We start from the raw sequence: 129,044 nt of genomic DNA on the forward strand, positions 1-129,044 counted from the left end.
ACCTTTTAGACATGTATATCACAAAAAAGGCAGAACAAGCGATATATTAAATTGCTCAAAAAAAGTTAAAGAAGATTGACTATTCTTGTATTGATGATTATTTAATGTAATCATAGAGGAGTTATGCTTAGGGCACCAAAATGGCTCGCAGCGGCACTTGGTGGAATCATACTACGTCCCCATCGTGCACAAATGACTGACAGACCTTTGGCCAATTTGGTCTTTTGCAAATGCAATGCAGCATAGGGCCCTGACATATAAAAAGCACAACCCTGTTCATTGTTATGTTCAAGTATTTGTTATGTTTCTCACATGTACACACACACACACAGACAATATGACGTGAGATAAACACAGGACAGGACAATGTTGTTAGCACTTTTGTACAAATAATTACAGTTGCACTTGTTTTTTCAAATGTGTTCATTCTGTAGGAGTGGTTTAAAATGAAGAATATTCTTGCAAAATATGAGTTAAATGTTAAAAATGGTGGTTGACTAGTGCAATAGGGAAGTGCAAAGTTGGCACAATTTTTTTTCTGTAATTTCAATTGCACTTGTTTTAATAAATAAATACAGATTTTAAAAGCATACATGATCTGTGTAAATATATTATTACTCAGTGATCAAAAGGACTCGAAAAGACTCGAAACTCAAACTGCAGGACTTGGACTTGACTTGAGACTTGTCAGTCTTGACTTTGGACTTGACTCGGGACTTGCCTGTCTTGACTTGGGACTTGACTCGGGACTTGAGGGCAAAGACTTGAGACTTACTTGGGACTTGCAAAAAAATGACTTGGTCCCACCTCTGCCATTATCCCCTTCTTTTAATTGAGTTTTAAATGTTGTTTTTTTCAAACTCCTGCAGGTGGAGGTATGTCTGTGTTCCCCTGTGTCTACTACGGTGTCTATATTTAGTTGTTGTCATGTGTGGCGCTGGTCAGCTGGGATCCTGCAGCAGGACACGCCCCTGGGCTGAATGGAGTGCGCCGTGCGTAAAGTCCGAACGGCAGCGGATCCATTTTTCCCCCCAAAAACCCTCACTTAGCGGTTTCTAAACACGCATCCATCACCACTGTTGAGTCGCTCAAAGTGGATTAAATGCAGCGATGACGCGAGAGGAAGATCTCACCCGGATCGCGAAGAAACTGGACAAGATGGTGTCTAGGAATAACACGGTGAGGCTTTATTTTGACACCCACAGGTGGCGCGTTGTCCGGCCACCGCGTGCTGTGCCACAGGCCCGCGGGGTTTTCCTGTGAAAAGTGGAGCCTTTTCCCGCAGTTCTCGGAGAGAAGTTCGATTTTGTTTAGACTCCGCGCGCGCGCATGTGTGTGTGTGTAATATCTGCACAGTTGTTGTGTGTGGGTCTGTCCCCGCTGCAACAAATGGTCAACAGGTGTTTGGCGCATAAATTTCTCTCGCTGGACGTGTCGGGTTCTCAGTTTGCACGGCTCACTGGGTCCGCTTTTTTTCAGCTTGTTCTTTCTTTTTGTGATTCTTCCACCGGTTGGAACATTAAACAGAAACTAAAACACAACAACGCAAAGTAAACCACGGGGCCTGCTGTCAAGGTCGTGTCTGTGTGTGGATTTGCGTGTGTGTTTTGTCTGAATCTGCACACGGGACGTTGTTTTCATGGCGCTGCTGCACAGTTAAACCACAGAGTCAGTGAAATATCTGTGATCAGAATAAAGCCGGCTGTCGCGGAGAAGCTTATTCAAAACCTGTTGTGACACATTCTTTGACGTTAGCGTTCATTTGACTGAAATCCTGATGAGAACTTTAAAATGCAGAAGAGAAACTGATTCTGTTTTCTTTTTGTGTAGTTCCTTTTTTGAATGACTATGTTTGCATCCATGTCAAATCTTTACTTGTCACATATTCACACACATTTCCCCTTAAGGTGCCAAGAGTGAAGCTTTTTCTAAATGCAAGAAAAAATATTAAGGCAAAATAGTCAACGTTTTTGCAAATCAGTACCATACAGCTGTCAAGGTCGTGTCTGTGTGTGGATTTGCCTGTGTGTTTTGTCTGAACCATACACCTGTTACCAGCACATATGAAGAAATGTGTTTTTGTATTGGAACACAATTGAATTAGGTTTAAAAAAAATACCATTAGAGGGTTAAAATACATGAATATTTGAATTAAGATATTCAACCTGAAAATTTGTGTTTTCTTGCAGATTTGAGGGAGGTGACATTTATTTATCCTTAATGTGCTGAGAGGGAAGTTTTGTATTAAATTAGACGCAAAATATAAATGGAAAAAAAAGTCAATGCTGTAGCTCATCTGTGACACAATCCCCTTCAACAGAAATCTCATTATCTCAGTGTATGGAAAATGATGCACTTTGGTGGAATTACTTTAAATTTAAATACTGAAAATCAAAGAATATTTGGTATTGATGACCAAGACTGATGTCTTTTGAATTCATTGACAATAAAAATCTTAGTGATGATGTTGGCTGTAACGATGTGTTTGTGCAGGAGGGCGCCATGGACCTCCTGAAAGAGCTGAAAGGTTTCAACATGACGCTCAAACTTCTCCAGGTAAGCTAAGCTATATTCATTTGATTCATTCATAGTTGTATATTAGATTAATCTACACAGTTCTACAATTGTTTTTCAGCCAATTAACTAATTAGAAGCACTGCAATATAGCAGACATGATAAATAACACAAGTGCATGATCATCACAGTTCACACTTTAGATTGAAATGTGTGTATTTGTTTCAGGAGACAAGGATTGGCATGTCTGTGAACGGGATCAGGAAGCACTGCACAGACGAGGAGGTCATTGCCTTGGCCAAGGTCCTCATTAAAGACTGGAAAAGACTTCTGGGTACTCTCGACTTTTTAATGATTAACACTCCTGATTTGTTGAGCAGTTGTCTGTGTCATAAGTCCACCAGCAGACGGAGTGATTTGCTGATGTGATTCTCTCGCACAGACTCAGGCCACACCCACTCTGAGAAAGCGGCTGTAGTGAAGAACGGACTGGACTCCGGCAAAACAACAGCGTCTCCAAACAGCTCACCCGCCGAGACACAGAGTAGGTCAGTACTTTCATGGATGCTGCACAACCACACAGTGACCAAACTGCTTTTGGTTCCACTGACAATTACACAAAGTTATGCACCTCGAAAAATAGGTCAACTCCTCCTACAACAACAACTTTGTCCACTCTAGACATTAGAATATGTCAAAAACACTTATTGCCTGAGAATATCCTGCAGTAGTTAGTTGTATTTAAGGATAATCGGAAGTAATGTAAAGACATTTGTTTTTTTCTTTCTCACTGGAGCTATTAAATCTCAAATTTCCATCTCTTTACCATTTAGGTAGCATCACATCATTAAGAACAGTTTTTTCTGCTGTCTGAAAGCTAGAGAGGAACTGATGTAATTCTTACTGTGCCTCCAGGGTTGATCTACAAGGGAACAAATATAACCGCACAAAAATAACCTGGGATTCATAGAAAATAAAAACAAAGATGTAAATAATGATGATAAACAATATTCAGCACCAAGGACAGCGCTGTCTGATTGGATCATAATCATCTAATGTATGTGTATGTATCACCCCCCCCCCAGCCCAGTAATCCCAACTGCCTTAATCACACACTGTTTTACAGTAAACTTGTTGAAATTATAACAAGTTAGATAATTTGCATTTCAGTAAAGTTCTGTTTCATTAGCAACTACAATGCCAATGTAACAGGTAGATAAGTGTTAAACTTGTGTAGCGCTCGTCAACATCAGTCAATTCAGAGAATGAAGGGAAAAGTTGGGATGTACGACCAAGACCTAAATAAACTCAGTTGAGCACAAGGTCCAACATTCCCCTTAAATTCAATGTAGCTGCACACATTTGCACACAATAGATATCAGTTCCCTAAGTATAACTGTTTTTTTCTTCGAGATCCATGAACGATTTCCTTGCAAATCAGTGAAAATATCAAAAAATCTCACAAGAAAAGTGAGAAAGAATTCCAGGATCCCTCCCCTGATCCAGGTCCACGACACCTTCCCTGACTCAAACGGATTCCTTCCACAAATTGTCTGGTAATCTGTTCAGTAATCTTTGAATAATCTTGCTGACAAAAAACAATCAAACAGACACCTTTGCAAAGCCAAACTAATGTAACACGTAATGTACATCATGTATTTAACATTGTTGCAGATACTTCTTCATTTTCTCACTGTAAGAGATAATTCCACAGTTGGCTGGAGCCCATTTTGATATAATAACTAGTAAAAATGAATAACACCATGTTATCATTGGTTAACCTGATGTTTTTTTTCAAAGTTTCCGTTCAAATGTGGCCTAAGCTACATCAGGTCAATAAACCTGACCTCAGTGAAACTGGTAAATGTTTGCTGTCTCTTGAACAGAGGTAAAAACGATGCTTCCTCTGTTTTCTGTTAGTCACAGGAGACTGGATGTCAAACTGAAGCATGACTCAGATCCTGACAAAAAACACACAGATAAAAACATGAAAGAGAAACATAACGACGAGCCCAAAAACAAAAAAAGACACGCGGGTGACCTCGGGAACGGAAAGCACCTGGAGGAGCCCCAAAACGAGAGACATCCGCAAGAAATCAGAAAAGAAAAGCATTTCGAAGAGGCCAAGAAACAAAAAGCTGTGGAGGATCCCCAACTGGAGAGGAATAACAAGAAACAGAAACAATTGCAAGACCTGCAAAGTTTAAGACACAAGCTACAACAAAAGAAGGAAAGGTCGTTGGAGGAAGCAAAAATGAAGACACACATGGAAGAAGTGAATAAGGAAAAACCCCACGAGGAGCCTAAGAAGCACAGAGAAGAAAGTAGACACGAGAGGCCGCACAGCGAGAGGCCGCCTAGCGAACCCCGGAGAGAGAAACCTGCTGATGTTCACAGGCCGATATTTGAAAGGTGAGCAGAACTGTGGCTCAAACACTGGTGATTTCACATTAAAAGCATCCTGCAGAGCTTCAGGCTGAATTATTAATTTCAGGAGGGGAGTCTTGGACGGCAACCTTCTGTATCCCTCCCGCTTCCCGTCTCCTCCTCGGCGTGCTCGGCCTCCTCTCCCGATCAAACGGCCGTCTGTGGACGTGAAGAAAGACAGGTCAGCGCTCTGACGTCGCCGCAGAGCCTCCCGCTGATACCGCATGACCTAACGGTTGCTGACTTACTCACATGCTCTGACATTTATTCATGCTGTTCCACAGCCAGACTCACGGGCTAACAGGACACCCGCTGTGCATGGTGCATGCTGTGATGAGGCATTCAGGTGTGTCTTGAGCATGCAACAGTTCCTTGGAGACTCGTGATGTGCAGCGCTCTGATCTGTCCTGTTGTGACGTTTGTTCAGGAAGGACGGGAAGGACCCTCCCCCCCGACAGCCTTGTCCTGCTCGACCCGCGTCTCCTCCGGCGAAGCAGCGACCTCCGCTCGAGGTGAAGAAGGAGAGGTCAGGCAAAGCATGCTTTGGTGCATGTTGTGACGTTTGAGTGCAGACAAGTGTGAGGTTTTTTATGGGATTCTCAAACCGATGTTTGTCACGTCAGGAAAGTTCCACTGGACCCAAATGCTCCGATAGCTCCGCTGCCTTTCCACCTTCATCCTCCTCCCTCGAGGTCAGGGTCCGCATGGCCACATTGACATTTCCTACCATTATTCCCCCCCCCCCCCCTCACCCTTGGGTGATTCAGCTCTAATGTCTCTTCCTAATTTAGAAAAGAGCCCCCTGACCCCAACGCTCCTCTTCCTCCGCTCCCTCTTCACCTGCACCCCCTGCCGCCTGCTCCGAAGCGGCCCTCGCTGGACGGGAAAAAGGAGAGAGAGAGGTCTGAATCAGATGAGTTCTTATTACAGTGTCTGCTACCCAGTGAATTCATGTTGGAAAGTTCTGCTCTGCATTGAGCCCTTGTGTTATTTGCCGCAGCAGGAAGGAGACGCCAGACTCGAAACCTCCTCCACAGAAGAAGACGTCAGATCATGTGAAGAAAGACAGGTCTGAGATCTGAGAATCATTCTCTGTCTCATAAATACTTGAAGAAAACAATTATTTTGTGTCTGGAGGATGATCATTTATATCAGACAGTAATCTGAGAGTTTTATCAGTGATAAATCTTAGGTTTGGAATGGATTTAGATTTAGAAAAACTCTCAGTTAGAGCATGGGACAACATGATATAAGAGAATAAAGATTTTTCAGGTTTATATTTGAGTAATGTTGTTTTTTTTCCATTATTCTGCAAATGCTTCTGGATAGTTTGTCACATAGCGTCTGTTTTTCTCTCGGTACAAAGGCTGTTTTTCTTTTTGCAGGAAAGACTCATCAGATAGCAAAGTGTCTAACAAACACTCCGATGAAGCCAAGAGAGAAAGGTTGGCCTCTTGAAACTAACCTCTGTCGGTCTTCACTGCATGAAGAGGTGGCCTTATATCGTACTTCTGCTCTTCTTTTCAAAATAAAACACACGTTTCCTCTTCAGGAAAGATTCGTCTGAGTCTAAACCATCGCCTCCTAAAAAGCCCAGTTTGGATGTGAAAAAAGAAAAACACAGGTTTGCCAGGAGCAGGAAAATTTGTATAAATGAATACATAACATACATCCATAATCCTAATAAGTGTGCATTTGATCTTTTTAAACTTTAAGGTATATATACATGAATATAAAACATAATCTCATAATCATAATACCGGTGTATGTTATCTTTTTAGACTTGGTATCTGGGTAAAAATGGCATCAGTGTCCCTATCCTATTTCTCTTTTGTTGCAGGAAGGACTCCTGTGACTCGAAGCCTGGACAACCTGTGAAACGTCATTCAGTCGACTCCAAACCTGAAAGGTAGAACTCATGTGCATTTATTTCCATCTCAGTCACAATAACAAACATACGTCAATAAAACCAGATTGACTGAAAGAATTTCATCACATAGAAGCGAGTCCACCGATTCAAAGAAGAGCAGCTCACTACCACCAAAGAAGCTAACATTGGATAGGTAAATTACAAATTATGAATATGTGAGACAAATTTTTGGTCAAAAGGAAAAAGGCACAGGTAATCATTTTGGTTGTGTGTCCTAGGAGAGAGTCTCAGGGCTCTAAGACCTCTCAGCCTGGACCTCCACAGAGGAAGCCCTCGACTGACAGCATTGAAAGGTATCTCAACATAATCGTATTAGCTTTATGACAATGCTCCTCATGAATATTTTATACAAAAACTGAAGCAATAGAATCCCACAGAGGACACGTCAGTTTTTTATCTTCTCTACTGCGGAGGTTCGAGTTTGTGAGTTAGTTTATTGGTTTCACAACCTGATGAGTCCGGTCTCACTGCTCTCATCAGCTTTGTTTCCAGCAGCAGCAGCAGCAGCAGCATCCAGATGGTTCTGGTGAAAAAGCTCTAATAAAACCCCAGTGTGTCACCTGCACAACACCAAACAGCAGCCAGAGTGATCAACTAGCTGCTGAATTGGAGCGTGTAGCAGCAAACGAGTGAGATGCTTGATTGGAGTGGGTAGAGATCTCAATAAACAGAGATAAAAGAGAGGTATATTTAGATTTGGCTGCTGGATGTAAAAATAGGTAATTGCGTGATAAAATGCTAAAAATATATATTTTACAAGTAATAATATTTGTTTGTGTTTAAGACAACAATGTAGGAAGATCTAATGAAAAAAAAAAACCATGTTGATGATCAAAGAAGTAAAAAAAATATGACCAGCACTGTTTGGAATAATTTAATAATACCACTTAATGTTTTATTTTAAATGTGTCTTTTTTCACAGAAAGGGAAAACCCGGCACCCCTAAAAGTCCCACCACCCCGACCAGCCCCATGTCCCCCAGCTTCAGCTCTGCCGGGGGTGCGCTGTCCCCCCACCTGGCTACTGGAGACACCGTCAGGGACAAATGCATTGAGTTGCTGGCGGCTGCCCTGCGCACAGACAGTAAGGCTAATGCTGCACGTTAGAACAGTCACACACAACAGCAGCTTATTCAGACATAGACAAGATGCAGGTATTGAGCAGCAATAAACTGCACAAGTAAGAACTTGTTGTGTGCGTATTAAGTGGAATTTTTTTTTTCTTGTCTTCACAGACGACTACAAAGATTTTGGAGCAAACTGTGACGGCATGGCAGCAGAGATCGAAGATCATATCCTTCAATGCAGTTAGATGTGTGCTGCTGTTGTTGGTTCATTCAGTGATGATCCGAATGAAACAGAAGATTTTTGTTCTAACTATCAGACACACACCACAGTGGATTTATTTCTCCCTTGACTGCGTGTTTGCACATATCTACCAGGAGATAAAGGTCACTGATATGAAATACAAGAACAGAGTCCGCAGCCGCATCAGCAACTTGAAGGACCCCAAGAACCCGGGGCTTCGCCGGAACGTCCTCGCACGGAGCATTGATCTAGGCCGCATCGCCAGCATGTCTGCCGAGGTACACGCCGCTGCAGCTTGATCGTTACTCGTTGTGCTCTCACGATGCTCAGAACTGTGTTTGTGCACCATTCTGCATTTCACCACACATTCAATTGATTTCACGTCGTCCTCTCTGCTCGCCTGATGTTGTCGCTTTGCAGGAAATGGCCAGCGACGAGCTGAAGCAGCTGAGGAACGTTCTCACCCAGGAGGCCATCAGAGAGCACCAGATGGCCAAAACTGGGGGCACCTCCACCAACCTGCTGCAGTGCAGCAAGTGCAGGAAGAAGAACTGCACCTACAACCAGGTAAACTGCCCCACATGTTCATCACATGATACACACACAGGTACTGAATGAGTGTTAAGGTGAGTGAAATCTGTATTTTCCTCTTCAAAAAAGGAACAAATCCTGAATTAAAATGAGGCACACTGGAGCCTTACACAACACGTAATGGGCCCACATTGAAAATGTAAATTATTAGCAGGGTATTTCTTTATGGCTGCCTTTGTGTTGTAGTGTTGCATTTATCATGATTATATCATTATCATGAATTATGGCCGATCATCGAAGGAACACTATGGCATGGAAACTGATAACAGATCTGTGTGTTATTATTCCATTAAGACTGGAGAAAATACTCCTTAATCAGGTAATTAGGAGAGAATGATTGTGCTTCAGGTTAATTGACGTCTAATCTACTGCTGTGTGTCTGTGTGTGTGTGTGTCTGTGTGTGTAGGTGCAGACACGCAGCGCTGATGAGCCGATGACCACATTTGTCCTCTGTAATGAATGTGGAAACCGCTGGAAGGTGAGTCCTTTCCTCGTCCTCGTTCCCCCTAACTCTCGTTTGTCTGTTTTTGAAATAATTTTCCTAAACAATCTTTTAACAAATTTTATTTCTAAATTCCAGTTCTGCTGAGGCCTTCCGGGTGAAACCAAGTGTTTTTTTTTTTTTTGGTGCATATTGATCTAGATATTTTCTATAATACGTTTATACATTTTTGCAGCTAGTGTTTTGAGAACAGTAGTATTCTTACGATTTGTACTTGAAATTTTGACATTGACGAGCATGTGCTGAGAATATAATTTTTTTTTGCTTTACGTGAATTTGAAGACTGAGCAGGAGTCAAGAAATCAACCCACTTGGAGAAGACTTAAATCATTGTCATGGTGCTATCATGACAGGACTGCCATTGTAATACAGCTATTTTGTAATCTCATATTACAGCTGTTCACTCTGTAAATATGGAATGCCAATAAACTGCATAAACCATCAGTGTGACAGCTTTATAACTGTTTAATAAAACAAACTTGACAGTCTAATGCAGCATCACTTATGCAGCACATTTCGCCAGCATCATCCTTCAATTCATTTTGCACATTGAATTTAATATTATAATGATAAGAGCATTGAATCAAAATCTGCATTATATATGTAAGATTAATAATTCAACAATGACGAATAAATCCAAGTTATCAATCTATTGCACATGCATCTGTATTTTTTTAATTTTTTTTTAATGAAAACAGTGTATTGGGTAACAGACAACATTGTTTGTGTGTTGCACCACTGAATACAAACAGTAGATGGCAACAACTCGTCATACTTAAAGACACTGGCAGCACAGACTGTCATTTTTAAACCCCCAGAGGTTTACAGACCACAAATTAGACACTTGCTTATTCGATGCCAGTTCTGGTGGAGCCGGTCTACAAGTGTTAATTTATGTCACAAGCTTACAAACCCTTGAGTTTGCTAAGAAAAAATATTTTCAGGCCTTGAGCAAAGTGCAGATTGCGTTCAATCCATCTACGGTTTCTAGAGAAACGACTGGTTCATATGTCACATTTAGTGCTTATTTGAGAAATATGGACCCCTGCGGCGCTCTGGCCCAGTATCCACCATCTGGTTTGCTGTGAGCTCAAACCACAGTCATTTAGGTTTTCTGCATGATTTCCTCCATTTAACTGCCCACTGTTGATGTTGATATGCAGGCAGAACCCAGAGAGCATCAACACTGTATCACACAACCCTGTGTTATTTACATTGCAGCCATTTGTTAAACTGAATTCTTGAAGTAGGCAGGAAAATGTCACACAAAATGCAACTTAGACTCAACAGATGTCTGTACAGTCCCTTCTAGTCTTATTTGGATTCTTATCAGCTCTTCTAACTGTGATAATACACAACACATGCAGGCTCTACTGTTCTGTCTACTTTTGTGCCATTGTTGGATTGAGCCGGTCGAAGGCAGTCGGCCTGATTGGGTCACTGCATTGAGAGATGACATTTAAAACAATGTGAGCACCCTGACCTTTAATTTACATTCAGTCGTAGAAGAAGAATTCTGTTAAACCTCTATTGATATTTATAAATATCAATCTGGTCTGCCAGTTTTGTTGCTTTGTTAAATATTTAATGGCATCTATTACATTCATCTTCAATAAACTGTCAGCAGAATGTCGACATGTGAAGGTGAGTCCATCGTGCAGAAGATCAGAAGAAAACCCTTATGGCAACGTTTCCTATAATGGAAATTGATTAGAACTCATACAGATGCTCAATATGCATCACTGGAGGTTGACATAAATTCCAGGTAAACACCCAGTGAACACTAACACACAAAGATCTGCAACACAACAAAACGGCAGTACTGTCATATGTTCTCATGACGTAAAATACATGTTTATCCATGCGCGGTGTGATATGTTGTGTCAAATAAATCAAAGACAGATGTAAACTCAGTTTATATGTTCCGCTCTCTCAGGGGAGCATATGTGCCGATCCATCAGTGTCAGCCATGTAGAGGCAACACAGTGCAGAATGTTGAACTTACAAGCTCTGTCAGAGGAAAAGAGACGTAGTGGAAATATTTCCACACAAACCTTATTTTTACCTCCACCAAGGAGGTTATATTTTCACCCATGTCCATTTTGTTAATTTGTTTGTTCGTTAGAAAGATTACTTAAAAACTACAAATCGGATTTCTACAAAGCTTCATACATTTTGGTGCAGATAAGGGGGCAGATCTAGGAATGTTGTTTCCCTTTAATGAACTGATATTATGAGAAAGCAAGTTTTTCAACCTTCTCATTGATTTCTCACAGAATAATAGATCTTAATGGAATATTAAGGGAGCTGATATTTATGAGTGCGTGCAATTTAGTGCTGATCCATTTAAAAAAATCTGGATCTTATGAATTTAAATGTGGTTTCACAAGAGGACTGGCAGAGGTATGTACTCTCTGAGCGCCATTCTAGTGTCAGTTATGTTTAAATGGAAGGTTAAATGCTGCATAGTACAGATAATTTGTTTTTTAATTCAAAAATACATTCATTGGAAACAAAACGAATGATTAAGCTTGTTCTAATTAAATTTGAAGAGTTTTAATAACACAATTGAGTTATTTAATTTGAAAAAACTTTGAATCATTCATTTTATCAATCTTAATTGTTTTTTGTTATTGTTGCACACACAAGCGCAAAAGTGTTTGCTCATGCAACCCTGGACAGCACAAACTGAGTTGTGCCCTTTGTCAAAAGTTGAAGGGCAGCACGATGGTGCAGGGTTTGGCTCTGCCGCCCTCAGAGCAAGAAGGCTCCCAGCTGAATCTTGGCTTATCTCCTCTGTGTGGCGTTTACATGTTCTTCCTGGGTAGGTTTCGGTCTTCTCAGGTCAGCTTCCGCCCCGTTAATAAGAGACTCTAAATTGACTAAGGATAAGTGGTATAGATAATGGATGGATGGAACAAAAGGTGAGCAGTGGTACAGGCAATGTCATTTCCTAGATATTAAGCCGCATTAAACAAGCAATTTAGTACAAGAGTCATTTATTCGTCATTTATTTTTTTCTCACAGCTTGAAGAAAATACTGAAAAGAGAAAGTGCTCACAAAGGCAAACACCCTGAGTTAGTGATCAAGGCTTTGTGTGTGTGTTTTTTTTTTCCTTCATGACTAATTTGATTTTAAAGAAAAGTGTCATGCCAGCCTGTTGCGAGGAAACATTATCCCCTTATGAAACATCAATTTATTACATCTGCACCTTCTAAAACATCCGACCTGTCTTCTCCCTTTTGAAAACGGGCCGTCACTGCACTCGAGTCTCCTAACCTCTTAAAACTGTCTGATCCTCTGAAAGCTCGAAAATTAAACTTAAAAAGAACTCCACTTCTGTTCTGTATGTATCCTATCTTGCTCTCTTCCCCCAGATGTCAAAAAAGGCATTGCATCACTTCCTTTAAAACTAAAACCATATTTTGCTCTTGTCTTGGAATAGATTTCATCAATCTGTTGTAGTAGCAGTAGAAATAGGAGCATTTCTAGTAAAGTGATGTTTTGAGGCGTCTTATATCCCCCAGAGTGGGCATGAAATGTTAAATGTTCACCTTTACTGCTGCTGTGGCTGACGAACGCTTCATAGCTGAGGCTATTAAAGTTGCAAAGAAAATGCAGTGAGGCAGAGAGGGAATCGATGACATAACACAGGACTCTTGTGGAGCTGGCTGCGTCGCACTCAGCCTCTCGCCTTTTACTCTCAAGTGCTGTTTCACAGCCATTTGCTCGCGAGCGGCGGGGATGAATTGCATTTGATGTCTATAGCTGTCAGACTGTGGAGGAATGTTAACGCCCTGAATGCGCGCACGTCTCTCTTTACTTCAAAAGTTTGTTATTCTAAAAGAAACAAAATCCCAAAGCAAGCCGGTTGATCTGCTGATCTGCTGATTTTACAAGTCTGATCTTGTAAAAAAAGTAAGGGTTATTCGCTCTCATGTATACTGTATATCATGGAAGTGAAAGTAAATCTAATGCTGATTCCAATGCCTGATGATGGATATGAGCCGGGAGCTGTGGATTCTCTTAAATCTTGAGAGAAACTCTGCTCGGGAGCGCTTTTGCGCTGTGACACCTGTTGTCTTCTCATTCACATTCCCTTTTATCTGATTGTCCAGTGTGGACATCTCGACTGCAAATGAAATGTTGTCGGACTGAAGATGTCTGACCAGCAGGACAGTCTCTGACATCTTGAACCAAGTCTCGAGGACTATGCACCTTTTCAGATGTTTGGAGCAAGTCGTGTGTGTCAAGACCGGGAACCAGGGGAGTGACGTTCCAATAGAACCACATCAAATATGCATGGTTGCGTAATTCTGGGTGAAATGACCTGTACCAGGCAGGGGCACGGCGCTCTGCTGGAGAGCAATTGAGCACAAGCTGTGGGACTCCATTTGGCTTCTGCGTGGTTGGTGCTGTGCTACACCTGAGAGGAGCTGCCTTTAGTCAGGGCTCCAAGAGACACAACTTAGAAATGAGTTCACGTTACAGCAAAAAAAGCACAAGTATATCTGTCTGCTTGCTCGCCGAAGGCAGGGTGTGAGCAAAACTAGTTTTCACCTAATCAAAAAAGGTCCAACCGTTCAGGCAAGTTATCTGTAGTTGTACCAAATGTAAATGAGCAGTCTGCTGAGCTTAAAGTTGTTGTTGCACAAATATCTGACGGCAGGAATGACAGCTCCTGACCATCTTTGACTGACAGCTCCACTCTGCGGAGGCACAGGGACGATATCAGCTGCAGTCCGAAAGAAACATGTTAAAGACTTTCAGAGACATACAGGAAAACAAGGAGACAGGGAGACAGACGTAACAAATAACTTAGCAAGAAATCAATAAACCTGGATGCAATAAGCCCGACAACACAGGCCGCCTGTCTGGGGACATGGGGGTTAATTAAAGACGTAATGTATGGCAGGACACCATCCAACAGGAGGCTCCAACCATGCTAGTGGCTGGTTAACGGTAAATTGTTCGAAATCAAATTGTTGTTGTGTCTCAACAAAAGAAGGGGTCATCCACAGACTCTTTATGAAGATGGAGAACATGACTGCTCCCAAGAGGTGAAGCTAGAGTTGTGGCTGGCTGCGGTGTAGCTCAGAAATCCTGCCTCCTCCATATTAGCGGTTGGGACATGGACCAAATTACAAAGTAAACATACAACTCACAAATAACATATAGATTTTTCTCAAAGATGTTTTCTGTTATTCCAGCTAGTTCTTATCAAACTGATGCCCAAGTGCCAATTTTTCAGACCAACAAATACAAAAAACAATCTTAATATGAAAATGCAAATGCTCCTGCACGATGCCCAAAATGTCATGGCCATTTCAGGAACATCTTTTCAACACCATTATCATGTGTGATGAGGCTGAAGCCATTCTTATGGAAATGCTGTCCCCTTCTCCTCTTGTGCTGGAAATTATTCAATGACCCTTGCTGAGGCTTGAGAGGGTTCAACACGGAGACAGGGCTGCGTTCAGCAACTGCTGTCTTCGAGGGAGAAGGAGGAAGGATTGAGACGTCAATAAACTGCTAGAGGTGTTGTTGTGTAAAAGTGTGTAAAGGTACAAAAGTGATGCACTCGGGGGCGTCCTTAGAAAACTTCGACCAGAGAGCCCCTATTTTGTTAAAAAACAACCACAACAATAGCGCCTCTTTTTGTGTTTCTCTCCTTATGTGTCGCTCTCGGGGAAACCGACACTGTCAACAGCACACATAAGATGTCCACAGCAACATCGATACAGTAACTGTAGGCACATATACGTGGCGGCCTGGCATCATAATAATATCAGATTTCCTCAGAAGTTCAGAATGTCAGAGAACAATCCTTTTTCCTTTATCTCTTCTGACGAGTCACATTCGAGGGACACGTCTTTGTGTCTTTTGCTTTTCACAGTTCTCCAAGGACGACAAGAACCTCGATTTAATCGGTTTACAAGGACACAAACAACAAAGTCATTTTCAAACGTAAACATCTCGCTGAAATAACAGCGGCGGTACAACTTTGTTTACGACTCCTTCCCTGCATTCAGATGACGTGTGTCGGCAGCAAACACTGTGATCTGCTCTGAGCTCGATCAAAGCCCGGTGACACCTGGAAAACCACTGGTCCTTGTCGTTCCTTCTGATATTGTGGAGACCAGCAGGGGAACTGGAGCCAGCGTGAGAGGAGGCCGCCACAGTGCTCAGGCTGGTTGTTATCATGGCTGACTAATCTCGCTGCAGCGTGATTTCTGCTCAACAACACTCTCAAAATGGTTCTAATGAGGGCTCTGGTTTGCAATCAGCCTTTTCCCATTGAACGCTTGGCTTCCAACTTTCATGTTAGAAGGAAAACAGGAAGCTTGGATTGCAATTAGCCGCTCTATTGCCTGCTTTTAAATCTCGCCTTGAGTCCTTCCTTTCAATCACTGTGTTAAAACAATGTGGGCCTCTTCATGACATAGTAAGGATCAAATACAAGTGTTTATACATCCTCAATGACATCCTGTTAGTTTATCTCATATAAAGTATAGGCTATTTTGGTCGTAGGGATTTAGTATTGTTCTAGTTCTACGAGACATCTCCCTGTTAATGTTATTCGATATGTTTTGCTGCTGACATTACCCCCAAATGAAATATGAGTGTTAATCCCTCTTTTCTTTATCATGTCACTGTTTGAAGCTGCAACAAACCACTTTCCCCACGCTCATCATCAAATTTTCATCTTATTATCTTATGTTTAAAGCCCTGGGAGGTTCTGGCAATCCTGCATGAGCACATACTGGATCATAGAACGCCGCTCTCTGCTCTCCAGAGTGTAACCCAGCGATATGCCACTCCGGTCCTGGGAATTGCTCCGTGCATCTCACATTCATTAAGTCTAATCCTCTCCTCCCGCTTTGCGCCCTTCATAATCCTGCAGGCTCTCGGATTGAAAGACAGATCACTCTTGAATGAGACCAGTTCTTCACAGTTGGAAATTATCTTTAAAATTGTGGATTTATCGATGGGAGCCTGTCCTGTTTTAAGATGGAGACAGAATGGGACCCGTGCAGCACCTGTCGCTGCACTACCTGTTTGTGTACAGGCATTTAGCCAACAGATACATTTCCTTACTGCCAAGGCTGAATGGCATCATGGTCCCTAGACAGCCGCGAACGCCTGTGGCCATCAGAAGCTTCTAAACCGACTGTAATTATCCAGTGACAATCACACAGAGTGAGGAGCAATCTTTAAAGTCGATTTGAGTTGTAATACCTGGGGCTTCAGTCCTTCACCTCCAAGCGCCCTCCTGACTGGTGAAGGTCACTGCCTCCATTTCAGCTCATTAGTTCAGTTTCAGTCAATCACAGGAGGGAGCCATGGCTCAATTTCAGCTCATTACATCACATTACATTTCAAAAGCTGACGCTTTTATCCAAACCAACTTACAATAAGTGCATTCAACCGTGAGGGTTCAAACCCAGAACAAATGGTTTTGTATTTTTGTATTTTATAACATCAAGAAAGTACAATTTTCTTCAAGACAGCCAAACTACAAAGTGCTATAAGTAAGTGCCATAAGTGCTGTCACACCCTGTTAAAGCCCTATGAGATGAATTGTAATTTGTGAATATGGGCTATACAAATAAAATTTGATTGATTGATTGATTGATTTGAGTGCTCAACATTTTTAGTTTAAAAAAAATATATACATTTTCTTTTTTTTGATATAAGGTATAGTTGGAAGAGATATATTGTTTGTTAGCAGGCGGAACATGTTCAGACTTTTCTGCTGTCCTGATGTCAAACAGTCGTGGTTGTGTTGAGTGTTTAGCCCGCAGTGAGGGAGCAACAAGCAGATGCAGAGTGGAGTGAACGGGGCTGGGATGTAAGGTTGGATCATGACCTGGATGTAGACTGGACCCAATCCGTTCGTGGCACGGCACGCTGAGTCCTCCTCACACCTGGTAACAGTGTTAACATGTACGCAGAGGCATCCCATCATCCGGGTATCATCAATGCGACAATGACTCTCCGTCATCTCCTACTTTCTTTTTTGAATCATCACCATCATGATAATTAGCAGGTTCAGTACTGACAATAACTGGACATTGCAGCCGCGCATCATAATGATAAAAGTGATTTTTAGAAAAGTCAGTTCACAGAAGTCACACTGTGCGTCACCAAGAACGGAACATTAAAATAAGACCTGCTTACACATAAGACTGCAAACAGGGAGACAGTGAGTCTAGATATGTCCAATAGGAACAGGTCTATCTGATCATGGACTGTGAACAGGCATTTTATCACGACAATATATTTTTTCTGATAAGTTTGGTTTTGAGTAGTTAATTGATGATATTAAAACAAGGTAGCAAAGACTGACTTGTGATTGGTTAAGCGCATGTATCGGTGTGACCTCACTACAGTGGCTCCATCCCCCATTGCTATACTGCAAAGACTCTGGCTCCAACACGTCGTCCATCTTTCTATACAGTCTGTGGGTCCAAGACATAAGACAGCTCTGATTGTTCCATGGGGAGACCCCTCCAATGAACTGACCTTCTAGAGAACGATAAATAAAATAATAATAAAACAGAAGAAAGCCCAATTATTTAGTCTAAACAATGGGATGAAACATATAAATGCTTTACAAAACGTGTGCCTGTAATGATTTAATTGAACTAAATTACTTCTAACTCTCCAGTTCAGCTGCAACCACGAGCAGAGGCTCATTGTCCAAGTTGCCTCGTTCATGTGCAGGTGGGAACAAAGCACCAGAAAGCAATTTACAAAAGATATGGCAATCGCAATTATGTTTTTAAAGGAAAGATCACTGACAAATCTCAGACACCAGGTAATTACACCAAATTGCAGGGAACCTTTTTTAAAAAGGTTTTATTTGATTTAGTCTTGTACAGACAATATAAAGTCAGATTATCAGTCGATGCTCTGCACCCAAATCTTTATTTTATTACTAGTATAGTTGACATTCGATATTGATATTTTATGGGAATTGTATATCACACTCTGCCACTAGGCTCTCACCACTAAATGTATGAAATATTCTTGTCTTAACCCAACAGTTGAGGCCGGGCTGACCAGTCCAGCAGACTCTGACATTCAGTGATATAAATGAGCACTCACACAGACGCTCAACCACAGACTGATGCATTCAGTAAAGAGCAGCCCTGCTCTCTCTTTTAACTGTACTGCTTCCATTAAGAGGCAAAGCATCCTTCTGGCCTACAGACAAACTTTGTTATTTCGTTCCCTTATATGGTTGAAAAAGCTCTCAGGTGTCTTCCATCGTCACTTCAGTTTCAATCCCCCTCATGCTCTCCTCGTGCAGCGTCCTTGTCTGCTGAATGCTCTTGTAAAGATCTCAGTCTGTGTCAGCGTCCTCTGAGTGTCACAGTGAGGGCAGCAGACCTCTCTGGTCTCTTCTGCTCTTTCAGGGACAATTCATATGGAGATTGGAGCCGCTGTTTCCTTGACAACCACATTTTGCCATTTTGCCTAACTTGCATCCTTTACTCTCTCTTTTCCAGCCGGTTTTAATGCACTTTTTTCGGAATCATTTACAAATATCGGCTTTCAAACTCTTCCCTCATTCCGGTTTTTTCTATTCATACCTCTTCCTTTTCCCTCTCTCAGTCTTTTTCTTCCTGAAACTTAATTCGGTCCATCCTTCTGTTGGTCAGATGCTCCAGTCAATATTTGTCCCTCTCCGTCTTGATTCATATCCGTGTTTCACTCGGCTCTATTCTGTGTCTACTGCACAGATGTTGTCACATCGATCTGTTAGCTGCACACACACTATAATCTACTGTCACTTAGTGGATCATTAGAACTGCCACATGATCGTTGAAACGTAAAGCTTCTGCCAAGATAAATGATTCCAGCATGAATCTGAACTCGACTGACACAAAGAGACTGAAGGGAAACATCCAGGACAATTCCAGGATCGGGGGGGGTCTTTTACAAAGACAATTATTAGTATCAGCCAATAAATGTATCCACACATAAAAAAAAACAGGTATGATCCACAGACTGTGTATTTTAGCAGATTTGACATTTAAATCTGGGGATCCAGTTAGAGTCAAGTTTTAAAAAACAAAACAATAATGGAAGCAATAAAAGACACAATAGCACAGCACTGCACCAACAGTCCACACACAAACACAAATCTCGCCAAACACCAATCCAGTCCCCAAACCCCAAAAGAAAGATGGACGGACCGTTTCCACTGCCTTCCAGATTTCATGGATACATCAACAGCCCATCATGATTAAAATGAACTAGACCTAATTAAATCCATTCACTCTTTGGTCTGTCCGATGATGATTTAGACGGACCTCAGCTCATGTCTTTGTGAGGCATGGAAAAAGGTTGGAGACCTTGACCTCAGCTTGTTGGGATTCCTGGACACATTGACAATGCGCTGGCATCAGGGGATGAGTGTTAAATCCATTTTCACTCTCTGTGAAAATGGATTTTAGCGACTCCCAGCGAGCTGCTGAAGATGATCTGCCATTCCAGTGGTCATGAGTATAATCAGATTGGATCTGAGCCTCTTTGCAGTATTACATAAGCCTTTCCCCCCCATCATTTTCTCAATGGGGGTAGTATATTTTTAAACTGTCCATTTAGGTAATAACTGGGTGGTGTATTTTCTTTGCAAGCCTCCCTCTGTCTCTCCGTCTATGTGCCATGATGTGAGTGTGTGCTCCAGAATCAGCATCCAGCTCTGCTCCCCTCTGGTACATTACTCTCTTCCATCTCATTTATTATGATGGGGACTGTTGCTGCGTCGGGGAAATTAAATAGTGTGTGTGTGACACCACTGGTGAAACCACATTTAAATTCACTTTGGATCATATGTCATAAATGCCAGTCTCATGGAAATGCCTCATTTTCTTTCATGATCCATGTCATATTTTCGGAGGAAAAACCTAGATCTTCCCCCTGATCTGGATCTGCGCCAATTAGCTTATAGCTTCTTTCCCAACCTATTCCGCACCCTTCCACCAATTTGTGTGGGAATCCCTTGTTCCTCCCTTAGCATACTTTTAATCACTATGAAAACCAGCCTGAATATTAATATTGGTTTGCACAAGCTCTGGCTCTGCACGGCAGTTTCTGATCACAACCTTGTTTGAGTTTCTGGCATCCTCTGCAGAGACAGAGAGTAGACATATGACAAGACGTGAATTGGCTTTGTGTGGGCGAGGGACCTGGGAACCCCCCACACTGGATAAAAAAAAAATACGTCAGACTTTGGCGTAACCTTTTTTTCGTAGAAAGTAGATTTCAGTATTTCCATACAGATGGCTGCAGCCTGTCTTTGGTTTCAGTCGATCCCAATTTCACTTCAGACAAACGATATGCATTGGACACATTAGCCCTACTACCGCCTCACCTCTAACCCTCTCTGCCAGTGTGGGTAACACTTGTGTGGGTAAAACATTTTCAATTAGTGCACAATGCCTCTGTCTCGTCATATCTAAACTTCGCCGGCTGCCTCCCCACAGATTGAAATCTGAAAACTAATCAGGTCCCAGACCCAGAAAAATTGCTGTTGCGTAACTAATTGTCAAGTGAAGCTGGGGAAGCTCTGCCCGTTATTGCAGAATACCGCTGTGACAGAAAGAAAACTGCTGACAAGAAAATGTCTTGTGTGAAGGAGGCTGAGATTTTCCTTCAGCTGTCGCCACCGAGTGAAGAGATCCGTCAGTCGAAGCTATCATGCCCGCAGGGAGGCTTAAAATGAGTGCCGCTGCAATCAGGGAGAAGTTCACATTATGAATGCTTTATTACCTCGCTGATGATTTTCAGAAAGAAAAGTAAATGGATATGGCAAGCATCAGTAGCTTTTCAATCAGAGGCACCGACGCCTTGATTATAGTCTGTAATGATAAACTGTTACTGTGTCTAATTAATTTCTCATAAACAAGTCAACCGTCTCTAAATAAATTCTACATTTTGTAAGCTGTTACGTTTGTTTGTAGGTATCATTCAGTTTCCAGGTGTGTATTCCCCTACTTATCCCCAGAATATCCCATAAAACATAAACCCCATGCACCAATATCAATAATCCAGCAGAACTCAGTAGGAGTCAGTAGTTTACGCACTGCTCATATATAAAGTGATTCTCTCCAGCGAACCTTTCTCTGTTCAGTTAGGTGCTGAAAGAATCACTATCACCAATGAATAACTTTCTGACGATCCCTGTGGAAGTGACATCTTTCCAACAGTCTATTTCTCATCAATACTCGTGATTTAAAGAGAAGTCTGACTTGACATAAATATGCTGCACATGTTTATCCAGCTTTATGATGCTTGAAAATAGGATGTTTTGAAGATTTCCAGGTCGCAGTATGCAGCTCTCTTTCTCTTCTCTCTTGCGTGCTCATTATAGGAACTTTTGGTGACAAGGCAAGAATTTGAATAATGATGGACGACGCATATACAAATGCTGCCATCTTTATGCATTTGGAGACAAACTCGGCGGTAGCACATGGGGGATGAAGCAGAGTATTGCGGTCCAGCTGAAACACACGTCAGTTCACCCTGCCTTTAAAGCATCAAACAACTAATTAAAACCAACAATTACAAAATAAACGCAAACATCAGAGTGACAATAGCTACCTAAAGTGTCAGAAACCATCTTTGGCAAAAAGGTAGTTGACTTTTTGGTTGTAGTGCCATCAACAAACGTGGAGGAGGCAGGGTTTATGACATATACTGCAGCCAACCACTAGATGGCAATAGAGATGCTTTGGCTTCACTTTTGGAGGTCATGTCATCCATCTTTATATACGGTCTTACATACTGAAAGTCTTTTCCAATTTTATGCCATACAAATTAAATTACACAGAAAATAAGAAATTCAAATTTAAAATTAAACATATATTGAATTCAATTGTTGTGTTCTGCATATGACAATGTAAGTACACAGCAAGACATCTGTGACTTGTAAACACAAACCCACACATAATTCACCATTACGTTCTATCAAAGCTTTCAGAAATAAATTAAAAAAAATGCCTAGAATAACATGCTGTTTCAAAAGCTTTGTTCTTGTTTATCTCTGTGAGCCTATGCCACCACAGTTAATGGCTGTGCTCTTCTGACAGTGACCATCCACCCACACACACACTCACCACTGTAGTTTCCAGTCTGCATGGAAATTAGTTCACTAAAATAATTGGTGTATTTATACATAAAAACAAAGATTTATATATAAAGACGTTTTTACCTTTTTTTCTGTTGTGTAGACTGCAGCTATGACTGAGCTGCTGAGACTTCAGGTGCACAAACAACACTCTGTGTGGATTCACTGGCAGTTTTCAGCTGGAGCCCTACGATGACCCTGAGTTCCTACCACTGCTCAATCTTTTCAATCTGGTGAATACACAGTCCTGAGAAGACGTCACAGGAGTTTGGCCTTGATTGTTACAAGACTCTTTTTTGATGTCTTCTGTAAATTCGTCCAATCTTCTCCTCATGTCCCCTTTCCTTGTATCAAGTCTGGGAGGTGAGAAACAGTTTGAAGAAGAGGGACATTGAGTTTGAGGCACGACAATTCCTCAAGTCCCAAAAGACCAGGACTCCTAAGTTAAGGTGAGTTCTGTCACATTTCACACCCATTTATTACCCTGTGTGTGTGTGTGTGTGTGTGTGTGTACATCGCTCCAACAATACCTCTTATGATTGGTTTCTTTGAAGTGTTTGTTTTGTTTTTGTGCTGTTGTGAAGTGGTGTTAACACAAACCTTCAATGACTGTAACCTACAGAGATCCCAGGATCATCAGTTTGGCTCAGGAGTTCTCCAGCATCCTGACGGAGCAGCAGCAGCAGCCCCTCACCTCCAAACACCTGGGCCCAAAAGTCACAAATTCAAACGTTAACTGGAACAAAAGTACAACAATAATAAATCAAGAAATATGTATATAAAATGTTCTCCCTCATTATGGTCATGGGCCAATTTCAGAAATTAATTAAATGAATATCAGAAATAATGATAATTTCATTGTTTTAATGCTGCAGCTGGTTAAGATGGAGCTAACTTCAACTATGAGGAGGAGGCTGTCGCACTGTGTGGTTTCTTCTGTGACGTCACTTTGTCCTCACACTGAACTGGTAGATTCTTGATCTGTAGTGTTCACATTGTTGGTATAGCAATGAGGCAACTGGTCTACAAACAAACCACTAGAAACTACATATGTAAAGCTGCAGTCATTGACCCATAAACTCTACATTTTCTACACACACACATGCACACGCACTAACGCTTTCCATAAAAAGACGGGCTATAGTTTTAACATAAAACAACAGTCTGTTTAAAACAGTTTTCCTCCGCTCCAGTCTTCACCCTGTAATGACTCTTCATCACACAGAGTTGTGTTTTGTGCATTCATGTGGAATGTGAACAGTAAATAATGCAGACGCCCTGAGCCTGGAGGATTACTGCACAGAAATCTGTCTCTTAAGAAAGCCTGCGAACGCTGTTCCTAGTTTCATGTGGTCAGGTACAATCTTATAGTTTCTTGGTGACTTAACGACACTTGGGTCGTCTGCTCAGTGTCCTGCTGGCCTCACTGTCAGGGTATTTATAGAAACTAATATAAGAGCTATCGCCTGGTTACGAGATGTAAGATAGCTCGAGTTCTCATCTGCTGGTTGAGCAGGTCACCCTGATTATACTGTATGTGATGTGTGGTCGATGTGACTTTGAGCAGAGGTTCATCTTCCTGCTGTGTTTTGTCTCAGACAGCTGCAGACAGGTATAATAAACCCGTGCAGCGTGGACATTTTGTTGCCCCCCTCTGACAATGAGGGGGATAACACAAACACATGCGGACATAGAGGCATTTCCACACTTCAAAAACAATAATCCATACAATTACTGATTGAAGCTGTTGAACAGCAAGTAAGGCAACATCTGTGTCTGACCCCAGTCCCTTTGCTTCACTCAGTACACTTGCTGCTCTCGCCATTAATCACCATCTTTTTTAGACCGTGATCCCTCATTTGTTTAATCTGGAGTTTCAGAACCTTTTCTTGGATGCCATACTCCTAATTACTGCTACTGGCCCAACATGGCAGCAGTCATATCTGTGATATTTTGGATTTATTTCTGGATAGATGGAGGAAATGGAGATGGTTTATCCATAATCATGTGCAGTCCACGAGTCTACTCTGTTGGTTGACGTAAGTCTCATCACTACTTGTGCATAGCGCAGTAAATCTCTCCACAGACACCATGATTTAAAATCGAGTACACTCCAAAGAGATTTATTTGGTAGCTGTCAGTTTAATGTTAATGATTTAATGTTAATGATTAATGATTCTGTTAAAGTCCCACGAGGCAGCTTGTGCTGGTGGTCTAGTGACAGAAACTTGGACTATGGGCAGGAGAGACAACAAAAGACAAACCTGGATTGATCTGTCCAAAAATCCAAGAGTCTGCCTACCCTGTCTAGAGCCCCTGAGCAAGGCACCTTAATACCCCAAAGGGCCGTACATGGTCGCTCACTGCTCTGTGTGTCCTGCACCAGATGGGTCAAAAGCAGAGATTAAATTTCCCTACCTGCATGAGTGTGCCCTTGCATGTCTGTGCATGTGTTTGGGACGAATAAATGCATCTTAATCTTGTCTTGTGTCAACATTACACAACATGCATCTTCATCATCACTCCATCTTTTTCATGCAAAAACCCAACATGGAGCCCACTTTGAAGTGTCTGCACTCTGTTCTCCCTGCAATGAACATGATGTGTTCAGAGAGGCAGCGTAATGCCTCCCAAGGTTTCCATTGGGCTGAAGAGTGATGCGAGTAATCATGTTGAGCCCGCGCAGATTAATCATGAGCGATCCTCCAAGAGGGCGGAGGAGGAAACATAAACACAACAACGACAGCAGCCTCAATTTGTTTGTGTCGGCCTCCGTTCGTCCAGACACATCTCTCCCTCTTTTATGATACATTACCACCACATCTCCAAATTGTATAAAAAGAGAGATGTGGCTCATCATGTACACTCAGCCTGCAAAGAGCATTACACAAAGCACCTGCCCAGCACCCATACATCATAGAATTTTGAGTCCCCTTCATCGGAGGGGATGGAGAGCCAGCTTGTGTAACCCTGCACATCACCGTCGTGCCTGCAGCAGAAGCAGGTGTCATACAGCAGTAACAGATGTTAGACTTGGTCAATTTACTTTCTGAAGTGTTGTGTTAGTCATATCACAACAGGAGGGGTGAGGTGTCCCTCTTGGGCTATTCTTGTAGGGATGGAGTGGTATGATCCGAACTGTGTAGGTACAATGTGCAGGTTGAGGTAACTGTACAGACCAGAAGATACTGTAAACTCCTCTGGAGAAAATTATTTTGTGTATGTAAAATAATAGTTTGAAAGGTCAGAGGATCACCCTACAACATTGGTGGTCAAGATCCTCTGGGGACCATAACTTGTTGTATGAAATTTCATAGGAATTAATATGACAGGTTTCGAGATATTTCAGTGTGGACAAAAGTGATGGAACAGCTGAACAACCAACAGACTCATATTGCCATTCATAGAGTCATAATCTGCCTATGCCACCATACTCAGTATTGAACATCATTCTGACGGTTATGCTCACTTGGTGATGGAATTGTCAGAAATCGCTTCAGAAGCCACTTGTAACCATTAACCTCTGGTATTGAAGGAGAAATGAGCTCGCTAAACTCGCGAAAATATCCTGATCATTCTAATTACTGCTCCTCACGTGAGAAGGACGCACATGATCTATCTTTAGAAGGAACAGTAAAGAGGGAGGCTACGGAGCTTTTGTTCGGCAAGCTGGCTCCATTCTTCTCACCGTCCCTGCTCTGTGTGACGCTGATGCTGGTTGGTTAAAGGCGGATTCTGTAAAGGTCATATTGCAGAGTGCATTAAGATGGGTGCAGTCGTGATCACTACAGACACGACCACGGGAGGGTTTCAATCTGTCTTGTGTTCGGATAAACACTCAAACCTGAGAGATGCTCTCAAACACGCTGCAGACTTGTGCGTGAAGGCGCCACAGTTTCAGCAAACACACCTGATCACATGCAGCTGCTTGTTCCTAAGGGTTCATGATGTTCACACGAATGGGACGAAAGGCAGATGAATGAGAGCTTTGATGAAAATGTAAAAAGGGACACCTGCTCGGCTTTGGAGTCAAACATTTGTGCAATCAAGGATTAACGTGACACGTGGGGGTGAACTGAGAAGGTCAAGCAGTGAATTATATCAGAAATAATAATTAAATGATTCCATCCGTTCAAAAAACAGACGGAGTGTTTCATATTACAATATGGTAACAGTGAATCTCTCTTATTCAGGGTTGATGAGAATCAATCTTTGCGAGGAGAGCGGTGGGCAAATATGAGCACCATTGATTAAATAGCATCCCACAGGAAAAACAGGGTTCTCAAATGAAGGAGCCTGCATGTCTGTGTGCCTGCATCAATGTGTTTGCTCATGCAGATGTAATTGATACCAACACAATTACTCGGGCAGCAAATATAAAGGGTGACAGGACAAATTGTATAGGATTCACTTCAGGATTCACACACTTGGCTGCTGCTGTGAGCCGTCAGCACCGACTCAACACTCAAGTTGGCAGGAGGGGAAAACGAGTTGTAAAAGATAATGTAATCAAACTGTAACAGTTGTACAGCACCGGCATATTGAATACATGCAGGCTCAAAATGGCAAATTGCACATATTCGTTTTTGAATTGATGATTGAATCGAAGTTTAGGCCTATGACAACCAACTATTGCATATGTAACATTCATATTGCATATTCATTGATTTAGGCCTAACAAGTAACATAACATATTTGTTATTGTTATTGTACTGTTGAAATGTATCATAGCCTATCATAGTTGAATATTAACATTAACAAACTCCATTGCAGTAATTTGTCATAATAAGCACATTGGTGTTACTGTAGTTTTATTTATTAGAAGTGTGATTAATATGCCATTATCTGGTCACCATGTCGTGCACCACCTGCTGATTTCTGATTAGGATGACACAACTTGACAAACAACCTGAATCAAATCATGTGACCTGTCCTAGTGTTTTGATAAATTATATCTTGAATGGCTGAAAATCATTCACGCCTCCCAGAGGATGTCTGGGAGAGTTTGCATCTGCTCCTGCATGCTTTTTTATGGATTGAATGTTTCATTACTGGCAGGCAAGAGCATATTCCCCGTGTCTCAGTGAGGCGACTTCACGGAGGTGACTGGCTCCTGATAACAAAGCTCTCTAATGAACCTCCACTTCCACAGGCCAAAGGCCATGGAGAGTGTCAGAGTAGGAGCGGAGGTGCCTCAAGGGCAAATGAGCAGAGGAATGGCCCGATGCCTGCAGGCGACTCTAATTGAGCTGTAAAGATACAACCAGGAGAGATCATTGGATTCTTTGGCTCTGGTCGACATTGATGAGGAGTCGGGTAGCAGGTGGATCAAGAGGCTGGTCATTCTTTCTTAAATCACAGCCAATAACGAGAATACAATGCATTATTCTGTGCTACATCTAATTACAGCACGTTGACAAATGGTTTTCCTTTAGGCTGAGGGGGTGTACAGGAAAACGGTCTCTCCACACATCCTCCTTTGCTCGCCATTAGAGAGAGGGAGAGAGAGAGAGAGAGAGAGAGAGAGAGAGAGAGAGAGAGAGAGAGAGAGAGAGAATTTCTGCTGGTCGCCTCATCTCTCACTAATTTCCCTTCCAGTTTCCGTGCGCTCTTGTGCGCCTTCTTTTGAAGCCTCTGACTTCCCACTTGTTTTTTGGAGAGAATTCAAACAATGGAGTTCCCCACTCTTCTCCCCGACGACCCGGGGTTTTTCAGCGAGCGCTACCCGGTGTCAGTGACGCCTGTCAATGTCACGTTCTCCGAGGAGCTGCTGCTGCTGTCGGCCAGGAGCAACCGGACCAACGGGGCTGCAGCCAGGGACACTTCAAGTCTCATCATCGCCGTGTGCATCACGACTCTGTACTCACTCATCTGTGTGGTGGGACTGCTGGGAAACGTGCTCGTCATGTACGGGGTGGTCAGGTAAGCGACAATAGATCTACAAAAAGAAACATAAACTAATTCCAGTGAATGAGAGAGGACAAGGTATTGGCTTCTTCAAGTAGGATTTGCTGCTGGCAACACGCAGATCAGTGAAAACTGGCACAAAATTAAACATCGGCCCAGGATAGAAATTCTTTTTACTTTTATATCATGTGGAAATATTCGACATCACCTTTAAGCACCATACAGACTCACTTCTTGGAATAAATTTAATGTTACACAACTATGCGTCTATAAATACACATGTTGTGATTGTCCTTTATAATTGGCCACAATAATTCCAGTGCGTCTGAGAGCCACTGGGACGCACCCACACACACACTCACACACCCACACGCTCACACCTCCTACACACTTGAGAGGGGGCGGTGCAGCTCAGAGTTGAAATTAGCCGTCTTCATAATTGGTATTACAGAAAGATGGCGTGTAGACATTAATCATGGGTAAATTTATTGATGATTTGTGTCCTGACGGTTTGATTCTGATAAATCTGAAGCGAGGAGAAGGTTGGACCTCCACTGTCATCATCCCCCTGAGCTGCCTGTTCAATTCCTGGATTGATGCGTTTAAGATAAATTTCCCAATAATCAAACAAAGTGAATATAAAAAGACATTAAGGCCTCACTCTTTCCTGGCAAGGATCCGTGCATGGCCTGTAATTATGTGGTGGATTAGGAGAAAATGTAAAGACATCCCTTTGTCTCCCCTCATCCTTTTACAGCCCGTTGCTGCAGTTTAATTAAATTTGTCCGACCACTGTGGACTGAGGTGGAAGAATCCATCTTCAAACAGGCAGACAACTGTTCGGCTCAGACAAGGCTGGCCGCACAGAAGAAAAACATGTTCAGAGGATCTGAAACCAAAGAGATGTTTTGTAGGATTTTTCAGTGGGAATCGATTCATCAGATAGAAGTGCAGTTTAATGGAGGTTTACAGTCACTTTGGCAGAGGAGAGGGGCTCTCAGGCATTCAGTGTAATGCCATAAAAACATTAGGCATCTGAAAAGCTCATTCAATCTCAATATTGTATCAAGGGGGAAATAGTGGATAATTGGTTTGAGGGGGGAAACTGATTTGATCAAATAATAAATTGGCTTAGAACCTTGAAATATTTTCATGGAAATGGAAGCGTCTTCTTTGGCACAAAGCAGCCGGCAGACCTTGAAATAAACTCGGCCCCATCCAACTAGCAACGGCTTCTGTCGAATGAGAGACTGAATCAATTAGAACGGCTCAGTGCTATTTTCTTCTCCTCCAACCAACCAGGTACACCAAGATGAAGACGGCTACCAACATCTACATCTTCAACCTGGCGCTCGCCGACGCCCTCTCCACCAGCACGCTCCCCTTCCAGAGCGCCAAGTACCTGATGAGCACGTGGCCCTTTGGGGAGCTGCTGTGCAAAGTGGTCATCGGCATCGACTACTACAACATGTTCACCAGCATCTTCACGCTCACCATGATGAGCGTGGACCGCTACATCGCTGTGTGTCATCCGGTGAGGGCCCTGGACTTCCGCACGCCCGCCAAGGCCAAGCTTATCAACGTCTGCATCTGGATCCTGTCCTCTGTGGTCGGAGTGCCTGTGATGATCGCTGCTGTGACCAAGGTGACGGATAAAGGTGAGGGGCTTTTATTGTGGCAGGACTGACAATAGTGTATAAAAACTTCACCTCACAGGCTTTTTGGTACCTTCATTGTCAAGTGTTGATTTTTCGGGGATTCATCTGTAACAGAGGAAACATTTGAGCTGGGTGATTAACTTGAATTAGCTTCTCCCCATGGTTCCCTATTAAACCTCTAACTGTTTAAATCCTCAGGAGCCACCGCCTGCACACTCAGATTTCCCAAACCTGAGTGGTACTGGGACACAGTGATGAAAATCTGTGTGTTCATATTTGCCTTCGTCGTTCCCGTCCTGGTCATCACCATCTGCTACGGCCTGATGATCCTGCGGCTCAAGAGTGTCCGCCTCCTCTCCGGCTCCAAAGAGAAAGACAGGAACATGCGGCGGATCACCCGCATGGTCCTGGTGGTCGTGGCAGCCTTCATCATCTGCTGGACCCCCATCCACATCTTCATCATTGTCAAGACAATGGTGGATATTGACCAAAAGGACCCCCTGGTAGTGGCCAGCTGGCATCTGTGCATCGCTCTGGGCTACACCAACAGCAGCCTCAACCCCGTGCTGTATGCCTTCTTGGACGAAAACTTCAAGAGGTGCTTCAGGGACTTCTGCCTGCCCTACCGCGCCCGTCTGGAGCAGAGCAGCTTCACTAGAGCGCGCAACAGCACGCGGGAGCCCGCCTCCATTTGTGCTCCCGCGGTGACAGAGAGACCGCCGGCCTGACTAGGCGTGGGTCAGTTGGCGGAGGGGACAGTTCATGATGACCTCCAAACTGAGGTCACACAGATTTCCACCACAGGAGTATGAGTCGGCAGACATATACAGTGGGCCTGAGGACGAATTATTGATTGTGTATTTTAATTCATGTAATGAAACGCCCGTGTCCGACATGAGACATAATCCCTAATGGAGTGGCTTTCAGGATGATCACAAACATGCCTGTGTGGGCCTGCGCATAGGGAAATGGATACGAATGTAAATACAATCTAAGAGTGTGTTGAGGTAGTTGGGGTTAAACGTTAATTTCAAATGATGCTTTATTTTGGTCCAATAATGACTAAATATGAAGTTAAAGGTTCAGTGTGAAGAAGCTGATTTCCCAATGGTGACACAGCACAGTTCAAACAACTGAGTATCCCTCCAGTACCTCACCACCTCCCATTAGCAGTGTGAAAGAGAACCTACAGGGACCTTCAGCAAACATACAGTAAATACATAAAAGACTCTCTCTAGAGCCAGTATTTGGTTTGTCCATTCTGGGCTACAGTAGAAACAGGGCGGTGCCAACTCTGTGGAAGGGACTCGCTCCTGACGTAGACATGAAGGCCTTATTCCACCAAAACGAAAACACGCTTCTAATTATAATTAATTATACACTAAGAAAAGCAGAATGATGAGTTCTAAGCTTTAACATTCGTGTGCAGGTCTCAGGTGAACAATGAAGGACTCGTAGAGTACACAGTCGGACAATGATCAGATTGTCCAGGGAGGGACAACATTGATCTTGAACACACAGACAAGGCAACCTGAGTCTGTGTAAAGTCAAACATTGGCCTGTGATGGGTTGAGTCAGTCCCCCTGACCTCCCACAGATCATGTTTTCCACTTAATTGAGACCTGAGTGACTGAGGAAGCACCGCTGTCACAGCAGGAGGTGTGACTGGCTGTGGTATGGGACTGGCAGAGCATCAACACCAGAATTACAGCTAAATATCAGACATGATATGTTAAAGTGAGATATAGTGTATATAATATATAGTGAAATAGTTTTTATTCCCCAAGGTTGGCGGACTGGAGGATGCAGTGGGTTTTTGGAGCCTGTTTGAAGACATCTAACGGCTGAAAACTGCATCACTAGAGATGCAGATTAACGTTTCAGCCCCCCCCCCCCCCCCCCCCTCCCATGGTTTTATTATTACAAGCAGCTTCTTTCAATTTACTCACCATTGCTGATCCATTGTTTAAAACCACATTAAAATGCTTTTATAGCTACTTTAAAGTTGGATTTGATTTGGGACTTAAACCTCAAAGTGTTTAATTTCTCATCCAGTGCACCGTGGAGTACAGAGGCAACACAAAGAAATATGCATATCTGTCCTAATTCTTTTTTGGCTGTATTTTCTGAATGGTAATAGTATTGTTACAGTAGTACAGACAAAGGGCGTGCACATAATTCATAATTTGTTTTTGTTACAGATCTGTCTCTGAGGTCAGATTCTATATGAACACAAGGAAATGTTAACATTTTGCTACATTGTGAAAGATGTCTGGAACTTCCAGTGTATCACTTCTCTGGCAGTTTGGCTGCTCTGATTTATTTTTTTTTTGCACAATCAAACATTCAAATGACAGAGGAACAAGACATAGTAGTTTCAACGTATAGTGACATGACCCCAAACTGGCATGGAGGCAGGCCACAACTGGATCAGATGCATTGTCAACTGGTAATTTTCCACTGATGATTGTTGGACAGTCTTGTGGACATGTTACGGGATCAGTCAAATGGATGGCAGTGATTTTGCCCCTCAAGAGATGCAGGTTCATTTAATAAGGGTAGAGCTCTACAGTATATACTGTATCAAGTATAACATTGTTATGTAACAGCATATTATTAAATGGTAATGTGTTTTGTTTGGTTAAGCTATTGTATCATTAAGCTTCACTTGTAATTAGTTATTAGAGTTGAATGTTATTTAACTATGTATTATGTATTAACTATGTATACTAGGAAAAGCATTCATACATTTTCAAAACAAATCAATATTTACTGTCTATTGTCTGGACTGTGTCTGGCTTCCTTTATACAACCATCCCTGTAAATAGATTATTTATGTGGATGTTTTTCTGCTGAATGAAAATCTGTACCGTAATGCCTTATTCAGCTTTCTGTTTGGTTCTCTTTGCAACGTAAGTGAATTTGTTTTGTGGAGAAAAGTGCTTGATCTTTATACATTTGTATATTTTGTTGTTGTTGCAGCCAACACAGTATACAAAAAGTGTCTTATTATACAGATATAACATCTGCTTTGTGTCCAGTTTGGAGGATAAATTGAAATACTGTAACCTGTCGATAACACTCCATTTTGAATCCAATGATTTGTTTTCTGTGATCGTTGTGAGTGTTGTGAACAATACCCCTTTGCTCTGTAAATGCCAGTGAGGCCTTATGGGAGTCACACATGTAATTAGTCGGTATGATGACATATGGATTACAGATTGGTTCAATGTTGAGTTGGCTCAGCAGCGTTTGACCTGGAAGCCCCTGGTGGCTGCAGGAAGCTGGGGGCTAACGGAGGTGGATACAATACATCTAAAATGAGAGCGTAAATATGACTGGACACAAACACAACTCAAAGTCAGGGATGATACTGGAGTTTCCAGACAACAGACACCCTGAAGGTGCAACTCATTAAACAATATAGAAATCAAGTGATAAAGCTGGTGATCTTAATACATTCATCATTTTAAGAAATACGAATTATATTAAAAATAAAACGTTGGATTTATATTGTGCCTTCAAAAGAGGGCAGAAGGCAGGTATACATATATATATGCATGTATATATATATATATCCTATAGGGCCTACTTCATTTGCAGCAGTGGACTTGGTGTTCTACATATTTATAACAGCGGCAGAGTGTGTGAGGGATCAACTGAAAATAAACTATATTGCTTCTTGATTGAAAAGGAACATGTCATCCAGTACTTAGTGTATCTCACTTAGTGCATCTAATACTTTCTGGACAGTAAATGGAGCTTTAAGCAAAGAGGAGTACCTCAATCAGGCTATAGCTACACAAACACACACACACACACAATAATTATTAGCATCCACACAATTTGTTGACAATAATTTGAATGCATGTCACCAGCCTTGTCCTCCTGATCAAACAGGCACAAACACTGACTGAACAGAAAACCAGACGATCGCTTCACTTTGTTTTTTTTAAACTCACCCTGGAGAAAGAAAAAAAAGAAAAAAAAACATTGTATTACATTTTTCAAGGTAGGATTTTTTATTGAATAGGGATTGTGCACACTTAACTCCATGTGTCGCATTAGAGTGCCAGTCGAGTGCAGTCAGGATCGGTCCCATCGTGTTGTTATTAGAGAAGGAGTTAACACTTATATGAAGCATTCTTAATGTCACTGCAAGTTCAGGCTCACAGGGCGGTTTGTACAGATCAATGGCCGTGCTGTGTTGATGTCCACGGATTACATCTTCAAGTGGCGTTTCACTTAAGTTGCTGCACACATTAAAGAGCTGTAATCTGTCTCTGCTGAACGACTGATGGTGTCAGAGAGAAGTGAAAGTGAGATTGTTGAACAGCTCGAGTTTCTGCGACCAGACAGGTTCAGTGCAAACATCTCAGAAATTCCCTGTATTTGACATGGCAAAGCTATCGTCAGGCAAGAGCAGACAGACAGTGTCATTTGTGACAGCAAGGGGTGTGTGTGTGTGTGTGTGTGTGTGTGTGTGTGTGAGAGCTGTAGATTTCCTTTGTGCTGCAGAGCATATACTGTTGCATGTTCTCTATGAAATATACATTTGTCTCGCTGTGTAAAAGACAAATGAAAAAGCAACAAAAAGAATAATTTAGTCCAACACGAGCTGGCTCCCGACTCAACTAAACTGCTCGCTGTCCGTTTTAAAATATGACTGGTGAACTGCTTTATTCAACAGAGCAGATGGATCTACGGCACTATACCGTCCTGTCTGAAAACTTAAACTCTAGTGTAGCTGTGTTTGGGCTCTACAACCTATGCTATCAAACATGCGCAGACAAACCCACTCAGATACTGTAGAGCGGTTACAGCTTGTGACAACAACATTATTAAAAGCTTCCATCAGCCAACGGTTGCACATGCACTCAAACAAATTAACGCAGGGAGAACGGAGAGACTATCTCGCTGAAGCATCTATAACAGCTCTCAGTGTTGTAATGCTCGGTTTTCCCCTTTCTGGCATTAAAAGCTCAGATAGTCCAGCAGTTTTAAAACAAGATTGTCGTTTCTTTTTCATCTGGATTACACGTGTTCTCCCGCTCATTGATCTATGAAGGAGACCGTGAAGAGATCTACAGAGAGGGAATAAGGGAGCTGTCTTGCTGCTCACTAACACAGCAAAGACAGATTTGCTCCATCGTATCTCTGACACTCAGTTGTTGCAACCATGCAATTCAGCGTAACAATAGATACCTAAATACTTGTCTGCCAGTGCACACCCTGCCAGTGCTGAGTTACATAATCCAAAACGGAAGGTCCAAAATGAATCAGGTAATGATAGAGCAGAGATTTAGATAATCCCTTTGGCCTGTGGTTCTCTGTCATCGATTGTCATTCAGTTTCCCTGATGTTTTTGTACCAAGGTGAGAAGGGTAAAAAGGAATTTCTTGATTTTCACAAGAGACCCAAAGACTTGGGGGATTCCCTGCTGAGGAGCGATGACGGGATTCAAACTGGGCGCCATCTGCCATCTGAGTCGTTAGGGGAGGGAGGCTCTTAAACCTTCTCAGATAGTCTTTGCTCCGGGCTAACCGATAATAAAGGCCTCCTCCATTTGAAGTATATATGGATGTTTTTACCGAGGTCTGAACCACTCCTCATGTTCTGTTCCATTGTAAACATTTGAACCAGTTAGTTATAGTTTCATACTTCATTTTGAGAGTGCACTAAATCATTTTGTATGACATATGTCCACCATCAGCTATATTGGCTGCTATTCATATACCAGACTAAATTTGGCCACTATGTTCGTTGGGGAGGAGCAAGGTCATCCAATGGCAAAATACCTCAATTTGGGACTGAATTACTCTAAATTGAATACTGAGTGTTTAAGTTACGCTAAAGGTCCCTTTCCCAGCAAACATAGGTATTGCAGTATTTAGCTGCATCTGTGGCAAGAGCCTCTCTCTTCTCATTTTCTCCCTCTCTGCTCCACCTTTCCCTTTTCTTCTTACCACGACCATCCATTTCACGGGCGACTTGTCTAATGTTATCAGAAGTGGGTTCACAGCTGCAACAAGGATTTTAGATGGAGCTGTTAAATATCTTTGGCTGCTATGAGACCATGAGACCGGATTGCGTCAGTATATCTCAGATAAGTGGATATGAGAGGTCCATCAACTCATTCCTGTTTGCTCTATTATTGCTGGTCAGGTTGACCGTTCAAGGATGACCAGAACAACAATACGCAATTTCCGGTGCTTCTGATGTGCAGTCCACTGTACTTTGCCTCTGGGGAGACTGAGCTATCCACACCGTAAATGAACAGAATCATAGTTCAGTTTAATTTGGATCAGTTTTGATCTCTTTTGGTCAGACTACATTTTGACCCATTGGTTTTGTTGCAGCTGTCACATTGTTGCTCAGACTGAACTGAAGAGTTTGCGGATCAGGACCAAACAAGGTGTGGTCCCCATGCAGCAATTATTTACCTACAGTCCATCAAAACTCTATGCAGGCAAACATGTTTAATTTCAAAGCATCAATCCGCTGCATCTCTCAAACTGCCATCGATACAGGTGATTTATAAGATCATAGTTTTTACATAGACTTCTGTGAGTAATAATCACTGGATCAAGATGACACCGGTGTCAAGTAAATATCAGGAAAGGTCCATTAAAGGGATGAGTCACCCCCCTCTTTTGGTGCTTCATTAACATGCTTTAAGGCTTGGTGTCATTCAGTCAACATAACAGATCTATAAACATGAACATGATGAGGAGATGGGGCCTTAATTCTCACCAGCCCCTGCTACTGGTCCTCCGCTGCACGGCTCACGAGAAGCCCTCAAACCACCGAACAAGGAGCCTATCAAGGCAATCTCCAGTAATCACTGAGTGAGGTCTGCGGGTCTGGAGAGCCACTAGCTGAACAGCAAGACAGATATTCATTTGTTGATAATACCCTGTATGCTACATGCGCACACGGTCCCGGAAAAGACCGTTTTTCTCAGAGTAAACAATTCTCCTGTTAGAGCTTTCAAGAGGCTTCAACAGCTCCTCTCCCATGGCAACATTTAGCATTCCATACGGATCTTAATGCATCAGGAGCAGGCAGGGGGCATGTGTCGTTGTTGTTGTTGTTCGACTCCTGCAAAGTAGGGCTTCTTCATGTCAAATCCATCCAGTCAGTAAAACACAGGGAGGGTGCAGCACTAGAAAGAGTAATGTGCTGGCTTTAAGGTAATGTTACAGAGATTTGTATTTTTAAAAGGTTTGAAGGGTCACATGTCAATCTCAACCATCAAAACACAGGCGATTAAAAAAGGCACAAAGCACACGTTTTATAACCTCTATGGTGAAAGAGAGGACTCAAATACAAGGATGCATTTGAGCTTTTTCTTTTTATGAAAGATTGGTTTCCTGTATATGTGAGAGAGAGTTTGAAAAAATTATAATAATAATAATTTGGATAAATCCTTCCTGCTGTGTCATACTCAACACTTCCCACTTGACAACCCTGAATGAGATCTCTCCGGAGCATTCGTACCCTCATAACGCTCTGGATGTCTTGATGAAGACATACTTGAGAGGCAGCACTCGATAAAATGAACTATGAGTTAATTAAAAAAAGCAGCAAGGGCTCAAGAACTTTCCCATCCCAATTAAGACGGAGCTAAATGAGGCAAAATGCGCCGCCTGACACGAGCCTGTTTCAGCAGTGTCGTGTAAAGACGCACGCAAAGACAGAGTCACCAAAAAACAAAAGCTGCTGAAAGCCTGGTGCGCCGCTCACAGTGGAGCAGCCAATAGAAGTGATTAATTCCTCTCTCTCCATAATGAGAGTGAATGTGTGGCGGAGCAGGTGCCTGAGACTCCTCGGTCTCCTCTGTGATTAGCTTTTAAAGAGGAAGATTAGAGACCACATGCATTACGAAAAATCCTGCGAGTCAAAAGAACTAATCACAGGATGTCTCCACTGAACTCCTCTGTGGATGTGTCTCCTTTCTTCTGGGAATGGATGGAGTTTCTGAGCATTATGAGACAGTTGAATGCTTCGTCTTTAACATCTGCGCGGCTGCTAACAGAGACGCTCTTACCTCACAGGTTAAATCAGTTCAATCAGGTTAGCACAGGTGTTTTTAGAGAATACAGCGAGAGGTCTAAAGGTCTGGAAGGTTTGGAACCAGGCAATGAAACAACTACACTTGAGAAATTGAACACAGTCTGGGGGGTTCAATAGAGGTGTCCAAAAACAAAATGATTGGTTTACATTTCAGGCACATTGAGGAGAGAGTGTCTCAAGGTTTTTTCATCCTCATAATACCACTAAATATTTTACATAGCTTCACATTGTAGCAGTTCATCACTGACCTGAGGCAAAATTTCAAGAGGAAATGTTCTATCTGGTAAAATATTCTGTATTATATATTTCAAAACTGCAGTCAGAATAATGTTCTCTTTTCCTATGCGTCACTACCAACTCTGACGGTTTTCTTTCCTGGTTGAAATTATGTAAGAAAATACTTTCCTACCAGGCAGTGTGATGGTTCTGCAGTGGTCTGGGTGCCAGAGACGGTTATTGCTGCAGAACCGTTTAATACAAACTTTACATCCATATGTACTGAAAACGTTGAAATGTATAGAATAAAATCAATTAATTTGTCATAGATGAATATTTAGATAAAATTGATCTTGACTGTTAAAAAAAGCAGCTTCTCTCTCTCTCACTCACTCACTCACTCACACACTCACACACTCACACACACACACAGATCTATAATCTATGAATCACTTCAGTTGTGTGAAAAAGTAGACCAGTCAGTTATGTTCCCAACCTCCCCCTCTGTTGAATAATGATCAGAAAAGGGTTTCTACAGAAGACTATAACAATGAAGCTGACTGTTTGCATATAGAATCTCACTTTGCCTCTTTATCCTATTCGTTAGCTTCTGCCATAATAACAGTACAGACTATTGACATGTTTTGTGAGGTCAAGTGACATTGAACTTTGACCACTGAAATAGAATTAGTGCAACAAAATGTCCTTAGACATCACATTCATGTTAATTGCATCTATACAGTTTGGGGAAATGGATGTAAAGACACCAAACATTATGCCCAGGGTTGCTGCTGTCACTTCTAGAAGGCATAACAATTTTCCTTTTAAAATACGTTTAAGAAATTTCTTCAAAAAAGCATTTTGAATAGAAAGTCTTGCTGTAAAAGAGAAAGCCGAGCTTCACATAATACCCAGGATCGTTTCATATCGAAGAGTAGAACAGAGACCTTGAAAAACAGTTAGGCTCAATCATCAATCTTGTTTTTTCTGACAAAGCCTTTTAGCCACGGTACAACAGTAACTACCCAGCAAATGTATTCCTCATATTTCTGCCCTGACGCAGGAACAAACAGCGAAGCAACAGAAACAAGGGTTTGCGGTGATGAATTAACTGCTTGTGAAAGATACTTACGCATTTCAAAGCTTTTTCGCCATGACAGCTTTTCACAGGATTCAACCCTTATACTTCATTATCTGTCTTTTTGGTCCGATGAAAGAGAGGACCGAGCACATTTCCCCCCAGATGAAAAACAAAAGGCATGTAGCTTTGATGAATGTACTCGTGCTATCATTTGCATCCTCAAGTGTTTCTGATTTAAATTCATGACTTCATGTGCAAGGATGTGGTGTTTATTTCCTTAATAGGCATTAGGAAAACAGGGTGAAGATGCTGTTGGGCAGAACTGGTGCTGATGATGACCTACAGTACTGTGGATATAAATGTCTCACTAAATTGAGTTTGTTCACTTGCGAAGATGAAGGGTGCTTATAATCAGATTGGACAGAAATGCAATTGCCACATTTTGCTCTTTCCCTGCAGCAATAGTTCCAACATTCAGGAGGAGCCATTTTTAAAGCTTCTTTCATTAAGGTACTTAAGTTATGAGAGAAAAAATTAAAATGTATTAGAAGTTATAATGGAGAAAATCATTTTTTATTAACTTGTTATCTGACAAATGTTTTACAGATTGACTGAAATGTCAAACCTTAAAAATAATCTGAATTATATTTTGTTTTATGGTGGATTTTTCAATCGTTATTGGATTAAGCATGTCTGTGCATAGCGGAGCCGCAGTAACAGATTTTAATTACTGATCCATCTGCAGACTATTCTTTTTGAGTCATCATAACTACTGACTATTTTGTCTACATGCCAGAAACCAATGTTCATCATTCAAATTCATTTAAAAACTGGGGCCATTTAAACCAAGTTTTTGTCTAAAACGTCCTCTGTGAGCCAAATGCAAATGTGGCACCGGAGGATATCAGAGGACATCAAGGCTAGTTGGATTAAACCACAGATTGGTATGGACACATTTACAGATTTTTTTTACTTCCCTTAGAAGCGTTACTTTCACAATGCAAATCAATCTGTGATGGCGTACAGGAGCTCCTGGGAAAGTCAAGGCTTCAGCACAAAGGAAGTGAGTTTACCATTGCTCAACGGAGAAAGAAAGGACAGTGACTTAATTTAGCCTTAAGACATCGGTAATGGTCCTGGAAATGGTGCCAACTTGGAAGCAGAAGGGGAAAAGTTGAAAAGTTAAAAAGTTGTCCGTATCCATTTTAAAATTGTTATCTTTATTTTCAGTCTGGGAAACCAACAAAATGCAGAACACATTATGACACGTTTCCAAAAGTCCAAATAGCCACAACCATTTTGTTTGCCCTGTAAGCAAAACGAACAGTAGTCTCACATATTAAACCCATTTTTGTATAAATGTCCAGGCTGAACCAAGGTCAACTGAATTATTGCTTTGAAGATAAGAAAACAAAGAGACATTAAAAAGACTAATGTGGGGGCAAATCATTAAAACCTCTGCACTGTCATTTCCTTTATGTACATGCACTCACATTCACAAACATCACATATGCCACTTTACAGTCATTCGGATGACTTCTAATGAGATCAAAGTGAACATCAAAAACTGGATTTAAAAAAATAGTCTCTCATGATCTTCCAAACATCCACAAAAATGCCCCCCCCCCACAGCTACGTAGAGTGGAGCACTGGTAAAAGGGGCTGAACCTCTCCCCTCCCCACAGCTAAGCACAGTAAGCCACATACAGATCAACCCCCTCCCTGCAAATAGGCTAGGCACCATCTTGAATCAGATCCCTCATCATTTCTCTGGCACAGATGGACATCAGCTCTCCTGCATGTCTTTGACCAAAAGGACTGTGTGCTGCCCTCCGCTGGAGGCCATGAGTACTGTACGGTTCTCCAGTTGCTTGCCTGTCATCTTAACGGGTTTCCACTCGTCATCCTCCTCTCCCGTGCCAAGCTGCAAGTTGGTGCCCATGCCCCAGGCGTACACAGATCCTGGAGGAAGCAGATCAAACAAATTACAGATGGAAAAATGGAATTCATATAAACTAGCAATAAAGAGACTTTGAGGTAACCATGTGTTACAACTAAATGTGTGTTGCCCTGCAAAGGAGTATTTTGAAATCATGTGATTAATGTTAATCGTCTGTAAATAACAAAAAGTGTGAAACCGGTTTGGAGAATCGCTCACTGGGAATGGTTGTACGGAAAATTGGGCCAAATATGTCCAACCCTATTCTCACGACCAATCAAATATCTTTTTTATTGCATCATTTCTCACCTTCCCTGGTGACGGCGTAGCTGACAGATGCCCCAGACGTCACGCCGCTCGCCGGCTCCATCCCCATCACAGGTGTGGGCTCATTCTTCTCCTCCGCCCCTTCACCCAGGCCAAGGCGGCCGTACTCGGCTCTCCCCAGGCTGTAAACCTGTCCTGAAAGAGTCAGAGAACAAACCTTTTCTATTGATGATTCAATTTAATTTTGACATTTTAAACATTACTTCTTATATTCCCTTACACTGATATTTTGCTTTATATATTACTTCTCTCTTTAAACCGCCTTGACCTCTGATATGATTTCCATATTTGAAACTAATAGTTTAACAGGCACACAGTAGAAAATCTGGATCAGATGTGGTCCGCTACTTGCAGTTTACCTTCAGTATCAAGGCAGACAGTGTGATGTTGTCCTCCAGAGAAGTCAACCCAGGAGATGGTAGAGTTCTTGAAGCATGCGAGTTTCACTGGGACAAAACACAGCTTTGGTGTTTTAGTGCCTGGTTAGATGAATAAAAAAAAAAGTGTAAGGACACAAACCATAACCTCATAACATCTGCTGTAATTAGAGCAAGAGTGTGAGGAACTGACATCTTAGCTACCATAAAGTAATGTCAGATGCCACTGCAGTTAAACTTCTTGCACATTATGAGAGGATACAATGATTTGCCATACTGACCCAGCTGGTGGTAGTTGGAGAGGCCAAATCCATACACGTTTCCTTCTTTAGAAATAGCGAAGGTGAAGTACGCGCCGCAGAAGGCATCGATGAAGTGAACTTTGCCTTTGACTTTTACCACCTGTGGTATCAGCAGCCGTTCTGAAATCACAGGACACGCAGTCAGCACGCACACTGCGGTAATCTACACTTCACACAACACATGTAATAGTTAACTAGAGAGGAATGTAACTGTAAATATCGGATCTTCTTTCCATTAAAACACTAGAGACTCGTTACGTACCGAGGCCTTTCCTGCCGCCTCGGTTTGAGAAATGCTCCGGCACTCTTCCCAGCTGCCCCTGCTCCGCTGTGCCTGATGTGTAAACATTTCCTTCGAGTGTCACCAGCACCAGGTGGTCGTTGCCTGTTGAAGCATTCACAGAAATTACACAGAAACACTATTAGAAATGAAAATGAAGCTAACAAATAAAGACATTATGCTTGGGCGGAATGTCTCTTACCTGAAGCAATTTTGACTACAGTCTCCGACAAGGGGACTTTGACCGGAAAAGGAGCGGTTTTCATGGGCTCCAGGAGACCAATAACACCATTGTTATCCTGAGAGAAATCCAGCACATTAATGATTCCATTCAAAATATCCATTCCCTTTGATGGTGCATCAGTCGTAGTGGTGGTAATTGAGTAGTGAATTAATGCAAGTCTGCGTTGAGGGAAATCAGACTCAAGTATTCTGTAATCACATAAGTCCTTTACACTTTAATGCCTGTGTACATAGCTCCCTTTGCACAGCTGGTATTTGTGACTAAGTGCTGGTTGGCTGCAGGAATATCTTAAGTGAATATCTTGTCTTGAATCAGGATAACTCTGAGCAAACACGAAGCAGCTACAGGTGAAACACGTTTGAATGAGGTCGTTTCTGTGAGCAGTGGTCAATTCTGTGACAGTGTTGGCTGATTTGTCTTTAAACATCCAAAAACATTTGTTAAAGGCATAACCGTCCTAACCTGTAAATCCAGGTTTATTTATTGCATTTCAAATGATTACTAGGATCTGTGTCGGACCAGTTCAAATCATGCTTTATTTGTGACTTGGGATTGTGGAAGATTTTGTTTTGTCAAGCTGTACTCTATATTTAATTAATAATAATTAAAAAAAACAGGACTTTCTCCTTAGGCAGTCAGATAGAGATACTACAGAGTTAAACAATAAAAACAGTGCAACATTACATTTCCCAAATGTTTTAAGTACATCAATTTGTTAATGGGATCTGAAATAACAATAAATAGGTTTTTTCTTTTTAAAGCAGTGGTTACATAGTGTTTCACACAGTTAATACCAGCATCATCAGACATCAAGTGGGGATTTAGAAGGTAGGCAGAGGTAATATGAATGTAATTGCCAGTGTGCCATTGAGTATTAATAATGACAAACTGATGAGTGATGTGGCAGCAGGAGTGATAAATGTTGGAAAACTGTGAGGGCATGAAAACTAATTTAACGGTAGCAGATTCCATCCACTCACTTTTTTCTTGCATGAGCTACGATGATGGACAAAAAAGAAAAGTACTGGTGAAATGAAAAGCTAAAGAATACATGTTTGTATAAATGAAGATCGATGTTGGAAAAACAATGGGTTGGAAATCAGAGAAAGACAGAAAGATTTGGATCGAGTTATCCCAGTATCATTGTTATTTTGCTTAGTGCCTGCAGGGAAAGTGGATAAATACACTTTGCTGTACTGTTGACGTTGTACAGTGTAGAGATGAACGAACCTTGGGAAACATTTTTTTGTTCCGACTTGAGCTCTGTGTTAACGAGCCTATGAGTGTTTAAATTAATTTGTCAGTGGGATGTTCTGGGATCTGCTTGAGTTCCAGTCAAGCAAACAGCTTTTAAATTATTTTTTATGTTGGGTCCCACATTAAATGGGGCTGAAAGGAACATGAGTCTCACGATAAAACTGAGATTGAACAAATAATCTAAAAAGAATTAAAAGATTAACAGCGAGTAAAGTAATAGAGAAATTATTTTTATGACACTAAATAATTTGCTTTAGATACCATTGAGTATTAAAAAACACCATTTCATTTGGTACAAAATTTAGATTCCAATAAGCATGCATCATGCTTGTTCCAATAATACAACATAATCATGTTATCATCCCGAGAGTTTCTGTGTGTTAAAAATGTAATAGGTCACGAAATAAAGGAAAAACTCACACAAACGTACAAACTCAGCAGCAAACTCACCCTGAAGGAGCCCCAGATGTAAAGTGTCCCGTCCTCTGTGAGTGCGGCTGTGTGGCTGTCTCCTGCCGACACCTGCACCACCTTCTCGTCCAGTGTCACCTTTCCTGGAACCATCTCCGACCCCTCCTCTGTTGTGTCGCGACCAAGTGCCCCTTCGTCATTACAGCCAAACGTATAGACCTGTGGGGACAAATACAAATACAAACTGTTTATTTGGGAAACTAAAGACATGTTGTAAAGATGTTAGCAGGAAACCATTTTAATGGAATCAAGAGAGATTCAGGTCACTTACATGACCAGTGTCGCTGAGGCACACTGTGTGCATGCCTCCAGCTATCACTTGCACAGTTTTGTCCGGCAAGGTTACAAGTGCCGGCTTCTTCCTCTCGATGATGCTCTCGCCTAAACCCAACTGTCCAACGTCTCCCTGGCCCAGGACGAGAACCTGGCCTGCCTCCTTACCATGACTCCTGTGGGAAACTGGTACAAATACACACACAAACACAAATTATTTCAGATTTAATTTGTGCTTGGGTATTGTTGGTGAGAAAATGATGACTGTTGCCAGTCAGGTAAATATCATTGTCTAAACATTTTGTTTGTTTCTTCAAGTAAGAAAATACACTTGTAAAGATTTTTTAAAGTGAGACACACAAAAGACAGTTTTGTTGTCCATGAACAGAGACATGGGTCAACTCAAGCCTTTATCACGTCCCTATCAAAACAGAGATGAACTTGCCTTTCACTTTCTTGGCATCTCCCTCCTCCACAACAACCTCGGACTTCCTCTTGGTGATGCTCCTTTTCGCAGGCATGACGGCAACACTTTTGAAAAACATCAGAAAATATTGGTGTAAGAGTTTAATAATGCAATATGGGTATGAGTCACTGAGCTGGAAAGCTGGTGGAGTTGAAAGCCAGACTGAAGTCTCTAATAAAACAATTTCATCATAAGGGCTCAGTCTTAACAAACACTGGGGGCTTCACCTCTTCTTGCAAGGCCAGTGAACAAGACACATGATGGATATATATATATATATATACACACATATATAATATGGGTTACTTCATAGTTCATAAAAAAGCAATAGATGATCTTAACACATCTCCTTTTTTTCTGATGTGACAAGTTGAAAAGTGTGCACAAACAGAGTGCTTGAATAAATTGATCCAGAGAGAATTTATCAAACCATTCAACATCCTGATGATTGATTTAGTGACTTATCAAAGCAAACGTGGTGTTTTCCTGCTTCTATCATAAGAAACATGAGGCATTCCCTACCTTTTGTGATCGGTAAGACAAAATGAGCAGATGTTAAGGGTAGTTTTTTACTCAGGTACTACTATTTAACAGTTTCAAGATTGCAGAGTATCAGGTCATTAAAACCACCAACTTGTGAGGACTTTCAAATACTCTGGACTGCTAGGGAGAAAGACTGGACAACACTATTTCCTCAAAGTTAGATCAAAAGATCTAGGAAAGATCAAAACTAATAAAGAAACATTTATTGAACAACAATGTTGTGTGGCCTTGAGTGCAGCTGTGACCTATGTGAGGTAGTGGACATTCTCATACACTCACAAGAAAACAAGTGGACACACGTTTGAATGAATGAGTTAATCTGCATTTTGATCGAGCAGAAGCTGACGAGGCTGAACAGCTGTCAGAGGCTCGTTTGAATGGCTGGCACCGTGTGAGGCTCCATCACTACAGACAGCTGGAGTAGCCTGGCAGCCATGCGAGCTGACACCTGTGCAACAATCTGAACTGTGACTGAACCGCCATGTTGGGGAGGACGTCTTTAGAAGGAGCTAGGGCTGCGTTGACATTTAGCCTGAACGCACAGTGTAAAATAAGCAGCATGATCCACCGCCGCCTGTCCCCATGTGTCCTTGCTAACATGCCCCATGTTCCCGAACGTTAGCATCAGGCTGCGGCTCTTCCGTCCAGTTCTTCCTCTCAGGTGAACGTGGCACATGTGGCCGCCGACACAGGATAAACAGAATCCACTCAATCCAGAGTTCACTTCCACCCGGTCTCTGTTAGCAGCCTCGCGTCCATGTACCGCTAGTCCACACACGGACTGTGAGCTAGCTAACGAGCTAGCGGCGCTAACATGACACTAAATGAATGAACCGCGGTGACACAGTGAGTTGAATGAACCGCAAACACATCGACGAAGTAGCGTTTATCACTGATTGAATATTTGCCCGATGTTTTTGGGCTGATGACGTACAAACCTGAGAAAAGTGGAAGTCAGTAGTTTGCTGGAAGTCAACGAGCTCTGCCTGTTCCCGGTCTTCAGCACGCTCCACACGCGTGACGCCACAAGCTGCCCAACCTTAAAGAGACAGGAGCACTCTGACCGCAAGTGAAAGTACTGTGAACCTGTGAGGAGGAATAACTATTATGATTTACTGAAGTAAAAGTATTGTGAACCTGTAACGAGGAACTACTATTATCATTTACTAAAGTAAAAGTACTGTGAACCTGTAAAGAGGAATTACTATCGTCATTTACTAAAGTAAAAGTACTGTGAACCTGTGAGTAGGAATTACTATTATCATTTAATGAAGTAAAATTACTCTCAACCTGTGAAGAGGAACTATTATTATCATTTACAAAAGTAAAAGTACTGTGAACCTATGAGGAGGAATTACTATTACTATTTACTGAAGTAAAAGTACTGTGAACCTGTTAGGAGGAATACTATTATCATTTACTAAAGTGAAAGTTATTTGAACCTGCGTTGAGGAATTACTATTATCATTTACTGAAGTAAAAGTACTGTGACCTGTGTAGAATATTTACTTTTATCATTTACTTAAGTAAAGTTTCTGTGACTCAAAATATTTACTGAGGTTAAAGTACTATAAAGCAGAGTGGAAGAAGTGTGCAGACACATATCCATTCTGCTACTGCTACTTTATGACCCTTCCATCTTGCCTTATCGTGACATTGCCAATAATATTGACAAAATATTACTTTAACCTCTGGTTTATACTACAAGTTTCAGATGGGCACCTTCAGTATGCATATTGCATCTAAAGCCATACATCCAGGTTTGGCTCCTCATGATAATCGACCTAACACTTACCTGCCACCAGGTGTCACTGCAGCCTCATATTTTTTTTACATTATCTCCTTGTAGGGCAAACTTCAGTTACCTGAAAATTACGGTTGTCCATATTTCATCAGTAAGAAATTGTCATTGATTTCTCAGAGAATAATTTATGGATCATGTTTCCAAAAGTCAGTTGGTATTTTTGGGTGCACTAAATTTGGTGCAGATCCAGTTAACAATTTAGATCTATTTCCTTTAAATATGTCAGTACATTTTCCTGAAATGTTTCCATACACTTAGAAGATACATATAAAAATGTCAAATTGAAAAGTCAACGTGTTTCGACAGCTTTTGCCTGTGAGAGCTGACCCAATTTTAAGGAGTTTCAGGAGTTCATGTCTGAAAATGGCAATAGTGGTAAACACAACTCCCATGAGCCACAGCTGCTTCATGGCTTCATCAAACTAGGTCTTTTGTTATTGTTTTGATTGAGTGACTCCTCGCTTGATGAAGTTATTTTAAAATCCCCCCCAAAGATCAACAGGTAAGACAGATCATTTGATTTTAGGGCAGAATCAGTGCACAGGCAGTTCAAGGAATTGCAAGAGTTTTAATTAGATCCATAGGCAGCTATTTACAATTAAAAAGAAAAAAAACTGTCTGTCCATACAATTCCACATTCAATTAAAAATGACCTCAGTTTTACAGAGAAGGTACACTTTCATATTCCCATTCTTGTTACATTAAATCATTAACTCATATTCTGTGCTTAAAAAAATAGCAACCTATAATAACTTTTATATTTAAAATTTCTTTTCAAATTAAAAGGAAGACAAGATATACACAAGCATCAGTTAAACCTACGGCATGTCAACCTGTACACAGCATAGAGAACCCTGTAAGCTACTGGCCAGACGGCAATACCAGATAAAAACACTTCTGCGTTTCCAGAAGGCTCCTGACAAAGTGACTCCCTGTTGACCGTTTATACATTTTCAGATTTTTTTGATAAATCCCTGATCTACACTCACAGCGACTTACATTTAAACTCTTAGTATAGACACTACTAGCATGACCTTATTCAGAATGGCTACAGAATGCATTGCATGGTTGTTGATCTTTAAAGGGAAGTACAAAAACTCATTAAAAAACGTATAAATGAAGAGAGATCATCAAGATCCAGAGGCGCTGGAATCGGCGTTGGCTCATGCAGTGGATTGCAGAAATCAAGTGATATGAAAACCAGCATCCTATAGTCCTTTGGGCATTGGGTAGATTGGCACGAACAAAAAACAGACCGGGCTTCCGATCCGCAGCTTTTTCTAAAACTAGACTGGCGCTTAAATGGCCACCTCACGTCACAACCATAAATACAGGCAAGCCAAATAAAAAAAAAAGGCTCAAATCAAAGATGTCACTACTCATGTGGTCCAAATAACAATATAAAATATCTTGTGCATTACAGATTATTTTTGTAATTAGATCTCTCCAAGTTTCATTCTAAGGTATCACAATAGCAGTCTGTACACAGTTAATATAAAACACATACAATATCCCAGAGATGTCCAGTCCTACAACAGAATCTCCCAGTCTTCATCCTCCAGCCTGCGCTCGCTGCCGCCATTCGTCTCTGTTGTCTATTATTACTGTGTGGAGAATTACAAGTCGTCATCATTTATTATTACCGTTATTATTGTATGTTATTACATTAACAAGATGAATTAGCTTTTCCATATGCGATAAAGGAGAAAAAAAAGGCAACACAGAATGAGGCCGCGTTGAAGGTTGTAACTAGCTCCGAGTCCCTGAGGGGTACCAGAGAACAGCAGAGTGAGTGTGAGTCCTGTAGGTCCAGCCGCCACTTCGCCGCCTCATTGGCACATGGCTCCCCCTGTCGTCTGGGAGAAATACTGCATCTGGCCCGGCGCCCTCCACCACCTCGGTTTAGTGAAAAAGCAATGTAGTGAGAGGCCGATGGAGGGCAAGCGCCAAGCGTTCTTGTTCAGAGTCAGTTCCAGGCTTTCCCTGATTATCTGTACAGTACATTCAGGAAACGTAAAGGGCCGTCGGTCTCCGCAGGGAGCAGCCTCCTGCCACTGAGCCCGTAAGTGCTTCATCCTCCACAAAGAGAGGGGGGGGGGGGGGACGCTAAGGCCGATGAAACCTGTATGAAAATAAACAAACAGAGACAACATGAGGTATAAACAAGGGATCACTTTCTTTTTATAGTAGTAATTCTATGGATCACACCCTTGCCGTTGTTGATATTTATGCTCCACAAATTTTAAGCAGGAGCCATTCAATGTATATACATTCTGTAATTACATCTCCATAAATACGTGTTCTTTCACACTCGGGGGAGTCGCTCATAGGAAGCAATGCATGCGTGTAATCCAAGGCTGCAGTCACTGTTTCTCAAAGCAGACTGATATCTATGAGTGTGTGACATTTGTCGGATCTTGATTATATACGTTCTAATAAGTGTCATTCTAGTTCTGTCATGTTTCAGACATGTAGCCTGTAGTAACGAGGTGTATGTGATGCACTGGAAACGCAGGTGTCCACCAGGAGGGTTGTTGAATGAACCAACTGCTACCTCGTGTAAATTCTGCTCTCTTCGTGAACCTCCATTTCAGTGCTCTTATAATCGTTGAGCTCCTTCCGGATCGCCGCCTAGACAAAAACAACAAGGAGAGAGATTGTCAGATAAAAGCGATCTTCATATCGCTAAGTTCATAGGATGTTGAACACTGTTTTTCTTTATGGAAAGTAGTTGGGTGCATTTACTGGGTCGATGGAGAGGACATTTTGAATGCGTACCTTATCAGCAGGCGTCAGCTTCGTCCACGGCTTCTCGGCTCTCCGGTCGTAGTCTTGGGCGTCTGTAACTTCCACGTACTCGTGGAACCGCAGGATTTTTCTCTCCTGTAGTTCTGCGACTGTGGGTCTTTGACTCAGCTACAATAAAACAGGAGTTTACGTTTCAGTTTCATATCCTGTAAATACATGATGCTTTGACACTTGGATGTCTGTGCAGGACGCGGTGCCTCACCTTCCTGGTCAACCGCCGCTTGATCTCGCGAACCTCCGCCTGTCTGTCAGCGTGGTTTTTTGCTGAAGAAAGAATGAAGGAGGAGGAGAAAAAAAATCAGAAGAGCTTTATTTAGACTACGGGTTTGAAAGCCTGGTTTGATGTGCAGGAAAAGTAGAGTAAAGTTGTTTCCTAAATTAGACATCTAAAGTGTGATCCGTGTTTCAGACAAATCGTTTCAAGTGTAAACTCTTGTTTTTTGGTGTGGTGTGTAGATCGGATTATAATGAAATGGCTTAAGAATGTTAAAATGTTGCTTTTTATATTACTGTAATATTCAACAGAGATGTGTTTTTTGTTCTGGTCTCTATCAAGGAGTAATTGTGGCATTATTAGATTTAGAAATCAGTAAAAAAGGAGAAAAGGAAGGTAAGATTTGATACTGACGCTGAAGGATGTTTCTTTGCTCCAGCTCCTCAGCTGTGGGTCTCTGGCTCAGTCGTCTGAAGAATTAAAAAAGAAAGAAGAGCAGGACTATTTTTACACTGTTCCGTCACTTTGTCATTCGGGCAATAAGTAGGACAAAGATCTAAGAAATGATCACCTGCTTTCTTCAGGAAATGCACATTCACTCTTATCATTTTCAAGGATAAAAAGGTGATGGAACGAGAACACAAGGAAGACATGATGTCTTGTGTCAGCTCTGGAGAATGGTTTCTGCTGTACGGGGAAAAACAGACACTCTGGCTTGTTTTAATTTCTTAAATTGTCTCAGGCGCCACTGAGCCCAGGATGGAAAACAGTGTTGAGGAGGGGGTAACTTGTTTCGGTGGAACATTTGCCCCTTGGGGGCAATCACTGTCATTAAAGTTCAACTAAATTAAAATAAAAAATAACAAATCCCCCACAAAGAAAATGCCTTAAAAATTAAATATTCATGTCGGTTAAAGCTGTTCTCAGACATGAACTCCGGAAATTGTCCAGAAAAGTTGAACTTTCAACGCGGCAGGAGATTGTCCGAGTCAGACATGATTGCGGCAACGGGAAAAATGGAACATTCAGTTGAGGGGTTGCACCTGGGAGCAGGAATCAATCATCATGTGTTTTTGTTTACAGCAAATCAACATACGTGTCGGCCTAAAAGTCCTTGAATCTATTCGTCTCTCCAAGTTATCGCTTCATCTAAATTTGAGATTTCTTTATTCACTTTTCCACTTTTGCTGAAAATGTTCTGGACATGTTTCTGCTGTATTCTCACATGGACTCTATTAGACACTTTTCTGCATATTTTACTGGGGCGTTAGCAGGAAATGTTCTGAATAATTTCTGGCGCAGCTGACTCAGACGTTTTCATTCTCACATACAGCCACAAAATATCTGGACTTCAGTGTGTGTCTGAAAGCAGCTTTTGCAATTTCAGAACTCTTCCTGAAACCCTGAACATTTTCAGTGTGTAGCTCTCATTATTTCTGGTAACGAGATGGACTCTTAATCCAGAGTATGAATCCGTTTTTTTGGACTACCTTGTGAGTGCAGTGCCGATCTGTGCGCGTATGGCCTCCCACTGCTCCCTGCTCTGCCAGGTGAGGCCGGCCTGTCCGGGGGGCTTGTCGTCTCTGCAGCTCCTCTCCTGTAGAAACCGCTCCCTGTTTGGAGCAGAGGGACGGTTACTCAGCTTCAGAGCCAGGGTGTCCCTCCTCTTCACCCTGCTGGCGAGGGCACCTGGATCAAAACCAAGCACACAGATTTAATCATGTTTACAAATCACTGAAGGTACAGTCTTGAAACTAAAAACTCCAAATTATGTTTAAACGTTTTCATAAACTTTGGTCGTGCTCACTTATAGGAGGCTCGTCTTCGTCGTCCGAGTCTTCCTCTTTATGAAGCGCAGGACCGTCTGAGTCGCTGTCCTGTCTGTGCCTGTCATACTCTTCGTCCTCTTCTTCGTCTTCTTCCTCTTCTTCACTGCTGTTTTCTCCTGGGATACCACCAACCCCAGCATCACCGACCATGCATCGCCGACTCCGTGGCTCCAGCTCCGGCTGGGGAATCTCCCCATCGTATTCTTCCTCTTCTTCATCATCTTCCTCCTCTAACTCCTCCTCCTCTGAGTAGTCATCTTCAGATCTAATGGGAAGAGAAAATAAATAAATATATACATATTAGAAACAGATAAAGCATAAACTTGGAGACATATCCCACTCCCAACCTTATACAATAGTTGACTTTGCATCGATGAATATATGATATTCTCCAGATCGAAACTGAATAATCTTCTACAACATGCACAAGGCTATAAATTTTGGTTTCATAATGTGCAGAGGGACTCACAGCTTTAGTGGTTGGATGCTGACGGGCAAGGGGCGACCTCCTCCTTGGTACTCTGACGGTGTTTCAAAAAGCAGCGCGTGCGCACGCTGTGACCCGTCTGGATGCGGCTGAGCCGGGCCGGGACTGGACAAGGCTCTCTGGATCATGATGTGCAGCGGGATGGGAGCCGGCCGCTGGGGAGACTCGACCGGGCTCGGCGGGTCAAACAGCATGGGTATGGGTTGGGGCAGCGGGTGGGGGTAGGAGTGCTGATGGTGGAGGTGGTGGGAGTGGATGTGCTGGCGGGGCGGAGAGGGTGGTTTGTGAGTTGGGAGGGGAGGGGAGGGCGGTGGCTGAGGGAGCTGAAAGCCCACGGAGAGGCTGCTGTGGTCGTCCAGAGAGAGAGGCGAGGGGATGATGGGATGGCTTGAAGCAGAACAGTCCTCTGGGGTGCGTTTGGTGACGGGGGTGGTCCTCTTGGGGGGCATGGGCGGAGACGGCTTGGCCGGCACAAGACTGGCGCCCCCAGTGGCTTGAGTGAAGTCACCTGCAAATGAGAGGATATAGTTAATTCATTCAAAGGTAAAAAGCTGAAGATAAGTCCTGACAGTGAGCTGCTACCAAGAGCTTTCACATTGGTTAGTCTAGTTTTCCACAGACATTTTAAAGTTTTTCATTTCTTCATTCAGGAGCCGGACAAGCAGATTTTTTCACATTCGGATTTTGTATAACGCTGAACAACAGAATACAGAGTGTACGTGTTGACAAATGAAATCCCGCCCTCACAGTGAGTGCCTTGGCTTTACATGTTTGTGAGTCCTGTATGTGCAGTAACTTCAACTGGGTTCATGCTCTCCATGGCTTTGTTATTACACCTGCTTCCCGTTTGATTGAAAAAAAAAAAACATGCTGTCCATGCTGGTCAACATGGAGCAGCGAAATCAAGCAACACACACACTTTTAATATGTGGGAACACTGTTGCAGTACCCACAATGCACCAACAATGAGGGCAGGTCACCACTACGACCCTTCTACAGATGTTTCACGTGTGTAAATAAGCAGCATGTGGAGGAAAAGAGCTGAAGCGCAGGAAATCTGAGTTTGAGCTCAAGGTGAGCTGATCTAAACACAAAGCAAGCGGCTATTTTTTTTGGAGAGGGGGTGGTCTAGTGGCAGAAACTTGGACTATGGGCAGAGTAGGTCTCTGGTTCGTCTCTGATTCGACTCCACGGAGAGACAACAAAAGACAAACCTGGATTGATCTGTCCAAAAATCCCAGAGTCTCCCTACACTGTCTAGTGCCCCTGAGCAAGGCACCTTACTCCCCCAACATCTGCTCCCCGAGCGCCGTACATGGTCGCTCACTGCTCTGTGTGTCCTGCACCAGATGGGTAAAAAGCAGAGATTAAATTTCCCTACCTGCATGAGTGTGCCTTTGCATGTCTGTGCATGTGTTTGGGATGAATAAATGGATCTTAATCTTAATCTTATTTGAGAGCAAGTGCAGTGTTTTGAGTGAAAGCATTCTGTGTGTGTGAAATCATTAAATCCCGCTCTCAATTGGAAAGACCACGCTCGAATGAAGATAGGAAAACAAGACCCACAATACATCAGCCAAACATGTATGATGTACCCAACACGACAAGACACACATGAACAAATATAAATACCGGGATTACATGTCTGACCGAGCATCATTGCTCACATACAGTGAGTTGGATCACATGATCGTTTCAACATGAATGCACAACCCAGTGTTCAGCATGTGTCCTCAGGTCAGAGACAGATTCAGGCTATACATGCTCTACACAGCCAGCTTCTGAACCTGGTGTTTATCTTATTGGTGCAGAAAGCTCCTAAACAAAAAGCTCAAACGCAAACCATTAGTTTACATGCACATTTGTATATTTACCTTAAAATTCTTAAAATATTGATCTTAAAAGCCACAGCCGTGCTATAGAACATCAGTGTTGCCATGCAGTGGACCTCACTGAACTAGTTTACATGTTTATGTTAGAACCCTTCAAACCTTCCACTCATCCATTCATCCAGGCAGATTCATCCATCCATCCCTGTTGAGCACAAGCTGAGTGGATTAGCCACAGCTGGAGCCTGCAAAAGCCTCTTCCTCATCCTCTTCCTCATTCACATGCCAAACAGGAGAGACCAGCACTGTCAACACCCAGGCACACAGAAGTCGTCTCCCACTCTCACAGGGCACCCAGCACGCTCATTATCAGCTCGTTAATGTGCATGCGACTCTTAGATGCCACACCCAAAAAGAAGCAATCAAGGCCAATCAGCAGGGTGAAGGCATCTGAAGGGGCGGGAAATATGATGGCGGCTTATAAAGGACGCAACAAGATGAAGAACGCAGACGCTGAAGGAGGGCATTCCACACACAGGCTCCCCGGCAGCAGAGAGAACCAGGCGGCCCCTTTTTACCTGAGCGCAGGCCTCCGGCCCGTCGGCACAGGTAGACGGGCAGGGACAGGTAGACGTCATAGTCGCACTCTCGCTTCCAGCAGGACCAGTAGAGGGGGAGCTGAGCGTTCTCCCCCCCCTGCAGGGCGGAGACTAACAGGGAGGAGACGGAGGGCCTTCAGCTGGTGTGTTTAATGAATGAGGCTACATGGTGTTCTGTGGGGTGTTTTGTACGCTAAAGGCTCGTTGTGCCTCATTTGATCACCACAATTGTATCCACACTCTTACTTGTTTCCTACTCGCAAAGGAACAGTAGGGAGATGTGCTTATTTCGTTTGGAGCTGAGAGTTGGATTAGAAGATTAACACAACGCTCATGTCTGTGTTTTAAATATTAAGATACAACCAGGAGGAGCTTATGTATCAGGACTGGGAGGAGGGGGAGACAGCCTGGAGGGATATATGTACAAAACCAACGTGTCCCCTCCTTTTAGCTTTATATTTAACACACAGATCTGTGGTAATGATTTTCTCAACAAGGATGCAAAAATATCTCCTAAAACATCATAATATTAATTTAAAAACAGTTAAGCTGCCTTGTGACACGAGTCAGTTGCTGTTTTCCCACCAGCCCCTTAGTTAAAACTGCAGAGGAAGTCCGGGTGAGCCAGTTTGCGAAATACAGCAGGATTAGGTCCAGAGAATTCACCACAATCAGGAAGGTGGGTTAACGGACGCAAAGCAGGAAAATCAGCAACAATACAAATATCTCAGGATTAAATAAGAGGTGTCATACAGGAGGGAGATGCCGAAAAATAAGTCAAGTGGGAAAGAGGAGATTTGCAGCATTGTTAGAAATTTGTATATGGTGAAAGGCAAAGTCTCAGTAAACTGCCAGTGCCAACAACAGCATCAACAGGTTTTTGTTCTATTTCTGGTTGGCCTGCTCTTAATAGGCCAAATTTTGTGAGGCTAAAACTGCTGTTCAATCCCAAGTGAGTTGCGATGTGCTCCTAATGCAAATAACCAAAATAACCTCAAGCAGGTCTTTTCGTAGTATTATTTTTCATTATTGGACTACATGACTGATACACAGGGGAGAAATAGAAAGCACCTCACAAGTCATATCATAACCGAAAGCAACTTTGCATAATGCGATCACAACTTGTTCGGTTCCAAAGTCATCGGATCTGCTGATGAGATAAAAATGAGAAAGCGTTGCCAATTACGGCAAGATCCCTGATGCGACGGACACACAGTAAACAACAACAACAACAACAACCACTACACAGCGTCTGTGTGAGCAGCGGCCTGCAGCCACAAGAGTCCCTGTTATCTTCAGAGTCCAAAATATTGGAAAAGTGGCAGCTAGAACAGTCCAGGCGTAATAAGTCATTAGCTGGGGAAAAGCTCCTCAAGCTGTTCAGATAACATCATTACCAGGATGTGTGTGTGAATGGGTTTGCAAGTGTGTTGAAGGCTTCTCTGCGCCATCACTTGTGCACTGACTCATAAATGTACACACTGAACTCACCAGTGGGAAAATGCCACATTGACTGAGCAGACATTCGAGTGTGCCTAATGCACATTTGGGACTGCTGATGCAGGGTACACTCCCTCCATTCTGCCCAGAACTTACCCATCATGGCGGTGTTGTTCCTGTTCACCGGCTTGGGCGGAGGCACAGGAGGCTGCTTGGGGACCTGAGAGGTGGAGGTTGGGGCCCCGGACTGCTGCGTGGACACACCGGCAGAGGCGACGCACCGCGCGGACTTGGGTGCTGCAGCCGAGGGGCCGGAGGGAGAGGAGTACTGGGACGCCGGGTGGTTGCAGGAGGTGCGGGGCGAACCCTCGCTGTCGGGTTCGGGGGCGGAGCTCATCAGCCACTTTGGAGCCATGACGGGCTGTTTGGGTGGAAGAGGTTCACGCAGGGTGTTCCTCAGGGCTTCAGCATCAGGGACAAAGTGGCTGTCTGACTCTGAAACACAGTTTTAAACAAGTCTATTCCGGAGAAACTGATATTGAGAAATTATACAACAAAATGCCAGGGACAGTTACAAATCAGTGTCCAACTGTGGTGCACACAATATTCTACACAGCAGGCATTTACAAAGAGTGTATTTATCTTTTGCTTTATTGAATTAGCCACATCTCATTATAAAAAACATCTTTGGAAATGTTTCAGTTCCTGCAAAGAGCACTGAGCCATTTTCTGCTGCCTCACCACTCCAAGCTCTCTGCGATAGCACTTGTTTGATAATTGCATTATCTAGGGATCAGCTGTGAAGATAAACAGAGTAGGCGGCCGCAATTACCACCAAAGACCCACCCTCCCTCCCCATGCCCACCCGACTGCACCACACCCCCGGGCGGCCCCCGCACTGCTGCCGCTGCTACAGCTGCTGCTCCCACGCCATTCCTCAAAGCTCTGAAGTTGAGGGTTAGATATTTACAGCCGAGCCTATAAAACGGTGACGCCACACGGCCAACAAGGAAATAATCCAGGGGGAAGGAGGAAGTGATTGTGAACAACGGAGAGGGGAGAGGTAGAGATAGAAAAGGAGGACAGAGAGCAGGGGTTGTGATAAAGATAGAAAGAGTGGGAGAGAGAAGCAGCATCAGAGAGGAGTTAGAAAAAGGCAGAGAGAGAGAGAGAGAGAGGGAGAGAGAGAGAGAGAGAGAGAGAGAAAAGAGAAAAGAAGCGACGCATAGGAGCTAATATGGCGTTTTCAATGTGACAATGTGACAGTGGGTCATGTGTCAGACACATTGGACAATTTAAAGTCTGAAAAAAGCCTAAAACACCATTATTTCCCAAATTGCTCAGTGGAATCAGTGAGCTGTGGCTCCACCAATTATCACCGATGTGACAGAGTGAGCGTTAAAGGGCAATAATGGGTTTAGTGATCGTGACACATTAATTAGGAGAGGAGAAGAGAGGACGAGCTATTCCCTCATGTGCCTGAATAAGAAGCGGAGCTGGAGCAGGGCCCTTGGGAGCCGCCAGGAGCCTGTCTATATCTGGGAGGACAGCACACAAGCAGGAAAGTGACAGCAAGAGGGAGGGAGGAAAATACATGGACTGGAGAAACGCTTATTACCTACACTTATTAAATAAGTTTGTTTTTGGAAGATCTCAGGTGACTCACCTCTGTGGGCCCTTCCCTCCTCAGCTGATGCGTGTCGAGGGAGAGCTGGTTTCCAGTCCGTTTCCACAGGCCTGCTCCGCCTGCCATCCTCCGACGGGGCCTTCTGCAGCCCAGGCCTCCTCTGATTGTCCTCTGGGTGAAGTCGGCCTCCACGTCGGCCCTCCTCCATCTGGCCGTGAATCTGGCCCTGCCAGACCATGTTAGGCTTCCACTCGCCCTCGACGTGCACACGTGGACCCATACCTCCAACTCTGCGCACGTCCTCATGAAGTCCTGTGACCCTCGAACATGGAGCTCCCCGGCGATCCCCGTCCGAGGAGGGAGGACGGACCCTGCGGTCGTCCGGCTGGGCGAGCCAGGCCTGGTTCATCCTAAAGTCCGACTCAGGGGTGAGTTTGCCCTGGCTGCACGGGCTCCTGGCGCTGCTGACGACTCCTGCACCTCCACCTCCAACCCCGGCGCTCACAGGGAGAGTGTGACCGTTCTTCACATAGGGGTGCTTCAGGGTGTGTTTATCTGTACCTTGAAAGAACACAAGCCTTTGGTAAACAAACATTAAAGTGAGAGGATCCATCACTATTCAGTGAGTCACTGAGTTGGAAATGAGACATTAAACATCCACTCAATCTAAAATATTCATGTTTACCACGGGCAGCGTCATGTTTGATGATGTAGAATATTCATGTCATTTACTGTTCCTTCCCTCGCTGACTCTAGATGTGATTCACATTAGGATTAGTGGATTAATCCACATTGTGATTCACAAAACAGTACAAAGGAACAACTTTGATACTGACTGGTTCAGAAAAATGAATAAAATAATAAACTCCAGGCCTGGAGACAGAGCCTGTGTTTGTTGGTGTGATGAAGGAGCAGCTGTAGGTTTTATAAATGGGCTCCTGCGACAGCGGGGCCGGCTCCAGAACACATGCACACACCCTCTCAAAGCTGTTTAGCTGCAGGGCACAATCCGTTCCACTTTCCCTCAGCTCTGGAGAGTAACATGCCATTTTAAATAGACATTACTTTAATGAAGGTGAGAGTAAAGCTACCTTTTTTTAAATCAACATGTCTGAGACTGGTGCTGAACAGGAGGACAGTGTTCCTGCCATAATGTACTGATGACTTAACACTACTGTCTGTGTGGGTGTGACAGCCTCGGGGCTGCTGCTGCTGCTGCTGTCAAGACGCACACGTCGTTGTGCAGGGAGATCAGATGAACCACAGGAGCTCTCTTACCGTTGTCCGGGACCTCTTTCAGCACGCCCTGCTCTATGAGCTCCTGCCGTGTGCGCCTCGTCGACATCTTTCTCTCCAGCTCTGTCACACACACGTAGAATTTCAGTTAAATGCAGATTCAAGATCTCCACAAGGAAAAATAATATTTCAGCAAAATCACGTGTGATCTCATGATGCAGAATTCCAAAATGTAAGTTTAGATGTTTTGTCAGCAGCTTAGTTTTGTTGCAAGTGGACTGATAGTATGAACATACAGGTAGTCTGCAGCTAAACAAAGGACCTTTCTTATACCACTTGAAATTACATATAAGACTGCCACTTGAAATGTAAATACACACCGATAGTGAAACTTTACTTTTTCCAAGTGAACACATTTCTGTCTGTTAGACTTCACCACCTTGATCCCCATTGTTCAAAGTTGAAAGACTTTCGACACACATTGGACTTTTCATAAGCTCCTAGAGGCACTGGCTTTAACCAGCAAGAACTCGTCATTCTCAAGCCCCTTAACGTTAAACTTGCTTTAAACCCATGTTCATAAACGAGCCAGCAGGCTGGGTAGGAAGGGATTAGTTAAACGTATAAACTTGCCCACAAACACAATAATTACCCAATTGATACCAGAACTTATAATTCTTCTTTGGTCTGTCAGAGAACAGACATTTTCGCATTGAAATTGGTGGTTAATTTAACACATCACATCGGAATTAAGAAAGACAATTTAATACTTTTTAAAGCCTTTTATCTGTAAAATGTCTTTTACGACATTTGAGGAGTTTTCATGGAGAAACCAAGAGGCCTGTTACATTCAGGTAGGAACACAAGCATCAAGGAATTCTGGTGAAAGCTGAATGTAACTGATATGAATCAATATGAGCAGCGAGAAAGGAGGTGTGTGTGTGTGTGTGTGTGTGTGCGTGTGCGTGTGTGCGTGTGTGTGTGTGTGAGGTGAACAATGGGTTCAAATCACAAACCTTCCGAAGTTTCCTTGAACTTGTCGCTGCTTTTCTTCTTCCGCCATTTCCACGGCTTGAAGATCTTGCCAATGGTAGAGAACTTGCCCTTACGCTTTGGGGGAGGGGTGCTGTCCCCCGTGCTGCCCCCCTCTCCCACCATTGTGCTGTGGTGCTGCTCGGCTTCATCATCTGAAGAAACAGAGAGACCATTATAAACATTTTAAAATGGGGGGAGACAGGGGCCTGGCAAGTAAGAGCATCAATCCATCGGCTGTCACGATAGGCTGACGGAGGCCTTTCTCTTCTAACTGAGCTCATCTGCCGCCATTGAAAAGAGGTGCCGAGCTCATTACGGGCCTTATTATCCTTAGACATCAGCTCTCGGGGACTGACTGTGCTTTGGCAGGGGGGATGCTGAGCGCTCATGGACTCCTCCACACATCCACAGTTAACAGGAGAGGTCTGAAGCTGGCGTTAAGCCACGATCGCTCTCTCTCTTTTTCTCTCTCTCTCTCTCTCTCTCTCCCTCTGTCAAGTGCTCACATTCCTTGGCTGGATGGAGACTTGTGCCTTATCAGCTATTCAGCTCAGAGAGGAGAGGAGGCGCACACACAGTCACACACACAAATGCCGTCGCACATCAGGGGGAAAAAAACTGTCAATCCTGTTACATACATACGGTTAACAAGTGTGTGGGAGAACCTTTCAAAGAAGACCTGATCATTATGAGACGCCGTTACGACTTGAAGTACTCCATTAAATTGTTCCTGGTTATGTAATTGACAGGCCACCTGACAGGGTGCTGAGCTCACCAGGTTTCAAACATTAGCTCTGTCTCTCTCTCCAGGCTGCAGCTGCTGTGTTCTGCAGACATAATATTTACCAGTGGAGGGAGAATAGGGTCCGATTCAAAACAGCCAGACTCCTGCTCTCACACACACACACACACACACACACACACACACACACACACACACACACACACACACACACACACACACACACACACACACACACACACACACACACACACACACACACACAGGATGTCTTCTCCACATTACTCCCATTCCCACAACAATACTCTCATCACACAACGCCAACAATACTGATACGGCTTATTTAGCAGCGCAATAAAGAACACAGGAACATAACAACACAGCAACATTCCCTGGTCCTTGACCGACTCTTTGTTTGACGCACACAGGGGAAGTTAGAGCGGGCAGGGTTTCAGGATCTCGCTGGGGGACTTGTCAGCCTGGTGGCCGGCAGCTGACACAGGATTCAAACCTATTTTTGCAGCTGCAGGACAGAGGTCTGTTACCGTTTCTGCACACGGCTACCTCAGAGCTGCAGGCAGGGTCGAATTTGACCCAAATGCTTACATAGTGTTTAGAAACTCGCCCGTCTGTAAAGTCTTCAATACACAAGTTCATCTATTGCTGAAAATTTAGGACTACTTTTCTCTGAAATACCAGAGAAGTCAAAAAATGTACTCGTCTACCTGGAAGAGGGGTGTTAAGCGTCCAGCTTGCATGGTGGCGGGACTTTAAACAGCATGCCATGGGAAAGCAGGGAGCATTTGTCAACCCCAAATAACCAACTGTCCTGTACGAATCCCAACAATCAAATCATCAAGGAAGAGAAATCCCAGCGGGTCGAGTGGCAGGAAACGACATCAGAAAGCGTCCAGGTTCAAGAAACATGTCCGCACCATGGAAATCCAGCTTATCATGGCGAGGTATAGATCTTGGGATTCATCCAGCTGCCATAACATCCAGATTAAGCGTTGCTTTAAGACAGCTTCCCGGCGATCCAGAGTCTGAGGTTCTCACACAGCAGACTGCGGCTCAGCTGAAGCCAGTGAGGCAGGATAAGAGGCGACTGTGCCAGGCCCGCACGCTCCGAGATGACGATCGCAGCCGGCTTGGCCCGGGCAGCAGGCGTCCGCTTGAAAACGATGACTGATTGTATCCTCAGAAGATTTGTACATCAGCCAGTGTTGTCCGATTGTAAAACGTGTCAATCCCCGACACACACACACACACACACACACACACACACACATACACACACAAAGTCACTAAGTTCAGTACATCCAACTCAATAATCACATTCAACAGAGCTGTGGCTCCACTGAAAACGATTCTTCACAGGCACAAAGAGACACTCTCTCCAACATGTCATTGTTTGGTGGTGAGAGGAGGTCTGGTGTGTGGTGGCACTACAGCTGTGTGTCACTGTGGGAACGGGTTAAAAAAAAAACTAGAAAAGAGAGAAAAAGTACAGGACTCATGGAAGTGGGGGGGGGGGGGTCAGCCTGGAAACACTGGGAGGAAACAGCACTCCACCCTGATTCTGTGACCGAGAACAAAGACAACCTCTTCCCCTCGCACTCGATAACACAGTCAACTGTACAGCTCCTGGAAACACAGTGCTGAAAGGTACGACCCTGAGACGCCAGAGAAACGAAATCATATTCTCACCGATGATGTAATACGTTTCCATTCAGAACAAATCCACAACCAGATTCCAAGGAGTCATGCTCAGTAATCAGGAGGCCTGCCAAGATAAGGCATACCAGTCAGGAAACACGGGGGGGGAGTGTGACACTGCGCTCGTGTGCGCTCCTCTGACGTAGCCGCATCCTGAAGCCACGCCCACCTTTCTCCCTCTCGAACACGTCCCAGAGAGGCCAGATTCTCCTCTGACCTCATGACTTGATGAGTCATGGCTGGGAGGTCAGGTGAGCACATGGTCAAAGAGAACCATTGTTTTAAAAAGGGCCCTGGGCTTCAGCCAATCTGCGAGCCGCTCCAATCCCATCCCATCATTTACATAAGAAACCTGCTTCCCCGGGTAGCAATGGTTGGGAAACAAAACCTATTATAACCCTAATCTTGTGCAGATTATGAAATTTAATCCATTTTATTGACTGCACACAGTTGTTTAATCTGCGGGATTGGTCCTTGTGAAATCTTGTGGGCCTGAAAACCAAATGATTGTTTACCACTAAGTCAAATTAATCCAATTATTGTGTGTTACCTCAATGTAAACAAATTGTGAATTCGCTACCTCACTAAGTCATGACCTTTGATCAAAGATGAATTGATTACAACTTGAAAATTTCAGTTTAAGTCCCCAATTCCTTAAATAAAACATCTATCCGGCACCTAAATCCAAGTTCCTGTGCATTTGTAAGATAAGAAAATAAGAGCATGAGAGTGTGAAAACACAGCTGAGATTCATCCACATGATCCTGGTGATTTAACATTCCTTGTTGTGGTGAAAGTGAAGGGGGCAGAGAGTGGTAGAGGAGACTGTGCAAAGTAGATTATGTAATCTCCAAAACCTAATTTGTCCTTAAGGTTAAAATGCCCTGAAAAGCTCAAAATGAATAGGGATGGAATGTATAAGTGTGCATCAGTGAGTCCAGGAACTCACCGCCATCGATGTGTTTCTGTGGGTCCTGAGCTGGAGTCTCCACACGAAGGCTCTGTCCCATGATCCAGCCCCTGTGGGGCCTCGACCTGTCCCGCACCCAAATATGTGAACACTGCACCGGGCGGATCAGCAGCGACACCTGCCCTCCTCCTCCCCCTCCTTCTTCTACACTGTCCCCTGTCCGTCTATCTCTTGTTTTCCCCTCTCCGTTCCTCTCGTCTGCCCTTCTTCTACGATTTTCACTTCAGACCTTCCTCGGTCCCTCCCTCTCGCAATCTCCTTAAGACCTTCCCTCCCTCTCTAGGAGCCGGACTCCCCCCTCTCTCCCTGACCCTCCCTCCTTGGCTCACAGCACAGGTCAGCGCTCACCGAGAGAGAGATGCCTACCATTCCAGGGGGAAAGACGAGTTACAGTATGTTTTCAATTTCGTGCGTGTACTGCAGCATGTGGTGCAATGTGCCCATCCAATGATGTATGATGGGGCAGTGGGTCTCCGAAGAACAAGGGCTCGAATGATCACAACAATGATTCAGGCCAAACCAGAAAAACAATCGAAGGACAAAACCACCTCGGAAAAAAAGCAGACTAAAAACCAGAGCTGAGACCACATTTATGTGTCAAACACACTGTAAACAGTATTTCTTCTCTTCATGGAGCTGACAACGAGAACAGATGATAGAGATAAAGATGGCATCTGAAGAATCCACTCTTGAATAAGTAAAGGTTGTGAAGGATGGAGGAGGAAAAAAACAACTGGAGGGATTTCAATCAACGGCCTCGATCAGGAGAAATACTGCACGAGATTAGGGGCCGACCTTTTAGCGGAGCAGCGTAAAGGTCAAGTGTGGCTGGGATGCTTCCCCATCGCTACATGTGAGCGTGAACAACACACGTGGATCAACCGCTGCACTGCAGCCGCTACGATGACAACTTGTTAAAGGTGAAAAGAAGGATCACAAGGTCAATCTGGTGTTTCGATATCCTGTATCCAGGTCAATATCTGTACCACTAGTGTTGTTCAGTGTTTATCATGCTGCCTGCCTCCCTTCCTGCCTCCAGACACCATTTCCAAGCCGCTTATCACAATATGAGCAGTCTTTGGTAGCATTAGCACGACTTTGAAACAAGTTTGCCAAGGAAAGCTGCCCCTTTTGGAAACGGTAAAGCAAGAAACAAAAGGCGAGACGATGTTCTCTAAACCAGACACCGGCAGTGTGTGTCCTGTACCCCCTGAATTAGTGCTTCCATTTCTTTGGAGGCCGCGAGGGTCTTCAGAACTTCTTGTCCGACTCTGCCTCGGAGGAATCCACAGAATCAAGCTGTGTCATTACGCCTGGATAGATCAGAGTTTTCCGAGCATTTGGCTGCATCTCAAGCTGTTTATAAAAACGGAGAGCTTGTGTGTGCTTGTGGGTTCGGCAGCGTTCCTTTTCCTCTTCCTCGTGCCCCACATACAGCCTTCAGATCGGGCCGCCTTCCAAAGAGAGCTGAGCCAATCCACACGAGTCCAGAACCTGTTGGCCTGACCTGGATAAGAGACTGGGCCAGGCCACTTCGGCAGGCAGACAATCTGAGCTAGGTGATCACGAACGTATGTGAACGTACACGGCCCTGCCCGACATGAGTCTCACTCATGGCAGAAAATCCAGCCTTTTTCAAACATGTTTTTAAATACAGGACGATACATATTTCTGCATAAGCTTAGAGTTTAAATATGTGTACGGGCATTTTCTTTGATTGTGATAAGGCATCATAGGATGAAGTGAGTCAGACAAGAGGGAGAACAATCAGTTATTTCTTAAGTATGCTGTTCAAGAACATTTTAGTAAATACAATAAATATAAATATTAAGGATTAAAAAGTGTGATGGTCAACTGTTTCTTGATAGTTAAGCAAATAAGTGGTACATTTACACACTTGCCAGATTCTGCGGCTGTAATTCCCAAACAACATACCTCTAGATGTTTTCCACAGCTTTGTCATGTTTAGCATTGTGTAAGGCTTTTATTGTGAAGAAGCCGCAGGAAGCATTATGATTGATAGTGACAACCACAATGATGGCTTAGCATAAAAAACACATTTTGGCATATTTTACCTAGTATTTTGGCAGATCAATTTTACAAAAGGAAACTTTCTCACTGAAGAGCTGCAGGTGGTTTTGACCAGAAACTAGAGGCTGACCAAGATGGATTACTAATGCCGATTCCAATATTAGGGAGTAAACATTTTTTTTTGTTATTAAAATATGTCGTTATAAAGTCCTTAAGACAAAGAAATGCAATTAAGGTTTGAGATTTTACAGTTACATAAAAACTTAAATATATAAATGAAAAACAAGTACAACCAATTATATATATACACACGCTCGCTAAGCCAGCGAGCGGGGGGAAACTGATCCTCAGTCAGACTCGGAGGTTGAGAAGATGTATGGCTGTAGTCCTGAACTGCTCATAAACAACATAAGGCGGACAGAGCCCATAAACACAGTGAGATGTACAGCGAGATGAGTGGATCTACAGCTCAGCCCGCAGCATTAACACTGCACTTAACAAACCACAACGAGCAACTTGGTACTCACCACGATTTTCCATTACAGAGTTTGAGGCACACAAGTCGACGGTTCCTGAAAGAAAAAAACAGTTTGAGAAATCAGCTCCAGTTCAGAGCGAGAGCGGAGACGCTTTGTGTCAAAGCAGTGGAGTCGCAGTGGTCAGTTAGTTTTAAATCAGAGTCTTGAGATATTTAGAGTTAAATGTTTTTCATTAAAATTCCTTAAAAGCCCTAATTAATCTTTGCCTTGTACAAAAGCATGTGAAGCATCCAAAGATAAACCCAGGAATTCTCCGCCACTGCAAAGTCAAATTAAAATTCAAACCACACGTAGTCCCATCATTTAGCTGAAGAAATCACATATTCTTGTGGTACAAGATTAACTGCTCTTTTGACATAAGCTGAAAGTTTGGATTCAAGCATACACTATATGCCAATTTATTTGAATTCAAGATCGTGGTTTTGATAGAAAGATTTCAGGTGATGCTCATGTGTTTGCCCATTAAAAAAACGAGTAATGATCATTTTAGAGTCTGGGTTGGGACAAAGGGCTGGAAGATGTGATCAGAAATAAATTCAAGATAAAAATGTTCAAATCAATCGATAACGATAATTATTGCAATAAATGGCCCAATATTATCTAAGTTTAAAGTCAGATTTTTGCTCCTGAGTGACTTTAGCATGTGCTTGAACATTATTTAACACCGGTAACACTGGCTACCACAGCAACCTTACAATGCATAAGAAATAGATCAATATATATATGGATTTTTGTTATGTTGCATTTGAAGAAATTGTATATATATATATATAAATATATGTATATGTAAGGTGCATACATACACAGTAGAAAGTCATGGATGGGGCAGGGGTGGTAGCAGTATAGCAGCTCTCATTCAGGTCTCCTGATGATGATGGCAGCTCCATCCATCGTGACCCCTCTGGTGAAGAAAAACAAAAAAAGATGAGATCATAGTTAGTCATAAACCAAGAGAATTGCCAAGAAGACGATTAAGGATTAATGGGCAACCCTGGATTCCCAGAAACTTGGATGCATCCCTGCCAGAATAAAAAACCCCAACATATCTCAATGATAAAGTCTTGGCTTGAAGACGAAGACCCCATTTAGACCAGACATCAAGTGTGATGTGCACGATGATCGAATGTGAAGAGAGCAAACTACAAGGTGTAAATGGGCTGTAAAAGCCTGCAGCATAATGATGACATCAAGCTTCAGTTTAAGACGCTGACAAAACCCTCCACCCTCTCAATCTGTCATGTAGCAGAGCCGCCGTGTTACGACTGTGCTGAGAGGCCAGTCAGACTCCGGCTCAAACTTTACCCGCAGTGATGTGTATGGGTCCCACAGCCAGAGGGACAACATCAAACCTAGCTACTTCTTTTATAGTGTCACTAGCTTGAGCGGGTCTGGTGTTAACACTATTATATTTCATGAGGGACGTCATACTGGTGCTCAAGTTAAAATCAGCACTCAGACAATGTTGAAACTACTCAAAACTTCTAAGCAGCCTCCTCGAGACACTTCAGCAACATAATTAACTGCATCACTTCATAACCACACGCCAAACCTTTTAAAACCCTGAAGTGGATCATTTATTCATTACTTTAGTTATCAACTATTCTGGTGAAGCAAATTCCCGAGAAACTTTGAGTAAATAACAAAGGAATTCATTGGAAACCGGCTAATGTGATATTGACCTGCAGCTATGAACCAATTCCGGAAATCTGTAACTCTTAACCGTGCAGAATGTGCCACCACAACTGAAAATCATTTCTAACAACTGGAGGTAAAGAGGGTTTCCACTAACCAGTGGTTCGATACCCGTCTCCTCCATTCTGTCAAGTCTCCTCTTGCAAGATGCTGAACCACAAATTGCACCTGATGGCTGTGTCGATAGAATTTAGACGCATATAGAAGCTTGGTGTGATTGGAGGAATGTGACTTGTGGTTGAAGTTGTAGATGTGGAGAAGCACCATACAAATGCATCTGTTCAATCAGGGTTATTAGAGATACAACTATAGTCTATGTTGCAGTAGATTGGTTGCATGCTACTTACAAACACATAAGTTAATTGACTGCAGGTTAAAACGCAGGCAGATGATTTTCCTGTGTTTGGATGGCCGTGTCAGAAAGACAGGGCAGACAGAGAGCCCCGGGGCAGAGAGCAGCCGAGCAGGGGGAAACACAGTCAGCTGCGATTTGACTCAGTTCAGAGACGAGACCGAGCTTGGCACCAACAGACAGACGCTGTCCTGAGCAGAACCTCCAGTGCCCGTCTCAGACTGGAACACAAAACGCTTCTCATAAAATAAATGAGGCAACTTAGCAGACTTTACTTCATGGTGCACATGTTGGACCTACTTCATTTTAAAGGATGGAAATATCAATATCTGCTCTGCTCATTTCTAAAGAGAAAAAAAAGGGGGGGGGGTATGCGTTTTAATGAGGTCGGATGGAAAGACAACTCAAAGCAGCGAATGAGCCATTTCTTTTAGTGCTGAGACTTCAAACACACATTTATTAGTCAATTGACTGAAAATTATTCCAAGGCTATTATTAATATTTTTCGTTACCTTTAAGAAAAGTAGTTTGCTCTCCCCAAACGTGAAGAAATTTAGTCACTATTTGCCATTCATGATTTTAAACTTAATGTCTGTGTGCTTGTTTATTGACGGCTGATAAGAATAAAAAACAGGACATGTAAAGACGTCCTTTTACATCTTAAAGATTATCAATAAGACAGTTGACAGAATCTTCAATAATAAAAATAATCATTAGTCCCAGCTCTAGTTTATACCTGTAGTCTATTAATCCATAAATTGGAAACAATGTTGTTCGCCGATCAATCACTGAAGTTGTTCATTCAGTTAAATTCAAAAGTTATAACTTTTCATTATTCTTGTCCTTCCTTCACTTTGAATAAAAGCATCTGTCAATGAGTAAATGTACAGTTCTCAGATCTGCTTTATTTCTGTGGAGTCTGCGGAGCAATCAAGGTCCCGCCTATAAACGCACTCGACCAATCAAGAATCAGCCTCAGCCGTCAATAATGACACCCTATTTATACAGCACCTAATTACTAATTAAAACCTGTCAGCCATACTTTATGTTAAAGGCTAAGATGGAGGACGCTGGGTTTAGGACCTATACTACTGATCTGTGCTATACCTACACCAGCCACCACGGGGGCGATCAAGATTATGTTGCATGCATGTCAATCTTTTTACAGTCTAAGTTTTAACATCACTGTAAAATGTTCTTGTAACTTGGGCTCGAGGGAATTGTATGAATTTTAATCTACTCTTACTTACTAATCATTTATAGAAAATATGAATACCATAATAAAAAATAAATCAAATGAAAGAAAATGTTATTAAAATAATTACTAGTTGCAGCTCTAAATTCTACACTTGGCAGAATCATTACACACTGGACAGTTAATGATCCATTGTTTTACAATAAAATAGCTGCCACACAATGAAAACCAGATCTTTTGGGGCAGTTGGAAAAAAACAAGCAGAGAATTGTGAGAAAAAAGAAAATGCTGTTTTATGCACCAGTAAAAGTATATAAGTGACCCAAACCCCGACCATTAACAACACCACTGAATTCCTCCAGCTCCTCTCTCTCTCTCTACAGCCGACATTTGAGTCAATTACCGCTCGAACCAACTGCAGCGTCTCGCAGGCTAATGTTGTTTCCAATGAACGCAGAGATAAGAGCAGAAGCCCCTTTAGACTCTGTGATGTTTCCGAGGTTGAAGCCAAGGGAGGGCGCGTCACTAAACTAGTGATGTAATCAGGGATCAATATCCCGCCATGAATCAAAGCTCTGTCTGTGAGGCACATGTGCGTCTGCACGGCATTGTCACACACAAGTCGGGCTTGTAAACTCAGTTTCCTACCCGTACAATCCTTTTCAGCGTTTCTGTATTCTTCTGTGTTCCTCTTGCAGGATGGTTTACTGGCAGGGTCAAAGGTGAACTTCCCTATCAAAAGAAGAAGCGTTAACAACAACACTTGGGCCAACAAAGCTGCCTGTGGCCAGATAGAAAAGGCCTTTAAAGCGTTGATGTTTCTTGTGCTCCAATAAACCGACTGGAGGAAAACCCTTGCACCGCTGAGAGGAGTCAGATGTATCCGTGGTCGGAGATGAATTTTTTTACACTCCCGCCACAGCCTTGGCTGCATGACTCAAAAATGGTCGAGCCGAGCGGGGGGAGAAAATATCTTCGGCAGCTGAAAGGTATATTACGAGGGGGCCGAGCTGCAAACACACAGAGAATCTTTCCAGCGTTTCAGCCGCAGCGTCACACGTTATGTTTGCACAACACTTGCTCCCCTCGCTGCATGTCAACTACAACACACACGTTGCAGAGGGGAGGGGACGGAGGGAAAGAAAGAGAAGAGCTGGCTGAGGAAGATGCATTCCACAATCAAATATTGCTCTGTTTCACTTGCCGTTAGTGTCAGGCTCGCAGCCAGTCTCAGAATGTGCCCGTGAAAAAAAGGACGTTGATGGCCTAGTTCCCTTTTTGAGTTGTTAACCCTCTCCCGGCAGAGCGGAGCGGATCAATGTGGAAGCGATGATTCTGTCCAAAGTGTGCCGGACCTCTGTCACCTCCACTGTCCTGGACGAACACAAGCCATTACTAACAAACACACCAGGTTAGAGCTTCAACGTGGAGACAGAGCAATAAGTAACATCAGTTTCAGCCGTTACTACACATAGTACTGTCTCGTCACAACTCCACAATCAGCACCAACCACCTTGTCAGAAGTTCACATTGAGAACACACATCCTCCTGCTGGGTGATAGTTTGAGGACGGATGATACCGGCTGGTACGTTCCCTCCTTTCCCAGCTTCCTGTCACACAGTCTTGCACTCACCAGGAATAGGAGCCACCAATCAGGTACGTGAGAGTGGCCGTTCCAGCCCGCCGACAAGTTCCGACTGTATAATCTTCTATGGGGCGCGCAAACACACCCTCTGCACTGGCGCAGCACAACTAGCGCTGATTCAATTACACCGGCAGTGGAAACGGCAGCAGCTGGCTGGGTTATGCCATCTTTAAATAGCAGTTTGCTCCTCGCTCCAGCCAGAGCCTGGGTTTTGGGCACAGAAAGCCACCAAGGAAGTGGATGAAAAAAAAATCATCAACCCAACATTGAGAGCTCTGTCTGAAACTGACTTCCTTACAATTAACGTTCTTACTAAGAAAAGATGGTGAATCACTACCTGAGCGAGGGGCCGGAGCTGAACCATACTTACAGGCCTGCTCCAGAGGGGCACCACTGGGAGATTTGTAGATGGTGGGGGGGAAGTCAGTCGAGCAATGTTAGTCTGCTTTCTGCAGTTTGTATCCGAGCCGCGTTTTCCGCTCCCACTCTCAGAAATGGACAGACGGGGCTGTGTGTTCCCGATCCGGGCCGGGTGAGCGTCATCACCGAGCCTGCCCCAGAAAAGAACCGCTCACCGCAGGGACCGCTGGCCCAGTTTTACAAAAAAAGGAGCCCAAAACACGCCCCCCCCCCCCCCCCCCCCCCCCTTGCCTTTGTAAAACTTTTTCTCTTCCTCCACCTGTGAGAGCAGGACTGCACTGCAGGGGGGGGTGAGCGGGGCCTGTCACTGTACAACACAGTGCAGCTCAACCACACTACGCGCTTTACATTCAGCGCCGCTTCCAGCTCGAAGGAACCTGGGATGTCCACCTCTGACTCCCCCGCCTGAGGGAGGGTGGGGGGGTGGAGGAGGGACGGCTTGGCTGAGAACTCTGGAGGAATCTCAGGCATGAATCAGTCTCATCTGCGGTCTAACCAAATCAATCAGGCCCGGCTGACAGCTTAACCATCCTGGTTGGCTCCTAATGGCCCATTACAGAGGAGTGGGAGGCTTCCAATGGGAAGAGGAAACATGAGGCAGCGTTTTTTTTCTCTCTTCTTTTTAACCAGAGGAGAGCATTTACTTGTGGAGGAGGTATTACACCACCGGCTCTTGAAGGGGCTGTTACGGATGGATGTTATGGTATAGGAGCGGAGAATAGACACAATAAAACAATAAAAAAGAGATGGAGATATAAAAAAGAGAAAATCTCACAATACGTAATAATGTTGATATAGGAAATACAATATGAAAAATGTAGATATTAAAAGTAATGAGTGCAAAGACAATTTTTTAAAGGCGGTTGTAAATCCTCCACCACAGAAACTGTTCTTTAATTGACACCAAATTAATGACTATATATCTCCATAATATCTTATGTTGTCCTTTAAAAGAAAAAAATTATCATTCTCTTCTTATATTGAATACAAAATACATTCACCATCTCTCATATGACATTTAAGAACCAGAGCCATGCAGGCACAGTGAGAAGATGAAGAGGAGGAGGAGGAGGAGGAGAGAGATCACGTCTTCCATCTTTGCCCCAACAATCCGACACGTCCTAATTATTAGATCTAGAAGGAGCGCTGGTTTATATTAACGGTACCACCCGGATCACACCTATTTACTATGACTCCGCCTGTGCTGAAACAAAAATTACCTGCGAGCTGGACCGGAGTCTACGGCGAGAAGAGCTTCAGAATAAAAGAGTCGTTTTAGTCCCGGTGCAGGAGGACACCCCTCTCTCTCTCTCTCTCTCTCTCTCTCTCTCTCTCTCTCTCTCTCTCTCTCTCTCTCTCTCTCTCTCTCTCTCTCTCTCTCTCTCTCTCTCTGTCACTGTGTGTCGCTATGTCTCTCTACCTCAGGACCGACTCAAGATGCTGATGAGTGAATGGGAGACCCCCTTAAAGTCAGCGTCAGAGGACACGACGCTTTCCGGTCACGAATTTCAAAATAAAGGTACGGTCAAACTGAAAGCTATGGAAAATAATTTGAGGCCACTGCGGTATTATCAATTTCTCTGTTTATTATTTATCATTATTATTATAAATGCCATTATTATTTTCAAGAATCATAATTTATCATTATAATAACTGATTCTCTGCAGACGTGGTTCGCAACAACAGTGAGGGACGGGGGCAGCCTGCAGAAGCAGGATGTGACGGATGAGGTATGGTCCCACAAACAAGACTGCGAAGCTAATTTTTTTTAGCAAAGCCACCCTGCGATTTGACTTGCCACGGAAGGGATGTTTTAATCACCTCCTTTGGAACTGTGGAGGAGGCAAAGGTTTGCCTCGGAAATATATGGATATGTATGACCAGGCTATAAATTCTGCTGCAGTGACCACAAGTTTTTGTTTAAAGGATATCAACACTAGTGTCAGGTAAATAAAGAGGTGTTTCCCTTACGTGGATCTATCATTATTGTTGCTGTGTTAGTCACGTAACCTAGCTGCAGGCATTTAAACCAAAAAGTTCATATCTAATTAGATGATTATTACTTTGCAGTAGATGGTGATAGCGGCTTTCTTTAAATGAAGCTATGTGAAAAATTCTGCACCTAAAAAATAAAGCTTTAAACTTCAATTCAAAAAGCAGTTTTCAGTGGCGGTTCAAGGATTTTTCTAAATCAGAGAACATCAATTTCTACGTCATTGTTTCCAAATATCTCGGTTTCTGCCCGTCTAGACTAAAACGCAGCCACAACTTTTCAAAATAAAATCATCTCTAAAAGAACCTAAAACAGACTAGTGATAGGACTGGGCCACTTGGGGGGCCAGTCAGATTTCAGCATGGGGCCAGTGCACCCTGTCCTTCCCTGGATCCGCCCCTGAATCATTCAAAAGTACGAATTCAACATGTACAGAAACTCGTTTTTTCCCCCAGATGCGAGCAGCATCATTATCTGACAACTGCCTATGTAATAACATGGACAGAGAAACTCGTTCATATACAGGTTTAGAGAATGTGTTTGTATAATTAAATGCAACACGCAATAGTAGAGGGAAATCGACATGTAGCCTGGAGGTGCGAACATCGACACACACCAGCTACATCCCGGATGTCACACGCATCCTTTGTTGTGCGTGGACGCCTCCGCTACTGCTGCAGAGCATCCGTGGAAAATGGAGATTCCAGGTGGAGAAGCTGCAGCAGTGATTCCGCATGCACACGCAGCAGGGACACGCAGCAGCGAATCCAACATATTCAGACACAGGCATCGACCCCGTGCACATCACTGGGGGTGTCTGCTCCCTGCAGCAGCCAAGTTAGAGCGCAACTTCAGCGCATTGTGTGCGCACAGATCTCCTTCCCTCCAAACTCTGGTTGTCTTTCCCACATGGGCTCACCCTCCTCGCCTCTGACTTACCCTCCTCCTCCTCCTCTCAGATCTGTTACAGCAGATGTAAGAATAGCAGCCCGGTCATCTCCTCCTCTCCTCTCATCTCTCTCTTCTCCTTCCAGCAGCGCCGGGCTCCAAACACATTTTTACGCACTAACCGGAAATCATCGCCACCGGGGCCGCGGGCATCTCGGTACCGGTAGTTCTCTGGTGAGGCTGCAGCTCCTCCGCGGGCGCTGCAAACAAGAGCCCTCTTTGTGTGGTGAAGACTTCAATACCCGACAGGCTTTGCAGTGCATCGATCAGGGGTGAGCAGGAGGAGGGGGTGGGGGGGTGGAGCAGCATACCGTTATGTTACGCAGCTTCTGATAATGAAGAATGTATAGTATGGATTTATTTATTTAGTTATTATTAAATCAATGAGTAGTAAAAAAAAGATATCTTCCAGATAGTGATAGGATTTGTTATAATGATTCATCCCACATGACACTTTATTAACTCCACATCATAAATGATGTTTCAACAGGGTCAAATAAAAATATACAGCTTAAATGAATGCTATATTTTCTTGAAAGGATTTTCTACATGATTTATATACAACTAGTTCTCAGTTAATAAATGTTTGCACATACAGAGAAAAATATAATTTAATTCAATGTACAATTTTTTTTCAGTTTTATGAATTAATAACGTTATAGGCCTATAAAAGATTTTAGTAAAATGTTATTGTCAACATGTATCTCGTTTGCACAGACATTTTCAAACTAAACAGTACAGGCGACAATAAGATAAACCACAACTGTCAGAAAACAAATAATTAAGAAAATAGAGTAAGGACAGAAAGAAACCAAAGACTAAAAGTACAACCTTAGACTAGACAAAGTCTATCTATAAATAAATAAGGAATGAAAGAAGAAGAAGAAATCATGGAACGGTGACATCATCCCTGACAACATCATCAATTTGGTTTTGAGATGAGAAAACAAAAGATTCTTGAATAAGATGAATAATGACACAGAGTGGGTATTTAAAGGGAATGTCAAGTTTATTCCTTATTGTTTCAAACAATAAGGAAAGCTCAAGTTAAAGCATGTGGAAATAAATTAATTTGTAAAGAAAACTTCTTGATTTCAAAGTCGAGTCAGAAAAGTAAATTTATATCTAAAAAACACATAATGCCAAATATTCTACATAAAAAAAATGTAAATAACGTGGACAACCATAAAGTTAAATACAACAAAATGCTATAATTTGGTCATAAACAACTTAAGGACATTTAAAATCACGGGAGAACTTTTTTAACGTATAGTCCCTGAACAAATCATTTCGCTTTTCTGTTCCAACTGGATATTGAATATCGAAGTAGCTAAATTACAGTTTCTCACAGATGTAAATTAGACTTGAGGTAATGTTGTTTAGGTAATTTGGATCAATGACGTCATCGGGCTGAACTTTTTAGCTCGAGTACCCTGTAGCCTCGTGTAGCCTGAGTTTATGGTAGTCAGGGGCCACCTACTGGTCAACTAGAGTGACAGCATGGTGATATCTGAGGACGCAAACTAGACGTGTGCACGACTTTTGCTTAAAAAAAATCTGGACTTGGGACGTATTTTAACAATCAATGTTAATGAATAATAAAAAAAAATAATAACAATTTCAGATATCATAACCCACAAGGAAGCATTTTGATCTACTCTGACCCACATTTTTAAATCATTTATTAACTAAATCATTAAAAACAAGCTGATGCCATATTCAAACAGCAGCATATCTTCAAAATTCCTGGTTCAAAGGTTTATCAGACAACAACAATCCACAATTTCCCTCATGTCTGAGATACAAAGAAATGTCAGATAAAGTGCAGGCACTCAAGGTACCACATATATCTGGGGTGGTAATAAATACGTGGACGTTTAAAAGTTGTTTCTTGATGATTACAGTTCTTTTTTGGTAAAAAACTTTTCAAATAGATAAACAATCAATACCGTAACACCAAAAGTCTGAACAGATAAGACATATTCAAATAATAACTGAGATGAGTACAATAAACTCAGTTAAATTTAACTTTATTTCTGATGTTATAGTAACAAAGTATTTTGAATGGAATATACACCACTGTTCAGAGACTCTTGGTTTGTTTCCTGCTTGGTTTCTTAAGAAGGCGTTTGATTGGACCAAAATTCATTCCACACTATCACAAGGACCCTAAACACAACCAGATTCCAGATGATTTGTCCTGGTCCGACACAGATGATGCGGCTGCCTCAGACCTGATCTCAATATCACGGAGTCAGTTTGGTATTCCATGAAGAGTCAGAAGACACAGACACATCCTGAGTCCACAGAGGAGCCTGTGGCTATTCTCCAAGAGGTTTCTAACACCCTAGCTGCAAAATCTCTTCACAAACATGTACTCCTTGAGGCACGGGGGTGTTTTCAAGACAAAGTGTTTTCACAGCAAAAGTGATTAGATTTAGTTTGTTTTCTTATTTGCTTTTTGTGTGAAGTTCATTGATATGCTAAATAAAATGTTTAAGGCATCATATTTGAAAGCAGACTCTAACTAGAGCGAGACTCGCACCATCCTACAATACACACACTTGTCTTGTTCTCATAGTAGGTATAAAAAAGGAATAAGGAAGTGGTCTGATGACCTAAAATATGTATTTGTCATAAATCATTGTTAAACAAAGTGGGAAAAAGTCTACACCCGCCCGTTCATCAGCATCAGCACAAAATGTGTTATGGTTTCTTTTCAGGCTCCGTCACTAAACCGAGTGTAAAATCCTGAATAAATGACAAACAGAAACAGTTGGAACCTCCTTGACCGACTAACACCGATAGAAGAAGAAAAGAAATGCCAAATGCTGGATATGAAGGATAGTGGTTATTCCATATAATATTTTGTTATGTTCTGTTATCTGCAGATATTGCGAAAGCATGACTAGTATCTCTGACAGAATTTGATTATGATTAATAAAATGACCATAAACAAATATGTTTAGCACTTTCCTCAGAAACACCCAACAAAAGCATTTATTGGTTTTCTTCCGGGGAGTGACGATGTGTTTTAGATATATGTCTCGATCACAGTGATAGTCGTCAAGGGTTATATTATGAGCATCTGCACTTTGTCCTATACTTTGCTAGTCACAGCTCCTCAGTTAGTTGGAAAAAACAGCTCAGTGCCCACACAGTGAGGCGCAGTATGGCCAGTTCCTGCATGTGTGCAGTGGCTCGGATGTTGACACGAGTGGAGGACAGGCAGCTGTCTCCGCCTACGTAATGAAACATGATCCTGAGCCTTGGTGGTAAAGAATCATTGCGATGCACAGTAGAGGGTAAAACACACACTTGTTCTGCTGGAAGGGTTCGTTTATGTTTTTGACGTCAATGTCTGCTGGTCTCCACAGGACACTGCATGATCGCGTGTGTGTTTATATGGATACAGTGTGTGTGTGTTTGTGTGTGTGTGTGTGTGTGTGTGTGCTTGTTTTTGTTGCCTCTGTATAGGACTATCTCTAGCATTAACAAACATGGGGACCAAAGCGAGGTCCTCATAGGGCAGAGCATCATTTCTGAGGTAGTTGAGGTTCGGGTTAAGATGTGAATCGTGGTTAGGTGAAGGGTCATGAACTGGTCATGGTTGAGGTTAAGGATAAGGTTTTTGGTTAAGCTGTTCACACTGCAGTGTCCCAACTAGACCTACACTTGTGTGTGTGTGTGTGTGTGGTGCAGGTATTACTGATATCTGTTTACAAAGTCAAATCATGGGGAATTGTGTGCTTTACATTTTAAGGTCATAACATGTTTTAAGGTTACATTAGGTTAAAAGGGTTATGGGTAGACAAGTACTAACTATGGTTTACACGAAAGTAAGTCTCCAGGAAGTCAATGTAAGTTAATATGATGTTCTGTGAAGTCCTGGAGACACAACTGTTTGTGTGTGTGTGTGTGTGTATCTTTGTGATGGACCATTTTGAGCCTAGATCTTCCGGAGCGAGGACATTTTTGCTGGTCCTCTCTTTTGAAGGCTAACACTTACTGTTAGGGTTAGAGTTAGGGTTGGTGTATGGATTGGGGTTTTGCATGTAGTCGTTATAGTTAAGGTTAGGGTAAGGGGCCGCGAAATGTATTATGCCAGTGATGATTGTCCCCACTAAAATAGAAATACAAGGTTCTATGTTTGTGTATGTGTATGTGTATGAGTGTGTGTGTGTGTGTGTGTGTGTGTGTGTGGAGACGGCTGGGACACTGGGCTCTTGCAGCACTGCACATTCTTGGGGAACAGCTGTGGAGTATTTGACCACTGGCTGCATCACGGTTGTTGTAACAGCAGATCCCCGTCTTTGCTTTGACACATTTCTCAAACTGAGCCGCCTTTGATCGGCCGCTTTTTAAAAATGTGTATGGATTCATTAATCTCTATCATCCAATTACTAACACTTGTGAATGCAGAGAAAGGGGTTGTGTTTAATGTGGTGTGACCATATGAAGCTAAATATATCACCGGGGTCGGCGCTGATAAGGCATAGGAGTCATTTAAAGGATTTGGTGCTGTTTAACTGTGTCACGCTCACTGTGTGCGTAAATGAGATTGTGCATACCAGAGCATAAGAGCATTATCCTCCCTCTCCCCAGCTGGGTTTTGGGGGAGCAGATGCCAATTAGAGCATGGTGACTTCCTCCCAATGGAAAAAATACACACACACAGATACACAGACACACTAGATATTTCACATCAGCACCAGATGTTGCTGATCCTGCACCTGCATCCTCAGAGACGACTTTGGGCCAGTGTCTGCCGTCTGCCTGCTTCACTGAAAAACTAATCTCTGCATGACCTCTCAACCACAGTGTACTCAAATCTGCGTGTTGCAACATTTGTAGGAGACTGATATTCATGAGTTATATCAGTTTATTGAAGCTTTTATTCTCGATAGATATTGAGTTGTGACTTAATAAATCATCATTGTGTAATGATAGCATCTCATATGATAAGATTAGGGGACCAAAAAAAAGGAAAGTAAACTGTAAGACAAAGGATGCCTTTAATGCAGGTTAAACAGCTGCTGTGCGTGGGATTAAAAATCTGCATTTTATAGTTATAGTATAGTTTATAGTTTTATAGTACACATACTCAAACACGGAGAGATAATTTTGGCCTCTGCTTGAAGATTACAGCCATATTTCTATGATAATTAGTCAGTGGATGGGGGGGTCAATGTCATGAAACAAAGGTCTGAAGATGAGGTTGAATTAAAGTGGAGACACATTCAAAGTGTGTATCTTCATCACTGGGCCCAGAGGACACTGAATGGTTAAACACAACTGAGTTGAATCATTGGATTGTCCAATGAGTCCATCCAGCCTAGACAGGAGCCCCTGTATATCACATAAAGAGACTTAAACCATTCAAACTCACAATTAAGAATCTCAAGTGAACATAACCTCAAACTATAAAATATGATAAAAAAGTCATATTCGCTATGTCGTTCGAAATCACCTAAAAACAGTTTTTCTTTTTCGTTTATCAGCCACTGGAACCATCATTTCCAACTGTCAGTCCCAATGGATCAAGTCTGCAGTCACGTAAGGTCGCTGGAGGAGCCAAACGGCACAATGCCAGACACAACACAACAAGCCCCAGGAGAGTTGCGGGGGGACAGAGTTGGTTGGACAATGGCGGAAAGGGAACTCATTGAAGAGAAAGGAGCAGGAGAGTTTGCTTGTTTGTTTGTGTGGGGAAGAAGCACTTCCTGTTTCTGGAGCTGAGCTGCCCGAAGTGAACACAATAGCTCGGTCGGAAGGAAGTAAAGTCGAAAGCAGGTGCACAATAGAATGCCATCTTTTTTAGTTTATAAAGCAAGATAGAAAGTGTGTTGTTAAAAACCCAGTCCAGATACTCAGCAATGTTAAAAAGTTATTTTACTTTGACTTAAACTTCTAACCTCTAAAACATTATAAATACAAAGCCTGTAATCTTGTAATAATACAACTTTGTTTTACTTATTTAGCGCTCAGTGACAAGTATGACATTTCTCCAACTGCTGTCTAAACAGACACATGTTTCTTTTTACTGCAGCAGAAAATGTAACCTGACACATGACATGTACTGTGAAAAGGGTCAGTGCTTTACTGTAGTCTGCTATCTTTTTGAAAAACTACGTTGTTTATGTTTGTAAGATACCCAACATCATATACAAGTATTTATAAGCTACACGATTAAAAGGCATTTAAAAAATGTCATATGTGCATTATTACCAATAGTTACTAGTTATCAATGTCATCGTATTGTGCATAGACCACAGTGCAACTTTGCATTTTCAAGATATCTATTTTTTTGGGTGTAAAACTTAAATTAATGCCAATTGTGACGTGATATTTGAAAAAAAAAATTCTGAAACATGCATCGATATTTCATTATGATTTATTGGCATTTCATTTTTCACATGGATCAATGAGTTTCACATTTACTGTATTCACTGGGAGTCAGTCTTTATAAATAATTGATGAATGACTCAACCATCCGTCTGTTCTCTATTATCTATTGAGGTTTGCAGGAGGCTGAAGCCCTGCTGCCTTTGGGCAAGAGGCGGGGTTTACCCTACACACATTACCAGCATATCACAGGGCCAACACATAGACCTAACAACCATTCACACCCAACTTTAGTTGATTGAGAATTCTCACTTAACCTTACTCCAATCTGCATGTTTTGGGATTATGGGAACACACAGACAGACACAAACGTAAAACGGAAAGTCCACGCCCATCAAGTGGAATTTGAACCTTGAACCCTCTTAGCTGTGAGGCGACAGTGCTAGCCACTGCACCACCATGCCACCTGTATCACTCTGCTCTTGTATTGGAATTGGAGATATTGTTAGAGCTGGTAACAACGATACAAGGCGAGAACTGACTCACAGCTGATTGACAACAGACTTTCCGAAAACACTCCCTGATGGAAACAAGCAAGTGGGTCACTGGGATGTTTCCTGCTCCAGGACCATGGACAGAGTTCTGCCTCGGAAGCTGGGGCTTCTTAAAGGCCGGCTGCAAACTGGTCTGCAGGCGGAGTCATGAATCAGCAAATCATAGATAAGATTTAAAATTTATTTTTTTAAAGTGTGATCTTTGTTGATAAGTTGTTCTCTGGAATAGTCAGTTTTACTGTTTAGTTCTGTTATTGGCGACTGGAGCTTGAGAGTTGATTCTAATCATCATGTCTTTGACCTCTATATGAATTCCGGTGAGTGACGTGACACTGGCCTCAAGTTCCTGTCATCACGTCTCTCTCTTCTTGGGACCGATAGAAAGGTTGAAAATGTTTCCTGTGTTGATGTGCAGGACACAGATCAACATTTAAAACCAAAGAGATCAGAGTAGAGGAGTTTGAATGGGAATGATAGTATACCAGTGATATTGGGCATTGTTTTAATGTTCCCCGATACTGTCTGTTGACATTAGAAAAATAATGACAAAACAATACTACCCATGGCCATGCCTCAATATCAATGAAAATAAATCTGTTGGTTTTAAGCGGAGGTGAACAATTTAAACTTAATTTAATGACAGGGTGCAGTCATTCAAATTTGTGTTATTATGAAAGACTGTGTAAGTCATTAACTGTGTTGGATGACTGAAGTAAAAGTATAACCATGCCTAATATTTAGTTATGTTATTATATTCACTGTAGTTTATATAGTAGAACAACTTTTTCTTTTTACATTTTTAAGCAGTAGTTAATGCTCCTAGACTTGTTGACTTGCTGAAGTAGATTGCTGGCAATATTTCATTTTGAGTCCCACTCTCTAGCATTTCTAACCAGGATATAAACATTTTATAAAGTGATTCAAACACATTAAAACTGAGCTGTATCTAAAAAAACATATATCTGCTTGCAACCACATTTTCATGTGTAATAAACCATTTATCTTTATATGCTGTTTATAAATGTTTAAAAGGGGAATTAAAGTAAAGTGTAACTAGAATGGGTTTCAGTTTCTAAATTGTGCAATCTCCGATGAATTACAGCAACATGTTTGATGATTTCAGTGGTGATAGAGAAGCAAGCTCTTATTTTGATGATATCAGTTGGCGAAATAATTCAAGTGACGGAGCATGCATATGTTCATGTATTGTGTAGAATATTAGTGGGTCATGTAATAAGGGACTCTAAGTCACCTTGTTATGACTCATCAAGAGGCAATAGTAAATTTCTCTAAAAATGACTCCTCTACATGCAGTAACAGTTGCTTTACATGAATCCTTTCTTCCGTACACTATCTGAACAGTTTGTGCATCTGTCCTTGCTCGGGCCTGTTTGGAAAAGATGGCTGTGGGGGGTCGCTCCATAAAAAGGAAAACCCGAAAGAGAAGTATGACAGGAGTAAAATAAATGAAATGCGACGCGACGGAGCAGCGAAACCTACACAATGAAATTAGAGCCACATTAACACTTGCGTGTTCTCATGCAGTTATTTGATCGGACAAAACAAACGCTCACCGCCACATAATTTATCATTAGTCAATGAATCGTGTGCTGTTATTGTTTCCTTCAGCTCCAGCCCCTGTCTACCGCCTTCTCTTTGCATATTCAGGTGTGCTTGGACGGTATGTACAGTGCAAGCAGTCAGAGAGGAACACAGGGTGACAGGGCATTTTGCACCTCTCTCTTTCCCCTTGAGCAAAGTTACAAAATGCTGCATTCTTTCCACAGATCCCTGTGAAAACAGGGGCCGCGCTGCCTTTGAATACCTGGTGAACTTATTATTTTTGAGAGCCTTGAATTCCGGGACCATTCATCCATCTCTGAGCCCATCTCGTTTGAACTCAGAAATGTGTTTGCTTGACACACAATTGAATCACACAAGCCGCCTAAGAGGATTTATTTTCATTCAAATGACTCTTTGCATACGGTTTCTTAACGTTGGTCACTGTATTTACAAAGTGCACTTTAGTAAAGCAAACAAAGAAGGCATTGTATTTGAGTGTGAGACAAAGAATGATAAGGGATGGAGAAAGTTCTTCATATAAAAGTCTGCGTTTATCTTTACAACCGAAAATGTTTAATTGATGAACAGATTCTGAAGAATGAAAGAGTTGAAGGTTGTGGTCATTCAGATTTAATATGCACACAATAAATGTTTGATACAGATTTAAAAGGTGTCTTAAGGAAATATAATTCCCACACGTCATTTTCATTTAGCATCCACACAGTCTCATATGTCTCCCATGCAGTAATACTTTTCTAAATTCTAAAATAGTAAATCTGTGATCTATAAAACAATAAATACAAGAAGTATTTGATAATAGAATGTAATGCCCACTATGCATGTCCTTTTCCCTCTCTTTCTTCAGCGCTGCTGGTCTGTCTGCACAGCTCCTGTCGACCTGACAGTCCCACTCAAACAGGCACAGCACTCATGTCCTGATACAGTATTGGTATCCATCACGTCTGGTGTAAATGCTGCGACCTGCAGAGCTCTGCTGTGTTTTTCCAGCGTCTGTTCCCCGGTGCAAACTGACGTCTCTGTGGCACTTTGGCCTTCCTGCATCAGACACGTCCGTCAGTGGCCCCTTCGCTCCCTCCTCTATCAAAGGAGTGACATGTGTTCAGGTGCTCGCTGCCCTCTTTCTCTCCTACACTTGCTGCTCAACAGCTTCTTTTTTTTTTAGCGTTTAGTTTTCCGACTCTGAGACTCTGGAGATTCGCCTCTGGGTGACGGAGGAGTCTTCTTGGGCCTGCTGGCCAAAGCTCTGTGGGACGAAAAACATCAAAATGTAAAAGAAATTCTGAGAGTTCACGTTTCGCTGGTTAATTAAGTCAACAAATTGGTTAACACATAAATCTAGAAGACAACAAATTGGGTGATGAGCCATAAAACTTAAATCTCCCTCAGACTGGAACCATCTACTGCTCTCTCAGATCCTTAACCTCTTTACATCACTTTTAATTATCTCTTTTTATTCATCTTTAACAACCTGCTCTTGCATCTAGCTAATAATCGACCACTTCTATTCTGTGTATTAAGATTTTAAAAGTATTAATTCCTGATGTACAGGTGCATGTCCGTGTTAACATACATGGAAAACTTTACATGGGTATGTGTATACCTTTTGTGTGTATTTACTTTATAGTCATTGTATATAACTTGTCATCACTGAGGAACTTGTTCATCTCAAGATGTTCATCCTACTCATAAACGTTTGAGTGATTCCCAACTCACCTGAGGATTAGGAGTGTGTTGCTGAGCAGACGTCGCTTCTCAGATTTAATTTCAGGGCTGCAAAAGAGTAAAACGTATGGTTAGGAAAGAGGGGCCTAAATTACTTTCAAGTCACTCTTATTACTTTATTGATATTGCCTTAGTTGAGGGACACCCCCACTGGCATGGGAGCACCTGACATAGTTACAGTTTTATTCTCAGTATCCTAAAAAAACTCTTATCTTTACAGGCTCACTATGTTGCAAGAAAACCAAACCCACACTCATTAGTAATCATCCCTGTGGAGGTTTAAACCCTAAGTTTCAAGTTTCAAGTGTTTATTATCAAATGCACAACAATAACATTAAGCAGGCAATGAAATGCTTGAGTCACAGGCTCTCTTCTTGCAATGCTCAAGTAATTACAACCCAAAAATGAAATAGTATAAAATAGAATATCAAAAATTTAAATAGAAAATAAAATATATATATATATAAATAATATAAGACTTTTTTGAGGATCCCGCACATAAACATGCTTCTAGATGCACATCAGAGAAATGAGATGCTCCTCAGACTGCACCACTCCTCATCCTCCTCAAAGGGCATCAACACCTGGCTCTGCAAACACCTCTCAGCTCACATTGGCCTGTGACCGATGCTCTACAGCGTTTCTGTGGTTGTGCATGGAATGCTGCAGCCCCTGACTCACCTGTGACGGCAGAAGCTGGTACAGGATTGGTCGTCGGGTTTGGCACAGCTGCAGCGGCCAATGGACCTCCGGCGCCGGGATAGAGCGCTGCCCAGACCATAAACTGTCGTCTTACTGCAAAGAGAAGGAGCGACTCAGTATAAACAGAAAGTAGACTTTGGTCTTTGATACTTCATGCTCTTATATATAATGATAGTTTGTTTATCCTGCAGATACCGAGTTTAATGCACAGTAACCTTTGTGCTGTGACTTGAATTATTTTGCAACATGTGGCTGATTGTAAAAATGTACCTATATATGAATATATCTGTGTGTTTGTGTGTGTGTGTTCTCTTGCTCACCTGGGCGTATTGACCCAGATAATATCCAGGTGGCAGAAGTAGTGGCACTCCGAGTCCAGCCGGCTGCTGCAGGCACAGCGCCTGGACCTCACTCTTTGTGTTGGGATCATATCGGCAGCCTCCTCCTTCAGCTGCTCGTTTACAGGAAGACTCAAACCTGTTCAAACACAAAGAGACACTCGCTCCGTGAAAATCAAGACCTGTTAAACCAAAGCAGCTCCTCTGTGGCTCTGACTCCCATTAACTACTCTTCACTTGTTCAATACTAAAGACATGGATATGACACAGTGCAGGATCCAGGATTTTTCTAAATCAGGGGCCAAGAAGGCGCCAAAATATTTAGGTCTTAAGTCATTCCTTAGCCACACATACTTTAATAAATATTGAACATTTTTCATATTGTGTTGTTCAAAAAACGTACATAATAAATCTTCTTGACAAATTGTCCTATTATGGTTGGTATTGATGGTAAGTGATTAGTTTTTTTTAAAGACTACTGACAGAACAAGGGCATTTCAGGGACCAATCAAATCTCATCTGGGGCCAATGCCAACTTGTACAACGACATAAAAACAGTTCTTCACAAATGTTTCTTTATAAATATGAATGTTTACCAGAGTTTCTGAGCAAAAACTAATTTATAGGATGCAAAAGTATGAAATCCTCGGTTTTGTCTGAGGTCATTGCAGTCAAAAAAAATCTAAATATCAAAGTCACACAAACAAACTCAATATTTCTTATCTATGGTTTTGGATTAAAAAAGAGAAAATTGTACCATTCTCCTTCTACTTGAGGTTATTATTGAAATTAACTACACAATGCACATCAAGATTTAGCGACAGCAAAAATCTTCTTGAGATCAAATGAGCTGTTATCATGTCAAATTCTTCCTATTATGAACTTCTGAGCTTGTCAAAACAGACTATGAACACTGTGAACAATATGTTGAACAGAAACCAAAAGTCTTTCTATAAATTCCCTTTCAGCACAACCAAGAAGGATTTTTTAGGTTGAGATACAGATGCATGAGCCAGCTCCTAAAGTCTTGCAAATCCCCTGAGAGGAGAATATAAAGTTGCTGTTTTGTTCTAATCACTTCACAGAATTAAAAAATTGGACTCACCATCCTGCACGGAGGCCCAGAGGGTGATGAAGAGAAGAACGCTGGTGTGAGCAGACATAGCTGACAGCAGATGGATGGAGCTCCTCGGAGTGACTGTTTCCTTTTGCTCTTGCAGCTGTGTTGTCAATGTTCTGCAGGTGTCTGAGCTCTGCCTCTTAAACGTTATCTCCCATGATGTCATGATGGAAGCCCCACCCCCGGCTGCTCGCCATGGAGCCACAGGGTCAAACCCCCGGGGTGTTGGTACCTGTGACACATTCCAGGAATATCTGCTGCTTTGAGTCCTCTCACTGCCTCTGCTGACACCTGCTGAGAAACACTGATGTCTGCAGTTTGTTCCGAATAAGAGACAGTTTCCTCTGGCAATGCATGAGGCTAATGAATCCTGAATATGTTCTACAAAGTGATGGAGGACATGTGGTATGTCCAATAAATATTTCACTGTGGTTTATTCCCAAAGCAAATGTTTTTCTACCGGTGCAAAATAAATGTAAATGATAAAGAAAAAAATAAAGGGTTAATGACTGATATCCAGATGCAGATGTTTTTCATTTGGGGTATTAAACAAACATGTTAGGCACCTGATCCAAAGACAAACACTATGTCATGTGATCGTAACCTTTACATTGTGACACATTGTAATGACTGATATAGACTCTTACTTTGAGCAATAACAGCTAGATATAGTTTTAAAGAGTGCACTGTAATGATCAAAATGTTGCTTTACTCTCGGACATTTCAAGATAAATCATGGAATTTGGTTGTAAGCTGCTCAGGCAAAAACAATTCATGAATGAATTTAAACTTTTAAAGCAGCTGTAATCAATGTTTAAAGGAGTGTATCATGAGAACATGTAACAATGTGAAAGGTCACTCGTTGTCATGAATTCAAAGATAATCATCATGTGAACTTGCAGCTCCCCTGCAGGTTCACTGAGCTTCACGGCGTGTCTGTCTCTTGTATTCTTGTTTTCAGAAGTGTTCCATGTATTCAGGGGGACTGTTGGGCCTCGCTAGAGGTATTTGTAATTAGTTGTGCTAGTTGTCGTTTTGATTGACGATCAGTTGTCACTCTCAAAATTCCAGCGTTTACTGAACTGATGCCTTAATGATGTCTGGTGAAGGACCACACACACAAACACACACACACTCACACACGCACACGCATATGCCCTAACACACACACATGATTCTATCTCTCCAAATTATCACTCTTTCCTACCCACCGTTAACAGAGCTCCTTCTGTCCCACCCACATGGTGCTTAGGGTGCAGGTCAGCCATGCCAGTGTCATGCAGATAACCAAATGCCAGCCTTCACCCATGTAAATACAGTAGGTTCAGATGAGCAGCATGCACAGTATCTTCACTGCTGTCGTCATTGGACAATGGATTATATGAAAATGTGGAGTATCACGTCTGTTTTTCACCTCTCTAACCTTTAATGACTTCCCGTCCAAATCATGTAAAGCAGGCAATGTATTGGGGAGCATTATCCATTATGGATACATTTTTAATCACTTTTAAATGATTTATGTGATCACTAGGGCAGATCAATGTATACAAAAATATTTTTTTCCACCCATTCGTTTATAACAGCTTTTTTATGCATTGGCCATGAAACCTGACACTTGGACATGATACATTTTAAACATTTTTACTGAACTTTAACGAGGTTAAACATTCAGTGTATAAGATTTAGGTTATGGATCTCACCTTTCACCTAAACTGTACAAAGTGCTGTTTTCTTTACCCTAGAATGAGCCCTTTTTATATAAATACTTTATATTTACAACGGTAACAGGTCCGCTCTACCGAATCTAACGTGTTATTTACAGTTTCCAGACTGGACAAACTAAACACCTTTGAGTGTTTAGGACGACTGAAGGCTCGCACATGTTCTCTCTAATGTTTGGAAGGGGAGATGAAGTTAGGGGTGTTCGGCCGCAACTTGCAACGCCAACAGTAGATGTCAATATATTCTACACTCTGAACCTTTAATTCCAGGGTACAAATTCAAAGAAAGACATTAAAGGAAAAATTTGTAAAAAAAAAAACAAGAAAGTGAAAAAGTAAACTGTACCATTAAGTAAATTAAGCATTAAAGATAATTTGAACACACACGTAATACAAAGACAGGAGGTAGAGGAATTTCTATCAGAATGATGACAAAAGTCAAATAACCAGAGGCAGAGCCAGTCAATGCAAGAGCAGTACAGTTATTACATAAGGGCGGATAACAGATGTATTTATCCACACCTTCATTTGTAATGAATCCATCAACAGAAGGTGTTGACTTTGAGTTCCTCTAATGCGTTTTCCATGAGACCCGAACATATGGAAAACAATCAGCCACTTTGGAGTTTTCCATTTCTAATTCTCATCTCCCAGACTTCTGTAGGGGAGGGCGACAACACTGCCCTCACATGTAAAGATGTGTGGAATGTGCACACGTGCTGCACCAACAGATTTTTTAAACATTCTTGCACAAGAGGGTATAAGTTCAGTTCCCTCAGGAGCACAGATGTGTCCCTCTGCACTGGCATTGCATCACATCACACGACTCTGATGTTCTTCAGCACAAATCATTAGAAAGTGACAGTGACGGATGCACGTGGAAGGAAAAGCCAGAGCATCTCTTTCTAATCAGATACACCTCAACGTCTTTGCTGACTTCTCTCCGCATGTTTCTTTTTAATTAGCAACGTCTCCTCCTCAGATGCCTCCTTAAAAACGTATCATTTCCGACAAACCCTTCTGGCTGTGTTGTTGTCAGCGTGTACTTGGCTCTGGAGGGGGAAGAATCACTCACTGCAAACTACTTACATACACAGACCCCGTCTAAAACTACTTTCTGCCTCCTTTTGAAACGTTTTCTATGGAAGGTCGAGTCACAACAACACACTCGGCCTGCTGCGCCTGAGAGGGCTTTACATAATCCACGTCTCGCTGTGCAGTTAAATATTGTTGAGCCAAGGACATGTGAGGATGAAAGAGAAGCACTGATGTAAGCGGAAGGATTCACTTTATGTGAAGATAGTTTTATGTGCAGATATTGTTTTATGCTGCAACAAGTGTTGCAACATGACTGGAGCCTTCGAATTGACCAAAAAAACAAGGCCTCTTATTGATTAACATGAGATGCGATAATAAACTACAGAGTAATCCCTGTCCAATCAGAGTGAACCTTTAGAGCTGATTAATGATCTGCCTGCACAATAAAGGTGTGTGTGTGTGTGTTCAGGCAGCAGAGTTACAGAATGAATCCACTGTTAACGCACACTTGTAACCACAGCTCCTGGAATTCACAGGCATGTCAGTTTTGTTAGATGTTGTTGGGTAACAGGTGATAAGGCGAGCCCCTCTGAAAGGTGCGTGTGTCCTCTGTTAGGAAACATCTATAGACCCTGTCTTGAGAACACATTATTTCTAAGCTCTTAACATTGTAGATGAGAAATGAACAGTTCATCGATACCTGACTCAGTACGGACCCCTAGTGGTCATAGGCAGAGAATACACAATTGTTGCTCCCACAAGAAAGTCAGTATTTCAGCATGATTATAATGTAGAGAAGGTTTAGAGATCGGTAAGTGAAGATTAAAGACTGTAACACTCACCAGAACTCAACCCAGCTGAACAACCAGGGGCGAAATGTTATGTAGAAGAAAATCAATTGGAATATCTATTGGTCTGGCAACTTGTGGCAGCCCTACAGATACATGACATTGTTCGTCATCCACGTGTAACTGCATCTCTGTCACAATGGATTTTATATTATCTCTCTGCAGACATTTTCTCTGAAGAGAAAGAGAGTAAACTGTATTTCCAAGAAAATCCCCTAAAGCAATGAGTACTTAGAAATATTACAGAAAAGTCAAATTTGAAATTCTCACAAAAAAACACCTTGTTATCGAACAAACAAAATATAAAAAAATGCAATTTTCTTTAAGACAGGGCAAATATACTTTAAAGTGACTGTAGCTACGTATCACCTCATACTAGAAAATCAGACTTGTTGTGGAATTTTTTTATGGTTTAGGGCTTTTTTGTAGATTCAGTTTATTCCTTTTCTCTTAAAATGCATTGTCTTATTTTTGGGCCTCCAGAAAAAACTCCATCCCCTCTTCCCGCCATATTTCTCTTCACAGGGCCAAACATCACAAACATCACAAGCATCACAAACATCACAAACATCACAAACATCACAAACATCACAGACAACAAGACAAAGCCGCAAAGTAGCACATAGAGCCACAAGTTGTAAAACAAGCTGGTACATGATATCAAAGGCAACCTCATCAAACAAGTACCACAAACAATGCTGTATGAAAATGTATTTTATTTTTCTCCAACCGCAGCTTCACTCTGAGCAACAACTGCTGCTGTTCTTCTAAAATGAGGTTTCCGTTCGACACCATCACAGCTTATCATGATGAAGTTTTGATGTTTTCTTTCTTCATCTTCCAACTTCATGACTTTGATATAATTCAAAGAAATCATTGAACATGTATTTTGTCCTATACCTCCCCTGCACTGTATTTCAAGGGAATTGGTTCAAACTTTGTAGCTGTGGTAAAATGAAAGAAAGACACAACCTATAGGGGTTTTGGTGTATTTTTTTATTTCCTCAATGACTAGAAATTTAGCTGTGTGGGAAATCTGCAGGGCATTTGATCTTCCGGCACCAGCCACTCCATCTTGCTTCTTTATCACCAATTCAAGTCGCAAGGGCATCATGAAAAACACACAGATGTAACAAAGTCATTTTTTTCCGTTAACAAAAAGTAAAAAACAAAACAAAACAAGAAAAAAACTTGAAACAATGATCAACCTTATCATCAAATAACAATAAATAAAGAGCTCTCTTTCTTGTACAGAGACATATCTTAATCTAAAATCTTTTATAATAAAAAATAGATCTTCAGTGCATTTCCTCTGACACGTCTTTTTGATGCTCCTTCAAATATTTCCACTGTGTTATTCTTGGTTACCCTGGCCTTAAAGCAATGGCCTTGAGAACAGAAAACAATCAAAACACCAAATATGAACCCTCCTGAACAACACAAAAAATATATAAAATTTCACAGCCTCCTCTTTGTGTGTCTGTACTGTACATGTCAAAAACACAAACCTGGACAGAAAAGGCACAAGTAACTATAGTTTGAGTAATACTGGACAAACAGAAAAAATTGAATTATTTGTCTTTCAAGATTTTGGTCATTTACAAATGTATTCATGTTCCTTTGTCATATATTTAAACAGATATTAAGCAAATTGCCAGTATCAAGAGATAAAGGAAGGATATTAACTGCATATGTATATATGTGAATGTCAAAACAAATGTGTATAAACCCAAATTTTTCCAGTTTTTATTGAAATGTAACCAGGTCACATCCAAATTTCCATCAGATTGGAAAACAAACTGGTAACAGAGGAAGACAGACTAGTTGGTCAGAGGTTCATCCTACAGCGACATAATGAGCTGGAATATCAGCAAAAAATGATGGTTTATGATGAACTGAACTGAAGTGGAAAGCAAAGAAACAGATGTAGAGATGAACAATATTTCATTATCACTGTAAGAACATTTTCACAAGTCAGTTCAGTTGCTGAAAGAGTCAAAAAATGTGGATTCAATTTTAAGATTTGTGATTCCATTAATCCTTTTAAATCTTTATTTTAATTCTTCTGTGCTTTAATTTCAGAGACACTGAGACATCACACTGTAAATTTCAGTAACAACTGGAAAAATGCAGGTGTTATAAAACTTTTGACCATATATACATATATATTTATATATATATAATTTATATATAGATTTACAGAAACATTTTCACAAAGAAAAAGTGCATTTGTTTATAACAAACCTGAATGTTGCCAAGGAACAAACATTTAAGTTAACAATAATTGAAAACTGTATAAAAACAAAGCAATAAAAAAACAAGACTAGTGTAGCAACCAATAAAGCAAAATGGGATGCATGACGCATCAAGATGTCAACACTGTTAAGTGCTCTGGTCTGTTCTGGCGGAGCCTCCTTTAGCCCCTCCCTCGACTGGATCACTACTGGATGGTGGCTCCTCCCCCTCTGGCTGCTGTCTGATGAGATGCAAGGCTACAGCGGCTGCTGGACTGAAGGGCGCCATCAAACGACTGTCTCTGAGACCGGGTTCCTTGGTCTCAGTGGCAGACCGGCGAGTGTGGGCGGAGCTGTGTGAGCTGCCATATTGCTTTGAGTCTGTGGTCTCCAGCTCCGGTTTGGAACGTGCCGGAGCTGAGCTGAGACCGCACCGCCCGGACTGGCTGGTTCCTGCTGCCTGGTGCTCTGACCAGTGGTCTCCAGGAGTCCTAAGCCCTTGAGTTCTGGGGTTCCCGCCCCAGTGTGATTCGAACCTGGCCAGTGACATCCCCTCCATGGGGGGAGTCGTTGGGGATGAGGGGGTGGTCGGGTGGGACCTGGGTCTGGCCTGTACCATTTGGATTCCTCCGATGGAGATCATCAGATAGGGGACCTTGGCTTGTTGGGAGTGCATGGGAAGATGGCTGAAGATGTTGTCTGCTGCTTGGTGGGCGGGATAACTTTCACATGTAGAAAGACGAAAAGCAGCAGGAAACAAGCTGGTTTCAGGTGATGGTGTCCCTCCACCAACTGCTGTACCTCTTTTATCCTGTAGAGGGAGCAAACAATTCAGCATTATACTGTATGCACTTGCTCTGCTTTAACACAGGTGCTGTACTCTGACATAGGAAGAGGAAAAGTGCAGAGGAAAAACACAGTGGCCGATTTCTCAGTTAAAATTTCTATTTCTATTTAAAAAAAAAGAGACTCACCAGTTGGACCTGACTACCCTGTGTGCTGGGACTCTCCCACGGCAGGTATCCAGGAGCCCTGTGCTGTAACCAGAGCGGCCAAGGAGGTGTCCGGGCTCGTGACCTGTAGCAGCTGGTCGAAATGGGACGAAGCGGAGAGAGGGGTCTGATGGGAGATGGTCCTCTTTCAGGTGAAGGTGAGACATGTCGGCCGGGTGAGGAGAGCTCAGTCCTGGGGGAGAGGCTGTGGATGGGTGAGGACAGCTCCAGACGGGGGGAGAGGCTGCGGCTGGGGGAGCAGCTCTCACTCCTGGGGGAGAAGGCTCTCGGTGACGCCTTCCAGCCCCGCCGGGAGAACAGAGCTCTCCTGCTGCCCGGTGAGGCGGCTCGTCTGCGGAGCCACACTCCTCTCGGCGAGTGCTCCCGACTGGGGCTGGAGCCTGCGGGGGCCTCGGGGTCGGGGGTACCCTGTTGAGAGAGCCTACTGCTGCTGGAGCGCCCTCCTGGTGATTGGTGTGTGTCCGACGAACAGGAGGACGGTTGTTCATCATGGGACACGGACTCCTCTTCCTCATCGTCATTGTCGTCGTCCTCGTCCTCAGACTCCTCCAGGTCGGAAAACTGATGTTCCTCCTTATCCTCTGAGCCACAAACACGTTCCTCACTTCCAGCTGTTTGTGCAGACACAGACAAACATACACATTGTTAGTGTCGTATCTGTTTAGAACCACTGAACTCTAAACTTAATGCATTACAATCGGCACTCAGTCCTCCGGGTCAAATTGGTCTGCAGTAAACACAAGTTTGGTCAAGTGATCGAAATGTGACACCAGGGTGAACGTGCATATACCCACTAATTTCCGTGTAAAAGAAGTGTAAGCGAGAAAGAAACGTGAGCATTTACAGGACATCATACTGCATCTTTCTGACAAACCTCAACCACCCCCCATTGAACCAATTCATAAATCCACTGAGGATGAAAAGACCGGAGTCTAAATGAATATGCCTCTATTCACAAAATATCTCAAAGAGTCTTTTGAATGGAAAGGCGGCTGAAATGGCGCGTCCTTGGCTGTGCTGAGTGGAGTCTGTCAGCTAGAGGGAGACGTCATCACGAGGGCTAGCAGAGGAAGGTTAGGAAGGAAACAGTGAGGTGGCGCTGACAGGGGCAGATGTCAGAATTGGGGGAGTGGTTATCATCATATTCTAGCGACACGTGGATGAGAACAAAGTATGCTTGGAAGACTGCTGGCACCGCGGCTGCATGCTCTGGATTCTTTATTTATTTATCGGAAACTTTTTCATACTGTTTCTTATGCAAGGCCGAAGGGAGGAGAATAAAACATGGTGTTACGTAAGCTGTCGGAGCGACTACAATTCTTCACTGGCGCTCATCCAGCTGTGTACCAATATTTCTCTACAGCGGTGGGGAAACATGCAAGATGCCTCCCCCATCCCCTCTTAAGTACCTGTTTCCTCGCTCTCTGGCTCGTCCAGTGATGACTCAGATACCCCCATCGCCTGGCATTTTTTCCCATGAGCCTTTGACTTCATGTGTTTGGTAAGGTTTCCTGGGAGAGGAACAAGGAAAGCGCATTAAAGAATTGCCCTTGACTTGCACAGGGCAAAGCGAGGACGTTTCAGCAGCAGAGGTAAAATGTGATCACCGGGCATAACGTGATGTAACAACAACAGAAGCCCAGTTTGTGTGTTTGAAGCAGCTTCATACTTTTCCTCACCTTTGGTTTTGAAGGCAAAGTTGCAGTGTTTGCAAGTGTACGGACGGACATCGGTGTGCGTTCGGATGTGCTTTTTCAGCATACTGGGCTTCTTGCAGCGGATGCCGCACTCTCCACATATGTACTTCCCCCTGCCGCGACCTCGCACGTAAACATAGTCTTCATTGGACTTATACCTAAGAGACAAGAGAAAGAGAAACAGAAAGGTTTGGTTGCAGCAAAATCACAATTTGAGATAACCTTCATATGAAACCGATCAACAGCTTCTTGCTTCGCACAACCAAAAATACCAACACCTTACACTCTGTTGACCAGTTACATCATAGACTTGAACATGAACGATTGGTTTCCACTTCCTCCCACAAATGCCAGAGTCTGTGCAGTGATGAGAAGTAGATGAGTGGTACTGTGCAGGAGCCACAACAGTAAGGTGCCGTCGATACACATGCTCGACCAATCACAAGCCAGACTAAGCTGTCAATCATGACGTTTCAACCCATTTGTTAAGGATCAAATATAAAACTTAACAGAAAATCCAGATGCTTTGGCTTCACCTTTAGGGGAGTCGTCATGTCCTAGATCTTTATATCCAGTCTATGAATTAAATGCAAACTTGCAGCTGGAGGAAACTAGGTTGATAAATTTGCGTCTCAAAGTAACAAAACAATGTTCTTAAAGATGTTAAACACTCAAAAAGGGGCTGTGGACAAACTTCAAAGTTGTGTGATTAATCTCTGGCTGACACAGTCATTTGAGCTGTTCAAGCAAAAAACTATTGATTATTGCAGCTTTAATATTGATAGTGAATGTATTTGTAGCAGTGTTTGAGCAGCGTTCACATACACGCGCACACACACACACACAGACACACACACACACACACACACACACACACACACACACACACACACACACACACACACACACACACACACACAGACACACAGACACACACACACACACACACACACACACACACACACACACTACAAGGCTTTCTTTATGGAGGCAGTTTGGGAAAGCCCCACCAAAACCCCAGTAGCACCCTGGGCTGTTTCTTCTGCTACACCCTGGGCACACAAGAAAATAGCAGCTATTCTGCTGCGATCAGGTGGCCCTGCCAACAACAGCAGCAGCTACAGAGGTTGAAGGGAGGCCGGGCTCTGGCCAACAAGCTAAAATAGATGCTATATATAAAAAAAATAGTTACACATTTAGTTCTAGTCTATAAAAACATTGTTTATACTCCATCTTGGTGTTTACCGAGAGGTTATTTATGTGCACATTGGACCGCAGACGTTCTCAACCGGAATGAATTGTCCTCTATGAAATACTCATCCGCTCTCGCCACTCATGAAGAGACGGACAATTCTTTCCTATTGGTGAATTTCCAGTGTGTTTAATTACTGGATATACAGCTCATCGACAAGAACCCAGGCAGTGTGAATGCTCCTTGTTGTATAACAGAACCAGCCACTGCAATTCATAACAAATCTGTAAAACAGTCTCAGCAGTAGCATTACGTGTCTTCATTCAGTGGCTGGCTACTGTTTACTGGCACGCAGCATTTCTTCCCACTGCTAAAAATAAACACCCACAAGGCAGGCAGTTGCACTTCACGCATCGAACGTTAAATCAGCAGCACGTCTCTCAGCAAAGTCGACCGTCAATCCGTTCCTGCTCTTGCCGTAGCTCTAAGGCTCCCCCGGCAGATCGGTGGAGCTTGTGATTGATTGATGAGGCCGAATGTGAATTTCAACACAGCAAACAATGAAACATACTTCACTCACAATCTAAAGCTTTCTGACACAAACTCTGCTCAGAAATAATAATGACCATGTCCCCAGTGTGGTCACCAGTGTCAAGGCAAATCGGCAGTGTGATTGCTTCCACCACTGAAATCAATCTGCATCTTTAGACAAGCAGAAGGAAACAGCTTGAGCGCACTAACAGGAATTGAAGCTCACATACCGGAGACTTCCACTGCCAACAAGAAGGAACAACTAGAGCTATTTTCAGACATGAAAATGTCTGTACCCAATTTTTCAGAAATTGTATTTGTCTTTCATTCATGAAGAACTCAGCAGGATTATGTCTGGAACATTCAGGTGAGGGATGGCGTCATGGAGCATGCAGGAGGAAGAAAACTACATTTACATTCTGCTGCAAAAGTGTTTTTGGTTCGCAGCACATTGACATCAGCCCTTATCACTAAAGAGCCACGAATGTTGTCAAGAATGTCTTTCCAAGTTGACATTTTCATTTGTGTTTTGCATCCATTTCATGATGTAATTTTTCTGCTGTATTCTCACACAGGCGCACTAGATATTTCCTGGTCATTTTACTATGGGGCTGGCAGGTAAAGTTCCAGAAAATGGCTGAAGCAAATGACATGGTCATTTTCACCCTCACATTTAGACCCTCTGGAATTTCTTGGGGAATATTTCCAGAGTTCATTGTTCATCTGAAAGCAGCTTATGTTTACTTAATTGAAGAGATGCGGTATTGAGAGAAAAGCTGCCTTGATCCCATATATGTTTCTTAGTTCTGTGATGCTAATAAACTAAACCGTGTCACTTCTCTTTCCTTAAAGGATCTCTGACATCGGATCAAATTTAATTGTTCAAGTCATTGGAACCAAAACAAGGCTGCATGATGCATCTTCCTAAAAACAGTGTAATTCTGAAATCATGACTGTGCACAATCATGATTTAAAAGTGTTGACAAAAGGGATGAAGGCGTAATGAGTCCTAACAGAGTCAGCGTGCAAAACATTCACCTGTGATGTTGAGTGAGTAGCTGCAGCTTATTTGCATGCACAGAAAAAATACAGCCAGACATCAAGGGGTGTAAAATCACAGAGAGAGGAGACATGGGAGGTTGACAGTGAATGACCAGAATATAATACATGGGAAAGTAAAAGTGGAGGACCTCCCAAAGTGAAACAGGCAGAGCCAGTAGAGGGAGAAGGATAATGGAGACAGACAGGGTGTAGAAGGAGGAAAGCTGTGGGCTTTAACAAAAACACACTTCTTGGATGTGTGTAATGTGTGCCTGCAAATGATAATTTGACTGGTAATTAGTGCCTTATCTATGGTTAAGCACACAATTCATTCAGGCTCAATGTGTGTGCCTTTTAGTGCAAATGTCTTACACAAACAGACAAACACACAAATCTCTAACATCACCTCTAAACATTTTATAAAAATGCCCATCAAAGGGAAAACCAGTGTGTTCTTTTAGTTAATTGTCTATTAATCAATTTGTATCTGTATAAACTGAACTATACAGACCATAGACTGGATGGTTGAAGCGTCTTCACTTCCTCCCACTATCCAGAAATAAAACCCCAAATGTCCAGATACAAACTCAATCTTGCACAGTTGGAGCCAGTTTCTGCAAAGTGGCGACCAGGGATGGAGCAGCAGTAGCGAGGTCTCGTTGATATTTGGGCTCGACAAATAATAAGTAAGTCTCCGCTATCAATCATGACGTTTTATCCTATTTTCGAAGCATCGAAAACCAAACCTAACACATACATCAGTGTTTGAACTACAGAAAATGATAGAATGATTTGTAAGTTTGGTCCACGTCCCAGGCACTAACATAGAGTGGGCAGCACTTATGACCTATAACTCCAGACATCCACCAGGAGGCGATCGAGACAATTTGAATGTTACAGATAATGCAGAATTTCGAAATTCTGTTCCCAGCACAATAAACCTGGGAAAGAGGACAGGCTGCACTGGAAAAGACCAATCAGAAATTTATGGAAAGCACTAATATGTGAATGTAGTGAAGTAAAAACATAACACACACACACACACACACACACACACACACACACACACACACACACACACACACACACACACACACACACACACACACACACACACACACACACACACACACACACACACGCACTAACACACACACGCACTAACACACACACACATGCTTCTATCTCTGCAAATTAGCACTTCTAAAATGCAGTTGTTCATGCCAACAGCACAAGGAAAAAGCTTGGCTGCAGGTACAAATGAAGTCCCTGCTGGCTCTGCTGCCTCCCATCTGTTACTGTCGTTCTCTGCACACTCTCATCAGCTTCTCATAGTTGCTGTTTCACTGTCACCAAGCATTGGTTTGTGACTGAATAACAGATTACATGTCTAATGAGGCAGTGTCATTTACCCCAAATATTAATATTGAAAAACATGATGTGCGTTTTGACAGTGTCGCTCTTGTAGCTCTTACCCGCCTTCGAAGATGCGAACACGAGGGGGCTCACTCTGTTTGGAAGTGGAGGGTTCCTCCTCTTCTTTCATCTTTTTAGGCTCCTCCTTCTCATGCTGCTGCTGATCCTTTACTTCAGTGACGGTGCTGGCTGGGGTGGCATGTAGCTACACTCAAAGACACACAGAAATATTCAAAAGAAATTAAAATAAAATCTTGACTGTTTCCAAAATCAAACTAGATCAACCAAAACATTCCCTATTTATCATTTTTAAACTTGTAATTAAAGCTACGTCACTTTGTAGGCGTTAGTTCCGATTTTGGAAAGTTCCCAAATTAACTCATTTAAAAAATAAAGAGGTAGCTTCTTGACAAGACGATAGGCTGTGTAGCGAAGTCTCAATGATACACAACCAAAATCAATATGTTTATCAGTCTTTGCTGTCAATCATGACGTTTCAACCCTCTTTTTAAAGCATCAAATTACTAATAAAAAACAAACATCACAGTAAAGAGAACTAACTGAAATGACTGAAACGTTTGTTGAGTCTATGTCCAATTCATTAACGTGGAGGAAATAGGGTTTATGATCCATACTGCATCCAGCCACCAGGTGGCATGCAAGAAGCTTTGGTTTTTGGGGAGCTGTCATATCATCTTTATATACAATATATGCTCAAAACCTGAAAACATTGTATAAGAGCAGCCTCCCTTTAACTTCCGCTTAATGTGGTTTTATGAAAAACAGACACATAAAAAGATGACAGCAAAACAGTCTGTTCAGTGTTGGTCAGACTGATCTACATTAACATTCAGTGAGAATGTATTGTGGTTATGTTTACCTCTGACACAAGCGGGGTCCTGCTATTGGCAGTGGCCAGTTTGCCTTTGGCCGGACTTGGTGCTGTGGCCATGGTGTACATCTCTGCGCTGTGCTTTTGTTTTGAGCACAGCAGAGACAAGACCATCTTAGTGCTGAGGCCCGGGAGGTTGGGGTTGTGAGCACTTATGCTCCAGGTAGAGTAAACTGAGGTGCGGGCATCCATCTGGACAGATGGGTTGGGTTTGACATAATTCAGGTAGCACCAGTTGACAGAGGTGGTGGTGTGGAGGCTGGGGTATGATGGGGTGCTCCCTCTCGCCACTTCCTCCTCCACAACCGGCACCTCTTCCTTTTTTTGACCTGTCTTGACAGTCGACTCCTCCTCCTTCGTTTCCTCCCTGTTATGTTTCTTGGACACCTTCTCCTGCTCTCTCTCCACTTTCACAGTTGTCACCTCCACCCTCTCAGGTTGATTCTTCTCTCCCTCATCCAGTTTTCTCCCAGTAGCTTTACCTTCTTCCTCCTCTCTTACTTTCTGTTCTTCATCTTCCTCCTCCTCATCTCCTGCCTTATGTTGCTCACCCTCCTCTTCCTCTTTTACCCTTTTCTGGTGACGCTGAGCCTCTGTGCTGAGTTCAAGACTGGCTGCAGGAGAAAGCATCCGTTTACTTCCTCCAGCCCCCAGAGGACTGCATCCCTCCCCAGACCCTGAGGCCAGCTCGGGAGGCAGGGACAGAGGAAGAACGATGTCTGGAGAAGGGACCTTCAGGTAGGACCGCTGCAGCTTTTCTTGCTCAACCTGACCCATGATGACCATAGCTGTGCAAGAGATGGGTTCCTGTGAGCGTGTGCAGGCCAGGATCTGGGATAGGGTGGTATACATGGCACTGGCATAGGTAGGCATTTGTGTCTGGAGGCGCACTGGAACCACGATGGACACGACTGGTGTAAGCTGTGCCAGGCATGTGGCAATGACTGGCTGCATGGGACGGTGGGAGATTGTTACAAGGGATTGACGGATGAGGTCAGAAGACATGGAGGGTCTGCTGTCTTCTGGAACATGTATGGTAAGTCTTGGAGGAACAGGTAAGTATATAGACTGACTAGGTCTGGTACTGGAAGAGAACTGGAGAGGACCTAATGGAAGCTGAGGCAGTGGTATACCCAAATGTTCTGACATTTGGATCTGTGTTGGGTGTATTGGTATGTGTGGAGGTCCTGACTGTGAATGTAAGAAGGCTCTGTGGATGATCTGGGTGGACAGCACTTCAGAGATGGCTGTTGTGCAAGGGAGTAGCTGGGATAGCGATCCTGGGGGAAAGGCCTGTTGGCTTCCAGGCTGCAGAGGCAGCACATCCTTATGGGGTGGGAAGATTCGCGGCTGGAACAGCTGCACAGCCTTCCCTGTGGCCTCCAGATTGAACCGGGGGTTTGACCCAGTTGAACAGAGAGGTGGGAGGACGGAGCGGGATGGCCCAGGCTTTGAACTCTCTACTCGAGACAACTGACTCATGCTGGCCCCTTCCTCTTGTTCAGGTTCCCCTAAGGTGGCGTGCTTCACCAGCAGACACTTTCTTCTTTCTTTCCAGGAGGACGTTGACTGCTGAGTGGACAGAGACCCATAGTCAAAAGATTTGCTTCTGGTGTCTGAGATCTGCTCAGTTTGCTGGGGGCTGGCTGGGGTCTGCTCTGAGGCAGAACGCCTCATCTCCTTGTGGCTTTGATGGTGTTGGTGGGAGAGAGATGGCACCATCAACATCTGGGAGCTTTGGCTACTGACAGCCCAGACAACAGGCTCTGACCTCAATGTGTCTTCACAAGAAGCAGAAAGGCTTGACGTGTGGGAGATGTTGCTCTCTTGACTGGGGGTGCGAGACAGAGACACAGATTCAAAGCTGGACTCCCCAGACGACTGGGCTGCTTCTGCCAGACGGAGTCTCTTCTTCTTTGGTGGCAGCTTCTCTGCAGGGAGCTGGGCCAGACTCTGGCTACGCTGGGGCCACTGGAACTCCTCTATTCTCTCTGTCTCCTAGGACAGATAGAGTTTATTAATTTATCATATAGAAAGAGTTGGCAAGAAAGGCAGTCAGTCATACATAATACATAAAAATACACAGTACTCCTTTAAATAATCCTGTACCTTGGATGACGATGCTATCACTGGAGGTGACACAGGTGGCATGTCAGCATCAGGCTCCACAGTTACAAGTATCTCTGGCACTTGGATGTTTGACTGGCGGATAAGGCGAGATGTAGAGGGTGATGGTTTTGGCTCGGGTTGTTGTGTTTGCTGACTCTCTCTGAGGTCTGGTTCCTGACTTTCCATGGATATACTCTCCTGCTTCTCAAAAGAGCTTGTGTGTTGGATGACAGACACACCCTTCCTGTCCTGCTGCTGCTGTTGCTGCTGCTGCTCTTTTGGCTCCTTCGCTAAAGAAACACCTAAACACATATTGCATAAACAAAAAAACTGTCATTATATCATACTTTTGTACTGTTTTTTGAATTATGATATTCACTATTTAGTGAATTTCAGCGCCTAATCTGTAGTTTTTATTTAATGCAGTAATTTGTACCTCCTCCAAGGAGCTTATGTTTTCATCTGCACTTGTTTGTGTCTCACTTAGCAGGATTACGCAAAATGCTCAGGGAAGACTATACAATTTTGGTGTGGTTCTGAATCGGGGGCAGATCTAGATCTATTTACTTTATTTAACATAGTAACAAAGCATGTTTTATTAACATTAACGTTAATTTCCAAAGAATAATTAATGGATCTTGCTGAAAAGGTATGCGCTTAGTTTCATTCTAGTTCCTTTCTGTTTTCTTTGCTTTACATGAATGATGTGAATGTAGATATTGTCGAATCAAACCTAATGGTTAAAAGAGGATAGAAAGAGCTGGCTGACTAGGAAATTATTACTCATACAGGATAAGGGTTATAATTTAATCAGCTGGGATACATAAACAGACCTGAGAGGGCCTGGCCGTGTTCCTGTCTGCTTGGCACTGGAATGAGGCCTGCAGAGCTGCCTGACACAGCTACAGATCCAGGGCTGGGAGGGTCCTCCTCCAGGCTCTCCTCTTTCCTCCTCTTCCTCACAGCCATAGCCAGTGCCCGGAACTTATAGTGCATCATCATCGGGGGGCGATCCTCCCTGCATGTTTTTCTCACATCCCTGCTCTCTTGTTCCAGCGTCTGGTGTCCTGGGCAGACGCCTATGTGGGCCTCATAGCCTTCCCTGTGTTGGAAGTGAGTGCCACATGCTTCACATTCAAACAGGCTGGGACTCTTTTTCTGTTGCTGTTGCTGCGGCTGCGGCTGCCTGGCTAGTTCCCTACCTCTGGCTGAGGTGGTGGGACTGGCCCCATCCAGCATTACCTCAGCTCCCAGGGGCACCTCTATGGCAGGTTGGCGCTTGAGCATACGCTGAACATGACCAGCCCTCATCTCCGCTACCACAGCTTGCTGCTCATCAAATGATTGGCAGAGACGGTAACGTCTGGGAGACATGGGGCCGGAGGTTGAGGGCTCCTTTTGGCTGGTGGAGGAAGGCATGGAGTGGCTTCTAATCATAGGCACTGATGACAGCTCCTGGGTACCAGGTGGATCTGCCTCAGGATTGTGGAGATAACTCAAACCACTGGGTCCGGGGGTTTCTGATTTGGGATCAAATGTGCTGGGATCTTTAGGAGCAGTAAATTTAGGTGACTCCATGCTGCTCTTCCTGGACAGAGAGGAGCGTCTGGGCTTCACGCTGTCAATCTCACTAGTGTCTACTACTGCTTCATTGATAGTGATGAGCTTCGTAATGTGTTCTATTACTTGGGTTTTGGGTACAGTGAAGGGAATGCTCTTTTCCTCTGTTCCTGAGGATGAGGAGAGTGAGGAATGAGGTTGCTGATGATGGGGACTGCGCTGCTGCCCCCCCAGTCGTCCATATTTCCCCAGAATAATTTCTGCATAGGTTTTGGCACTAGCACTGGGGGGACTAACTTGAGACAGGTCAGTGCTGCCTGATCCGGAAAAGTAGCCAGACTCTGTGCTGCCTTTACTGCCAGGGCCTTGAGAGGAAGATGAGGTGGAGAGGGAGGAAGAGGAAGGGTCATCCGAAGAAGCCTTGGGTCCACGCTTCCTTTCACTTAGTCTCAGTGCCAACCTTTGCTTGACAGCCTGGGAGTCTTCAGGCCTCTGGCTCTCCTCTGAGCCTACCAGCACTTCCTTACCACCTTTCCTCTGCTGTCCCAACATCACTTTCGAGGAAACCTTACCCTGAGGCCTGTGTTGGCCTGTCTCTTCCTCTGACTCAGTGCTTTCTCCTTCTGTGTGTTCCTCTGGGTCTTCTCCGGCACCACTGCCCTCTGGTCCACTCAAACTGGGCTCATCACGACTGGATGCCAATCCTGCTTTAATGCGATGGGCATGGGACTTGCGGTGCTTGTACAGGTTGCTCTTGGTCTTGAAAGAAAAGCCACAGGGAGCACAAGGGTAGGGTCTTTCTCCTGTATGGGAGCGAATGTGTTTCTGAAGAACGCTTGGCTTGGCACATGGACGGCCACAGTAAGTGCACACATATTTCCCTGGTTTCTGGGGTTTCTTCTCCCCTTTTCTGGGGGAGCTGACCCCTTCTTGGCCCTCTTGGCTGGACTGAGATGGGACCCCATGACCATGCTCACCCCGGGTGGAGGAAGTAGAATGGAGGGTTGAGGTTGAAGGGGACGTTGGAGAGAAGAAGCTGCCTCCTGAGGGACCTGGGTTTTCTGAAAGCTGCCATGCTAGCGCTTGCTGTTGCTGTAGCCGAAGGTCAGTACGTTTGGGTTGGCGATTTTGCAGGCGGCCCAAGGCTCTGTGCACAGGACGAGGATTAGGAAGCTGCTGGGGCTGCTGAGGTGGACAAGATCCTACTGAGGATTCAGCTGTTACATGCTGCTGCTCTTGCCCTCCAGAGCACTGCCCATCAGCCGGACGGCTGGGCTCAGCCTCCATAGAGTGGGCAGGAGGCCTTACAGACACGCAAGGAAGGGCTCTTGGAGCCTCATGGGGCTCACCGCCAGGCAGCAGAAAGGTCAAAGGCCGGGGAACATTGACAGACTGAGTTGTAAATCAAAACGGAGGGCCTTTCTCAATGTGGGCCAAAAGTTATTCCAGATGACCAAATGAGGCATCATTAAAATGTGCCCTGGAGCTGCATGGATGCAGGTAAACATGGACCATTTCTCTGTACAAAAGAGCTCTGCTTCCGTCCAGCCTCAGCCATTCTAACAGCAATCGCAAGGTCTTCTCTGCATCTTCTTTGTTGGATGACGAGTGTGTCAGTCGTTCAGCTTCTGACGGGGTCTAAGGGACACCAAAAAAAAAAGGTTAGAGTCACAAAAATGTTGACATCATATGTGTTAGATTATCTAAACAAGGTTATGTCTCATTATTAAAATTATTAAGTTTTCCTTTTCCCTTTGCAAAAGAAACCAGAAGAACGATTGAAACCATGATAAAGTAAGGTCCAGCTCTGTTGACTTCAGTCAAAGTCGGGGCTCATTATTACACACTCAGAAACAGAACAAACACAAGATGATATCCTAAGGGTTTTCAGAGGGTCTGCCATACTGTCTAGAAAAGTGAGAGTTGGAAAATAAATCGTAGTGTCATATTATCGAATACTTAATTGAAAATTGCTCCCTCATATCGTTATTTGACAAACAGCGTTAAGTTTCCTGTAGTAATGTAGTAATGAGAACATCAGCGAGGTAACTGCATCAGCAACATGTTATTGCTCTCATCTGTCCTGACTTCACCTCATTATGAACAGTGTGCAGTGATTCTTGAGACAGGGGCACACCTAGTGTAAATCTATTAAGAAATGTTAGGTACAGATATATTTGCTATAGTAAAACTTTTAAGGCATAATAATCGTGACTCTCTTGATTCAACAGTTGTGATCTCTTTCCACCTACACTCAAATCAGACGCACACTTCATGATGAAATACAAAATTAGCAACAAAATCCTAGATGCAGGTCCACCATGCAACATGGGTTTGATTTGCATCAATGAAAACATGGCAGAAGGAAGTGACAACAATAGACATATTTTAGCCTCCTTCAATGAGTGTACCATCTGTATTTTGACTTATAGTTTGGTCCATGTCCCATCCACTAACATGTAGGCGATTACATAACATGTATGGGATAGGTGTTATGACGTATACTTGAGTCAGCCATCCGGTGGTGATCAACACACTTTGGCTTAACTTTTGGGTAGCATTAATGTGGTCCATCTTTATATACAGACTATGGGAGAAACACTATAGACTCCCAAATAAGCAATTATGGCAATCACCGTTTGTGTTGATGTAAGTTGTGCATGGGGACGCTGAATACATTCAAATACAGCATACAAAGATAGACTGTGTGAATGTGAGTTAGTGGGTAAGCAAGCTACTGCTAATTTTGGTTGCAATACTGTCATACTGTTTCATCACTACCCACAACTGGCCCGTGCTCTGCAGGAGTCAGAGCTTGACCAACCAGACAACAGATACAGCACATACAACAACAGACTAGAACCATTGTCAGGGCAGAGAGTCAAAACAAACATGGGAAATATAGCCTGTGCTTATCTGATCTGGCACTGGAGCTAAAGGGGGTTCATGGAGGGGGGCTGTTTTCTAGTAGATAAGAGGACCTGACAGTAACTAGGTCTCAGCCTCTAACTCAACCAGCAGGGTGCAGTGTTTATGAGGGGCAATGACGGGAGCGGTTGCTCATCTGTTGTAAAAGGGTTGCGTGATAAGCTTTAATTAAAATGGATCTATTGAAATAGTGCATGCTCACACCCTGCTGGAAGGCTGCGTTTATGAGTATAGATGATCATGAGGTCTAAGAGATGAGGCTACAATGAAATCTCCTCTTTTATCAAGATGTATGTTCTGTAATACTTCCCACTTACTACAAATCCTGCACTCCGTCTCAACTGGAGACACAGGATTCTTGTGCCGCAGCCAATCAAAACACTTTCTGGGAATGGATGGGGCCAATCATAACATTTTCACTGAGCAGCCATGCCTGACCACTGACAGTCTCAGCACAGGCTCATCCAGGGTATCAATCATCGTCGAGGAGGTTGGCGCTGCTCGCGATGCCCCCCACCCCCTGACTCTGTCAGACTCTGGAGATCAGTGCTTGCAGAAGGAGGACACTGTGTATGTTCACCTCACAGTCGTAGCGCTCTGTGATGGTGCAGGCAGTGTGCACCACCTCTGACAGCTCGAAGAACATACCAGGAAAGAGGACAGCAAGAAAAGGCTTTGCACCGATGCGGAACAAATGCAGAAACTGACTGTAAAGGGGTGAGATACAGAAAATGCACAAATGTTCTATAACATTATATCTAAATGCATTTGAAGTGGGAGTAAGAAAGACAAAGTTAGATGACGTGGGGGAGAGAGAATTGACTGAAGCAGCGATGCAGTGGCTGAATAAACAGGCTCAGCTGACGACTGCAGCTCAAGGTGGCGAGGCGGCAGTGACAGTTTCTTTTTTTAATGAGCCACACTTGCTCCATTCATATGTCTAAAAAACACACACGGCACAGTCAGCCTTCATTACAGTCAGTTTACAGTGGAAAAACAAGGAAAGAGAATCACTCTTCCTATTGGAAACAACTTGACAGATTCTCGGCTCCATATCCCCCCCCCCCTCCCCCCCCCCAACACACACACACACACACACACACACACACACATCTGTTAGGGCCGATCATCTGTTTAGCATGCGTTTTCTCCGAGCAGACCAGCGCTTTGATTACAGCAGACTTATACCATCAGCGCTTGGAAATTAGGCAGCATAACAAACCGAATCAACACCATTAAAATTCACTTCTTCAGTCACGGCTGCAGAGGGGGGACTTGCGTATGTGGTGACAGCCAAAGATTTGTCTGTCTTGATCTGTTGCGAGGGACACATTACTCTCTGGAGCTCCATGTGGAGAAGTTACATCAGGGGGGAATGGAGCTTACCGAAAAGAAGAGTGCAGCTCCTCACACACAGAGAAAAGTGACGTGACAATAAAAACAGATGCATGAGGGGTGGGTGTGGGGGTAAGGGCCGGTAAAATACAAGACTGACCGGGTGTGAAGCAGGATGATGCTGTGCATAGAAAAACAGAACTGGAGAGGAAGTTAAGCTCGACAAATCGTCTGCCTCGACCTCCCTGTAATGAATGTCGTTGTTCGTGTGGTCGTTTAAGAGTATGTACGTTTTAATGATCTCTGGCATGGCTGTTGATGCAGCCCTTAAACAGGGCGATTAGAAGGGTTTAAGGTTGAGGAAGAGCACTGCCTACATTATTCATGGCCGTCTAGACTGCCAGCTCTGAGAAGGGGGAAACACACAGTCAGGGCCTGGCCAGGAAGATGAGGGGAAGGAATGCCAGCGTCGAGGCTACATTGAGCCAAAACACACACGCGCACACCCTACAGCACACATACAGCGTACAGTACCACTCTCTCCAGAGAAATACCCAACAGCGCAAAGCAAAGCCAAATCTGCTCTGACAGCTCTGACCAGCCAATCAGCTGCAGCGCCCTGAGGTGACCTGCCCTGGTAGTACTCAGCCGATCCTCCTGCTGTTCGACGAGGGGTTTTCCTTTCTCATCATCCTCATTCCACGGGGATGACTTGCTATCTGTGTTGCCTATGACACGCAACACTTCAGTGCACCAGGGGGCTCATGAACACACACAATCATTTGACTGTAACATGAGGATATTACAGTCATAAAAGATAAAACACACAGGAGGTGTGAATTTGTCTAACCTCATTGATGAGGGCGGGGAAAGGGCGTTCTTCCCTCAGCGCTATTTTTAGGCTGAGGTGCGAGCAGGAAGCCACTGATGCAGCTGTTATACAGTGTAATGTTCTTTTGACTGCAGGCGTCGGTTCAAAACCACAAAGCTAATATTAGTAGCAGTTTGCTAAACGGCAAACAGTGAGCACACGAGCGTGATGCCCAGTTCCAGTCTGACTCAATGCCACCGTATGATAATTCACACAACAGCCTTGTGTGGTGCATGCAGTGATTTGTTGTGTGAACTTCGTTCTGGTGTCTGCGAGGAAAAATGTGATTAACGACTGGTGAGAGGAGAAGACAGGATGAGAGAGGAATGTGTGCGGACAAGACACATGAGTGTGTGTGTGTATGGACACGCAAAGGGGCTTTGTCAGCAGAAGCAGGCACTGATGCTTCTGCTCCCATGGGAGCCCTGACACACGGAAGAGCTCACACGATGTCCACACACACACACTCTCTCTCTCTCTCTCTCTCTCTCTCTCTCTCTCTCTCGTTTCTGCACTTCCAAAAGTGTGTAAATCCTATAAAACAAACATTTAGCTCATCTCCAGCTCAATAAGCGGCTCGGGAGCTCGGCGGCACTCTTACAGTTAAAGCTTCATTATCATGCACAGGAGGGTTCAGCCGGCAGAGTCAGTTTTCATTTCCTCATCAATACCCAGAAGTGGAGGTGCAGCTGGTAATGACGGATACAAATATGGGCTAAACATTAAATTACTTTGTGCCCTGAGAATAGATAAACCCTCTTAAGTGTTTATAAAAAAATCTGCTGTCATACTGTACCGCCCCTCCAAATGCATGCACACACATGCACACACACACACATACTCACACAGACACACATCCCCAATTTTTTCTCACTGGCTCTAGCCCGGTGCAGGTTCCTATGGAAACCAGCCTACTCTGAGCAACAGCAGATGGAGTGGGAGCTGGAGGTCTAAATTTATCTCCCAGCATCCTCTCTGACTACAGACGCACACTGGCAGCAGGAAGTGAAGAGGGGAAATGCTTGGTTTCTGCTTGTGTTGACAAGCTGGCATGACCCTTGATATCTAACCTCCTTTGAGTGACGAGGGGTTGATGTCTCAAGAGATAAATACACACGGGCCACCTGACAGCTCAGAATTTCAACAAAGTAACACAACGAACAAGCGTTTAATGCTGTGGAAGAAGCTCTGAAGTATTATCAGAGTGTACGTTAACTCACTCACTTTTCCCCTGCACCAGCAAATAAACAACGCTGTCAGTCAGACTCAGGCCTCAAATCATAAGGATGAACACAAAGCAATCACAGAACCAAGAGGAGAAACACTACGGTTTGCTCGGAAGACTGGGCGGGGGGGGAAACCAGACAACAGAGCATAAGACCTCGAGTCATCAAGACTCACACTCACCCAGGAATACCTCTGCTGTCAGCCGGAGCAGCGCGCTAAGGAGGACGCCGTCTGAAAAAACACCACATACCACAGCCCTCACTCACTCGCTCCCTCGGCTCTGTGCGGGATGCGTGCAGGGATCGTTGCACCTCTGAGGCGAGACGGAGAGATTTCACAGGGCTGTGATAAGATTGGCAGCTCACGTCCGCTGCACTGTTGTTCACTTTGATTAAACACGAGCCAGTGAACTGCGGGTCAATACCGGGCCTTTGAATCAGAGGCGAGGCAAAGCTTGGGTAATGCGCACCTCCAGGACAGGAGAGGGATTGCACTCAGGAGTTTTTTAATAATACCCCTGCCAGAGGGAAATCTGATCCTGCGGTGACATAATGAACTAAAAACAAACTGGCCACAACCTGGACTAAATTGCAGGTTGTCATTTTATTTGTGGCCGAAAACTTTGCAGTTGGAAATTATCATTTTTGTAGCCACTTAGATTGTCAATTTGAATTACATGTGCAATATACAGCAGAAGGTTTTTAACTCTGTTTAGAGAGCAACAATACAATACAATAAGTGTCGCCCAGTTGACACTGTGGATGTTTTCTAACTTTTATATAACCAGTAAATTTGGAATCTATAATATCAATAAGGATCATAAGAGCACTGTCACATTCTGAAGCATCTCAGGCACATTATCCTACAGTGAAGAAAAGACAAGGTTAAACTCTTAAACCAACAACATACTCCTCTATGTACTAAGGTGCTAGATTATAAGGTACCAAATAGCAAATATATGACGAAGATTTATAAAATGCTTTCACAAAATACAAAATAACTTAATGACTAGCTTGCTGTACCGGACAAGCTAAGTAAATACAATGAGGGACCGAGAAGAGAGAAAGAGGGGGAGGAGAGAGTGAGACAGGAGGAGAAGAGGGAGGCGCAGAGGGAGTGAGAAACAGGCAGAGTTTAGATTACCTGACAGAGCAGTCTGGTCTTCCCCCTTAGAGACGCTTCACAGGCACTGTGAGACAAGCAGGGAGAGCCAGAGAGCGAGAGCGGATATGACTGTTTGAGTGGGTGTGTTGCAGAGACAGAGGGATGGAGAGAGAGAAACAGAGAGAGAAAGAGAGAGAGAGAGAGAGAGGGGCTGGAGGTGAGGCAAAAAAAGAGGAATCATGGAGAGAGAAGGAGAGAGAGAGGGGAACGAGCTAAATAAATATTTCCACAGCACAAATGTACAGTACGGGAGGGATGAGGGGGGGAGGTGTGGAAACCAAAAGCGACTCATAACCTGAGAGCCTGACTAACATCTTTATAAAAAATCACATCATCGACTGTGAAACCAAAGTAACAGCATCAAGCGCCAAGTTTTCTCATTACGGATGCTGCCAAACCAAGACATGCACCTACACACGTGCAGGACGGTCAACATCTGCTGCTGCTTCTCTCACTCACACACGTTCAGCGGCGGTGGCATCCTGCTGATGGATAGGATTACAAACAGGTCTAACACCGGGTTTTCCCCGACAACACAGAACCCGGAAGGCAGTACCTCGCAGCTATCACCTCCTTATCAGCGAAGTTATCTCACTGTAGAAGCCCAGCGGCCTCGTTCCTATAAGGCAAACTCTCTACCTACACAAGGACGTCTCTTTACGTAAACCTTCCACTTCCACCCGGGTTGCCACCGTGCCGCATCTGTAAATGGATTCCAGAGTTGCATCCATTCAAGCAAGCCCCCGCATTACTCAGAACTCGGGCTCGGCCAATCAGCAGTGCGACGCGAGCGAGCGAGAAGGAGTGAGAGGTGGAGAGAAACAGAAACAAAAAGAGAAAGAGAGAATTCAGAATGAGCGGAGGTCCTGCTGTTCCATAGAGCTTTGCCTCACTGGCAGAGCACAGGAAGCGTGAGTCACACACTCTAAATAAACACACTCGCACAGTGACAAGCCGGCACACAGGACGGAGCGGATGGCCAGGCTGCCGATCAGAAGATACGCAGAGGGAACAGGGATCCTCACAGGCCAGCGACACGTGGTGGCCTGGTGGGACGCGTGGGCTCAAAAGGAGAAGATGTGGCTCTCCCTCTCTAATTGCTTCCATTCAATACATTTCGTTTTGTTTTTCTCCTCATTCACCCACTTATTCGCTCTCAAAATCCACTCTGAGTTTTCCTCTTCCCGTGTCCTCCTCCTGTAGATTTCCCCTTGTTCCTCTGCTCTGTGTTTCCTCTCTCTGTTTATTTGCTTCCACTCAATAGGAGTGTTGTTCAGGACTTGGTGATTACCCCCGGCTCTCTGTGGCTGCTGGCCGGCCGGCTGCTGTAGGGGATTGCGGCGGCCTGATGCTGGGCTTCTCTCACAGGCTGCTGGCTTCTCTGGCCGAGGCGCTGCATTGTGTCTGCCTGAATGCGCTCATTGTCGCCCTTCACAGCGCGCACCTTCTATACTGTACTTCCCTGCGAGGGACCTTCGCCCATCCGTCATCCCTTTGTCCTCTGTTCCTCAGACTGAGGGGTTCGGACGGGAAGGTGGCGAGGGCAGCGGAGGCTCGGGAACAAGACTGCCACTGTGGCGATGATTGACAGGAAAGTTGCGCTACAGGGACGCAATGATTAGCGAGGCCGGACACCGCAGACACACAGTCTGGTTAGAAAGCTATAGGGAGCTGCGAGGTTCTAAGTCAAACAGCTTTGCAAGCGACAACAGAGACGATATTCATTTTGAAGAGTGGGATCAATAGGGGAAGAGCAGCGATGGTGTGAAAGCGAGATTTCCTGTAACCATATGCTGCTCACTGGCCATGAGCTTGTCAGGCTCAAATTATGCAAAGCTACTCTCAGTTACAGTAAATGGAAACAAGGGCTCTCCTGTGGGTTGGTGGTCACATGAGGCAATTTCACATATATGACACACCGACCGATACAATATGTTGCAGAGGCCAGCGACACCTAAAATGCAAACATCGTGCTTTATAAGAAACTTTGTGTTGTTTTGCAGCAGCCACAGACTATAATTTAGACCAAACGAGCGGTGTGAGCATTTACAGACAACCATGCACATGAAATATTTTTGGACTTTCACCCACGTAAACTGCAGACACAGGCAGTCAGACGGGCAAATATGGGCGTTCTCAGAGTGGGTCTCTGTTCTGAGGGCAGACTCGGCCAGACGTGTGGTCTTGTAAACTGACCTCCCCCCCGCTGGACACATGACTGTGGTGTTTTGATAGAAACAAGATCTATTTAAAAAGGGGGGAGCCCACCTAGTGTATAAAAGCCACTTCATCACTTCATCACTTCGTTCTCAACCCTCAACCTCAAAATAAAACTCACATAAAACCTAAACACGTCTTATCCCTGTAACATGAGGTCCAACCCGTGGTGGGGTGGTGCAGCTACTACACGCGGTTTGATGAAACCCAGTGAGAAGTGAAACATCTGTTAGTGGCACCAGTGAACAGACACCAACGGGTGAGTGTTAATGATCACTGATGCAGCTGATGTTATAAACTGTAAACTGTGGAGCTGAGGAATCTCTGATGTAAGAACAGTCATGGTGGCCGAGGCAGCTCTCTGGATGTTGGTCAGGGGGTTCACCCTTTGGGCCTGACTGAATGATCTCAGCAACTATTAAATGTATTTACATAAAGTTTGGTACACAAATTCAGCTGTACATTGAATTCAAAGCTAATTAGATAATATAAATATGACACTCTCTTTATGTTAACACTGTCAGTGACTTATTCATAAAGGATATTTGACTATTGACCTCATTCTGAATAAGACCCTATTTTGATTATGATATGTACACGAGTCACATATATTTTATTTATAATTCTGCTTACATGTTACACAGCATAGCCTGATATGTCTTAATTCAATTATTGCTTATGAGTATGAACTTATTTGTGCTTAGGTAATGCTGTTTACATGGTAGTTACTTATTCAGACTATTGATTCACATTTAATCACATTGGTGTCTGCTGACGTTAGCATTTAGCTCAAAGCGCTGCTGTGTTTAAAGGAGTATTCAACATATAAAGTATTTCACACCCATACAACAGTGACCCATCTGAAAGTTTAATATTGTTATTGATCCTGAAGAGATCTGTTAATTACTTTTCAAGCGAATTGTAGATATCCTGACATTTTGTGACATTTATGCTCAGTCTACAATAATGATGTGGATCCACAGACTAGAATTTATGCCTGTTATGTCTGTGCTGACGCTGGGCTATATTATATAATCGTCTTTCTCATGACGGTGCCATAGGTTGAACTCTTAGTCTTTTTCAAAGTAACAAAATATACCAAATTTAATTCAGAGTATATCACTGAATATACAAGACTTGGGATGAAATTAAGTTAGAGTTAAGATCCAAAAAGATGGTTTATATCAGAAAATATCTGAGTATAGACAATTTATTTGGAAATCTGAAGTATGTAGTATCAACAACCAGGTCTGTAAATGCCTTTGTTATCCCAATTAGCATAATGAGGCAAAATAGGGTAAAAAATTCACTTCGGCATTAATTAAAGATATTCAACTATTTGTTAAAACGTGGGGGAAAAGTTAAGCTCGTAAAATGTCACCAGTTATATATATGTAAAAATATGCAGGGCGAGGGGCAAGAGCAATTTGTTTGAACTTTGAATATTTAGGAATAAGTGACAGCCCTAATATATCTGTGTCTTATTATTTTCACAATAACAGATACAACACAGCGAATAAAGCCTGGTGTTAGACACGCAACCAAACAGCCAGCTAATGGAGTCCAGCATGCAAGTCTTTTGTTAATGCCAATCGATAAGTATCCTCAGCAGATGTGATATGTGATCCTGTGAGACACTGACACACTAAGCACTGGCCTCTGTCGTTTTTTTTTCTATTTCCATCCATCACTTTCGGATCCACACAGCATCACTCAACTCTCTCTCTCTCCACTCAGTTCCCAATTTCAGCCTCGCGACACTCTCTCATTATCTTTTCCTTTTCCACGGTGCTGAAGCATAAATGAGCACCTTCGTCTTTATGTGTGTTAGAGTAAACATTATATATACATTATGAGGAAGACTTCCAGGAAATCACGTCTCAGGGTGGCTCTGGGTGGTGATTATGGATTAAGATTATGGCCCTGAGTAAAGGCCCTGATTGGCTAGTGATATATTATAAAGACCTGATATTTCATTTTCAATTTGTGATGGGGAGTGTACACTGAGCTATTGTAGTTATTCAGTATTCATACCTTGCTTGAGTTTTAAGAATTAGTTTCGATTCACCGTCTTAAAGGCAAAAATGGTCACGTGACATGCAACAAATGCATCAGGGACTCTCGGGCTTCACATGGCATTACTGTAACAGAAGTGAAACAGATATCAAGTGTCCTTCAAAGAAATTCATCTGTGTTTGGACACGAGTGTCGCGAAAATGAAATAAAAGAGTGACAAAGCACGGGGGAGATGAGGAGGAGGAGAAGGAGGGTGTGTTGAGGGTGAGATAAATATAGAAAGAGGAACTGACATTTTCAAAAGCTGCCCTCCCCGCGCCCACAAGTTTCAGTGATGCGTGGATGTCAAGATCACAGTGCACATTCTCCCACGCAGCTTACTGTACCCGTCGTTCACAGTCGACTGCTCTGTGTTTGCTCTCTCAGCCGCGGTGCGGCCGAGAAAGAATGTGATCGAGGCAAACCTGCGATAAGACGCAACGTCTTCAGCTAATTGACTGCAGAGGCAAACCCAAAGATAATAAATCTAACTGATGAAAATACTCATTATCATACCTGAGTATATATATTATCCACCTGAGGGTCTGGACCTTACATTGAGTAAATTAACTCTATATCTTTTGTTTTTTTTTGGTACGTAAAGGAAAAAAATAAAGTTTATTTTTATTTTATACTCTTCATTTTTCTTCAGCACAGGATTAGAGATCTGCGTCCACACGCTGCTCAGTGACGGATTCATGACATCTGTTTTCCTGACGTTATTACATTCTCTATCAAGTCACGCATGTGGACTCCCCCTCAGCCTGTGCTCGTTCCTCTCTCTGCAGCTGCTGAACTGCATCCTGCACGGCCTCTGCACCATGCGTGGCCCGGTGCCATGTCTTATCTCTGCATCTCAGTAACCTGTGACCATGTTAATCTGAGCTGTTAAGCGGGAGCTGCTGCTGCTTTCGGAGCTGCCTGCACAAACACAGACACGGGGAAGAGTCAACAGGTGGAAGCTCAGACCTGAGTGTGCTCAAACACAAGGACCAGGCCGCAGAATGTAGCAACACATCCTCCGTCCCCCGGCCTTCATATCCAGGCCCTGGCAGAGGGGCACCCTTCTGATCAGGGAGTTTACTCAAAGCCAGGCCAGTCCGAGTAATTGCTACCCACAGTGACAAACAACTCCATTCAGCCTCGGAGTCGGATTGCAGTTTGTGCTCCCTCCTATGCGCCCCCGCTGCCCACGCTGCCCGGTGCCACGGTGCCTTATACCGGCCTGTCGACAGAGACTCTCCTCTCCATCAACGCCTACTTCAAACTCAATGCATGTGTGCAAACGCCATGTGCCATGACCTGTCTGTTAGTGCGTTTGTTTCTCTGAATATGTGTGTGTGTCTGTGAGCGTTTGTGACAGGGAGAGAGAGGCATAACAGTGCGAGACAGAGAATAACAGGACAGAGGCAGGGGCGCAAATGTGTAGGAGAGAGACAGAGAGAGGGAGAGAGAGAGCTCTTGTAAACTGTTATCTTGTGTCCCTCAGAACAGAGCTTCAACCTACGGTAGTGACTCTATCAGGCATCTGAGACAATCTTATAAAAGGCTATCGAATGTGTCTGCGGTGTGCGAGCCTCTATATCTTGAGCCTGCAGCTCCGGGGCTGAATGAGACAGCTCATCAATCATACACGACAATCAAGAGCAGCTTAAACAGTCTCCTGGTAAATCTGTGTGTGCATGCGAGGATCTGCGAAACGCTGAATACACAGAATGCCTAAATACATGTCAGCCATAAATCTCACTTTGTGCATACAGACACTGTAGATGTGGACATCTTGACAAAAGAGGGACTTTTGTCGCAGTACCTCATTTCAGAACACTAAATGCCAAAATTCTCCCAACATTTCCTCTGAACTGACTCTCACAGACGTTTCTTGTCTCGCTGATAGTTTTATCACAATTGGTAAAGTTTTGGGATATCAACTTTGCCTCCACTCCAAATCAATGGAAGTAAATGGCCTTCTCATGAAAAACGATACCGAAATATATCAACAACATCAAAATCTATATGTCCAAAAAGCACCTATTAAAGCAGCTGACAGTGTGTTCCCTTGCAGTTGGACAACAATGGACATTTTTAACGGCCTTTGTTTATTTTTAACATGTGTAACATTTGGTTGAGTTGAAGCCTGATACTCAGATTTAAAAGTGTAAATATTTGCTCTCTTTACTTGCCACCATTATCAAAGGGTTGGTCACCAAAGCGCAATGAATCCTGGGATATGTCGGCCTGAGAAGGATCCCCCCCGTTGGAACCTTCACTGCTTCGGTAGGAAGCATTTGAAGGAGACTTCGAAAATGAGGCAGCCTAGTCATTCCACTGTGACATTCGACTGTGGTCTTCAAATGCAGCCTCCGAAAGAGGCACAATTGAATTGGGACACAGCTGAGAGTGGTTTCTTTAGCATTGTGATGCTTTGGGCACCACACACATAATTTCCTTCACAACCACTGTGTTAAACTTGCGGCATAAAACCTGGGCAAATAAAACCTAAACTTTCTGCATGGATAAAAAAAGATCCTTTAAGTAGCTTTAAATTTACCTGAAGCCTTTTTGCAACAGTTTGGAAAAAGTTATTTGTTTTAATCTGCTTGTTCCTGCACCTCCTTGAACCCAAAGACACAAACATTCGGGGAATATTAAAATCTGCATTGCTATGTCTGAAATGGATGAACAGTTACACTAATGAACAATTTATTGAATTAATTATTATTGAATTATCTTTGGATTTCCCCCGGAATGCAAAATGATTGAATGTTGAATGACAAGACGTTTGGCTCACCACGCTGTGTTCGGTGTGCTTATCTTATTTGAACAGTCACAGTTGTCAACAACAGAGAGCTAAAGACACAGAGCCTCAGTGTAAACACAAGGTCGAGGAATATAAAGATGTTAAGACGAGTGTCAATACCTCGACGCAGCTCGGTAACAAAGCGCCAGCGACAAGCAAACACTCGCTGGCGTCCAATTTCGTTACCACAACTCTTTACCTTGCTATGACAAGGTAAAGTCAAACATGGCCAACTTGAATGCAAATCAACCTTTGTGATGAGGCAGAAATGTGTCACTGGCTGTGTGGTACAGTCTATAGTTTGTCCGCTAAGCAAGGCCACACACAGCCACGCAGTCTGCTTCCACGATAGCAATCCTGTATTCCTGCAAACACGCATTGCATCTGAATGAGATCAACTCGCAGTGAGTGCATATACAGTATATGACGCACACACGTCATGGATGCACCTCTTTCTCTCCCCTGACCACCCAGACCGTTCAGATCGCTCCGGACTGAAACCAAGCCCGGAGGTCACGTGACCCACATTAGGGGGTATTAGCGGTGCATTCCTCCAGCTGTCATCGCCTCGTAAAAGATCTGGTTAGGGAGAAACCGGACCCCACAGGGCCCGCTCGCCACCTCTCGTCCCTCCTCTCTCCCAGCGTCCCTCTCATCCTCCGAGCCGCATCCTCAATCTCAGCGAGGGCCGATCATTTGAAAACAAGGGAGGGAAACAAAAGGAGTCCTTAAAATAGAGATGCGGTGGCTTTCAAAGACGCTCACTGCAGAGACTGAGCAGAAAGCTGAGAGAGAGAGGAAAAAAAGAGAGTGAGAGACAGACCAAGGAGACAGACGGCAGGATGAGTGCACTTCTGTGGAGAAAGTGAGACGCTGCATCGACTCGGGACAGGTGGCTGGATTCATTGATTTCCTGTTAGTTCTCGCTCGGTTACGCTCAGTTGACTTGTCATCCAATACAGGTTGAAGCGCTGTCCCTGAGCGTGCTCTAAAGTGGGATATACAACCTTCTCTGTATGGATATATACACCCACACACTGGATCATTATGTTACCTCAGTGAATGTGTACTGTAGGAGCCCTCCGTCATGTCAGGTTACTAGATTACTCTGCGATATCAGCGTGACCTCAGGCACGCGAGGACGGCAGATTAGCTTATCGAGCTGTTTTCTGATGAACGGGCCATTATAGAGGAAAAAAGCTCTAACGATCTGTTCTGATTGGTTGATACATGTTGGAAATGGTTCTAATTTATCCAATGAAATGCACACCTGTAACGAACACCCACAAATTGAATATCACTCCGACAGAAGACACTTGAGGGTCTGTAGGTTACCGGCTACAGATCAAAACCTTTAATCTAAAGCACAAATTTTCTACGTTATTTAATTTCAGTAGTTTTCATGCTTTGAATTCACCTCCTCTTTGGTCAGCAGCATCCAGGGTTCCTCTGGGAACCAACTGTTACAGCTGTGCCTGGAGAGCCTTCCTCTTCTTAGTATATCAGTCAAAACACAATTAATATTCTCCTTATATGACCAAATAGAAATATTTGAAAGCAGTGACACAACGTTGAAGTTTGCCCACGTATAGGAGAACACAAAAAAAGTTTGCTTATCAATATGTAAAAGGGTTTAATTTCTTCAGGGATCAGAGTTTGTCTTATTTCCATCAGAATAAAAAAAATGTCGAACTTTACGTTCACACCAAATAAGATCCCCAACAAGACAAGAGTAGTTTTACTACATAGAGAGCTCAAATATTAGAGAAACGTGGAGAGTTTCAGGGGTCAGCAGGCCTCCAGTGAGCTGTTAGACCAAAGTCTCAAGCTAATCTGAAAACCAAGTTTACAGCATCTGCATGAACGCACACAGTGAAAGAGGTGGGATGAAGAGGGAGATCCTCTGATGAGGATTGTGATTAAGGAGATGAAGAGGGGGACGTGTGGATCAGATTCAATGCGAGCGCTCTTTGGATTATATGATTTTAAAGCACAACATATACATATATGAAAACACTGGCAAAAACTACAAAAACAAACTGCCACAAACAGGTCCTGGCAGACCCGGTCCTACCAGCCCAGGTTTTCATTTTGCTCAACAGGTGTTTGGTTGCAAGACGCCATTTCACATAGGCTGTACAAAGGAGGCCTGACAGGTCTCGTCTTCACTAACACATCAACATTAACCCTCCACCAGTTTTCAGAATGAATTCATCTGTCCCACGATAATCTGGGTTAGGAGAATTCCATGATCTGTATTATATTACATTGACAACTGGAATTATTGTCCTTCGGCTGTTTCTCCGGCGACCAGGCTCATATGACGTCAGCGTGAGCACTGAAATGTAACACGGCCATCTTTGACTCCAAGGGATAGCAATTTTAAGAAGTCTTGAGATATCATGTGTAAGAAGCCAAGAACATGGTTTGTGATGACACGTTACCTTGACCTTTAACCAGATTCAAATCAGTTCATCCGTGAGTCTAAGTGAACATTTGTACCAATACTGAGAGGAATCCCTCGAGGTGTTCACAGGCTTAATGCTTGTGAACACTGGCTCTTGTCGGTGTGGAGGCAATTATATGCCAACCTTGTGACGGCACTGGACGAAAGGTCCAGGTATCAACTAAACCAGAAAGATTATTTGAAGGCCATATATGTCTTTACACATTTTCATGGCAACTCATCCAATAGAGTTAATTCAGTCTGGGCCAAAGCGATCGGCCAACAGAATCAAGGTGCCAAAGCTCAAAATGACTAATAAAGAATAAATACATAGATAAACACAGTTTTTCTATCTAAAAGACAGTTAAGTTCTAACTGTCCTAAAGGATAACATTTCTCTACATCTTAGCTTATTTTTTTAGGGCACAGAAGAAGATAGTAACGAGTTGGCAGACGAGAGGCAGAATACAATATAACACACTGTTTGCCATGAAAAACTGCACCGACAATAATCCGATAACACCCTAGTTACACAGAAAAGCAATAAACAGTGAATTACATAGATTGATGTGATGAAACCTTGATACTCTCTGCAAAGCAAACTGCAGCCTCTGAGTTTTGCTGTGGCCCCTGAGCAAGAAGAGAAATAAACGTTTGAAGCCGGAGTCCAGGGACAGCGTGCTCTCTCTCTCCGTCCTCGCCTGCTCACGACCTGCTCAACAACAAACAACCGAGCCTCCGACTTGTGTCTCTGCGATGCCAGTAACAACAATGAGCCAATGATGCGAGTAATAAAACTACACTATGACCAATGAAAGACAGACTGTTGCTGGCCTAGCAACCAGGACAGCTCGCTCTCACAAGACCACAGAGACCGTCCATCCACCGACCGACCAAGAAACGTTATTCTGTCGCACGCATGACAAATTAATCTCCCATGGAAGCCCGCTCAGGACATTAATTTACAAATCTCTTAACATGTTTTTGTCATTCATTTTAAAACCATGTAACACACACAGGGCATCTTTCTTTATTCGTTTTTTTACCCCCTGGTACAACGTGTTTGTGTGTGTGTGTGTGTGTGTGTGTGTCTCATGCTCCTTCGCTCAGAGACAAATTGATTTCTCCACTCTACACCCTCCACCCCTCCTCCACCTCCTCCTCGTCTCTCTCCAAAACTCTCACTGGGGTTTCTCCTGATCTCCCTCTTCTCTGTAATTTCATGCACTCCCACAGTAATGGACACCCTACTCTGGGGGCATTAAGTGGGAAAGCAGCCCCGCGGCTCCAGCTACTGTACTCACAAAGAATCCCAATCAGCCTCTCATACAGCCGCCTTCATACTACCACAACTCTGTGTTGCTTTTTTTGGTAGCGAGGCAGAGAGAGAGAGAGAGAGAGAGAGAGAGGGTCCTGGAGAACAAGGCGATCCCTCTGTCTCCTCGGCGTGGTCACATGCTACCAGCTGTGCAGCTCCCGGTCTCCCTGTGGGCGTGGGTGTCAGCGTGAAATACGACTTATCGCCGTCGGCCAAGGATACACCATGTGGCTGCCGTACCCTTCCCGTTTTCTCTCTCCTCCCCTCCGGCTTCATTCTTGTTGGTTGGCGACCTGTCAATCAATCGACACCTGGGAGAGCGCAGGTGGGGAGTGGTTGGTTGGGAGGAGGGGGGAGGGGGTTCTCCTCAGAGGACGGCGCCATTAAGCGTATTAGAGGTGCAGAGTGTGGATGAAAAATCCAAGTCTGCGGTGGCTAAGCTGTGGTCGCTCCCTCACACTGTGCTGACAGTGCAAAACTGAAGGAGGTGGGGGGAGAGAAGGGGACTACCTGGGTGCAAGCACTGGGCCTGCTGACTGTTTGAGGTTGTTGAGGACGGGAAGATTACATAATGATAAAAAATACAAATCGGTAACACCTCAGAATGAGGAAGAGCTTCTACTGCAATCTCTCTCCTCTCTACTAAAACATATGCATCCAGGGCTTTTCTCTCCTAGGCTACATCCATAATGCTACGTTTTCCAATGATACCTGTCCACACGACTGACCCGTCCACACCAACACACTTGAAAACGCATATAACGTGACCACTGAGGTACACTGGGCAAGCACGTGAACCCAGGAAGCATTCGGTTGTTAGTTGCAGAATTGTCACAGATTGCTCGAAACAATAGTTCATCTCCTACACATGTAAGCAGTTGTATCATTGTCTGAGAATTTAACTGCACAACAGCTGTTAGCAAAGAAACGCTTGTAATTGATTATCCATGTCTCTTCTGGAAGAGGGTCATGTGGTCGACGCCCGACGAATCAGCGAAAGGCGACCTCCAATCAACGAGGGGTTGTGAGGGCTACATCTCCGTTTACGAACATCTCTGTGTCTGCCAGTCCAGCAGCTCCATAACAGCGTTGATGAATTTTCAACATCCCATTTCTCTAATGGTTACGTTATTAAGTCAGTTTACACCAGGGTATAGTCGTTTTTAGAGCTTTTAGCGTCTTAGTATTGGCTGCCAGGATAACTCTGTTATATTTAATTTAGTTCAACTTTAAGGTTAAGTGGCTTCCGCCCCAGAGATGTGCTGGGATATGGTGAATGAGCAGCTACTGTATGGAAAATGAAATGATGCGATGGATATAACTTTCACGCGTTTCACTTTACTCTGCCTCTTTCCTCAACTTCACCCACAGTCCGTCCTGTGTCATCCATCCCCGCTCCACAGAAAGTGATGAAAACATTGGGCTTAACCTCCAGCAGCAGAGGATAAACATGCAGCCCTGTGACCAATGTTTATTTTCTCAATTACACTTGTTGAGTCTGTGTCAGCGACTTTGGCGTTTTGCTCTAGCAAGACGAGAAAGGAGGTGATGGAGAGATGGAGCGGAGCGCCCTTTGCTGTTTTTAGAGGAAAGCGTGTCACAGATGATGTGACTGCCGCTGGAAAAAGAAACAACCCTGTGAGATTGAAGAAGTGCAGCAAGGCAGGAGGAGAGAGAGATGCTGTGCGACGGAACACCTCCGAAATCAAATGTGACATGAGGTTAAGTCACTCAGTCTGCAGTCCATCGTGAAGCTTGATGAGAAAACTATTTCGACCACATTGTAATAACTATTAAAGTAATTGTTTATTATGCTAATCATTTGAAATCATTATTAGGGTACAAAGTAATTTGTGGTAAAAGTAAATGATTGTTCAATGAAATCTTTAGTTTCTTATCAATCTATCGTTATCGAAAAAAACGATCATCTCATCGCCTTAAAACTTGTATTGTTAAGTGTCCAAGGAAATTCAGTGTTGAATTTGGAGCGATTTGAACACATGATGCAATCACTATAAATAAACTTTGAATAAACAGGTGACCAGCTCTCTGTAGCAGCACAACAACAGTGTGTGACATCAACGACAACAGATTCTCCACTTCAGTGTTCTCTGTATTGGACAAGCTTTGCCGAACTTTAAACAAAGCGGTGAAATTCTCTCCTTGCAGCAGCAGGTCTTTACTTTACCTGGCTCAATTACTGCAGGTCCCTTTTACAGTTTCAGAGAAAAAGCTGCACCCAGTATTATCACAGGAGAACTCAGCAGGCAGGTTTAGAACAGCCACTGCTTCAAGTTCCTGGTGAAATTCCTGGATACTTCCGAACACCTCTCCGTCCCCTATATGCTCTCTGTCCAGCTGTCACTCTGTCAGGTTACATAAATCCGTCACCAACAGAGAAAAGCAGGGAACAGGTGAGCATCACAGAGTGCCCCCTGGGTAATGCAGTTTATTTTAGGGACATTATGGATAAACCAGGGAGACCTGATATGGACAGGACCGGATAGAGCACCAGCAAGAAGTAGTGGCACAGCAAAGAGTAAAACGTAGAAGTGCATGTACAGCAAACCAATGAGAATCGATCCACTCAAAATATAGGTGGTTTGTAGAAAATGTGCCAAATCACTAGTATGGTCCTGATATTGGTTCATTCATTTCCTTCTGTGACAGTACACTCCTCTCTCTCCATTGCGACTCACAGTCGAGCAAAACCACCCAGACCATGACGAGTCAACAGATGTGGACAGCTGGAATGAACCTCACTGGCTGTTTACTCCGTTTGTCATCTTCTTCTTTCTGTTCAGTCAACGTTGCTCTTTTCAAACTCTTCTCTTCTCTCTGTAATAAAATCTGAACGTTTTCAATCCAATAGGGAGATTCTCACATTTGCTGAATTTAATTAGCCACGGGGAAAATGTTTCGCAGAACCAGACCCCAGCAGTATTTATCTAGAGAGTCTGTGAGCTTTGCAAACTTTTGATTACTTAACAAAATCAAACAGGGAAGCTTTTTTTTCCCATCTCTTGCAGATCAATTGCAGGCTAGGAGAGACCTACCCACTGCTTTGGCCTAGTACAAACGTAGTGCAGAGAGATAGGTCTGGCAGTGGTGGACTAGAATATGACAGGCTCTCAGATTTTAATAAAGTACAGTGGTCACCTGTGTCCTGTTGAGACCAAGCTAGGAAAGTTGTCTGTAGGAATGCTCACACAAATATTGACCTTCAATTAGACGTTACAGACGCCCTCGCCTAGGGGCCGCAATATTGAGGCATCAGCAAAGATATTGTACACATAAACATCCTCAGAATATACATAAACATGCAGAGACGTACCCGCACAGTACGCACAAACACCTCTTGTGTAAATACACCTATATTTGCAACTGACATCAAATGGAAGACAACTGCAAAACCCTTTAAGAGGCAGATTCGCCCCAAACAGGATGTCAGCGCAGCATTGTCTCAAAACCACAACAAAAACATGAACAGTCATATCTTCACATAACACACACAAACACACAACAGAGGAGTTTTGTGCTCTTTGATAGGGTGAGGAGCAAATGACCTTCCCCAAGTGATGGCAGTCGACCACACTCCTGCATAATTAACAGCATCTAAAATGAGGTGTTCTTTATATGACCTTACCTGACAATGTCAGGGCACAGCTTGCCTACAGGGACTCGGCATGTTTGCAACGCACAGCGCACGTAAGCTGTTTTCACAGATCAACTTGAAAAAATGTCTCCAGATTTTGACTTTTACATATGAAGAGCGTAGCCGGAATTTTTCCGGATGAGAAGCGTTCACAACAACAGGAAAATGTCTGGAACAATTTGCTGAGGGGTGGCAGCTGGGGAGAGCAGCAGGAGGTGGGACATGATGTAGATATTCTGCTGTGGAGATCCCGTGTTTGTGTCTACAGCACATCCACACCAGCGTCAGCAAGTCGCCATCTACTTCTGTGTTTTCTATGTATATGGGCTCTTACTCATCCAGAGATATTTCAATTATTTGTGTCTTTTTCAGTTATGCATCCGTCACGTGTTCAAAACGTCAATAACTCGCTCGCGGGGGAATTCTTCAGATATAATACTGACATACGCGTTCTCACATACAGCTCCTCTGGATAATTTCGGGAGAATATATGGGGTGATGTTGGAGGGTTCCTGCCCTAAAGGCTCCAACCTAAAAGAGCTTGCTCCAGAGGTCTGCATGAGTCAGCACACTTCATAGCGCTAAGGCACGTCAGGTGAGAGAGGGTTTCTCAGGGCTGAACATGACACAATGCAGACTGACAGCACCCGGAGAGAGACAAGCACATCTGGATTCTACTGAAAGCTTTCACTGGGCTGTTAAAGTGTGCTGCTAAATGACGGGGGTCCAGCGGTTATAGCTCAACCACTCAGCGACAGTGACACGTGCTGGAGCAACGCCTGCTGCCTTGATTTGCTCAGCAGATCCACGGCAGTGTTGGAAGGATTTCCCTCACTGCAAAGCCCTCTTACCCTCCCACCGAGCAGAAATCCCCTCAAATCCTCACTCGCAGCTACTGCAAGGATGACTTACATACTGAGACAAAGGACTCCAGAGAGGAGGGGAGAGGAGAGGAGAGGAGAGGAGAGGAGAGGAGAGGAGAGGAGAGGAGAGGAGAGGAGAGGAAAGGAGAGGAGAGGAGACCAAATAAGGCTGGGCGATATTGCCAGAAATTATGTCCAGATAAAAATGTCTATATCAGTTGATAATATCACGATAACGTCACATTATTATTTCTTTGTATAAAAAAGATTTTTGTTCCTGGGGGAAGGTTTTGGCTGAGGTAGATCTAATCGTCACTGGGCAATGCATAAGAAATACACAAATAAATATTGGACTTAATGTATATTGCTTTTGATAGAAATGTAATTGATATTATTATTGATATTTGGTTTATTGCCCAGCACTAGAATTAAACAAGAATTGGTTCTTAATATCTGAGAAATGAAAAGGGAGGCCTTTTCACAAACACACACACACACACACACACACACACACACACACACACTGGGATGTGATCAGGGGTATGGGGTGTGGTCAGTAAGGTATCTTGGGACCTGGGGAAAAGCGAGAAATTCAAAAGAGACGGAGAGATATTTAGTCGTGTAATATAATACATGCACCACCCATCAATGCACACACACACACACCCCCTAGCATGCATCCACGGCTAGTCTTTCAACGCAACAAAGAGTCCTCACCAGAGAGTTATGCATGTGCCCGACCTACACAGGGTGAGGTTTAAATTCGATCATTCAAATCGAAACATCCAATCATTGATGAGTATACTGCACTATGAGTATTACCCTTCTTTTTTTTCAAGCAGTCATCAGCTTCTCACAAATGTTTCTGCAAATCTCAGCAATGACATTCTGACCAAACTTACCAGACATGCCTGTGGTGAGCTTACAATCGCACAACAACAATCGCTATTACACAACAGTGGCCACTGTGGAAAGTGAACCTGTGGACAAAAAATGCCCTCAGTGTTGATAAGAGAAGACAGAGATACATGTAAGAGAAGCAACCGCATAACAAAAGTCATATTATGGTCTGATGAAAAGGTGAGTTTGTTGTGATGTAATAATAAACCTGTGGCTTCTTCTGGAAGAGGATTTCCATGGCAAACCTGCGAAACCCCCTCGACATTCCACTTGGCCACCAACTGGGCCGAAGTGGGTAATGATTAACTCGTATGAAGGGAGTGTTTGAATGAGCAAATCCTCTCCCTGCACAACCTGCCCGGCTGAACATGTTCGTGTGAACATCATCATATGTCCACATATACTGTTACATAACCTGGGCATGAGAGTAGACCAGGCAGCCGCTCTGACACACACACTCACACACTCACACACAAACACAAGTACAGGCTCTTTGCTCACTCGCAAACAAGGAAACTCGATCTCCATTTGAAGGTGCAGCCAACACACTGTCCTGGGTGAGAGGTTGAGTCGAAGCCAGACACTGATAGACAACCTCGCCCCCTCTGACACACACACTCACGCACAC

General features: G+C 43.4%; 6 protein-coding genes and 1 long non-coding RNA gene across 14 annotated transcripts; 3 read left to right on the plus strand and 4 right to left on the minus strand.

Moving 5' to 3' along the window:
* The first annotated feature begins 952 nt into the window (after nt 1-952).
* On the plus strand, nt 953-9,716 carry tcea3 (transcription elongation factor A (SII), 3). Of its 3 annotated transcripts, none has more exons than XM_062398931.1 (21): nt 953-1,179; nt 2,494-2,556; nt 2,743-2,848; nt 2,957-3,062; nt 4,435-4,926; nt 5,009-5,122; nt 5,369-5,467; nt 5,565-5,633; nt 5,733-5,843; nt 5,942-6,010; nt 6,327-6,386; nt 6,494-6,565; nt 6,782-6,850; nt 6,945-7,004; nt 7,090-7,164; nt 7,794-7,954; nt 8,106-8,161; nt 8,301-8,456; nt 8,599-8,745; nt 9,177-9,248; nt 9,351-9,716. In XM_062398931.1, the coding sequence occupies exons 1-21, from the start codon at nt 1,111-1,113 to the stop codon at nt 9,357-9,359; spliced, it is 2,235 nt and encodes a 744-aa protein (XP_062254915.1). In that variant the 5' UTR covers nt 953-1,110; the 3' UTR covers nt 9,360-9,716. The 3 variants fall into 3 exon arrangements, with proteins under 3 accessions (XP_062254915.1, XP_062254913.1, XP_062254914.1); XM_062398929.1 differs by having other exon boundaries at nt 954-1,179; nt 6,942-7,004; XM_062398930.1 differs by having other exon boundaries at nt 954-1,179; nt 5,945-6,010; nt 6,942-7,004.
* Nucleotides 9,717-22,515: 12,799 nt separating this feature from the next.
* On the plus strand, nt 22,516-23,148 carry LOC133964613 (uncharacterized). Its single transcript, XR_009923809.1, has 3 exons — nt 22,516-22,647; nt 22,770-22,863; nt 23,037-23,148. It is a non-coding gene; the product is annotated as an uncharacterized LOC133964613 (long non-coding RNA).
* Nucleotides 23,149-28,085: 4,937 nt separating this feature from the next.
* Nucleotides 28,086-30,858, plus strand: oprd1b (opioid receptor, delta 1b). Its single transcript, XM_062399325.1, has 3 exons — nt 28,086-28,336; nt 29,624-29,979; nt 30,178-30,858. The coding sequence occupies exons 1-3, from the start codon at nt 28,086-28,088 to the stop codon at nt 30,705-30,707; spliced, it is 1,137 nt and encodes a 378-aa protein (XP_062255309.1). The 3' UTR covers nt 30,708-30,858.
* A 9,693-nt stretch (nt 30,859-40,551) lies between these two features.
* On the minus strand, nt 40,552-46,905 carry rcc1 (regulator of chromosome condensation 1). The gene is made up of 10 exons (XM_062400099.1): nt 46,770-46,905; nt 45,268-45,353; nt 44,821-45,008; nt 44,529-44,708; nt 42,780-42,876; nt 42,560-42,682; nt 42,277-42,417; nt 41,978-42,097; nt 41,601-41,753; nt 40,552-41,314 (listed from the first exon to the last, which is right to left on the minus strand). Exons 2-10 carry the CDS (start codon nt 45,341-45,343, stop codon nt 41,139-41,141), a joined length of 1,254 nt encoding a protein of 417 aa, XP_062256083.1. The 5' UTR covers nt 45,344-45,353; nt 46,770-46,905; the 3' UTR covers nt 40,552-41,138.
* A 1,284-nt stretch (nt 46,906-48,189) lies between these two features.
* phactr4b (phosphatase and actin regulator 4b) lies at nt 48,190-75,078 on the minus strand. 6 transcript variants are annotated; one of them, XM_062399859.1, is made up of 16 exons: nt 74,975-75,078; nt 67,541-67,638; nt 66,726-66,770; nt 60,721-60,891; nt 59,747-59,827; nt 58,508-59,029; nt 56,998-57,336; nt 55,381-55,512; nt 52,956-53,481; nt 52,465-52,751; nt 52,148-52,346; nt 51,072-51,127; nt 50,646-50,707; nt 50,414-50,551; nt 50,190-50,266; nt 48,190-49,757 (listed from the first exon to the last, which is right to left on the minus strand). In XM_062399859.1, the coding sequence occupies exons 3-16, from the start codon at nt 66,736-66,738 to the stop codon at nt 49,742-49,744; spliced, it is 2,619 nt and encodes an 872-aa protein (XP_062255843.1). In that variant the 5' UTR covers nt 66,739-66,770; nt 67,541-67,638; nt 74,975-75,078; the 3' UTR covers nt 48,190-49,741. The 6 variants fall into 6 exon arrangements, with proteins under 6 accessions (XP_062255843.1, XP_062255845.1, XP_062255841.1 ...); XM_062399861.1 differs by lacking the exon at nt 55,381-55,512; XM_062399857.1 differs by lacking the exons at nt 66,726-66,770; nt 67,541-67,638; nt 74,975-75,078 and adding an exon at nt 64,147-64,314.
* Nucleotides 75,079-83,049: 7,971 nt separating this feature from the next.
* Nucleotides 83,050-87,444, minus strand: LOC133965063 (endothelin-2). Its single transcript, XM_062399449.1, has 5 exons — nt 87,334-87,444; nt 86,211-86,367; nt 85,870-85,983; nt 85,180-85,236; nt 83,050-84,709 (listed from the first exon to the last, which is right to left on the minus strand). The coding sequence occupies exons 1-5, from the start codon at nt 87,389-87,391 to the stop codon at nt 84,625-84,627; spliced, it is 471 nt and encodes a 156-aa protein (XP_062255433.1). The 5' UTR covers nt 87,392-87,444; the 3' UTR covers nt 83,050-84,624.
* A 4,489-nt stretch (nt 87,445-91,933) lies between these two features.
* Nucleotides 91,934-106,274, minus strand: LOC133964677 (transcription factor HIVEP3). Its single transcript, XM_062398897.1, has 8 exons — nt 103,914-106,274; nt 103,081-103,382; nt 100,960-102,969; nt 100,139-100,284; nt 95,882-96,057; nt 95,612-95,713; nt 94,164-94,813; nt 91,934-94,000 (listed from the first exon to the last, which is right to left on the minus strand). The coding sequence occupies exons 1-8, from the start codon at nt 105,925-105,927 to the stop codon at nt 93,338-93,340; spliced, it is 6,063 nt and encodes a 2,020-aa protein (XP_062254881.1). The 5' UTR covers nt 105,928-106,274; the 3' UTR covers nt 91,934-93,337.
* Between the last annotated feature and the right edge of the window lie 22,770 nt (nt 106,275-129,044).

This window comes from Platichthys flesus, chromosome 11 (genome assembly GCF_949316205.1).
Source record: "Platichthys flesus chromosome 11, fPlaFle2.1, whole genome shotgun sequence".
Classification (NCBI taxonomy): Eukaryota; Metazoa; Chordata; class Actinopteri; order Pleuronectiformes; family Pleuronectidae; genus Platichthys; species Platichthys flesus.

What these genes read in the sequence shown, in the direction of transcription:
- oprd1b (XM_062399325.1), top strand. Translation starts at nt 28,086, where the DNA reads ATGGAGTTCCCCACTCTTCTCCCCGACGACCCGGGGTTTTTCAGCGAG. An exon ending in GTCATGTACGGGGTGGTCAG is followed by an intron (nt 28,337 to 29,623) that starts GTAAGCGACAAT and finishes CCAACCAACCAG; the next exon opens with GTACACCAAGATGAAGACGG. An exon ending in GACCAAGGTGACGGATAAAG is followed by an intron (nt 29,980 to 30,177) that starts GTGAGGGGCTTT and finishes TTAAATCCTCAG; the next exon opens with GAGCCACCGCCTGCACACTC.
- tcea3 (XM_062398929.1), top strand. Translation starts at nt 1,111, where the DNA reads ATGACGCGAGAGGAAGATCTCACCCGGATCGCGAAGAAACTGGACAAG. An exon ending in CCCGCCGAGACACAGAGTAG is followed by an intron (nt 3,063 to 4,434) that starts GTCAGTACTTTC and finishes GTTTTCTGTTAG; the next exon opens with TCACAGGAGACTGGATGTCA. An exon ending in GGGAAAAAGGAGAGAGAGAG is followed by an intron (nt 5,844 to 5,941) that starts GTCTGAATCAGA and finishes TATTTGCCGCAG; the next exon opens with CAGGAAGGAGACGCCAGACT.
- rcc1 (XM_062400099.1), bottom strand. Translation starts at nt 45,343, where the DNA reads ATGCCTGCGAAAAGGAGCATCACCAAGAGGAAGTCCGAGGTTGTTGTG. An exon ending in GCCTCAGCGACACTGGTCAT is followed by an intron (nt 44,709 to 44,820) that starts GTAAGTGACCTG and finishes TTGTCCCCACAG; the next exon opens with GTCTATACGTTTGGCTGTAA. An exon ending in TGTAGTCAAAATTGCTTCAG is followed by an intron (nt 42,683 to 42,779) that starts GTAAGAGACATT and finishes ATGCTTCAACAG; the next exon opens with GCAACGACCACCTGGTGCTG.
- phactr4b (XM_062399857.1), bottom strand. Translation starts at nt 64,207, where the DNA reads ATGGGACAGAGCCTTCGTGTGGAGACTCCAGCTCAGGACCCACAGAAA. An exon ending in GAAAGAGGTCCCGGACAACG is followed by an intron (nt 59,030 to 59,746) that starts GTAAGAGAGCTC and finishes TGTTCTTTCAAG; the next exon opens with GTACAGATAAACACACCCTG. An exon ending in GGAGGGAAGGGCCCACAGAG is followed by an intron (nt 57,337 to 58,507) that starts GTGAGTCACCTG and finishes ACTGTGTTTCAG; the next exon opens with AGTCAGACAGCCACTTTGTC.
- LOC133965063 (XM_062399449.1), bottom strand. Translation starts at nt 87,391, where the DNA reads ATGTCTGCTCACACCAGCGTTCTTCTCTTCATCACCCTCTGGGCCTCC. An exon ending in ATCTGGGTCAATACGCCCAG is followed by an intron (nt 85,984 to 86,210) that starts GTGAGCAAGAGA and finishes TTCTCTTTGCAG; the next exon opens with TAAGACGACAGTTTATGGTC. An exon ending in AACACACTCCTAATCCTCAG is followed by an intron (nt 84,710 to 85,179) that starts GTGAGTTGGGAA and finishes TTCGTCCCACAG; the next exon opens with AGCTTTGGCCAGCAGGCCCA.
- LOC133964677 (XM_062398897.1), bottom strand. Translation starts at nt 105,927, where the DNA reads ATGGAGGCTGAGCCCAGCCGTCCGGCTGATGGGCAGTGCTCTGGAGGG. An exon ending in GGACCCCGCTTGTGTCAGAG is followed by an intron (nt 100,285 to 100,959) that starts GTAAACATAACC and finishes CTTTGAGTGTAG; the next exon opens with CTACATGCCACCCCAGCCAG. An exon ending in GTTCGCATCTTCGAAGGCGG is followed by an intron (nt 96,058 to 100,138) that starts GTAAGAGCTACA and finishes CTTGTCTCTTAG; the next exon opens with GTATAAGTCCAATGAAGACT.